This window comes from Pseudorca crassidens, chromosome 4, assembly GCF_039906515.1.
Source record: "Pseudorca crassidens isolate mPseCra1 chromosome 4, mPseCra1.hap1, whole genome shotgun sequence".
NCBI lineage: Eukaryota > Metazoa > Chordata > Mammalia > Artiodactyla > Delphinidae > Pseudorca > Pseudorca crassidens.
This window is the reverse complement of record NC_090299.1, coordinates 85,729,693-85,864,724: the sequence shown is the minus strand read 5'-3', so window position 1 is coordinate 85,864,724 and position 135,032 is coordinate 85,729,693. Positions and strand designations below refer to the sequence as shown.

The 135,032-nt window shown below is 36.6% G+C and overlaps 2 protein-coding genes, 1 long non-coding RNA gene and 2 pseudogenes across 3 annotated transcripts; 3 read left to right on the top strand and 2 right to left on the bottom strand.

Annotated features, from left to right (window-relative positions):
• Nucleotides 1-4,625: 4,625 nt before the first annotated feature.
• On the bottom strand, nt 4,626-5,824 carry LOC137223186 (uncharacterized). The gene is made up of 2 exons (XR_010942748.1): nt 5,643-5,824; nt 4,626-4,708 (listed from the first exon to the last, which is right to left on the bottom strand). It is a non-coding gene; the product is annotated as an uncharacterized lncRNA (long non-coding RNA).
• A 27,534-nt stretch (nt 5,825-33,358) lies between these two features.
• Nucleotides 33,359-38,584, bottom strand: LOC137223019 (vacuolar protein sorting-associated protein 45-like; annotated as a pseudogene).
• Nucleotides 38,585-40,295: 1,711 nt separating this feature from the next.
• TMPRSS11E (transmembrane serine protease 11E) lies at nt 40,296-91,259 on the top strand. Its single transcript, XM_067736189.1, has 10 exons — nt 40,296-40,406; nt 62,008-62,132; nt 63,642-63,760; nt 65,960-66,027; nt 69,502-69,665; nt 77,810-77,848; nt 79,326-79,503; nt 80,357-80,616; nt 81,223-81,365; nt 87,384-91,259. The coding sequence occupies exons 1-10, from the start codon at nt 40,354-40,356 to the stop codon at nt 87,543-87,545; spliced, it is 1,311 nt and encodes a 436-aa protein (XP_067592290.1). The 5' UTR covers nt 40,296-40,353; the 3' UTR covers nt 87,546-91,259.
• A 1,734-nt stretch (nt 91,260-92,993) lies between these two features.
• LOC137223185 (RNA-binding protein with serine-rich domain 1-like) lies at nt 92,994-94,903 on the top strand (annotated as a pseudogene).
• TMPRSS11B (transmembrane serine protease 11B) lies at nt 94,361-117,974 on the top strand. Its single transcript, XM_067734630.1, is given in 15 exon segments — nt 94,361-94,424; nt 99,951-100,092; nt 108,574-108,659; nt 108,662-108,691; nt 110,850-110,965; nt 111,046-111,077; nt 111,079-111,111; nt 112,316-112,378; nt 112,380-112,474; nt 113,858-113,896; nt 114,710-114,887; nt 116,414-116,631; nt 116,634-116,672; nt 117,032-117,172; nt 117,811-117,974. Coding segments are annotated over 15 exon segments (1,440 nt in total).
• The last annotated feature ends 17,058 nt before the right edge of the window (nt 117,975-135,032 follow it).

The window sequence follows — 135,032 nt, the reverse complement described above, 5'->3', positions numbered from 1 at the left end:
AGTCACTATGGAGAACAGTATGGAGGTCCCTTAAAAAACTAAAAATAGAAGTACCATATGACCCAGCAATCCCACTACTGGGCATATACTCAGAGAAAACCATAATTCAAAAAGACACATGCACCCCAATGTTCATTGCAGCACTATTATAATAGCCAGGTCATGGAAGCAACCTAAGTGCCCATTGACAGACGAATGGATAAAGAAGATTTGGTACATGTATAAATGGAATATTACTCAGCCATAAAAAGGAACAAAATGGGGTCATTTGTATAGACTGTCATACAGAGTGAAGTAAGTCAGAAAAACAAATATATACTAACACATATATGTGGAATCTAGAAAAATGGTACAGATGAACTGATTTGCAAAGTAGAAGTAGAGAACAAACATATTGACACCAAGGGGGAAAAGCCAGGGGCAGGGTGTGGTGGTGGTGGTGGGATGAATTGGGAGATTGTCATATATACACTAATATGTATAAAACAGATAACTAATAAGAACCTGCTGTTGGGACTTCCCTGGTGGCGCAGTGGTTAAGAATCCACCTGCCAAAACAGGGTTCTCAGGTTCAATCCCTGATCCGGGAAGATCTCACATGCCATGGAGCAACTAAGCCTGTGTGCCACAACTACTGAAACCCGTGCGTTTAGAGCCTGTGCTCTGCAATGAAGAGTAGCCCCAGCTCACCACAGCTAGAGGAAGCTCAATCACAGCAACAATGACCCAAAACAGTCAAAAATAAATTAAATAAATAAATAAATTTATTAAAAAAAGAACCTGCTGTATAAATAAATAAATTAAATTTTTATAAAAGAACATAGATAGTATTAAATTTTAGTTGAAAGAATTAGAAAGTGTTGAGTTTTGAAATTTATTACTTTTGTTTTTGATATAGTTTACTTAACTACAGTTTCATATAATCTAATTTTTAATAATCCCTGTGTTTAACAACCAGTTTGCAAAATTTCTAAAAATCTCACAATTGACTCTCGTAAGTCATTATAAGCCACTTCCAGCAAACCACTGCCCTCAGGTACACTGCTCCCAGTGGCCAAATCTGTACAACATCATTGTCTTTCCTGGCCACAGCTAATGAGAGTAATGCAGAATTTAGATGTGAATTAAGACCGAGAATCATTTTCTATGTGTGACTGAAGCTATAATTAACACGTGAATATTTGAGCTAATCACTTTTCGACCATAATGTAGACTGAGTAGCAAATAAGACTGATCTTCCAGTAAAGAAGAAGAAATGCAAAGGGAAAGCAAAGGAAAACACCAATCTTGGTTTTCTTACAGTATTCTATTGTCAATAGTTTTCAGCTGCAATTTTTTCTGAGACTTGGCTGCATTTTATCCCTGGATTTGGACATTCTGTGGAATTAATTAATCAAGGAGGCCATTATACTGTGATGGCTCTAATACCATGGCGGCTGATGTAAGCAAACCAAAACCTAAGCCTGTAAATGCCTCAAGGCTATGAAATCAAACCACTAAGGACAACCCATCACAAATAGCCAACTAGGCTTGAAGTTATAGCCAGTCAAATATATTCCTTTCTTTGTTTTTATGCTTTCTTATATAACGTCTTTCCCCGGACTCTTGTCAGCAGAGTGATCCTAACCGCTTCCAGTTTGAATCCATTTTTGCTCATTTTTGCTCAAATAAACTAAAAAATTTTAATATGCCTCAGTTTATCTTTTGACACTGGTGACAATGCAAAATGGTACAGCCATTAGAAGGCAGTTTGGCTATTTCTTACAAATCAGACATACTCTTACTACAGGATCCACCAATCATCCTTCTTGGTTTTTACCCAAAGGAGTTGAGAATTTATGCCCACAGAAAAACCTGCACATGGATGTTTATAGTAGCTTTATTCATAATTGCCAAAGTTTGGAAGCAACCAAGATATTCCTCAGTAAGTAAATGAATAAACTGTGGTGCATCCAGACAATGGACTATTAATCAGCATTACAAAGAGATGAGCTATTAAGCATGAAAAGATGCAGAGGAATCTTAAACGCATCTTAGTAAGTAAAAGAAGCTAATCCGAAAAGGCTACATACTGTGTGACCCCAAATACATTCGGGAAAAGAAAACTGTGGAGACAGTAAAAAGATCAGTGGTTGTCATGGGTTGAAAGTGGGGAAAGGATGAATAGGTGGATCACAGAGGATTTTTAGGGCAGTGAAACTACTCTGTATGAAACTGTAATGATGGATACATGTCATTATGCATTTGACCAAACCCAAAGAATGTACAACACCAAAGGATTACCCAAGATAAACTGTGGACTTTGGGTGATTATGATGCGTCAATTTAGGTTCATCGATTATAACAAATGTACAACTCTAGTGGGGAATGCTGATAATGGGAAAGCCTATGCATATGTGTTGGCAAGGTTTATATGGGAAATCTCTATATCTTCCTCTCAATTTTGCTATGAACCTAATACTATTCTAAAAAAATAAAGTCTTAATATCATTAGGACACTTTTTACTTGGGTAAGTTTGGACTTAAATTGTTCCAGACTTTCTGAAACAGTTTCAGGTCAAATTTCCAGGAACATTTTAGAAATTCTGTGGGCTAAGTGGAACACAGATGTGCAGCCACTACTTTTGTGAATGTGTGACTAGGACGTCAACACAAGCTGTGCTCCTATACATCAGTGCTTCCATCTAAACGGACTCATTTGACCAGAACAACAAGTTCACCTGCCAGTGCAAGGAGAGAAAGGTATAATAAAAAGAGGAAAAGAATGAAAGGCATTTAAAAGTTGAATAGTTAAAATTACACTTAGTTAATCATTGCATTTGTTTTTCAAGGGCTACAATCTTTTGGAGAAAGAAAAACAAGGCAGAAAACAGATTGAATGTTGGAATTAATATGTGCAGGATTTCTGTAAAGAATCTAGTCTATCTTCCTTATCTCCATATTAAGCCTTAATTTTATCCAAAACTTAAGTAGCCGAACCTACTTCCCCACCTTCCTCCCCTTCTTGCCTCCTTGGGTTTTTTCCCACAAGTATTTATTGTACATCCATTACATGGTAGATACTGCCCAAGACACTGTTTTTTGTGCCAAAATAAGGAGTCTGAACTTGACCCTCTTGACCTGTAGTTCTCAAAGTATACTGTGCACAAGATTCATAAGGAAAATTTATTGAAAATGTAGATTCCTGGTCTTGAACCCAGAAATAAGATTCAGGGGTTTGTTATAAGGCTGGGAACCTGCTAATTTTTTTAAAAAAATAATTTATTTATTTTTGGCTGCATTGGGTCTTTTGTTGCTGTGCCCGGGCTTTCTCTAGTTACAGAGAGTGGGGGCTACTCTTCAGTGCGATGCACGGGCTTCTCATTGCTGTGACTTCTCTTGTTGCAGAGCAAGAGAACGAGCTCTAGGCACACGGGCTCAGTAGTTGTGGCACACAGACTCAGTAGTTGTGGCACACGGGCTTAGTTGCTCCGCAGCATGTGGGATCTTCCCGGACCAGGGCTCAAACCTGTGTCCCCCGCATTGGCAGGTGGATTCTTAACCACTGCGCCACCAGGGAAGTCCCAAACCTGCTATTTTAACAGGCATCTTGAGTGACTGGAGGGAATAACATGATTGGATCGTTTTAATACGATAACTCTATCAAGTTCTCTATGCATCTAGTAATTTCATTTGCGACAAGCCTGACTCTGCAAGTTTTTGTCTCTCTTTAAGAACTCTAGAATCAGGCTCTCTGTTCTAATCCAGACTCTGCCACTTAGAAGCTATTGATCAAATTAACCTCTTTCAGCTCTGCATCCTAATCTGAGGGTATGTGGGAATCAGAATAGCTGCCTCAAAGAGTTACCTTGCAGATTTAGCAAGTAAAGCATGTATGCCACCTGGTATACAGCAGTAAGCACTTAAAAAATGGAAGTCATTATCGTTGTTGTTATTGATAGTAGTTTTACCACAGCTTTATTTTTTAAGAGGGAAGAATAGTAGGACATACAGTTTTTGCCCCAATAATTAGTTGGGCTCCTGGGGCATGACTAGACAGATGATTGCTTCAAAAGAGAAAATGGTTCTGACTGATTCTATTATCTAGAAATAAGGCAGAGATGATTGTGTTAGAAAGAATTTTATTTTACAATTTCCATGTATTTACTTATTAAATCCCTGGATAGTATTTTCTACCATTATTGCTGCTCTGAAAATTTCTTCTCATTGTTTAATTTAAAAGAACTGAAATTATACCTAGCCCAGAGAAGGAAATATCATCTGCTCTTGACACACACCTAAAAGATGTCATTAACAGAGATAAGGAATATAAAAGAAGAATCAGGATTGTAAAGAAGATAAGTTCAGTTTGGGTCAATTTCTTCACCACTTACATACACCTAGGGTCTTATATTCTTAAATGCTAAATTTTATTGCATACATTATCTTATTGATTCTTCATAATCACCCTATGAGGACAGTACATATGCAGAACATATGGGTGTGTCCTCAGGTTTACAAAAGTGTTTGCAAGTGAAAATATGGTGATTTAGAAGTCTTGCAGAATGGAAGTAGAAAAATCATTTAAAATTAAAATTGACTCTTCTGCTTTTAAGTTCTGTTAAAAGATAAACTGAGGCATAGTAAACATTTTACGAGTTTATTTCAGCAAAAATCAAATAAGCCAGTACCAATCCAGAAGTAGTTAGGAGAGCTCCATCCACACGAGCTGGGGGAAAGAAAGTGAAGGCTGAGTGCAAAGTAAGGAAATAACTGATTGGCTATAGCATAAGGCCTAATTGGCTATTTGTGACTGACTGTCCTTAGGTTTTGATTTGGTAACCTTGGCATTTACTGGGTTAGGTTTTGGTTTGCTTACATAGACTGACATGGCATTTAGAGCCACCTCAGTCTAATGGCTTCCTTGTTTAATTAATTTAACACAACTAAGGGAACAAGCAGAAAACCACTAGATTAATTGTTCAGAAAAAAGTCAAACCTACCCTCCCACCTTCCCCCTTTACCAAGAATTAGCTGAGGAATAGAAACACGGAGGAATGCAGGATTTCTACCATTTATGTGGGTTTGAGCCAAATTTAAACAATACAGAACAGACTACTTTAGTTGATGACTGGATTACACCTAAAAACAAATGCCTTTGAGGGAAACTGGGTAGTGTAGCAACAGAATTGTGGCCTACCTGAAGACAGAAGGGAAATCTTTTTTTTTTTAATCTCAAAATCTGAAGCTAAATTTTTTTAATTTAATTTATCTTTTTTTATATTTTTATACAGTAGGTTCTTAGTTATCTATTTTATACATATTAGTGTATAAGGGAAATCTTTTTAAGTGCTGTGTTAAAACATCATTTTTAATTTTCCCTACAACCAGGTTGAACTACTCACATGTGTTCAATTGTTAGCTCTGAAAGATATAGAGGCTCTTTAAGAAAACAGTTTTTGGCGTAAATGATTAAATTATAAATAAGTGAAAAAATGAGCCAGTAAAAATAAAGTTACAGAATTTACTCCTATATCATTAAATATTAACTTTGACCATGGATTTTTAAATTGATGTGTCATATTCCATCGTATGAATGAGCTATTGGCTACGGTCCAGTTGCACACCATTGTATCTAGCTCCAGCAGGAAGGAATTTATTACCCGGTATTAGATGGCTTAAACTCCTTGTAATGGCAGGCGCTAAGGAGCTTCCGGGAACGACTTCCACTCGCCAAAATCACAACGCCAACCCTCACTTCCGAAGCAGCACTGCCACTAGGAAGTCATCAAACCAAGAGGTTTCGGCGGACAGAACAATACTGGCTCCGCCTGGGTTCACAGCATCAAAACCCGCCTCTGCTGCGGTCCCGTTCCCGTGTCCACGGATCTCTTGTCCCTGTGTGGTGGAACCCACTCTCAACCCTAACAGCTAGGGCATCTGGGAAATGTAGTTTTTACTTTCCAACCTCAAAGGCACAGAAAGAATACTAGAAGCCGACTGGAATGCAAGTAGAACATTGTTATAATTTACTTAACCATTCGTTAGATTTTTAGGTTGTTACATATTTTTCTCTATGATAAATAAATAAAATAAATTCCTAAAAGTGGAATCTTAGTCAAACAGTATGAATACTTTTCAAGTTTTTAATAATTATTGCAAAACTCCCCTCTTAAAAACTTATACGAGTTTATATTCCTTCTGGCCATCCTGTTCCATATTGTCAATCATGATTAATGCATTTGCTCATACTTTTAAAAAGGAAAATGACACATCATTTAAAAACTTCTAATTTATTTTGCTAGTAAATTTGAACAGTTTAATTCTCACTGTAGGTGAAGTACCATCAAGTCCTTAGACTACCCATTTCCCCAGTATTTCTCAGCAATGCATTCATATGCATTATCTCAAATGATGGTAATCATCCATATATATATATATGGATGATATATATCCATATATATCATCCATATATAATTACTATTAGTTAAATAAGTAACTTTAAGATCTAGTGACCGCTTACTACAGCTCTGTGTTGGTAGGTAAACCATCCTCTTTAGGTCTTTCACGTAAACACCAAGGAAACTTTCTTCTTTTACTGTCTCCAAAATTAAATTAATTAAAAAATGAATTAAACTTAATTAAAGCCTGTAGACCATAACTTAGAAGTAAGATTATGTAACTTGATTATGATGCCATCACTTTAATTTAGGTGCAAATACTAGACTTGAATCATAAGCATCTGAATATCTATAGGTATAACTTTATGAGATTTGTGGGTTACATGTGCATGGGTCCAGGCTCTGAATTTCTTGCCACTCACAGTAAGAGCCATGGAAGGAAAGCTGCTCTGTGAGGAAGAGCTCTATAGCTTGGGGAAGTCTGAAAGGTACAAACATAGAGCTGTCATTACATCTGCTTGAATCCACTGACAGAATCACTAGGCCTCCCTGATTTAATGCGGCTCCATGAATTCCCAGGGAACCCCTGGGCTGTCAGGACAACAGTTCCCACATCATTTTCTTCTAGTAGGCATCATGTGAAGCATCTACTCTGAAATGGTAAGAGATTGATTGATTGATTGATTGATTGATTTTTTTACTATTCTTGAGGTTAAAGATCCTCTATTTTCTTACCAAAATAAGCATAAGGAGATTTAGAGAAGGCCTTAATGAATTGTTTGTTTTATTCATATTTAGTGATTTAGAGGAGAAAGAACTTGTTCTAAATTCACCTTTGAAACTAGAATATTGATTTTTCACCAGATTAAGACCCCATACATATGTATTATACTTAAACAGCTATCTTTAAAAGCTGAGTTTACCACAAGACCATAAACTGTCATTACTCTCCATCTAGTGGCAAGATAGGTTACCTGAAAGCAAGAAAAATTCTGACACTCGAGTACTAGAGCCAAATATTTAAAAATAGAACAGTAAGTATTATAGCATGGAATAAACCTCACCCCTCTTCTGTTAAATTTTGATATAAATAAAAACTCTACGTAGGGGCTTCCCTAGTGGCACAGTGATTAAGAATCTGCCTGCCAATGCAGGGGAAATGGGTTTGAGCCCTGGTCCGGGAAGATCCCACATGCTGCGGAGCAACTAAACCCATGCATCACAACCACTGAGCCTGCGCTCTAGAGCCCTCGAGCCACAACTACTGAGCCCGCATGCCACAACTACTGAAGCCCGCGCACCTAGAGCCCGTGCTCCGCAACAAGAGAAGCCACCGCAATGAGAAGCCTGCACGCCACCATGAAAAGTAGCCCCCGTTTGCTGCAACTAAAGAAAGCCCGTGACAAGCAATGAAGACCCAGCGCAGCCAAAAATAAAAAAGTTTTAAAATACTTTATGTAAAATAATCCATGATTGTAATTTGATATTGTGTCAAGTCATCTAATTTGGAAATGAAAACACTTGCTGGATGATAACAACCACAGGCCTTTTCTTGAAAGCATTTCTTCTTAACACTTTAAACATTTTATGATCTTAAAAATCTTATTGTTCTTAAGAAAATGCCAAATTATATTTTAATTGTTGCAAGGAGAAGATTTAGAAAATATGTTGCCAAGCAATTTAGAGCAAATCAAAATCAGAATTGGGTCACTGGCAGGATATTTTTGGTGCAAGAACTTTGTAATCTGGAGGTGTTAATCAGAATATGATAGTACATATAATTAGCAAAGGGAGCTGATAGTCCCAGATTAAGCTGACATTCAATATTGAGCCCATATGGGGTGGTTGCAGTGGGCATCTACCTGCTCCAATGTGTTCAACATTCTATTAGGATTAGTTCATGCCATCTAGTTATTAAATCATTTGGGTATTACTCCAGATCCTAAGGGACACAAGAAAAAATAACAAACTAGGAGTAATGCCAATAGTATGAAAAGAAAGTAAACATTGAGAAATCTTTAGAGGAAGCCAAGTGAATGGACCAGACCAAACAAGAATTTTTTTCTTTTTTGCGGTATGTGGGCCTCTCATTGTTGTGGCCTCTCCCGTTGTGGAACACAGGCTCTGGACGCGCAGGCTCAGCGGCCATGGCTGACGGGCGCAGCCGCTCCGCGGCATGTGGGATCTTCCCGGACCGGGGCACAAACCTGCGTCCCCTGCATCGGCAGGCGGACTCTCAACCACTGTGCCACCAGGGAAGCCACAAATAAGAAGTTTTAAAAGCATAATAAATAACCTTAGAAAGCTAAAGGAGGAAACTGGAAACAGGAAATAAGAAAATCAGTTATGAAGGACCAATTGGAGATACTGAATATGAAAACTCTACCAGATGAAATAGTATAGTGAGAATTGTATCAGAAACACCTTACCACTGTTTTGTGGATACTGTTTATCAGAATGAATATACTTGAAAAACAAATTAGTAAACTGAAAGATCAGGTCAATTAACATTTCTGAAGGAATTAGGAAGGGACAAAGTGGTACTAAAAAAACTGAGAGAAAAGTTAAGACATAGTGACAGAATTTTGCAAGATTAAAGAATGATATTAGTATCTAGATGGAAAGAGTGCAGAGAAAGTGTTGAAATAGGAGAAATTTCAAGGTAGCATTTTAAAATCTAATTAATTATATGTAAGGCCCAAATAAGTTATTGTAAGGTGCACAAGGCCTGAGAAGGCTGACACAGAAAGATCCTATTTGAAAACATTGTGGGATGAAGTGTCTGAGCAAGGAAAGGAATGAATCCAAGAGGTAACTAGGAGATGTAGAAAGTGTGGGAGAAGGACTTGTGCTTGGATCAGAAGCTGCTGGAGCATCTTTAATTCAAACAGCTTCAGGGAGAGACAAGATTGGACTGCTTCCTTTACCCCAGAGATTTCATAGAGTATACATATGTGTGACATATGTCATTGGTATGTGTGTATATTTGCTGGAGGAACAAAGGCCAAAAAAACCTCCCATGAGTTTATTTACAAGTTGTACATGTGAATATATATGTACTATTTCCTATGATCAGAGGTGATATTTAAAATATATAACATGTAGTACAGCATGGGGCACTGACCCATCAGAGCAGATGTCAGTCAAAGGGCTAGAGTAGATTCCGGGAGGCTCCTGCTTGGTCCTTCACCTGGGGATTAGGGGTAGATTTGGGACAGGCTGGGGCAGTGGGAGGCACAAGGATGGGGCTCAGGGTAGCTTCTATTTACGAACAGATATAGAATTGTTCAAAACTTTAACAGTTGGTATGGTCACATATACTGGCAGAATAGCAATGTGCCTTCATGTTTGATGATGTAATGCAGTTTTCTAAAACATACTTTACTTTTTTTTTTTTTTTTTGCGGTACGCGGGCCTCTCACCACTGCGGCCTCTCCCGTTGCGGAGCACAGGCTCCGGACGCGCAGGCCCAGTGGCCATGGCTCACGGGCCCAGCCGCTCCGCGGCATGTGGGATCCTCCCGGACCGGGGCACGAACCCGCGTCCCCCGCATCGGCAGGCGGACCCCCCAACCACTGCGCCACCCGGGAAGGTCCTACTTGTTTTTTAAAACAAACCTTGGGTAGATGTTATATTCCTGAGAGATGATGACAGTTCCTGAAGTAAAACGATTTGGTATATTGGAGTGCCTTATCTTCTTTACATGGCAAGTAAGAAAAAATAAATAAGGGATATTAAGTTATAATAAAGAAGAGAGAATAATCAAATAATCTTACTCAAGATATTTTCCTGACAAGTCAGCTTGCTTGGGTTTTCACTGTTTCTGGGTTATAAATATCATGTACCATTTTCTTTCCTATAGTTTAAAGAAAGGTGACTTAAGACATGAAACCTATTAAGCTAAGTTTTTAAAAAAAACTTTAGGATAGTTTCCTCTCATTGCATACCTAAACCAAACTGCAGGCTAGTACCAAGCCCAGGAGATCTGAGCAGAGTCACAACTTCCTTCAGACCAGTCTGCACACCCATGAGTGAGAAATAAACGTCGTTTATTCATTGAATTGTTCAGTTGTTTGTTACATAGCAAAAGACATTCCTTTGTCACTTATTAATGTATTCATCATTCATGTGTGCTAGGTATTACTGTAAAAATCTAAAGCTGGTTTTTCTTGTAAAAGATTGATTAGGCCAGTTTCTGGTAAAACTAATGAGGAAAAAGGGAAGAAGATGCAATAAATAACAGCACCCATGAAGTTTGCATTCTGCTATTGAAACAAAAAATACACAACCTAACATGGAAACCCAAATGGCTGATAAGAGTTATTTACCATTACTAGTAATCAGAGAAATGCAAATTAAAGCATCAATTAGAAAGTCTTATATCAAGTAGAGGTGAGAATGTTGGGAAATAAGAAATCTCCCAGGGACTTCCCTGATGGCGCAGTGGTTAAGAATCTGCCTGTCAATGCAGGGGACATGCGTTCGAGCCCTGGTCCGGGAAGATCCCACATGCTGCGGGGCAACTAAGCCCGAGCGCCACAACTACTGAGCCTGCACTCTAGAGCCCGTGAGCCACAACTACTGAGCCCACGTGCCACAACTACTGAAGCCCATGCGCCTAGAGCCTGTGCTCCACAACAAGAGAAGCCACCGCAACGAGAAACCCGCGCACTACAAGGAAGAGTAGCCCCCGATTGCCACAACTAGAGAAAGCCCACGTACAGCAACGAAGATGCAATGCAGCCACAAAATTAATTAATTAATCAAATTTAAAAAAAAAGAAATCTCCCATAAAGCTTAAAAGAAAGTAAGTGCAACCATTCCAGAGAGCAACCTGCAAGTACTTGGTACATTAACTCTACTTATACTCTCTATAGGATGTAGCAATTATATCCTAGGTCTTCTGCACATGTCCCTAAGAATATTTTTTACAGCACTGGGTGTGGTAATAAGAATGGAAGAAGCCTAGATGCCCATCAGGAGAGAAATGAGAAGTAAAGTGAGAGATAGACACATAATAAAGTTATATGCAGTAATCAGAATTAATGTTCTAGATTAATATATAGCTAGGTGGATCTTAAAATATTTTGGCAAGTACAAAAAAAAGGAAACAATATGAGATTTATAAAAGAATATCTTTCAAGGAGATTAAACACACACACTCAGAAAACAACCCTACACTTATTTCTAAGGATACACGTGTATCTAAATAAACATGGAAGAGCATATATTTTAATACATGTATTTTTACACAAGGGTGGAAGAGAGATGATGAATGCATGGAAAAAATAGTGAAATGAAAGGAGGAAAAATAAGAGAAATTGGACAGATGCTGATAATGTACGGTGAAATGGGGGAAAGTGATTAATTCAACTTTGTGCACTTGATCATCTAAAAGTAATAATACATAGTACAACCTGGAGTATGGGTTCTGGGGTAATTTGAGAGCATATGAAAGTCAGTGCTATCTGAGCATGAGCGTGTTGAATTCTCAGGCTTCTAATGATTCCCTTCTCTTATATTCTTTCTGGGCTAAGGGAAAGATAATAAATATCATAGCAGTTGTACTTTAATTCTGTTTTGGCAAATGATAATAACGAGATAAGCTATAAAGCTCTAATTGATGCATCTATGTATACTAGCAAACATAAATGTAGAAAATATATTTAAAAAGAAGATGATGTACCATGATCATCAAAAACTTCACCTTTCCATGTGACAATTATGGTGATTTTTTTCATAGTGGGAATTCTTTTGCAATTATCTCATTAACTGGTATAACATGAAGCTTAAATTGCATTCTCAGATTTTAATATGTTATCATTAGATATTACTTCAATTGTAACTACCATTTTATCTTTCTTTAGTTATCATTCATGACCTTCGATGAGGAATATCTTTGGAACTCAGTGCCTCTAAAAATTATTTGTCTTGCACTTACCCTCTGTTCTATATTCTATTTATTGTCTTGCTTCCTTTGAAAAATCACAAAAGGAAAAGAAGGCAGTGGAGTATACAGCACAGCCTGTTAGAGGAAATAGCTGAAATAATAGTTTCTTAACTGTTGAATGTGAATATTAAGAGGATATTATGCTTCCATGTAGAACATTTAATTATATTCAGTGTGTTTTAACATCACTGACTGCTCCTTAGTTGATGGTGTAGGGAACGTTTGTCATGTGGAAAAATGCCAACTTTACATCTCAGGGAATCTGAAGAATGTCCTTGCTTCCTGATTAAAATGCTTCAAAAAGTTTTAAAAGAAGAGTGTGTGTGTTTGTTTTTTGTGGTGAGGAATGATAGACATTACCATTTGAGAAAGAAAAAGCTTGTTATATCACTCAGTTGATGATTACAATTCAGCTGTCATCTGTTTTTTTCATCTAACTAGTGAAGGTTAGGTTACTTATTTCTTTGACTAGGTGAATTGAGAAGGCATAGGTTCAGAAAGATTACCTAAGGAAACTGATAATTGTGGTGAATTGATTTATATTCACTCTGTAAATGGGTGGTGATGTGGCTTTCCTCTTTATTTTCATCATAATTATGCTTTCTTTTCTGGTTATTTCATGTGAATGTTTATACATATTGCATTTCAAAATGATTTTGTAGTTGCAAAAATGACTATTTTGAAATCTATAGACAGATGAACAAGCTAACCCTTTGGGATCTGACTGTGTTGGAACTATGAGGTCCCGCTTATTTTTCTTAGCATTTGTCTTCTGGTTGCTGATTATTGTTACCATTCCTCATGATTTGCTCCCCAAAGAGGTAGGATCTGTGAGACCTGGTTCCTCCGCTTCTGATTTTGATCCATCCCTACAAACAGGCTAAGTCACGAACTCCCTGGTTCATTGCCACAATAAGCAGGGTAACTGAGAATGACCTATAGTACTTTCTTTCAGAAGATCAATCATTCAACTCACTGAATGTTAATTACTAATTTAACCCTGGAGAAGGACATTTCCTTTGTTATTCTCTGTAGGAAGATATATTCTTCAGAGATCCACAGTTCTTTTATATCATAATGTAGAAAAGGTAATATATTCTTTTATGAAGCATCTGAAATTCCAGTCTCTATTTAATGGAAAATGAATAACATTAGTCTTTATTTCATTGACCCTTTTTTCTAAAATTGTTTGACATGACTGTATATGAAAACAGGTGATGCTTCTGCTAGATCAGGAACCAGAGCTTCAGTAGTTAAAGAGAAATCACAGAAACTCATCCACATGTACTGTATTTTTGTAACTTTGGAGTTGCTATCTGCTGATATTCATGAAAAGCTATTGGTTAAAAATGATACTGTGCATATGAGGTCAGATATCTAGGCTCCTATATCTTTGAATAGAGTCAGGTAAAATACTTTCTTTTATAGCTTTTTGGAGGCAAGAACTATTTCATTGACGTCTTTCCCTGGAACCCAGAAATTACCAGGCATAGCTCACTAAGCGCCTGAAGTAAATGTTTGTCTTTTGTTGTTCTTTTTGCCCAGAGTACAAACTCTCTTTGTATATTTGGGGAATTCTCCACCTTAGGCATCTTTGACAGAAGGCCCAGAGTCCATATGCTCTGTATCCCAACTTCCTTTTCAACTAGGGCGCAGGAACATGACCAGGGCTCAACCAATCTGCTGAACCCACTCAACTTTACATTGGGAGCTAGTGGAGAACCTACTCTGATAGTGGTAGCAGTATTTAAGTAACAACCTGTGGCAGGGCACCAGTGAAAGTAGAACCGGTATGGCATATGGTGTCTGGTTGCCAAAAGTGAGTGGCTGTCCAAGTGAGTAGGGGGGCGGGGTGGGGGGGTAGTGGAGCTGGAGCCAGGGCTGCTTGAAGAGCAAAGGGCTGGGAGACCCGGCACCTGCCTGCCTCTCAGCTCGGTGCCCTGCCCGCCGGTGGTGCTGCATCCACAGAGCTACAGTCCCTGCCAGAGGAGCTGCAGAGGCAGTATGAGCTGCGGGTGCAGGAGGACCTAGAGGAGGCTTAGGTGGTGCCTCTAGGACCTGGAAGAGGCCCTGAATGAGTGAGCCTCTGCCACCATCCACCACGGCCCCAGGGGGACTACAGGCTCCTGGGGCACTCTGGCATTTCTGGGTCTCCGGATTCCCCCATGCATGAAATGGGCTATGATTATCAGCACTCCCACCCTGGGGCCTTCTGACCCTCCTTGGTTTCGACATTAGGGGCCCCACTCCCATCAGGGTCCAGGAGCTCCCCACTGCCCCTGCTTGCTGAGGGCCCAGAGCCCTCTGACCCCTCTCTGCCCCTCTCGCCTGCAGGCCCTGATCTGTCCATTTGCAGTCGAGGAGGATAACAGACAAGGAGGAGCCTTCCAGAGGTTGAGAACATTGGATAATGGAGTTCTCCCCAGAAAACATAATTGGAGCCTAATCAAGAATCGTCCCTGGGCTTCCCTGGTGGCACAGTTGTTGAGAGTCCGCCTGTCGATGCAGGGGACGTGGGTTCGTGCCCTGGTCCGGGAATATCCCACATGCCGCGGAGCGGCTGGGCCCGCGAGCCGTGGCTGCTGAGTTTGCGCGTCCGGAGCCTGTGCTCCGCAACAGGAGAGACCACAACAGTGAGAGGCCCGCGTACCGTAAAAAAAAAAAAAAAATCACTTTAAAAGTTATTAATAGACTAGATCTCTTATTAAAACATTTCTTTTTAACTGTAGGTATTTGGCATGGAGAGTTTAGCTGTATTCAACCCTGTTGATTTGTTCCTGCATTTGTGCAATTTTATTTCTAAGTTTTCTTCAGTTCTTACATATCAAAAGCAAGTGAGAAATAGACTCTGCATGTGCATGTATTCTGAGTTTTTATTAACTGACTGAAAGAGGCTTTTATTTTAGAAAATAAATTGTATTTGTATTGTATCTGTCCTCATAGTTATTATTCTACATCCAAGTAAGTACCTTGTTACAGCTTTTATCTTTTACCTCTCAAAGTAAGGAAAATGAAAACGTTTATCATTTGACAACTGTCTCAAATCCTTAAGTATACCATACCCTAGATAAAATGTCTACTACTGGTAAGAAGAATTAGCTTTTTATGGGTATGATATCAAGAATTGACAAACAATATGGAATAATGGAGAACACACAAAAAGAGTTCCCAGAAAAAGTTCTTAGGGATTTGTATTTCTTGTGCCTTGAATATTTTGATAACTAGCCTAAAGGAAAGGATTTCAAATCTCAGACCGGTTTATAGAAGGGACCACTCACTGTCATTATGGCTCCATGGGTATTCATGGAAAGTCCTTGTTTGGTGGGACTTATGCCTTTTTCTTACATACAAGACCAAGTTCAATCAGGCTTCTCTTTTACTTAGACCTCTTACTCTGATCCTCCATGGTTCTCGGGAATGCTGCCCTACTGCATCCTCAGCCATTCCTTTCACTAATTTCTCATTTGTTCCCTATGCTCATCCCTGATACAGTGGTTCTGATTTTTTGAACCATTGTTTAAAACCTACTTTTGTCCTCAGCATACTCCCAAAACAACCTCTGCCTCACAGATCTTCTGTCTTGAAAGTCACTGCTAATGTCCCCTTAGCCTGATCCAGCAATCTCTTTCTGATTCCCTTTAGGGACTCAGATCTGTAGCCAGACGGCCTGTGTCCTAATCCAGCTACGCTATTTACCAACCGGGAGACTTGTGGTATATTATTTATCTTCTCTAGGCTTCTGTTTCTTTATCTGTAAATTGGGCTAATACTTGTTGTGAGTGTTAAGTGAGCTAAACATATAAAGAACTTAGTATAGTGCTCAGCACACTATAGAAAGTTCTCAGCAATTGGAAACCATTATTGCTGTGGTTGTAAATTTTTCTCATTCATTTGTTCAGTAATATGTATTGAATTCCTACTACATGCTAGGCACTGGAGCTATAGAGAAAGGGGTCTAGTCCCTGTGTTAAAGAAGATCATAGTCTAGTTAGGAAAATATACAGGGAAAGAGAAACTAATAATGATGTGAGATGAGAAATACATACAATGAACCACCAAAATTGACATTGGACCTAGATTTACTGATATGGAAAGATATCCATAAAATATTGTTAAATAAAAAATAGATAAAAACCCATTTTTATTACATATTCTATTATTTTTCCTCTAAGCAATGCTGAGCACCTGAAATACTTCAAGTACATGGTAGGTACTGGGAATACAGAGGTGAGTAAGACAGACATACATATGGAGTTCATAAATTTGGTGGTGGGGAAACTGGTACTGAACACATAATTCCAAGTAGTATGCCTGCTATGAAGTAAATGTAAGAAATGCTATACCAGCTTTTCCAGAGCTAAAGTAGATTAGAAAATCACTTCTCTGAAAATGTAACTTCTAAAGTGAGATTTGAATGATAAATACAAGGTACTTCCATGAAGCGCTGGAGTAAAAGTGTTCACAGCGGAGCGAATAGAATGACAAACTCTAAGGTGGACAGACCATGGTATGTATAAAAAGGTGAGAACTCCAATGTGGCATTAGGAGGAAGAGGTGGGGAGAGTGGCATATAGTAAATATGGAAAGGTAAGTAGTGACCAGATCTTTCCTGGCTTTACAGGTTATAGTAAGGGCATAAAATCTTTCCCTAAAGGCAATGTGAAATTTTAAAAGACTATTAAGGAGAGGAAAGGTTTGAATAATCTATAGTTTAAAAAAGATAATTGCCCGCATTGTGGAAAGTAAGAAGGGGCACAAACACACATAGGGAGGAGGATATATAGCAAAATGTGTTCACTTGTGGGCACAAAGTGAATATCTGGGATAGTAACAGATTTGACTAATTTGATTCTCTTTAAACTGGTTTTCTATATTTTTTTGAAATTTTCACAGTGGATCAGTATCATTTTTTAATAATAAAAACAATAAAACATATATTAAAAATGCTAATACAACATAATAGGTGCTATAGCTAAGGAAAGTACAGATTAGGAAGGACATCTAATCTAGACTGATGGAGAACACCTACCTAGAAAAGGTGAAAGATGAATTAACTGCTGAGGGATGAGTAGTTCAGCCAGACTAAGAAAGGGAAAAGAGATCTTAATCAAAAGCAGAGCATTTATAAAGATATGTTGATTAAAGGGAAGGTAGATCAGAGTGCAAAGTATGCCATGACCAATGATGTGGCTGAAGAGGCAGGCAGGGGAAAGGCATTAGATATTATGCTAATAAATTTTAAATTTATTCTTCAAATGGTAAATAGTAATTGAAGAAATTTTAGCAAGAGAGTGACATGGTGAGATTGGCATTTGAGAATGATCATCCTAGTAAGAAGTGGGATAATGTACTTCATGAGAACAAGATCAGATATAGAAAGACCGATTCGGAGTTTGACTCATGTATTCAATAATAATAGTACCAAATGCCTCTTAGGTAATAACTATTAGATCAGGCATTGGAGAAACAGTGGTAAACAAGGGAGCTCCAAGGTGCAGAATGGCTCATCAAGAATGTTTCCTCTACTTCCAAGAAAGCAAGTTAATGACATTTTATAGTACATGCTCTTAACAAAAGATCATTTCCCCCCCCTTCTTTTAAAATAAGATATTTTATTATAGGTACTCTGTCTTTGGTGTGTTTTTATTTGCCCTTCTGAATCCACTGTCTATCCTTCACCCCTCTCTACCTTATTCTTATTCTTCTCTATGCCTTATTCTTATTCTACCTTTGTCCTGGGAGGCAGACCTGTTTAGACAACATTAATAGATTCTTACACCTTCTGACTTCCATTTAGTTTCAGCCAATAGGGAGGCATAGGAGCAGTAGATCAGGGACTTGGGAAAGGATGAGGTAAGGGTACTTACCTCCTGGCTCCCTCCCTGCAAGTCTGCCTTCTGTGTCCCTCAACTGAAGGTCACTGCTCATCTCAAGCCAAATCACTCTATGTGACTCTTTCTCTCCTTTGACTTCTGGCCTAGGAGCTACAGATTAGCTGCTACAAAACCTCGGGTTCCTACATTATACCTTATAATTCCCCCACATCCACACCTTAGAAAATAGTCTCTTTATAAACAATCCTCCCTGAAAATAATCTATTTAGTTGTGCCATCTATTTCTTCTTGGGACCCTGATTGAAGAAGAGTGAGTTCATTGTCTAATCCATGACCGATATTTTGAAACTTCACAGTAGAGTCAGCTGTACTGAAGGATATTGTACAGAAAGCTTGGACTTGAAGAACACTGAGCTCAAAACATTGTATGAGGGAAGGTCTAAAAGAATGACTTTATGTAGTTTCCCAATGGGCAGGAGGTGGGTGTTTTTGGTGGCACAGGAGTTACGCTTGGTGAAGACATTTTTAGAGGTATAAGCATGTCTCTGGATATGTGCTAAGCAATGGAAGAATAGATTGTAGTGAATATCCACTATGGTTCTATTTTATGCCAATAATTTTTCTTTTAATCTTATATTCATAAAATAATCTGGATTAGGACACTTGCTAATTCAGCAAGACTTTTATTAGAACAAAAGAGTATGATAGGACATAAATTTACCTTTCTGGGACTTCCCTGGTGGCACAGTGGTTGAGAATCCACCTGACAATGCAGGGGACAGGGGTTCGAGCCCTGGTCTGGGAAGATCCCACATGCCACAGAGCAACTAAGCCCGTGCGCCACAACTACTGAACCTGCACTCTAGAGCCCACAAGCCACAACTAGTGAGCTCATGCACTGCAACTACTGAAGCCTGCATGCCTAGAGCCCATGCTCCGCAACAAGAGAAGCCACTGCAATGAGAAGCCCGTGCACTGCAATGAAGAGTAGCCCCAGCTCGCTGCAACTACAGAAAGCCCACGTGCAGCAATGAAGACCCAACACAGCCAAAAATAAATAAATAAATTTATAAAAAATAAGAAAAAAATACCTGCCTGTGCATGAAATCCAAAATGATACGAGTAATTGAGATTTTTTTGTTTTGTTTTGTTTTGGTGGTATGTGGGCCTCCCACTGCTGTGGCTCTCCCGTTGCAGAGCACAGGCTCTGGACATGCAGGCTCAGTGGCCATGGCTCATGGGCCCAGCCGCTCCGCGGCATGTGGGATCCTCCCGGACCGGGGCACAAACCCACGTCCCCTGTATCGGCAGGCGGACTCCCAACCGCTGCGCCACCAGGGAAGCCCAGTAATTGAGATTTTGACAACACTCACCTTAAATTAAGGCAAGTAACCGGGGAATTAGCACAGATGCATTCAAATTTAGTAGAACACCAATATTTGCAATATTTATGGTTTAATCATGTTCTTTTTATCATGATATGGTATTTGATATGACAATTGAAGTGACTATTCATATTTAAACTATTGCCCCTTTTCACATTTTCTTCACCCATACTAGGAGTCCTTAATAATGAATAAGAATGTTAGGGTTAAAAGAGAAATTATTGTCTAGTCTCTTTAGATAATCCTAATCCTAATGTCGTAATACAATATCCTTTTTGAAAAGATTGCAACCAGTCAAAGAATAATTTGTTAACATGACATATCAAGCTTAAAAAACCCTAAATGGGACCTTCTTAATACCTGTCTTTCCCTACAATAAGCAGAGTTTCTTAAGAGGTCACTATTTTCTGACCCTTCTGAATGATGCATGAGTATACCAGGAAGACAGTCATAACAAATCTCTTGACACTGAGCCCTACCTTTTCCTGCAGCTCAGTGAGAAGGAACTTTGCATAGCATCCTATATGAGGTGGCAAAATTGTTCTAGTATTGGGTTATAGTAACCTTTTCCCTGATTAAGAGTGGAAAAGAAGACAGTACCATGTAAAACTTCCCATGGATTCATAAGAAAGAACTGCTAACTTGGTGTCAAATCTTGAACTTAGATACAATGGTTTTGAACATTGTTGCTATCTTATTATAGTGGTCATTCAATGGAGGGGTAGTCCTGCCTTCAGAAAGGGTACTGATATTTAGATCATGTCCTTAATGGATTCATTGATAAAGAACTTCATGCATTTGATAGTACAAGAAGATTGCAATTAAACTTTGGAGATGTTGGAAGGGTATAAGTGCACAATAGAATACTGTATGGGTATTCAAAATGATGCTGTAGAAATGAATTTGTTGACATGGGCAGATGTTCATGATATATATACTTAAGTAGACAAAAAGACTAAACTGAATGTGTGAGTTAGGATAGTTTTGGCAGCAAGTAACAGAACATCCAACTCAAAATGAATTTAAAATGATGTATTTATTATTATAATTATTAGATGTGTTAATCCAATTGATCTAGTCCAGAGACAGGGCAGGCTTTACAGTTGGTTGATTCAGTAACCTAACAATGTTATCAAGGAAACCACGATAGGCAGAGCTTGTTTCTCTTTGCTCTATCACTCAAAATATCTGCTTTATCCTCCAGCTAGTTCCCCAAATAATTGTAAGATGGATTCCAGGTGCCATTTGGTATAACTACTTGATTCCTCATTAACACTCAGATGGAGAAGAAGAGAATGGCTATCACTTGCTGTAAAGACTGAAGAGGAACCTTTTTAGAAGTCTCTAGCAACCACCTCCTCATTTATCATTGGCTAGAATTGCATCATATTCAGATTTCTAAGCTCATAGTTGGCAAAGGGAATGTGACTCTCTTTAGACTAGTCAGGCTTACTCACTGAGCTAATATCAATTTCCCAAACCAGAGTATTGCCATTCAATGGAGTATAGGTGAAATGCATTTGGAGAGTCAAATACAGTTTTAAAAATATCTATCTAATGTCTATCTTTGAATAGAATAGAAAATTAATCCCACAGTATGATAGCATTGGGCAATGGAATTACATTTCTTTTACATGTTTTCCTTTTCCTTACCTGCATGTAATAGTCTTCTATAACTAAGTATGCATTGTTGTTGTCTCTTTAACCTTTTAGTATGGAAAATTTCAAGTCAATCCAAAAATAAATGAAATAGTATAATGAACCCTCAGGTATCCATCACCTAGCTTCAACAATTATCAACTTGTGACAAATCTTGTTTCATGCATTTTTTTGTAATAAGAAAAAAGTTGATTTTAGTTAAAAAGATGTTAGGATCTAGTCACCTACTTATTTTCTCTAATCCATAGAATTCACCTTTATGCAAATCAGTATGATTAAGCTAAGGATAGCCCAATATTGTTCTTACCAGGTGCTTGAGATACTTCTCAAATTGTGTCCAATGTATTTCTTTGAAAGTTTGGTTTTGCTCAGCTTCTTAGCCTGCCTATCCTTCTCAGAAATTTGTGCTGCAGTATCCCCAACATCAAGAGGAAAAGCACATGACTCTAGGAACTTGGTATCAAAATAAAGTGGCTCACTTGAAAGCATAGAGTTCTTTTGAAATTTCATTTTTACTTTTAAAATCCGTGAAAATGTGCATTTTAGTCTATGTTTATTAGAAATAGAATGTTCTAAATTACTCACGGTTTAATAAATTTGGTACTGTAGGGAGATGGTCCATGTTGGTCTTATGGCTTCCTGTCTTCCGAGGCACCCTGACAAATACCCCTGTGAACACAAGGTCCCCAGTTTGAGAGGTACAGCCTTTTGAGAGGCGCAGGCTTTTTTGCATTTCAGACCCTGATTCTTCCCTCTGACTTTGTTTCCTTGACTTTGAAACCCCATTCTTTTGAAGGACTTCGGAATTCAGTGTTCTTACTTTTCTCCACTGCAGACCTCCTCAGTTAGTGTACCCTACCCTAGGGACTAATCCTTGGTTGTCAGCCCTACTGACTCATCTTGACCAGGTCTGGCCCAGTATCCTGCAGGAAGATCTTGGACCCACAAAAACACAAGGTTGAAGATATGTGTTCGTTTAACAGATCTTTATTGAGTGCCAACTATGTGTCTGGCACTTAGCTAGGCCTTGGGAATAGTGTAGTTAAAAGGAAAGACACAGTTCACTGTCATTAGGGACACAGGGATATACAGACAATTATAAAATGGGCTGAGAAGTGCACATAACATGAAGTATAGCATCCTATGAAGCTCAGAGCAGGGCTCCTTAAGGGGCTCAGGAATGTCTTCCAAGAATGTGGTGCAGTATAACGAGAGGGGAGACAAGGAAGGAGTAGCTTGGTGGTAATTTTCTCTATTTGAATGAAAACTTACTCTGGTTCAACCACACAGAATGGTTTCTTAGAAGTAAAGGGATAGTCAAAAGTGGCATTCAGTATGGGAAATTGTTTCCAGAGTTGCTTATTACACTGATCCAGCAAGAAGGGACTAGCACAAAGACTTTGATTACTTACGGGGAGAAATTAGAAAAAAACAATTGTATTCCTTTCAGACTGAATTTTTTTTGTCAACATCTTACAAGTGTATTGTGTATTTTATTCAAGTCTCAGTACTATTTACTCGTGCTGTTTCTTCTTCCCAGAATGAATTTTTTTTATATCTTGGTGAAATCTTAATCACTGGTGAGTCTTTGGCCTTCTATAAAATCTCTGCCAAGCAGAATCAGTTGCTCCATTCTCTCTTTCTCCTTAACCCTTTGTTTCATAACACAGGTGGAGCTTCCATCCCTATCTGCCTCTCCTCCTATGCCTTCCTGCTTGCAAAAAGCAATTAATCATTCTACCTTCTAACCTCAGAACTCTGTATAGTATTTAAATATAATAAATGTTTTAAAGAAATATGTGTATTAAATGGATTAAAATTTAGTTTAATTTTCATAGTCAACTGATTATTTTGATTACTCTATCTTTAAGACTATACTCTCTCGGTATTCAAAAATTTTGTTTATTTTTTCTTTCTTGTTTCCCAACAAAAGAATGAGGTAGTGGTGGTGACGTTGGCATTTGTTCTGAAATCATCTTGATTAGGTGAATAAGATGTGAGACTGATTTCCCACTGAGTAATTCAGAAACAAACACACCCAAGCAATGGTGAACTCCTCTAAGGCGGAGATAGAGGGATAGGCCTTGTCCATGCAGTTAATCAGGGCTGCGGAATGGAGTCGAATGAGAAAACAAATGAAGAAAGGCCTGTGCCTACCCTTTCCATGCTCTTCTACAGATGTATAGTCCTGCACCTCAAGTTACTTAAGCAAAAGACTGTTCTATATTTGGACTTTTTCTTTTCCACTGTTAGCCCTCCTTTCTCTTCCATTTCAGGTATATATCAGACACAAAAATGCTGTAGAGTGACTCTTGATACTGGATGTTCCCCCTTAAATCTTTTTTAGACAATGAAAAAATGGCATAGCAGTTCTGACAGCCTGTTCAGGTGTTCTATTTTTAATAATTTGTATCTCATACTTCCACATATTCCACACAGAGGGCAGATCTCATTATCACTTGTGTATTTTGTTATAACTTTATTAGGCCCAAACAGAGCCACTAATACGTAGGAAAACATATTACTGTAATAAATTAAGATTTGGGATGGTGACAGGAAGTTGTGGCTTTCAGAGACCAAAATAGCCTTGTTTGTGATCTTAGAGAAAAACCAAGAGTTGTTCACTTAGGGCCAGTTTTAAACAAGCAGAACATCGTATTTTACAACAATATTTCTGGTAATTTTGCAAATGCTTTTGAGTGATCCTGCTGTACTAGGCACTGTGCTAGATGCTTTGCAGAATAAAAGATGAATAAAATAAAGTTATTTCCTTAAAAGAGACTGCAGTATCAGTTAACCTTTCCCTTCACTGTAATCAAAATCATTTGTAACTTCCAAACAGAGACATATGTGCCAAACACAACCTGCTAGAACTTGTTTAAATAGCTATTCTAGGTTCCACAGTTCAAGTTCAATTAATTTAGCATCACTTAACCTCATTTAATTTGGACACTTCTAGTATTAGAAAATATCTTCTATACTATCATCCATCAAATTATTAATATTGTTAAATATCTACTCCTATCTCTTTTTTAGAATGAGGCTTACAAAAAACTATAGGTAAATTTTAAAAAGAAACCAACTAAGACTTTGTATCTTTGGATGTTGAATAGTGAACTCCTCCTCTAAGGTAATTTAGATAATTTACATATATATGTATATGTATATGTGTGTGTATATATATATATATATATATATATATATATATATTCTCCTTATGATTAGATTTATAGATTCAAAAATGGCAATACTTTTGGTCTTGAATTTAATGACTTATCAAACATAATTTAAAGGTGGAAAACCACCAATCTAGAAGGTAAAAGTGCACTATTAAATTATGGTAGTTAACTCAGCCTATAAACTAGAACTAGACTCATTTGGCTCAAATCCAAGATTAGACACCAGTGTGTCACCTAGGTTAAGTTACATAAGTTCTGTCAACACAACCAAAAATAAACAAGTGGGACTACATCAAGCTAAAAAACTTTGGCACAGCAGAAGAAACAATCAACAGAGTTAAAAAACATGAGAGAAAATATTTTCAAACCATTTATCTGATACAGGGTTAACCTTCAAAATACATAAGGAACTCCTACAACTCAAAAGCAAAAATACTAGTAACCTGATTATAAAAATGGGCTAAGTATTTGATACACATTTCTCTAAAGACATACAAATGGCCAACAGATATACAAGATAAAAACATCATTAATCATCAGGGAAAAGCAAATCAAAACCACAATGAGATATTACCTCACACCTGCCTGGATGGCTATTACAAGAGAAAAAGACATTGGTTAGAATGTGAGGAAATTGGAGCTCTGTGCACTGTTGTGAGAATGCAAAATGTTACAGCTGCTATGTAAAAAAGTATGAGGTTCCTCAAAACATTAAAAATAAAACTACCATATGACCCAGCAATCCCATTTCTGGGTATTTATTCAAAAGAATTAAAATTAGGGTCCCAAAGAGATATCAGCACTCTCATATTCATTGCAGCACTATTCACAGTAACCAAGACGTGGAAACAACCTAAGTGTCCATAGTCAGATGAATGGGCAAAGAAAAAGTGGTATATAAATACAACCGAATACTATTCACCCTTAAAAAAGAAGGAAATTCTGAAATGTGTGACAGCATGGGTGAACCTTAAGGACATGATGCTAAGTGAAATAATTCAGTCACGGAAAGACAAATACTTTATTATTCCAATTATATGAGGAATCTAAAATAGTCAAATTCATAGAATCAAAGAGAATAGTGCTTTCCAGGGGCTGGGGGAGATAAGAAGTTACTAATCAATGAGCATAAAGTTTCAGTTAAACAGATGAATAGTCTCTAGAGATGTGCTGTACAATATTGTACCTATAGTAAACAATAATGTATTAGACATTTAAAAATTTATTAAGAGGTAAGATCTCACATTAAGTGTTCTTATCATAATAAAATACAATTTCAAAAAATTACATAAATCTTTGTATCTCAGTACCCTTGTCTGAAAAATGGAGATGGTAATAATGCCTATTTTATAGGGTTGTTGTGAAGATTAAATCAATGAATGTGTGAAGTCCTTAGAAGAGGCTATGGCACAGGTAAACACTCCATAAGTGTTACCTGTTACTATTTTTACTTGAGTGTGTGGGCCTGCTCCCTAATTATACCAGTAGTCTCCCACTGTCTCCCACTGTGACACAAAGTGGCTTTGTGTCACTTAGGTGGCTTCCATGTCCTGGCTATTGGAAATAGAGCTGCAATGAACATTGTGGTACATGACTCTTTTTGAATTATGCTTTTCTCAGGGTATATGCCCAGTAGTGGGATTGCTGGATTGTATGGCAGTTCTATTTTTATTTTCTTAAGGAGCCTCCATACTGTTCTCCATAGTGGCCGTATCAATTTACATTCCCACCAACAGTGCAAGAGGATTCCCTTTTCTCCACACTCTCTCCATCATTTATTGTTTGTAGATTTTTTTTGATGATGGTCATTCTGATTAGTGTGAGGTGATACCCCATTGTAGTTTTGATTTGCATTTCTCTAATGATAAGTGATGTTGAGCATCTTTTCATGTGTTTCTTGGAAATCTGTATATCTTGTTTGGAGAAATGTCTATTTAGATTTCTGCCCATTTTTGGATTGGGTTGTTTGTTTTTTTGATATTGAGCTGCATGAGCTGCTTGTATATTTTGGAGATTAATCCTTTGTCAGTTGCTTCATTTGCAAATATTTTCTCCGATTCTGAGGGTTTCTTTTCATCTTTTTTATGGTTTCCTTTCTTGTGCAAAAGCTTTTAAGTTTTATTAGGTCTGATTTGTCACTAGGAGGTGGGTCAAAAAGGATCTTGCTGTGATTTATGTCATAGAGTGCTTTGCCTATGTTTTCCTCTGAGTTTTACAGTGTCTGGACTTACATTTAGGTCTTTAATCCATTTTGAGTTTATTTTTGTATATGATGTTAGGAAGTGTTCTAATTTCATTCTTTTACATGTAGCTGTCCAGTTTTCCCAGCACCACTTATTGAAGGGGCTGTCTTTTCTCCATTGTATACTCTTGCCTCCTTTATCAAAGATAAGGTGACCATATGTGCGTGGGTTTATCTCTGGGCTTTCTATCCTGTTCCATTGATCTATATTTCTGTTTTTGTGCCAGTACCATACTGTCTTGATTACTGTAGCTTTGTAGTATAGTCTGAAGTCTGGGAGCCTGATTCCTCTATCTCCGTTTTTCTTTCTCAGGATTGCTTTGGCTATTCAGGGTCTTTTGTGTTTCCATACAAATTTTGAAATATTTTGTTCTAGTTCTGTGAAAAATGCCATTGGTAGCTTGATAGGGATTGCATTGAATCTGTAGATTGCTTTGGGTAGTATAGTCATTTTTACAATGTTGATTCTTCCAATCCAAAAACATGGTATAGCTCTCCATCTGTTTGCATCATCTTTAATTTCTTTCATCAGTGTGTTAAAGTTTTCTGCATACTGGTCTTTTGTCTCCTTAGGTAGGTTCATTCCTCGGTATTTTATTCTTTTTGTTGCAATGGTAAATGGGAGTGTTTTCTTAATTTCTCTTTCAGATTCTTCATCATTAGTGTATAGGAATGCAAGAGATTTCTGTGGATTAATTTTGTATGCTGCTACTCTACAAATACATTGATTAGCTCTAGTAGTTTTCTGGTAGCATCCTTAGGATTCTCTATGTATAGTATCATGTCATCTGCAAACAGTGACAGTTTTACTTCTTCTTTTCCAATTTGGATTCCTTTTATTTCTTTTTCTTCTCTGATTGCTGTGGCTAAAACTTCCTAAACTATGTTGCATAAGAGTGGTGAGAGTGGGCAACCTTGTCTTGTTCCTGATCTTAGAGGAAATGGTTTCAGTTTTTCACTATTGAGAATGATGTTGGCTGTGGGTTTGTTATATATGGCCTTTATTATGTTGAGTTAGGTTCTCTCTGTGCCCATTTTCTAGAGGGTTTTTTAAATAATAAATGGGTGTTGAATTTTGTCAAAACCTTTCTCTGCATCTATTGAGATTATCAGATGGTTTTTATCCTTCAATTTGTTAACATGGTGTATCACATTGATTGATTTGCATATATTGAAGAATCCTTGCATTCCTGAGATAAACCCCACTTGATCATGGTGTATGATCCTTTTAATGTGCTCCTGGATTCTGTTTGCTAGTATTTTGTTGAGGATTTGTGCATCTATGTTCATCATAGATATTGGCCTGTAGTTTTCTTTTTTTGTGACATCTTTGTCTGGTTTTGGTATCGGGGATGGTGGCCTCGTAGAATGAGTTTTGGAGTGTTCCTCCCTCTGCTATATTTTGGAAGAGTTTGAGAAGAATAGGTGTTAGTTTGTCTCTAAATGTTTGATAGAATTTGCCTGTGAAGCCATCTGATCCTGGGCTTTTGTTTATTTGAAGATTTTTAATCACAGTTTCAATTTCAGTGCTTGTGATTGCTCTGTTTATATTTTCTGGTTCTTCCTAGCTCAGTCTTGGAAGTTGTGGTTTTCTAAGAATTTGTCCATTTCTTCCAGGTTGTCCATTTTATTGGCTTATACTTGCTTGTAGTAATTTCTCATTATCCTTTGTATTTCTGCAGTGTAAGTTGTTACTTCTCCTTTTTCATTTCTAATTCTGTTGATTTGAGTCTTCTCCCGTTTTCTCTTAGGCTAAAATTAGTCTGGCTAATTTTATCTTCTCAAAGAACCAGCTTTTAGTTTTATTGATCTTTGCTATTGTTTCTTTCATTTCTTTTTTCATTTCTTTCTGATCTGATCTTTATGATTTCTTTCCTTCTGCTAACTTTGGGTTTTTTTGTTCTTCTTTCTCTACTTGCTTTAGGTGTAAGGTTAAGTTGTTTATTTGAGATTTTTCTTGTTTCTTGAGGTAGGATTGTATTGCTATAAACTTCCCTCTTAGAACTGCATTTGCTGCATTCCATAGGTTTTGGATCATCGTGTTTTTGTTGTCATTTGTTTTTAGGTATTTTTTGATTTCCTCTTTGATTTCTTCAGGGATCTCTTGGTTATTTAGTAGCCTGTTGTTTACCCTCCATTTTTTTTATTTCTTACAGTTTTTTTTTCCTGTAATTGATATCTAGTCTCATAGCATTGGTGTTGGAAAAGACACTTGATATGATTTCAATTTTCTTAATTTACCAAGGCTTGATCTGTGACCCAAGATATGCTCTATCCTGGAGAATGTTCCATGAACACTTGAGAAGAAAGTGTATTCTGTTGGTTTTGGATGGAATGTCCTATAAATATCAATTAAGTCCATCTTGTTTAATGTATCATTTAAAGCTTGTGTTTCCTTATTTATTTTCATTTTGGATGATCTGTCCACTGGTGAAAGTGGGGTGTTAAAGTCCCCTACTATGATTGTGTTACTGTCGATTTCCCCTTTTATGGCTGTTAGCATTTGCCTTATGTATTGAGGTGCTCTTATGTTGGGTGCATATATATTTATAATTGTTATATCTTCTTCTTGGATTGATCCCTTGATCATTATGTAGTGTCCTTTTTGTCTCTTTTAATAGTCTTTATTTTAAAGTCTATTTTATGTGATATGAGAATTGCTACTCCAGCTTTCTTTTGATTTCCATTTGCATGGAATATCTTTTTCCATCCCCTCACTTTTAGTCTGTATATGTCCCTAGGTCTGAAATGGGTCTCTTGTAGACAGCATATGTACGCTGTTGTTTTTGTATCCATTCAGCCAGTCTATGTCTTTTGGTTGGAGCATTTAATTATTCATATATATGTTCCTATTACCATTTTCTTAATTGTTTTGCGTTTGTTATTGTAGGTCTTTTCCTTCTCTTGTGTTTCCTGTCTAGAGAAATTTCTTTAGCATTTGTTGTAAAGCTGGTTTGGTGGTGCTGAATTCTCTTAGCTTTTGCTTATCTGTAAAGGTTTTAATTTCTCTGTCAAATCTGAATGAAATCCTTGTTGGGTAGAGTAATCTTGGTTGTAGCTTTTTCCTTTTCATCACTTTAAATATGCCCTGCCACTCCCTTCTGGCTTGCAGAGTTTCTGCTGAAAGATCAGCTGTTAACCTTATGGGGATCCCCTTGTGTGTTATTTGTTGCTTTTCCCTTGTTGCTTTCAATATTTTTTCTTTGTATTTAATTTTTGATAGTTTGGTTAATATGTGCCTTGGCATGTTTCTCTTTGGGTTTATTCTGTATGGTACTCTCTGTGCTTCCTGGATTTGATTATTTTCTTTCCCATGTTAGGGAAGTTTTCAACTATAATCTCTTCAAATATCTTCTCAGACCCTTTCTTTTTCTCTTCTTCCTCTGGTACCCCTATAATTCGAATGTTGGTGTGTTTAATGTTGTACCAGAGGTCTCTGAGACTGTCCTCAATTCTTTTCATTCTTTTTTCTTTTTTCTGCTCCCTGGCAGTTATTTCCACCATTTTATCTTCCAGGTCACTTATCTGTTCTTGTGCCTCAGTTATTCTGTTATTGATTCCTTCTAGAATATTTTTAATTTCAGCAATTGTGTTGTTCATCACTGTTTGTTTGCTCTTTAGTTCTTCTAGATCCTTGTTAAATGTTTCTTGTATTTTCTCCATTATTTTTCTGAGATTTTGGATCATCTCTACTATCATTACTCTGAATTCTTTTTCAGGTAGTTTGCCTATTTCATCTTCATTTATTTGGTCTTATATGTTTTTACCTTGCTCCTTCACCTGTAACAAATTTTTTTGTCCTTTCATTTTTTTTTTAATGGGTGGTACTATATTCCTGTCTTACTGGTTGTTTGGCCTGAGACGTCCACCACTGGAGTTTGTAGGCAGTTGGATAGAGCTGGGTCTTGGTGTTGAGATGAGGACCTCCAGGAGGTCCAGTTGATATTTCCTGGGATCTGAGGTTCTCTGTTAGTCCAGCAGTTTGGACTCAGACTCTCACCACAGGAGCTCAAGCCTGACCTCCAGCCTGGGAACCAAGATCCCACAAGCCAGTCACTGGAGGTTCCTCCCGTCCCTTTAAGTGTCCATGGTCCCCTACCGGTGCCTGGTAGGTGCCCTAGTTGTCCAACAAGTATTTGAGTGCTTATGTTTCAGGTGCTCTGTAGGTCCTAGGGATAGAGTCAAAGAGAACAAGATAAAGATTTCAGCTTAAGGACTTTCATTCTAATGAAGGAAATTGACAATAAAAAAGAAACAAACACATGTATAAATAATTTTAACAATTAATAAGTACTTTGAAGAAAAGGCAGGCTAATGGGATGAAGAGTGATGGGGGGATATTAATGGGACAGACTGTTTCAGATGGAATGGTCAGAACTTTTTTGAGGAGATGATATTTGAGCATAGATATGAGTAAAGTGAGAGAGTAAGTGCTAGGAAAATCAATGAGAAGAAAATTCTAGAAAGTGGGAACAGCAAGTATAAAGGCCATGAGGCAGATCTGAATTCAGGTGTTCAAGAGCAAACAGAAGGCCCATGTGGTGGTAAAGTGAAGTGACATCTATATTTGGAAATGAGGTAGGAGTAGGCAAATAATTTTGGATTAATAGATATATTCAATGAATCAACAAAAATGATGGAGCATTTTGATAAAAAATACCTCAAGAAGTATAAAATATTATAGAAATTAGGGGACATACTAGATATATTTGTAAACAAGGTTTTATATTGTTGAGTAGGACTTTTTCTGTTGCTTATAATTGAAAAGAAGAACTAAGTAATACCCTTCGTATGAAAACCTCCGAAGAGATGCCAAAAATTGGGGTCAGTCACTACCCTCCACCAAGGGTAGGCACACTGTGAGGTAAAATAACCTGCTGTCCTAACAAAAACCAGCACTCAACTCCTCATATGTATAAGGAGAAAACTAGGGAGAAGAGTGGTAAGAGCCAGTAACTCCTGAAGATCACAGACCTCAGAGGAAAAGGTTTCTCCTCTTCCCAAGGGAAGAAGAGAGATTATTCTCTTCTCTTCCTGAAGCCAAATTATGGCTGCCCATTGGGAGAATCATGTGTAAAGAATGTTTGTGTGTGTCTGCAAGAAGCAAGAGAGGTCCACCTGGAGCTGCTATGGTAGAGCCCTGTTGTGAAAGTCTTCTTGGGGAAGTTAAGCATTTGCCATCTGATGTTTAAGCACCACATGTGAACCAAAGACAGCTGCTCACTTCTAGTCTTCAGATTTTTGAAGAGGAGGAGCTCACTGCATTAGCTCACATTAACAGGGAAGTAAGGGACTGGAGTTTGTTCCTGAGAGGGAATACATAGCCCCCTCTATCCCATGCTGGTGTTCTGTGGCTCTTGGAGGGTTCAGAAGATGATGTCAGTGGTTACCTTGACTATATTTGAAGCAGCACAGAGGAAAGGAAAGGGGCAAGATAGCTGCTCAGTGAGGCGAGGGAGTCAGGAGCAGAACCAGTGTCAAAGCCCAAAGTGGACATGGTTACTTTTCCCTGAGGGATTCCTCAGTGATTGGTAGGCTCGGATAAAGCTGAACACCATCCAAAGAAAACCAAGCACATCATCAGCAAAGAATTCTCAATAACAGAATCTATTAGCAGTAGACATAACTGGATTGAACCAGAGAAAGACCAGGGACACTTTCCCACACCGACACATAGCTGATTATGTAAAATCTCTACTACCCTATCTCCTCTGTCTGACCCCAAGCTAGAAGAAATAAGTGCTGAGGAGGAGGAGCCAGACCTCCTTCCAACTTCTCTACTTCAAGCAGCCAGTGTCATAGTTTATGCTTGCGTTAAAGGGAAAAGGAGGTGATTGTATTTATATCAGATTCACTATTGAAGTTTTACACTAGACAAAGGTTTAAAATTAGACTATAATTAATAGAAAATGATCGTATGTACCAAGATTTCTTTAAGGAATATGAAAAGGAGATTTGGCACATCACGGATAGAAGCTTTTATTGGAATAAATATTAACCTATGGTGCATTTATGCACCTATTGAGATACATTATAGAATCCAGCAAACTATGAGACATAATAATACAAACTACACAGGAGCTAATAAGGAGTCAAAGTGCACTAATCTAAAATAATAATCTCATGGGGTTTTATGTTATTTAAAAGTAAAGTTTCCTCCAGCTCCTCAGTTTTGATAAAGTATCGATATTGTCAATTGCCTCTTTGGTGTAACAAAGTAAATTAATCTTCCCTCAATCAGCAATGCATAATCCTAACTCTCCAGGCCTTTGTCAAGAATATGAACTCAGAATCTCCTTTTCTGTTCTTATAAAGGTCTTCTGAGAGAAGTGATATTTAGGAATGTTCATCTAAGGAACATAGTATCCCTAGTTAAGGTAATTCAAGTTCTACCTTTGGATCAAGCTAGACCAAAAAGTTTTTTCTTTTCTATAATGAGAATTATCTAAGTTTCTGTTGTTATCCTTACTGCCAGGAAGTTCAAAGCCAAATTGCCAGCTCTATCAAAGCAAGTATAAACAATATAGAGAGATAGTATATTTGCATTTGTAGTTTTTCTTGAATTTGATCCTTATTTTATCAATATATTTATACATCTTGGGGTGTCTATTTGTAAAGAGGTAGAGTGTAGATAAACACATTTAATTCATATCTCAGGAAGAGTCTGTTCAGAAGACTGAAAGGTGATCCCTCAACATGAAATTCATAAATCTTTTTTTTGTGTGGGCTATCAAATACAAGGAATACATTTATTTATTTGATAAAGAAAACATGAGAAAAGTGGGTTGGAATGGGCTCAGACTTATTCTCAACTCACCACTGGAGTCTTGGTGTCTGTGCCAACAGTTCAGGAATCAGCAGGCTACCTGGAGATGGTTTATAACAAGAAGTACAAAACCCAAGGCTCTTCTCCAACACCCCTCTGGTCAGTGGAGAAAGCCTGCAGTGAGGCAAGAGGGAAAGTTGTGCCATTCTTCTCACCTCTCTATCACCATTTCATCTTCTGCTTGCTAACCTTGATGTAACTTGAGAGCTGTCCTTGCTTCGGCTGTGCAGTCCAGAAGCAAGAACTTCATCTGGGAAACTTTTCGTGTTATGCACAGGGGTTCCCCCCAGGACAATCCTCACTCCGGGAGTGGTGCGGTTCAGGTTATAAACTGTTAGAGCCTCTTCATAGGTGGCTCCTCCAATTATAAACACAATGATATCCTGATGTCTGTCTCTGAGTGTGCTGGGGCCTAGATAAGAATACAGGTTTTCCTTAAGCTTTCCTTTGATGAGATGGTCCAGGTTCTCATGTAAGAAAGGCTGATGCTGAGCATATACATTTTCTACTCCCTTCAATCCTTTGAGGAAATGTTTGGTAATAGCCACAGCGTCTTTGGGGCTGAGGTCACTTCCTCTGACCCGTTTACCACCATATTCAACAACTGTAGACACAAGCTTTCAATACTTCTCAGAAACACCTTTATTCCTAAGGTCCATCATAATCCTGGTAGGCTATTGCTGCTGTGTCGCTCATAATGTAGAGGATAAAGCATCACCAGGCTGCACGCATCAAACTCTGTCACTTTGGGGTTCTGCAGGAGCCTCTTTACATTCTGGAGAGCACTAGAATGTTCATTTTGACAGGCCAGTTCTTGCTCAACCTCCAAAACCTCCAGCAGATTCCACTCACTGACCAACTGAGACAGCTCTCCAACCACTGTCATGTGCTTTGATACAGTCCCAGACATCTTCTTGAATTGTGGGTAATTCTCAACAAAGGCCTTTATGTCTGCTATTGATTCTAGTTTTTGCTGTTCTTTTGGTTTCTTCTTCTGAAAGTCTTCCATGAGATTCTTTATGTTGCAACCAATCTCAGCAAAGTTCAGGTACATATTGTTAGTGTAGAATTCATCATTTTCAGCAGATAGGACCACCTCTCTCATGTCTTTACTGATCCCTGGCACTCTGGAAAGATCAATCCGATTGTTGTTTATGCCCAGTAGTTCATGGACCATGGCCTGATATGTCCACTGGTTTAGCAATGGGGTGATGGCATCATCGCAGCGATCTAAAATAAGTAGCAAGGGAGGAACCTCAGTCTGCCGGAATTCAAACAGTTCATATTCTTTAGTTATCATTTGCTTAACATTCTGCAAGTCTCTTTGCTGCCTCTGATGAAAGCTGGTAATGAATCATGGGACATTTCTTCAGAGATAAAAGCAACTCAGTCCTTGAGTTGCTCTGGATAGTTGGACTGGATCCCAATTTCGACCCTGGCAGCAACCCAGAATATTGAGGGAAAACAAATGTGGATTCACAGCAATGTAATCACCATAAAATTCCTGAACCTCAGCCACAACTTCCTGTTCATCAGGTTCAGCTAATGACTTCACATTACTCTTGCTGATCACATTACTGAAATAAATAAAATATATACTGTATTTGGGTCTTCAGAGTTCCTGAATCAGATAATCCACACTCTCCTGCTAGTGTGGGATGGTCTCCTGCAGAGGCAGAGGGTGGCTGTGGCTCACCGTGGGGGCAAGGACACTGGCAGCCTGATAAATCTTAAAAATGTTTTTTAAAGACTAATTAAAAAAATGTTTTAAAATTAAAATGGGTCCAAAAATGTTATCCTCATTCACTCACTAGTTTAACGACATTAACTAGTCTATATTGTATATCCCAATACATTAAACAATAAAGATTGTTTTAGCATTGTTATTGTCTTTTAATTGTAAAAACCATATCTCTGGTTTTTGCTATATGTATCACTATGTATTGTAAAGTTTAGCAGATCCTCATGTCAATGGCCAGGAAAACTATCCCTAGCATAGGAGATAGTTGTAGCAGGTGCGAAACATCTTATAGAGGACTTTGTTTTTCATTTCATAAAACTTTATTTGATTAAAAATTTGCCTTTTCTGTGTACACTGGAATGCTTTATTCCCTATGCATTTTACAGAGTTACAATCTCTCATTTTAAATATTACCCCAAAAGTAATTTCAGAAAAAAAAAAGGTTTTTTGAAACTAAACTTGACTTTTAAATAATCATATGGACAAACAACTCTCAAACAAAATTGGATTAATAATATTTCTTGCCTGCTTAACTACATGACAGATTTCTTGTCCCAGTCCCCTTTCTCAAAAGAAACATCATGTGGAAACTAAGCTAGAGAAAAGATTCTTCCCTAAGGCAGTTAAGGGAAAGGGAAGGGCCAGAAATTTCTTTGGCAAACAATTATATGCATAGCCATTTGTGTGTAACTGTTTTGCTTCAAGTACAGTACACTCTTTGGAGGGAAGGCGAGATGTTGTTCAGAGTGGGAGTGGTACTCTCCAACCAGCTGAAGTGCAGGAAGTTATCTACAGCCTCTTCCTCATGCTTGTGGCTGCATCCTGGAATCAACTCTGCCAACCCTATGAGTGCAATACCAGGTTAAAAGCCAATGCTAGTTTGGCTGAGATGGTCTCTTCCACTGCAAAACAATGGATAAGATGGGACTGAGAAACAACCACTACATGATGACATTCAATAAAAAAAGGTTTAGGGGAGATAAAAAACGGATTTCAAAGACAGGGACAGATAGGCTGGTGAAAAACAAATCACATTTTTGCTAAGAAAATTAGATAAAGGAGAGTGACAGAATGGTGATAGCTTGTTCCTCAGAGGAGCTCTGCATGATCTCTTTTTGCTGAAATAGAGGCCAAAGGTTAATTAATTATATTAATGCTTTTTGTTTTCTCAGCTTAAACAAACTAAGGTGCATGGGTACCTTCAAAACAATACATGATAGGAGGAAATGGATCCACAAATGACAAAATAGCTATGTTTACTCTGATAACTAGCTCATTCACTAGTTTAACATTGGTCTGTTGTTATGTACAACCCAATAAACTGGCCAATGAAAGGATTGCTTTAGCATTACAGAGACATAATCTAGGTATAACTTTGAGGGTTTCCGTAAATTAATCAGATTACTATCCTTAAGCATCCATGCATTGATATTATCAGGCATAAAAGAACTTGGTTCAAGCCAGGGGACTTGAACCACCCATGACTAGCCACACTGGCACTATACCTCTTTAGCATACTCATCCTTGTGGCCATCAGATGCTTCATTGCTATGACATTGCTAAATATGTAAAGAACTATGGAATGGTTTGTTGGTTGGTAAAAATGCCTGTGGTCTAGTTGCTATTTTACTAGTTATGCAATGTGACATATCTACTGTAGGTTTCTAAGAGACTTGAATCCACAAATATATTCCTCCTGACTCTGCTTCCACATTGCACAGAAGGACACAGGTAAGACAGATTGTCGTATCTCAGAAACAAAGAGGTGGATAACTCTGAATACATTTTCTTCACACCATAGTTTAGGGCAAAGGATTGCAGAATAAAATTTATGATTTCAGAAAAACAGTATAAAGAAAATAAATATTTGAATGAAAGACAAATTTTTGCTCTAAGATACTATTTTTCCCTCTTAGAGATCAATTAATTTAAAACTGATTGGCTCTAAGAATGACTTTTTTTTAATTTTGAATTTTGTTTTATATTTTTTTTTATACAGCAGGTTCTTATTAGTCATCAATTTTATACACATCAGTGTATGCTTGTCAATCCCAATCGCCCAATTCAGCACCACCATCCCCACCCCCCCATGGCTTTCCCCCCTTGGTGTCCATACATTTGTTCTCTACACCTGTGTCTCAACCTCTGCCCTGCAAACCGGTTCATTTGTACCATTTTTCTAGATTCCACATACATGTGTTAATATATGATATTTGTTTTTCTCTTTCTGACTTACTTCACTCTGTATGACAGTCTCTAGATCCATTCATTTCTCAAAAAATGACTCAATTTCATTCCTTTTTATGGCTGAGTAATATTCCATTGTATATATGTACCACCTCTTCTTTATCCATTCATCTGTCGATGGGCATTTAGGTTGCTTCCATGACCTGGCTATTATAAACAGTGCTGCAATGAACATTGGGGTGCATGTGTCTTTTAGAATTATGGTTTTCTCTGGATATATGCCCAGTAGTGGGATTGCTGGATTATATGGTAATTCTATTTTTAGTTTTTTAAGGAACCTCCATACTGTTCTCCATAGTGGCTGTATCAATTTACATTCCCAACAGTGCAAGACGGTTCCGTTTTCTCCACACCCTCTCCAGCATTTGTTGTTTGCAGATTTTCTGATGATGCCCATTCCAACTGGTGTGAGGTGATACCTCATTGTAGGTTTGATTTGCATGTCTCTGATAATTAGTGATGTTCAACAGCTTTTCATGTGTTTCTTGGCCATCTGTATGTCTTCTTTGGAGAAATGTCTATTTAGGTCTTCTGCCCATTTTTGGATTGGGTTGTTTGTTTCTTTAATATTGAGCTCCATGAGCTGTTTATATATTTTGGAGATTAATCTTTTGTCTGTTGATTCATTTGCAAATATTTTCTCCCATTCTGAGGGTTGTCTTTTCGTCTTGTTTATGGTTTCCTTTGCTGTGCAAAAGCTTTGAAGTTTCATTAGGTCCCATTTGTTTATTTTTGTTTTTATTTCCATTACTCTAGGAGGTGGATGAAAAAAGATCTTGCTGTGATTTATGTCAAAGAGTGTTCTTCCTATGTTTTCCTCTAAGAGTTTTATAGTGTCCGGTCTTACATTTAGGTCTCGAGTCCATTTTGAGCTTATTTTTGTGTATGGTGTTAGGGAGTGTTCTAATTTCTAAGAATGACTATTAAAGACATACCTTGAGTGCATGAAAGGCTCCATTCAGTGGATAATTTTGTATAATGTTTCATTCCTCCTTCTTTCCCTGTTATTCTTCAAATTGCTATTAAAAGGTAAGTAATATCATGAAATTTGATGATACACACTGTTAATACTCTTTGCGTAGGGTGAATGAAGGCCTTTTATATAGGAAGGAAATAGTTATGGTTGTATTTTGACCGACATCCACTCATCCTCTATTTACGTATCCTTAGACTCTGGTTTTCTATAATTTCTAGCTTATATTCATAGGGTTTTTAAAAAATTCATGAAAGCCCTCTCATTTTTTTTTTTCATTTACATGTTCAGGTATACATAAACTTAAGTAACTAGACCATATGAAGGATTTATTTGAGTTTGGAGTCTGGATTTTGGTAAAGAGAAAGAGTCATGGGGTTCTGTTAAAATGAGTCTGACAAGTCTTGGCCCAAAGTCACTCTGAGGAAGAATATGTCTTCCTTTGAAAGCAAGAGTATAATCAATATTTTCATAAAATATTAATATGAAGTAGAATATAGTATGTCAAGCCAGTATTAACATTTCATTAGTGAGGATTTCATTTTTTAAAGGCTATATAACAAGAACAGATTAATCTCATAACCTGTAGGTTTTTAATTCATTATTGTTTCTTTATTTCTGGCTAAATTGTACTTTCAAGTGAGTAGACAGAAACATGATACTATATATTAAGTAACTTCAAGTAAATATCCATGTTATTCTTCAGTGTTAAGTGATCTCTTGGCTAATAAAAAGGGTAGATGTGATGCTCTCTCTAGTCCTAAGTACAGTGTGCCCCAATGTAGAGGTTTCTTGAGTTACTGTTAGAGAATGATTCCAATTCTTGGCAGCCTAATCCCACACTTCAGTACGGATCCCAACTTCTACATCTGTTCAGATGAGCCATTGGCTAAATGGCTGTGTTAGAGTATTCAACAATATTTATTTGTCTTCTTTATGGTGATTTTTAGGACTGGTCATACATACCCCCTTCCTCCTTCATCCTCTCTCTCTTTTCCATGCATATTTTTGAGAGCCCATATGTCTTAGGAATAAAGTTACTGTCTGTTAAGAATTCACAGTCTGCTGGGGTTGAGATAAAAATAAAAAATTCTAGTACAATATGATAAGCGTTATGATACCATGAGAACACAGAGGAGAAACACCTTATCTAGTTTATGGGGATTAGGGGAGGCAATTTAAAGATTATACCTGACACAAATACACAGATATTTGCATATACATGTGTTGGCACACATTTTAAAAAACTAGGTTATTATCATCTCAGAAATAAGATAGTAATGCCTCAGTGTTGGCTGATATGCCTGTCTCCACCATAGTAAAAGAAACACACTGTCTTAATTGTGGGTTAATATTTGCAAACTACTTGACTTTTCTAGTAAAACTGTGGCACATAATTTTGAGATATTAATGCTTTTCTAATCTCCGCTGTATTTTCAACAGCTGACTTATAGTAAATACCAAAGTAAAACTTTTATAATATGCATGGTAGAGTGGAAAGCATGTCAGACTAGTTTTAAAAAAAGTAGGTGTTAGTCCTATATAGAGGCATTAACTATGTGATTTTGACCAATTTAACTTAATTAAACCTCAGTTTCTTCATTGGAAACATGAAGAAGCTTAGCAAGATGATTTAAAAAAAGTTTTCTTCTAGATTTAAACATCTGACTTTTATTGAAAAAATCTGGTTTATATTAACATTTTGAAATTATTATAATCAGAAGACAATAGATTTTAAGTTCCCACTCCTAGGAAGTGCTTATATTATTGATGTTCTCTCCCTCCCTATAAAATTTGACTTCATCTTACTAGTCACACAGTTCCCATCATACTAGCCAAGACTTGTCAGACTGGTTCTAGTTAGATCATCAGTGACTTCTTTCTTCACCTCAGTCTAGCCTACAAAGTTGCTGATAGAGCCTGGATACACACACTTGATGGCAGACCTCGGTCTCCACAGGACCATTCCTCGCTGGTCAGCAATGTATCGGTGAGTTTTCTTCTCTTTTCCTTTGTCTTAAGTTAATTTGCTTAAAGTGGCATGAACCACACCAAGGAATGTGTAGATCTCCAATTTATTATTTGCTTAATGTGGAAAAATACTTTTGATATTTAACATGAAATTATGTCAAGAAATAGGTTTCTCTTCTTTCTATACTAGTGTTCCCTGTCCTCTTGTGACCCATCCCAAATGTTTATGTACTTTCAGAAGAGCTCAACAAAAGATAAAGGCACATGGTGTTTAACAACTGTCTTTTAGTTTGTTTTGTTTTGAGAAAAATAGAATGTTTTTAGCTTCGGTTTTATTTGTCTCAAGTTTATTATATTATATTATATATTATATTATATTTAATACTCAAAATTATACATGAGAAAAAAATCTAAAACCATGAAGATCAAACTTACACTTCTTTTTGTAAGTAAATAGTATAAACTAAAAAATATATATATATGTTTTAAAAGAACAAGAAACAATTTAAGAAGGCAATGTGATTAAATTATTATAGTTGGATTTTTAAAATAAATCCAGTGATGTACCTGGTCAAAATCAACTTCTCTAATAGAGAAGTCATAATTATTCTGAGGTTGTTTTCTTTAAAAGTTAGAAACTAAACAGTAACAAGATTTCAGTGTACCAGTTTGGGCTCTGAAAATAATTTTATCTTCATGTTAAAAATTCATTTTCTCTGATTGAGATATTGGCATGCTCTTTTTTGTTAATTTCTGTTTTGAGAAGAAAACAGTTTGAAAAGTATAAAGCTTCTAATGGAATCTTAATAGTGAAAAACACTCAGGCTCTGTAGTTGATAGGAAGAAAGTTCTACATAGTCCTCATGAGAAATTTAATACTCTCTATATTTGTTGATGAATCAACTAAGAGCGACAGACATCACAAATTAAATCAGACTTTTCAAGGCTTCCTGCCTTCTGCAAGTACTTCTCTATAATCCATGATGGTTTTGTACCCTAGCCTTTTTACCTAGATTATCTTTAAGAATATTACTATAGAAAACAGTGCTTTTATTTAAACATATAATTTCTATCAAACTCAAGATTCTAAATTGATTTCAGGCTTTGTCTATGCTAAATCTGAGTGAGTCTGGAGTTTGTGTAGGGGAGTTATAATTTGGAGGTATTGGAACGAATTTTCCTGAGTATAGTCTCTAATTTGAAGCAAAGATGTTTTCAGTCTTGCTTCAGAGTAGATGGAAGATACCTCTCAAGGAAAAACAAACAAACAAAAAACTCCTTCCTGATCTAAAACTTGTATACAAAGTGGAGCATATCGATGTTTGAGTCAGCCTAGGAGATGTTCAGTGAATGGGCTAGAGTGAAAAGGGATTAAATTTATTAGCACATTTGCTGGAATAAGTGTACCAACAAGAATGCTTTGAAAAAAGAGGTATATTGAGATATATAGGCAATTTCTTTTTAAAGCCATTTGCTCATAACTGGGAAGGCATACCAGAAACAGGTGGAGAGTTTTATCAAATGGCATGTTCCTTCCTCTTTGACCAAAATTTTGATAGCCCCTTCCTCACTCCACCTGTTCTAAATGAAAACCACTATGTTAGAATTTAAAGGTTAGAAGAAAGTTAGACCAGGTAAACATTATTCTTCAGATGCTATCATTTTCTCCAAACTGATTTTATACTATCCTTTGAATATGAAGAAATCGACACATTAATTTTATAAAAACACATACAACAGAAGGTTAAAGAAGACTTTTTCAGGTATAAGTTTATAGGGAAGAGATTTGAGAAGAGAAGAATATATTTATTAAATATATTTATTATTGATAGGAATGTCTGCCAACTGTATTCACCAGCAACCACTGACAACCAGCAACCACTGACAGCAGACCAAATTTGTAGACATTAATATCTACACACGTTTAGATAGATGAAGGTAAACTGAGTAATATTCAAATGAAACAAAATGGACAACTTTAATTTTTACTTCGTAGGGTAAGCATTATCTCTCAACATGTGACCCATGGACCCCCTCCATTAGATTCACTGGGTACTTATTAAAAACAGAAAAGTCCAGCTCCCATCCAAGAAATTCCCGTGAATCTCTGGTTGAGGCATGGGAATTGTATTAAAAGTTACACAAGGTAATTCTTATTTACTGTACAGTTTGAGAAGAACTGATACAGTACAAAGCCATAAAAAACAGGAACTTGTAAGATAGAAAGAAATTAAAGTGGAAATGAAATAGGTCAGTTTTTGAAGTGGTAGCTTTTTGTTTTATTTAAACTGGTATAATTATACCTCAATGGGAGGTGTTCTCTCGCAGTTTACCTTTTCCTCCAAGGGAGAAGAGTAGTCATTTATGCAACATAGTGATGATTAAGGAAAAGAGGCTAATTTCAGAATGTCTGGAAAACTGAAGGGAGGATACAGACATAATTTGGGTAGTTTGTGTCAGACAGGGAGTGTGGTCTTATTTGGATTAAGAATCTATTTGTTTACAGGGAAAAATCTCAATGTAAAATTAATCTATTGTAGCAACCTCTTCCTTTTTGCCCTGAAATTAGTCAGTAGATAATGATACTGAAGGGTCCCTCTACTGAGGTGCAGGTCCAGAGTTGCTTTATGATAGTGTTCCAAGCGTTTAATGCTGTGCCTCACTTCTTCAGCTAAGATCAGTCCTGGTCCATGTAACAACTTTTAATGAGTTCTCATTGTGTACTAAGTTCTGTATGGAAGAAAACTTTGTTGAGCACCTATTATGTATTGCACATTTTGTAAAATGTTATCTGATTGAATTTTGGCAATACTTTGAGAAACCATTATTGTTATCTCTCCTTAAAAAGATGAAATAACTGCAGCTCAGATTGTCCAGGGTTAGTAAGTGTTGGATCTAGAACCTGACCTTGGCATTTCTGGCTTTAAAGTCTATGTTCTTTCTACTGTAACACACTGTCTTATCATGTGTGGGAAGCTAAAAGAAGAGTCTTTGGAAAGTTTGCCCTCTAACAGAGAAATGGAAAACGTGCACACATGCATATACACACACAGAGAAAATGTGTATGTATGTGTAGGCATACATGTTTATATAATGTATAGGCAAAGAAACAGGTCAATACAGGTTAATATGAAAGAATGCACATATATGCTGACGAAGGAAGGGTGGTGGTATAATTTTACTTTGATTGACAGGTCTTTACAAATGTTTTGAAGAATGCACAGACTACCGTTATATAATTTTCTTAAAACTGTCTCTGTATTTAAACAAGATAAGAACATGACCTAACTTTTCCGCACTATCTCAAAGGTGATCAGTGACTGAGAGTACAGCACGTCAATTATATCATCACTGTTTTCTAAAAAAGATTGCAACATTTGCTATTGTGTGAAAATCAAGTTCATCTTAGTGCAGCATTTTATGGAAGGAATTCATCAGTCTGTAATAATTATAACTGTCTAGTGAACCTTTGTTATTTTTTCATTATTGTCTGCTTTCCTCCAAAAATATAATTGCTTCAATATAATAAGGGAATAAATAGAAACATTCAAGAAAAAAAGCAACATCATGTGCTTCCTTGTCAGCACTGAGATTTATAATTATGCCTGATGTTTTTGTGCCTGAGGATGGGGCTATTGGGCAGTTGTGGAGCAAGTCTTCTAAGATGGTCGGTGGTGAAATGAGTGCTCTGTCTGCGTTTCATGGCTTTATCAGGGTTAGATTTTAGAGGAACTCCACTAAGTACATCTCAAAGCACACTCCTTTGGACATATTCTCATCAAAGATGGTGGATAAGAATTGTGGAGAATGTTCTCACAGTTTCAAGCATAATTTGATAGGTTTGAAATGAGTGGATTAGAGGGTAGGAAAGTTTTAAGAGGTTGAGGAAAAAAAAATGCGCTGCAGACATACCAGGTCATGCCAGAACCTGCAAGCCGAACCTTCTCCCAGGTACATATATGGCCTGAATGGTTGAGCAATTTCTGAGAATTTTACAATAGTAATTCTGAGAAGATAGAACTAAGTTTAGGGGAATCCAAAGTATCAGTCACCATTAAATTCTATCTTGCAGTCTTTCAACCTTTTATCTGAAGATGTCAGATGATGTCTTTTTTTTGAAGCTGCAAAAGCAAATACAGAAGGATTTAGCACTCTGTTTAAAGTTGAGCTATGATTCAGTGCAGAACAAATAATAATTGCTATCATTTGTTTCACATGTACTGTGTACCAACTACTGTTCTAAAATAGCATGCACATTTAATCTTTATAACAAACAATGGTTATATTATTATACCCATTTCACAGATGAGGAAACTGAGGCTCAGACAGTATTTGCCTAGAGGTGATAATGGCAGAACTGGGAATTAACCCTGGTCTATCTGACTCCAACCCATGCTCTTAATCACAATGCTATACCATCCCCACAATTCCTCCTTTATCTACCTAGGTGATGCTACTGCTATGCTGACTTAACTGTCTTATTGTGTTAAAAGATATAAAAGTTATATTTACAAGGAACAATGTTATTGTTCAATGGATAATCTTCTAAGTAGACCTCTGAGGATTGTAGACAGGAAGCATCTCTGTGTTCTATAAATTAAGGGATACCACAATCAAAGATTAGGTAGTTTGCATGTGGTCACAGGAATGGGTGAGTCAGTCAATACTAAAGCTTGAATCTGTCCTCCCAGTTCACCTGTGTACCAAGTCCAATGTTGTCAAGTAGAAGAGTTAAACCAACACAGGTGTCTACCTGACCCAGGAAATATTGTTATTGTTATTACTATTACCATTTGAATTTGTATAGAATTATACGGACTTTTAAAAATTGGTTATTGCACATTAAAAGCTTAGCAGGTCACAGCAAAATTCAGAGAGGGCACATGTAGTAGGATATATATGTATATACACATATATATGTTCTTTACACATAATTCCAACATATATTCTTATTTGATACCTATCAACAACTGTGAGGCAGACAATTTTAATATTATCATGATTTTACAGATAGGAAAACCAAAGATTAGGAAGACTGAGATTTCCAAATCTCTGAGTAAGTGATTGGTAGAACTGGAGTTTGCCATACATTTCTAACTCTGGTCCTGAACTTTCTAATACTCCCTGCTGCCTCCACTACATCATGATCCCTGGAATCACAAGTGTTCCCCTTGGTTAAGCAGAGATAACTTTCCTTTCTCTTTAAACAATTAGCTTAACCCTTGTGTCTCAACTTTCCTAGTCCAGAAAATACCAAAGATAATAAATAATACATCTAAAATATTTCAAACCAATCTTTCAAACCTTACAGTACATTCAAGTTGTAATTAAGCACTTGGATATATATTACTGGATTCAACAGCAAAGCTAGATTTGGGATTCCTTTTTTTTTTTTAACATCTTTATTGGAGTATAATTGCTTTACAATGGTGTGTTAGTTTCTGCTTTATAACAAAGTGAATCAGTTATACATATACATATGTTCCCATATCTCTTCCCTCTTGCATCTCCCTCCCTCCCACCCTCCCTATCCCACCCCTCTAGGTTGTCACAAACCACCGAGCAGATCTCCCTATGCTATGCGGCTGCTTCCCACCAGCTATCTATCTTATGTTTGGTAGTGTATATATGTCCATGCCACTCTCTCGCTTTGTCACAGCTTACCCTTCCCCTCCCCATATCCTCAAGTCCATTCTCTAGTAGGTCTGTGTCTTTATTCCCATCTTACCCCTAGGTTCTTCATGACCTTTTCTTTTTTCTTAGATTACATATATATGTGTTAGCATATGGTATTTGTTTTTCTCTTTCTGACTTACTTCACTCTGTATGACAGACTCTAGATCCATCCACCTCACTACAAATAACTCAATTTCGTTTCTTTTTATGGCTGAGTAATATTCCATTGTATCATCTGACACCGGTCAGAATGGACATCATCAAAAAATCTAGAAACAATAAATGCTGGAGAGGATGTGGAGAAAAGGGAACACTCTTGCACTGTTGGTGGGGATGTAAATAGATACAGCCACTATGGAGAACAGTATGGAGCTTCCTTAAAAAACTAAAAATAGAATTACCATATGACCCAGAAATCCCACTACTGGGCATATACCCTGAGAAAACCATAATTCAAAAAGAGTCATGTACCAAAATGTTCATTGCAGCTCTATTTACATAGCCTGGACATGGAAGCAACCTAAGTGTCCATCAACAGATGAATGGATAAAGAAGATGTGGCACATATATACAATGGGCTTCTTAAGTAGAGTTCTAAATCCTTGCACAAAACTGTATATGTCATGGCTGACCATTGGCTTGATGTATAGATTGTTAGAGCTAAAAAGGTCCAAAGATGAGTAGTTTTACACATTTTCTTTACCAGTTGAATCCCTTTCACACATAAGCCTAATGCAAACCCCTGCTGCGTGGAGCAGTGTTGCTCTGGGTGGAGTGGGAATAAGGCTTGGGAGCCTCACCTGTTCCATCTTCTCCTTATCCCCTTAGTCACATGAGGCAATTTGAGGGATTTTTCAACCTGTTTTGAAAACAAATTAATTCCTCATTATGAAGGAGGAATAATGACAAAGCCAACATTTGCTGTGCATGTACTGTGTACTTGGTATAATGCCAATTGCTCCATAAGCGTTATTCCATTTAATCCTTAGAAGAACCCTATAGTTAGGTTCTATCATTATCCCCATTTATGGGAGGGGAAATGTAGACTTAGAGAAGGTGAGTAACTTGCTTGGAGCCATCTAGCTAGTAAGAGGTAGAGCCGGGGCGAAACCCAAGCTGTTTGACGCAAAAGCCCAGACCTATATCCACTAAGCAAGAAAATAGAAGTCATTTGCTTAAAGTCGTAGAACTTTTTACAATGAGATCGTCGATGAAAACTTGGTCTCCTTATTTATTAGCATCAGATTTATTACTTGTATCTCAAAATTGTGCAGCTAGAAAATATTAAGTAAAAATATTTTATTAAGTAAATATATTTCTTGAATGTCTTCTTCTCCCAAAGATAATTACATAAAAAATCACAATTTACTTTGATTGCAACTAATCTGTTTTGCATATTGCAATAGTATCAGCTTAGATATGAGTGACAGGAAGCTTAGGATAAAGTGGCTTACATAAAATGTCATTTTATTTCAGTTTAATGTAAAACAAGTCTGGAGATAGTCAGGTAGGGGCTGATAGGGAGGTTTACCAAGTAATTAGGAATCTAGGCTTCTACTGCTGTGCTGTCCTATCAACATGAACATATATCCTCCCAATCATGGTTTAGTATGGTTGCCAGAGCTCCAACTAGCACATCAGGATTCTACTCACTGGAATAGAGACTCCATTGGTCAGAACTTATATTCACAGGGAGAGTCATGGATAAAGGACATTATTCTATTTTCCAGGGGGCCATATGCTCAACCAAAAATCAAAGATTCTATTATTAAGGAAAATATTTGGGATAGGCACATATGAGTCTGTAGCACAGACATGCTTAGTTCGAATGATGAGAGGTATATCCTGTTGTGATGAACAGTAGGCAGATGAATATATGGGTCTGAAGTTTAGACAAATAATCTGTATTTATAGATTTGGTAGCCATCAGCATTTAGATATGAATTAAAGACATGGACATTAGTGACTGAAAATATTTAGCCCTTTTGGATAAAATAATACTTTTTAAAATAAATTTATTATTTTTGGCTGTGTTGGGTCTTCGTTGCTGCTCACGGGCTTTCTCTAGTTGGGGCGAGAGGGGGCTATTCTTCATTGCGGTGCGCAGGCTTCTCATTGCGGTGACTTCTCTTGTTGTGGAGCACGGGCTCTAGGCGCACGGGTTTCAGTAGATGTGGCACATGGGCTCAGTAGATGCGGCACATGGGCTCAGTAGTTGTGGCTCATGGGCTCTAGAGTGCAGGATCAGTAGTTGTGGCGCACGGGCTTAGTTGCTCCGCGTCATGTGGGATCTTCCTGGACCAGGGTTTGAACCCATGTCCCCTGCATTGGCAGGCGGATTCTTAACCACTGCGCCACCAGGGAAGCCCTAGATAAAATAATACTTTTATAATTTTATGGTATTTGCACAGTAAATTCTACCTAATTCTAATATGAATCTGAGCATATTTCACTATGTTATTATTAAAATGCCAATATATTAAAGTATAATTAAGTAAATATATTTATATTAAGTAAATATATAATGATCAACTTCACAAATTTGTGTTCCATCCAAAAGTTAAGACTCAATACTTCCATTATATTATAGGTCAACAACTGAGGCAGGAAATTCATTAGTCAAGAAATCCCTCTTTTGGAAGAATAATACAAACACTAACAAGAGTCAATACATTTCCAGTTGTCTCTCATTGCTAAATTAATTCAGATAGGGTTTTATTATATACAGAAATTTCTAGATTATCTGAGGGATTCTTTGTGTATGGCTTACAGTACTTGCCAGGGAAACAGCAGCCAGGAGGACACCACACAGTCTAGCACATGTTGCAGCTGGCACACTCCAATTTTAAGGCCCATCAGTGGCTTGCACAAAATGCAGTTTTACAAGTCTAGGAATTTTAAAACTGGCTTAGGATGCAAGTAGTCAAGAAACTTAATGACTTCCTCATATGAAACTTGGATTATTTCAAATGACTTGCAGACTCTTAATTTGACCATTCCAAATGATCTGGCATGTAACCATCAGAAAAATAACGTGAAAAATTATGTTAAAGTTGATTGTTTAAAAAATGCTAAATTTTAATTATAATAATGTTGAGCATTTTTAGGTTATTTGAGGCATGGAAGGCGAGCTTTGGTGGAAACTAAAGAGCAGCTAGATCAATTAAACTTCTCATTGTTTTCTAACAAATGAAGAAAATGAGAGCATACTTTGCATGATTTAAGTTGGGGGTTACAGGATGCTGGAACTTCCGTGATGTTGAATATGCTCTCAGATTTCTCATCTGAGAAACTTAGGACTTAGATGAAAGGACTTAGTCTTTCAATAAAAGTTCTAAGATGGAGACACAGGTCACTAGTCTTCCAGTTCAGAGTTATTTCCACCATATCATGCCAACTTTCATAAGAGGCATCTAGACAAAGTCATGAGAAAGATTTGGTAGAAAGATATCTAATGTTACAAAACAATTTCTGAAAGGGAGTGCTATACATTAGCAGCTTCAAGAGTGTCTCTAGCTCAGGTTTCTCAACCATTTTTTCTTCTGACACAACAGCCACAACATAGTCACACACTCCCTGTTAATGTTTTTTTTTTCCTTCCACATTTTAAAATGCATACAATTCCCTACGACTAGCTGCAACGGTGTCTCTTGTCAACATTTTTGTGGGAAACTGCTGCTTTTAAAATTGCTGACTCAGATCATTTTGACTTATTATCTTGAACTGCAAAGAGTGTGAAGAAAATAAAGCAAATAGGTTAGTGTAATTAAGTGTTAAAGTAGCTCACTTTATAATTCTATAGATCCATACCTAATTACTTAATAATATCTTTAAACTTTTTGCACCCCATCTATCTGTGACTGTAAATTTCTAGACGTCAGGCAGAGTGCCAACCTAAATCTCAGTTTGTAGTTTCCTGTGACACATCATATCTGGCTGGGAACTTAATAAAGAGCTAGATGATAACACAGTGGAGACCAGAGACATTCATTACAGTTGAATTGTCACTAATAGTTATATAACACACATGTCCAATAAAAGCCTGATGATACCATATTTGTAATCACAAATTCCTTTTAAAGTAGGTGGGAGGAAACATATTATCACTAGAGTTTTATGGTTAGTTAAATATAGGAGTCGTTAAGCTATGGGTTTTACCTAAGTTAACAGTTAGTGGTAGGGTTTTCTTTCATTCCCAATATTTATTAAAAACTTACTATTGCACTTAGTAATACTATGCTTATTAAAAACTTATTATGGTACTAAGTAATAATATATTTTTATGTCTATGATTCAACTTTTAGGTACTTTATAATGTGAAAGTGCCACACAGAGCCATTTCAATAATTCGCAAAGTGTTGTCAGATATTTAAAAACATTATCTTAGAGCGTGGTATAAATAATTTCACACTGCTTCCCCCACATAAAATTGTTTTTATTGAATAGTCATTGGTGCCATTTTCCAGTATTGAGGGGCATACTAAGAGTATTATAAAACTAATTTTTGTTTCTATGCTAAGAATATTGTGGTGAATAGAGTCCATGATATTACACAGTATTCTTTTTATTAGAATCTGAAAGAATTGTATTGTGGCTAAGTAATTGCTCAGTTTTAATCTTATGGGTGACATGAAGAATGTAACTGAATAGGGTTTAGTTGTTTTCTTGTTTAGTTTTGTTTAGTTTTGCTTTTGAGTTCGCTGCTAGAAAGCTACAAAGTTTGTCATCTGACTTAAGGAAATATCTAGATAGGAATTATGACATGTAGTTTTAGTACTCTTCTCATTTTGTGTTTTCACTTATGTTTTGCTTTATTCTTGCATCTCTATGTTTAATTTAATACCATATATGTAAATGTAATTTAATACTATATATCACTTTATAATTATATAAATGTAAATATATATCTTTATAAGCTACCTTAAATCAGTCTAGAACAAGGTAGAATATAAATAAAAACATTTAGAATAAAAACAATGAGTTTCCCACCATTTGTCTTGGTGCTATTAAAAGAAAATGGAAACAGTTGTCTGGTAATTAGACTACCACCTTGTTATGATTGTAACTTCTCTTTGAGAACTATTCACAGTTATTATGGTAGGGAATGCAACCATAATTCAGTCCAAGGGCCTGGCTGATGCTATCAGACACTTTATAGGTATGTTTGTATAACAGTGGACACGGCAGCAGTAGGCTATTTGTAATTTATTTTTTGAATTGTATTTTATTTATTTTTTTATACAGCAGGTTCTTACTAGTCATCAATTTTATACACTTCAGTGTATACATGTCAATCCCAATCTCCCAATTCATCACACCATCCCCACCCCCCCCGCCGCTTTCCCCACTTGGGGTCCATACATTTGTTCTCTACATCTGTGTCTCTATTTCTGTCCTGCAAACTGGTTCATCTGTACCATTTTTCTAGGTTCCACATATATGCATTAATATACGATATTTGTTTTTCTCTTTCTGACTTACTTCACTCTGTATGACAGTCTCTAGATCCATCCACATCTCAACAAATGACCCAATTTCATTCTTTTTTATGGCTGAGTAATATTCCATTGTATATATGTACCACCTCTTCTTTATCCATTCATCTGTCAATGGGCATTTAGGTTGCTTCCATGACCTGGCTATTGTAAACAGTGCTGCAATGAACATTGGGGTGCATGTGTCTTTTAGAATTATGGTTTTCTCTGGATATATGCCCAGTAGTGGGATTGCTGGATTATATGGTAATTCTATTTTTAGTTTTTTAAGGAACCTCCATACTGTTCTCCATAGTGGCTGTATCAATTTACATTCCCACCAACAGTGCAAGAGGGTTCCCTTTTCTCCACACCCTCTCCAGCATTTGTTGTTTGTAGATTTTCTGGTGATGCCTATTCTAACTGGTGTGAGGTGATACTTCATTGTAGTTTTGATTTGCATTTCTCTAATAATTAGTGATGTTGAACAGCTTTTCATGTGCTTCTTGGCCATCTGTATGTCTTCTTTGGAGAAATGTCTATTTAGGTCTTCTGCCCATTTTTGGATTGGGTTGTTTTTTTCACACACACACACACACACACACACACACACACACACACACACACACACACACTGTATTTTATTTTTACAAGAGCTAAATTAACTGACACCAAGCATTATAAATGGATGACTAAAACAAAAGCAACAATGATTGCATTTACCAAACACAAAACACACTCAAACTATGTCATAATATTGACATTCAGTCCAGTAATCCTCCACTGTAACAGCTCCTTTACTTTGCAGTGAAAATTGATTTGTATATTTTTTGCCTCTGACTCCTGGTGGGGTTTTTTTGTTTTATTCAAACAGAAATTCACAAAAATTATAATCATCCTCATCAGTTCACTCAGTCCCATGTAATTTTTTTTTCATCTTCATCTTTTGTTAGCACTTTTATGAATTCTTCAGTTTTCCATTAGAGTTCTGAAAATGCTTATTCATTCAGTTCAGCAGTATAGTCAGTTACCAGAAACCTGTACTTGTCAGAGTCTTTTCCATGAATTCCTTGAAGATGAAACCCATTATAGGAACATATTTGCAAAAGCATCACAGTGGGTTGTTTGTTTTTTTAATATTGAGCTGCATGAGCTGTTTATATATTTTCGAGATTAATCCTTTGTCCATTGATTAGTTTGCAAATATTTTCTCCCATTCTGAGGGTTGTCTTTTCATCTTGTTTATGGTTTCCTTTGCTGTGCAAAAGCTTTTAAGTTTCATTAGGTCCCATTTGTTTATTTTCGTTTTTATTTCCATTACACTAGGAGGTGGATCCAAAAAAATCTTGCTGTGATTTATGTCAAAGAGTGTTCTTCCTATGTTTTCCTCTAAGAGTTTTATAGTGTCCAGTCTTACATTTAGGTCTCTAATCCATTTTGAGTTTATTTTTGTGTATGGTGTTAGGGAGTGTTCTAATTTCATTCTTTTACATGTAGCTATCCAGTTTTCCCAGCACCATTTATTGAAGAGACTGTCTTTTCTTCATTGTATATCCTTGCCTCCTTTGTCATAGATTAGCTGACCATAGGCGTGTGGGTTTATCTCTGGGCTTTCTATCTTGTTCCATTGATCTATATTTCTGGATTTGTGCCAGTACCATATTCTCTTGATTACTGTAGCTTTATAGTGTAGTCTGCAGTCAGGGAGTCTGATTCCTCCATCTCCATTTTTTTCCCTCAAGACTGCTTTGGTTATTTGCTCTGGTTCTGTAAAAAGTGCCATTGGTAATTTGATAGGGATTGCACTGAATCTGTAGATTGCTTTGGGTAGTATAGTCATTTACACAATATTGATCCTTCCAATCCAAGAACACGGTATATCTCTCCATCTGTTGGTATTATATTTAATTTCTTTAATCAGTGTCTTATAGTTTTCTGCATACAGGTCTTTTGTCTCCCTAGGTAGGTTTATTCCTAGGTATTTTATTCTTTTTGTTGCAATGGTAAATGAGATTGTTTCCTTAATTTCACTTTCAGATTTTTCATCATTAGTGTATAGGAATGCAAGAGATTTCTGTGCATTAATTTTGTATCCTGCAACTTTACCAAATTCATTGATTAGCTCTAGTAGTTTTTTGGTGGCATCTTTAGGATTCTCTATGCATAGTATCATGTCATCTACAAACAGTGACAGTTTTACTTCTTCTTTTCCAGTTTGGATTCCTTTTATTTCTTTTTCTTCTCTGATTGCCATGGCTAGCACTTCCAAAACTCTGTTGAATAATAGTGGTGAGAGTGGACATCCTTGTCTTGTTCCTGATCTTAGAGGAAATGCTTTCAGTTTTTCACCATTGAGACTGATGTATGCTGTGGGTTTGTCATATATGGCCTTTATTATATTGAGGTAGTTTCCCTCTATGCCCACTCTCTGGAGAGTTTTTATCATAAATGGGTGTTGAATTTTGTCAAAAGCTTTTTCTGCATTTATTGAGATGATCATATCTTTTTTATTCAATTTGTTAATATGGTGTATCACATTGATTGATTTACATATATTGAAGAATCCTTGCATCTCTGGGATAAATCACACTTGATCATGGTGTATGATCCTTTTAACGTGTTGTTGGATTCTGTTTGCTAGTATTTTGTTGAGGATTTTTGCATCGATATTCATGAGTGATATTGGTCTGTAGTTTTCTTTTTTTGTAGTATCTTTGTCTTGTTTTGGTAACACGGTGATGGTGGTCTCATAGAATGAGTTTGGGAGTGTTCCTTCCTCTGCAATTTTTTGGAAGAGTTTGAGAAGAATGGTGTTAGCTCTTCTCTAAATGTTTGATTGAATTCACCTGTGAAGCCGTCTGGTCCTGGACTTTTGTTTGTTGGAAGATTTTTAATCTCAGTTTCAATTTCATTACTTGTGATTTGTCTATTCACAATTGGAAGATTATACCTTTCTAAGAATTTGTCCATTTCTTCCAAGTTGTCCATTTTATTGGCATAGAGTTGCTTGTAGTAGTCTCTTAGGATGCTTTGTATTTCTGCAGTGACTGTTGTAACTGTTCCATTTTCATTTCTAATTTTATTTATTTGGGTCCTCTCCCTCTTTTTCTTGATGAGTCTGGCTAGTGGTTTATCAATTTTGGTTATCTTCTCAAAGAACCAGCTGTTAGTTTTATTGATCTTTGCAATTGTTTTCTTTGTTTCTATTTCATTTATTGTTGCTCTGATCTTTATGATTTCTTTCCTTCTGCTAACTTTGGGTTTTGTTTGTTCTTCTTTCTCTAGTTCCTTTAGGTGTAAGGTTAGATTGTTTATTTGAGATTTTTCTTGTTTCTTGAGGTAGGCTTTTATAGCTATAAACTTCCCTCTTAGAACTGCTTTTGCTGCATCCCATAGGTTTTGGATCTTCGTGTTTTCATTGTCATTTGTCTCTAGGTATTTTTTGATTTCCTCTTTGATTTCTTCAGTGATCTCTTGGTTGTTTAGTAACGTATTGTTTAGCCTCCATGTGTTTGTGTTTTTTACTTTTTTTTCCCTGTAATTCATTTCTAATCTCATAGCCTTGTGGTCAGAAAAGATGCTTGATATGATTTCAATTTTGTTAAATTTACTGAGGCTTGATTTGTGACCCAAGATGTGATCTATCCTGGAGAATGTTCCATGTGCACTTGAGAAGAAAGTGTAATCTGCTGTTTTTGGATAGAATGTCCTATAAATATCAATTAAGTCCATCTTGTTTAATGTGTCATTTAAAACTTCTGTTTCCTTATTAATTTTCTGTCTGGATGATCTGTCCATTGGTATAAGTGAGGTGTTAAAGTCCCCCACTATTACTGTGTTACTGTTGATTTCCTGTTTTATAGCTGTTAGCATTTGCCTTATGTATTGATGTGTTCCTATGTTGGGTGCATATATATTTATAATATTTGTTATATCTTCTTCTTGGATTGATCCCTTGATCATTATGTAGTGTCCTTCCTTGTCTCTTGTAACATTCTTTATTTTAAAGTCTATTTTATCTGATATGAGTATTGCTACTTCAGCTTTCTTTAGATTTCCATTTGCATGGAATATCTTTTTCCATCCCCTCACTTTCAGTGTGTGTCCCTAGGTTTGAAGTGGGTCTCTTGTAGACAGCATAGATATGGGTCTTGCTTTTGTATCCATTCAGCAAGCCTGTGTCTTTTGGTTGGAGCATTTAATGTATTCCCGTTTATGGTAATTATTGATATGTATGTTCCTATGACCATTTTCTTAATTGTTTTGGGTTTGTTTTTGTAGGTCATTTTCTTCTCTTGTGTTTCCCACTTAGAGAAGTTCCTTTAGCATTTGTTGTAGAGCTGGTTTGGTGGTGCTGAATTCTCTTAGCTTTTGCTTGTCTGTAAAGCTTTTGATTTCTCCATCGAATCTGAATGAGATCCTTGCCGGGTAGAGTAATCTTGGTTGTAGGTTCTTCCCTTTCATCACTTTAAGTATATCATGCCACTCCCTTCTGGCCTGTAGAGTTTCTGCTGAGAAATCAGCTGTTAACCTTATGGGGATTCCCTTGTATGTTATTTGTCATTTTTCCCTTGCTGCTTTCAATAATTTTTCTTTTTCTTTAATTTTTGCCAATTTGATTACTATGTGTGTCAGTGTTTTTCTCCTTGGGTTTATCCTGTATGGGACTCTCTGTCCTTCCTGGACTTTGGTGGCTATTTCCTTTCCCATGTTAGGGAAGTTTTCGACTATAATCTCTTCAAATATTTTTTCTGGTCCTTTTCTCTCTCTTCTCCTTCTGGGACCCCTATAATGCGAATGTTGTTGTGTTTAATGTTGTCCCAGAGGTCTCTTAGGCTGTCTTCATGTCTTTTCATTCTTTCTTCTTTATTCTGTTCCACAGCAGTGAATTCCACCATTTTGTTTTCCAGGTCAGTTATCTGTTCTTCTGCTTTAGTTATTCTGCTATTGATTCCTTCTAGTGTAGTTTTCATTTCAGTTATTGTTTTGTTCATCTCTGTTTGTTTGTTCTAGGTCTTTGTTAAACATTTCTTGCATCTTCTCGATCTTTGCCTCCATTTTTTTTCCGAGGTCCTGGCTCATCTTCATTATCATTATTCTGAATTCTTTTTCTGGAAGGTTTCCTATCTCCAGTTCATTTAGTTGTTTTTCTGGGGTTTTATCTTGTTCCTTCATCTGGTACATCTTCATCTGGTACAAAAGGCCCTCTGCCTTTTCATCTTGTCTATCTTTCTGTGAATGTGGTTTTTGTTCCACAGGCTGCAGAATTGTAGTTCTTCTTGCTTCTTCTGTCTTCCCTCTGTATTATTTGTAATTTTATAAGTAGTAATTTATTTGTATTTCTTTTAAAAACATAGCAATGAAAACATATGATCTATGAGCATGTATTCAATATTTTAGTTCTGCCCTGGATATTTTAATAGTCTTGTTCAAGACTAAAATAAGAATCTAATAAGATTGAAGATCTCACCAATGCCAGCTGATATGATTCTTCCACAAAGCACAAAGCATCTGAAGTGTTTGTGTGAACAAGACAAGCAGGCACAATCTATAAGGTAAAGAAATGAGCTAGTGCCAAATACTCAACAAAAACTGAATAAATATTTATTAACTAATATTTTAAAACTTAAGCACTGACTTAGGGGATTAGTAATGTCATGAGGTATTATGCTGTTACTTCATTGTGGTATCTTTCCTTATGCTTTTGTTTGGATATTGTAATTATATACAGACATTCAATGACCACAAATAAGAAGTGTCTCCTGAAATTAATGTCTCCTTATTTTCATTTATCACTTTCTGAACTATGATAATACTTCACAGTAGATAGATAAAATCATAGTTGGAAAATTATATATTTTAAACAGGTGAAATAGACATATCAACCACAAAGCTTGATTATTATATAAAGTGTTTTATGGAAATCAGGTTTTACTTAAATAGTAATTATTCTTCACAACGTCTGACCTTTCTTTTCTTTTTGTAATATTCCAAGTTCTTTTCTAAGACTAAGGCAGAACAGAAGTGCTTTGAGAGAGGTTGAAACCCATGTTGTGGTACTGACAAATGGTCAGTTCAATTTGGCTTAATCAACTTCAGTTCAATCCCCTCTGTGAATATATATTGAGCATCAGAGTGGTCAGAGAATAAAGAGATAAGTAAGGCACAGACATTATCCCCAAGGGGTTCAAGATGTATATTATGATGTGATACTTAGGGGTGAATATAGTTTACTGAAATAAAGGGGACTTTTCTGAACTGGCTCTTAAATGCACAAAGGCTTTTATGATGCAAGCAAATTACAGACTCTGAGTTACTCCATATAGGAGGCAGCAGGAACAAAGGCAAAGAGCTAGAAAGCTCGTGGGGAAGAGGGGGAATGCCAGGCTAACTGAGGCCAACTTGGGTTTCAAGTGATCCTAGCCATTGGCTCTATCACTTCCAGAAAGAGCACTTACTGTAATGGATAATGATTCAGAGATTGGGGAGGCAGATGAGAAACCTGTCATCGAGCTGGACGATGAGTTTTAGTGACAATTATCAGAACAAAGTTAGCGGTAATGGGATTGGAGACACACTAAATTAGATTTGCCATGCAGTTGAGACTAAAAAATGAAAAGACTATTTTAACTTCCCAACACAATTATCATTGACTTGTAGGCTATTGCTTATGTCAGCCATCAGTAAACTATGGCCCAAGGGTGAAATCCAGCCCACGACCTGTTTTGAGCTTGAGTTAAGAGTGATTTTTATACTTTCTAAATGGTTGAAACAAATCAAAATTAAAAAAATATTTCATGACAAGTGAAAATTATACAAAAGTCAAATTTCAGTGTACAGAAATAAAGTTTTATTGGAACACAGCCATGTTCATTTGTATATGTATTGTCTGTAGCTGCTTTTGCAGTACAATGGCAGAGCTGACTAGTTGCAATAGGGAGTGTGTGGTCCAGAATATCTAAAATAGTTACTATCTGGACCTTCACAGAAAACTTTGCTGACCTCTGGCTTAAGTAGTTAATGATGAATTAGCATCACCAGCTTTATAGATATTGTGCACGTGTTCATTCAAAACAGCTCAGCTGGACTGAGCTGATGAAACATTCCAACTAAGAATATCAGCACTGCTTATCATTACAGAGAATGGGCAATGAGTTGGACATCTACTATTAATTGGTCCATGGTGGTGGTGTTAGGAAAGCGTTTGTTCTGGTAAACTTTCCTCTGAAGCACTGTGAGCCTTGACTTATGGTTCTCCAGTGCTTGCCATGTGGTTTATTTGTGGTAGTATGCTTTTTCCTCTCCTCTTTTTGTTGTTGTTTCTGCTGCTTTTCTTTCTTATACTATTCTAGAAAAAGACACATTAAGAAGTGATAATGATAATGCACCTCTGGACTTGTCTTCTGGTAATTTGGAGATTATAAAAATATAACCATATTTTAACTGCTATATTCACCTGCTACATTCACCGTCTAATTACACATCCTCAATTGAAAAGAAAAATCATAGAAAGAAATCTGATACCACTGAAGCTATTAGAATTTATCCAGTCTGTCTGAAGGTGGTTTTATAAGAGCAGGTTCATGTAAGTTTCAACAGGCCCCAGTAATGATTGGACAAGTGTTTATGTGCAGGAAGAGGTTAGCTACACAAGTGTCTGTTGATATGTAAAATAGATTTATTCCTCCATTTTACTAATTTTTTTTAGCACACTTCTACTACATCTAATTTGGAGCAATTCAGTATGGAATCACTTGCTGAGAGAACAAACAAAAAAAGTAATTAAGAAACAGGGTGAATCAGTTTGAAAAGCAATCTCATACAGACTGGGAAAGGAAGAGATAATGTTTCAAATGAAAAAATCTCAGTAATGTGGTCATTACCATTATTATTAATAATTAAAATAATGATGATAATAATAATAGTCCTTACTATTTGTACAATGATTTTCTACTGGGCAGCTCAAAGTAATGAAATACTTCATCATTTTTATCTCTAAGAGCTCATCAAGTTAGGAAGGGTCTGGAATTCTTATCCTTGTTTTTCATATGGAGAAAATAAGGGAGAGAAGTGAATCTGCTGGTACCACACTATACAGTAGGTTGGTGGTCAGAATCAGAAACATACTCTCTTAACTGTTTATTCAAAGTGTTTTTGATGGATTCTCTTTTTTCTTTATCCCATACTATCCCTATTATTTCCCTCAAAGCCACCAAAGACAGAGCATCCCTAAAATAGTTTTGAAAGGTGGGAGACAGGAAAAGAAGACACAGCAGTACCTCAAACAAGATAGTGATAGGAACTCCATGAAGAGACATGTATAACCGTCCTCGTTACTTTCTCTCTCTCTTTTTCTCTCTCTCTCATTTAATTCGAAAGCCATGATTTTTTTTAAAATCCATCATAACATAAAAAGTACCTAAATTAAAATTAAAGTTGCTCTCTTACTTCTGTTATTCCACTTCTTACTGTTAAAAATTTTGTGTGTCTTTCTATATACTTCACTATGCACCTACACATATAGCTTTATCATGTACAAAAACTGGAACATAGCATGCATATTATTCTGCAATATTTTTTCATTAAAATATATCATTGACGTTTTGCATGTTAATACGGGTAGCTCTACCTCATCAATTTAATGGCTGCATTGTTTTAATTTTCTGTCTTGATTAAGAGTTATTGTAGAATAAATAGAGCTTCTGTCTTATATTTCACAGTTCTACATATTCTTTTGATGATTATATCAATATCAATTGTTTCCTACATTTACAAATTCATATTCTTCATCTGACATGTATTGAAACTAGTTGAGAAGCCCTTCCCTCCCCATATTCCCTCCAAACTTTTGCTTATGTCTGCTATATGCATCTCCTTTCTTCTGCAAGAAATGAATAGCAAGCATTCAGGGATGAAGGAACAGGAGTCAATTTATAAGTTTCTTACGCATGTTTTCACGTAAGAAGTGTGCAGAAGAGAAGTGGAGAAGTCTTTTTATATTACAGTAATTGTCATTGTAGGAACAGGTGCTTGGAATCCCACTCAAGGGAGAACTGGAGATGGAAGAGATTGGGGAGAGAAAGATAGTTTCCTCAGCTACAGCCCCATGGGGATATCACAGAAATAAGGGAGGAGACCAAGTAGAGTCCCTGGAGCCTTCCACTACATTCCAGTGACTTCAGCAGGGCAGAGTCATGTAGTGATGAAACTGTTGACTTCTGCAACAGTGTTCCCACCAAACAGGACATCGAGACAGAGCCAAGATGGGATGATGGTATGCCAGGGACCAGATGATTATGTCACTTCCTGGTCTTGTATTATCAGGAAACAGAGTTCTCTTGATTTCTGTAAGCAACGATTATTTACTGTGAAATGCTTCACAGTTTCCAAGAAGTTTTCACATTCATGATCTCATTCTGGGTCCCACAGTCAACCATGTGCTTTAAACAGAATGGGTAGGCTGTCTCTTATTGACAGATGGACAAACTTAGTTCAGAGTCTAAATAACTTGTCCAAGCTGGTAAGGAAAGGGCTGGACTTGGAATTCTCTTTATTCTGAAGCAACCCCAGGTGCTCCTTCAGGATAACACTTCCCTTTCCCTCAGTTCTTGTACCAGACTGCTCTGGAGATAAGAACACATGCCTTGATTCTACCAACGTGCTAAATACCTCAAGAAATTTAAAATAACAGCATCGTATTTAAACAACTTGGCCAACTCTGACTTATTTCATTTTCCCTAACTTTTGAGTTTGTTTAGCAGCTATTTTAACACAAGGGAATGGCAACTTTACTAATCAAACAAAAATCAGGTTGATCAACATTTTTCAGTAACATGTATTTTTGAAGGCAGAACAAATGGGAGAGGTTGAGGAAGTTTCATGCAGAAGGGATTTCCTGCAGCATTGCTGAAGTTTAGAGGTAAATATTAGCTCAAACACTCAGGTTCTTTAGAAGAGACCTCTGGTTATCTCTTATGTGTATCTTCTAAGTTTATTTCAGAAAATAGTAAGAGAATAGAATTAGAAACTCTGCCCTCAACCTAATATGGTTCAAACTGTAACATATATAATAGGCCATTTAAGATTCTACAGTGGAAGTGCCCGACTTGGTATCTTGCACATAGCTGGCTCAGCAAACTTTCTACATGCGAGGCACTGTTGTAGGCACTTTACATACAGTAATTCATTTAATTCTTACAATAATCCTATAAGATTGGTACTATCATTATCATCTTCATTTTTTGAATGAGGAAACTGAGATACAGAGAAGTCAAATTACCTGCCTAAGGTCAAGCAACCAGAGCCAGGAATGGTTTCAGCAGCCAGGGATTAGGGTGTGTTCTAAAACAAAACAGTACTCTTCCTTCTAACTGAGTGTCCTGAATTAGTTCCCCAGGAATATCTACTTTACCTAAGGAATGGGTATGGGTGTGCACTGTAATATAATCCATCGTTTGCTTTCTTTCTCAGGCCAGCTGTGGTGAGGGCCAGGAGGAGAGCTTGTTTGGAGCCCTGGGTTATTGGCCTCATCACCTTTATATCCCTGATTGTCCTGGCAGTGTGCATCGGACTCATCGTTCATTATGTGAGATACAGTAAGTATGGGTTGCCCTGGCATCAAGTGATTTACCTCAAATATTTCCTGATTATATACCTGTTTTGATTTGCCTCAAGCTTATTCATTCATTTCTATAATTTGTTTGCATAGCTGGTACAAAGAACTCTTCACCAGCCTTGTTACTCATTTAATCCTCACAAGCCAAGGAGGATTCTTTCTTCTATCTTTGATGTAGCAATGCTTCCTGCTGGGAATAGCATGCTAGTTTTCATATTCATTAACAGCAATAATCAAGTCTTAATTAAGGGAAAACCATAGGAAAGCTACAGTCCAATGTTTGGGGTTGTTTGAGGTCATAAGACAATCATCTTGATTTAAAATAACTCCAACTCCAGCTTGAAACCCAGTTCAGTCTTTTCCGGCCAAGTCATGTTAAGGTTGGGCAATTTATTTACACTTCTGAGACGGTAGACCTTATCTGTTAAATGTGGATAATACTACTTTCTTATGGGAGTTATTTTAAATTGAATGAGATATGCAAATATGCTTGGGACACAGGTGTCTAATGTTAGTTTCCTTTCCCTCTGGGGTTTAAGTGAGGGAAAGGATGAGAAGCAAGAGAGCACCTGAGATTGATGAGGCACACTCCATTTTTCTATCATAACCATACGCAACCATCATGTTCCAGATGCTTGGCACAGAGTCTCTCACAGAAAAGATAGTCAGCTGAATATTCATGGAATGAATCTTCTGAGCTCTGTGCTTGCTTCATGTACAGGAGGGTAGAGGAAAAGCTTGAATTGTTGCACTAATTCTTCAGCAGACCAAAAACATGGGCTGCTTGAACTGGATGCAGAAAGTGGAGACAATGGCTAAAGAAACAGACAAACCAATTCCTATGGCTGGTGGGAGAAAATAAATAGAGTGACAATGGAACCAGGTGAAACTAAGTAGTGTCTCTGGAGGGTTATGTCCAGTGGCAACTCTACCTCCTTAAATTTCTATATACTGAGCTCCTAGCATTTTAATCCCTACCCTCATCTCCTTATCCAAAATAAATATTCTTACACTAGAGTCCCTATGGCAAGAATTGATGTGTAGTTTATGGAATTGGAAGAAATCTACTTTTAAAATATAAAAATGCATTTACTCTTGGGAAGCTTCCGAATCTATTCCTGTTGATATGCTCAGATGGTGTGACTTACTGCTTCTTGTGGCTTATTCAGGAATGGATAACACATGACTAATTAGCCTACAGGAACACCAAGCATTTCATATGGCTTTTATACTCTAAATCTTATGATGATGAACGTTGTTGTCTTTTATCTTGAGATAACCATGAAGGTCAGAACAGGATGATGGAGATGTTGACCAGGGTGGCATTGTTTCCTGTCTCAGTCTGTCTAGCAACTACCAAATGGGGAAATGATGATGCTTTACACTGTTTCCTGTCTCAGTCTGTCTAGCAACTACCAAATGGGGAAATGATGATGCTTTACACACATCTGATAAAAAGTATGATGAGTTTTTTCCTCTATCCTTGCAGATAAAAAGACAACCTACAATTACTATAGCACATTGTCATTTACAAGTGACAAACTATATGAGTTTGGAAAAGAGGCTTCTAAAAATTTCACAGAAATGAGCCAGAAAATTGAATCAATGGTAAGCATTTTATTCCCACTTCTAGGGTATTTGCTATCACTTTTTACCATAATTTTTAGTATCCTAGCTTCTCAAACATCCATTCAACTGATCTTGTATATCTTGCAAAATGGGAAGAGGCCCTACCTGAGAGATATATGACAAAACTAACAATACATGAATTGGAGGAATATGCCTTACAGGGCTAAACCTAGTGACTTTTAGCCATTTCTTTTTGTACCTCCTACTCACCCTTCCTTAGCTAGTGCTACAGTATTGATCAGCAGAGTCTAGAAATTCTGAGAATGTTAGGGTGACCCAAGATACAGTTGTTGTATCATTGATTTCCTAAAGAGACCTTTAGCAAAAGGACACAAGATTGAAACTATTCAGACCCATACTTGAGAAGTATCTTAGTATTTTAAAATATCCAACCTTGGACAAGTTTTTGGTACATAAGTCTATAGGAAATCCTTGGATATTCATCTTTATCCTTAGGGCATCAACATTCATCCTGAGGAATGAACTGAATATTTTAAATAGTGGAAAATTTAGCAGTATAGGCCAAAAGAGCAAGAGCCTGGGTGATGACTTCTCTTCATTGTCAGACTACTTAGAGAATAATTTAGACTTTTCCTGGTAGTCTGTGAAGTAATTAGTGAAATGATGTGATGGAAAGCACCCTAAACTAGGAGTTGGGACACCTAGTTCTAGTACCATTTACTAGCCAGTGATGTGTCATTGACATATCTCTTTATCATTCTGGAAAAATTCTCTTATGTGAAAATTAAGGCACTAGACTAGAAAATTTCCAAATTGTCTTCCAGTTCCAATATCCTGAGTGAGAACAGAATGGCAGTGGCCCACCTAGAAACTGCCTGGTAGACTAGGAGCCTGAGGATTTGGATACTTTGCTGAGGAGAGGGTCAAATCCTGGTTGTATTTGTACTTGTAAACACCAAACCAGGGAAATATCAAATAAGCTCTTTTTAAGGAGCTATATTTTAGGATATATATATATATATATATATATATATATATATATATATATATATATCTGCTTAAAATATAACATATATTAAAGGAAAGGAAATAGAACTAAAGAGATCAAGTAAAGATGCAACTATTTTCCTTGTTTTTTGTGCCATTCACTAAAATTTTTATAAGATCCAGACTGACTTAAATATATAGGAATATAAATAAGACTCTAACACTCTTAAAAATTAATAATTTTGAAATTGTTTGATGAAAAATAAACCTTTAAATAAATATTTCCAAGTGAATGCTGTCATTAGAGAACTCATTTGAATTGTGCTGATTTGTCTCATAATTGAAGTAACTTTCCTTGGGCACAAAGACTCAGAAGTCAAACAAAATGTAAGAAAGAATAAAAAGGCTCATTGTTTCTGTCAGTCAATTACCAGCTTGTAGTATCTGTATTTGGTAAATATCCATACAGTGAAAACAAGAAACACTTGCTGTGTTTATCTTGACTTTTAATTTAAAAATTTAAGTTGGCTAGAATTCTTATTTGTAGTAGTAAGAAATACCTCCACAAAATACATTCTTCCACCCTATTAGAATAAACCTTATAGGAGGTATTAGGCTATGTATCCCAGTTCACCTGGGCCTTCCTAAGAGCATCTTGAGTGCTGAATTGAGTGCAGATTAAGACAGGATATTTGGTAACTTTTTCACCAGGTTTGAGAACCATGTGACACCATTATGCGTTCATTTCCCTCTTCCAAGTACTAATCAAGCCCGACCCTGCTTAGCTTCTGAGATTAGATGAGATCCAGCATGTTCAGGATGGTGTGGCCATAGATTGTCCTTATTTTTATAATCTACCACTTGACAGAGCTTTTTCACTTCCTTTGTTTATCTACTGTAAAAATCTGTATCTCACGGTGTGGATGCTTACTCTTACTTTTCAAAACCCAATCTGTTTATTCTCTTTTGTCTCTTTCTGAGTGTAACATAGAAGATGTCACTCCTGGCCCCCCTACTATGGTTCCCCAGTTCCTATAATTCCTAAGGCAGAGTTCAGTTGAAATCACTGAGTAGAATACAAAAAGAGATTCCTCAAGTTTAGCACATTGTGAAATGTCAGTCAATGTGTTTTGTTTTTAAGTTTTTTAAAAATGTTTTTAAGCTTTGAATCAATTTGCAGAATTTCAGAAAATTATCCTTGCTGACGTATTTTGAATATTTTTGGAACAGGTGAATAATGCATTTCATAAATCTTCATTGAGGCAAGCATTTGTCAAGTCTCACATTATCAAGTTCAGGTATGTAGATCTAAAATGCTGACTTCTGAATATAATTTAAAGCTAAAGCTGTTAACCTGGTCAGTAATAAATACTGTCTGAAGTGTTAATAATATGATATAATTCAATTCAACAGACGTTAATTTGGTACCTGCTCTGTATAAGTCATGGGTTACAATGTGCCTTACTCAGTCTTTAAATTCAAAACAAGGCATTTGCAAGATGATTTTGAGGGACAGAAGTGTTATTGGTGGCTATGTCATAGAACTGTTTTTTGTTTGTTTGTTTGTGTGTTTTTTTGGAATGCCTAATTAGCACAAATAGGGACCTAAGCCACATCCCTCGGTTTAATAGCAAGTAAGTGTCCTATGTAAAATAGTGTAGTAGATGAGATTTTTCTTCTCCTCTTGGTTCTCCTTCCTACCAATTTTCTTTCCTTTCTTTCATTCCACTCATTTTTTCTACAAATACTTAAGATCTCAGATCTGATCATCAACCATCAATAAATAGAATCCAGAACATAACATTTTAAGCAAAACACTATATGAGGATCTTAAGTAATGTATCATCTTAATACAAATTATTTTTATTTTCAAAATAAAACAAGAGCTATTTCCAACATTATTTCAATGACAAAAACTCCAAGTTACTTCTCAGTCTATTACTTAGTTGACATCTCTGAGGTGTTAGTTTGCTCACTCCTGAAAATTCCATACTGTTTGGTGTTTGAATTTTTACTTTTTCTTAGATCTGCTTCTCCAGTTCTTAAATTTTCACTCTCTCAAGGGGACTTCATCCACCCACAACATGGTTTCATGTGCTATTGAAACCCAAGTTTCTATTTCCAGTCTAAACTGTTGTCCTGATTTTTAGAACTATATGCCTGCCCACGCACACCTCCACATGGAGGTTTCACAGAAAATTCTTAAACTCAAGAAAAACCCAATCACACTAATGAGAAAACTGGAAGTCATCCCACACTCCTCGCTTTCCTGGGCCCCTTGCACTTTATGAATAACTACCAATTCTGTCTTCCAAATAACTTTCTATTTTGTTTACGCCTTCATCCCAGAAATCTTGCTACTCATTCTTTCTTCTGTTACTACAATATGAAGAAGTGTAATTTGTTGGAAAGATAAAGTCAGTCTTAGAGATGTTGATTTGAGGTACTAAGGGAACTTACGAGCCTGAAATATGCGTCTGACATAAGGGAGGAAATGGAAACTGAGCTGAAGACATAAATTTGCTCAACATCAACTCAAAGTATTAGAAAGTGTGGGTGTCAACAGAATTTCTCAGAAAAGGAGTAATGCAAGAAAAAAAAGGATGATGAAGAAAGCTTGAAGAATGACAGCATTTAAGGAAATAGAAGAAAAATAGGAACCTAGGAAATAGGGAAGGAGCAGGAAAAATGAAGAAACAAGAGAGGCACCACTGAAGCTAACAACAGAACGTTTCAGGGAGTGAGTGGTCAGCATCAACAAGACTCCTGAGACGCCAAGTAATGTGACTAGAAAGAATCCATTGGAAATGTCAATGAGGAAGTCATTAGTGTTCAAGCAGAGAAACAACTCAGTGGAACAGAAGGGGAGGATGCAGACTGCAATGAAGTAAATATGAGGCAGAATGTAATTTACCCATTTAAGAAGGTTTTCTGTGATATGAAGGTGTGAGATAAATTGTATAGCTGGGGTAGAGGGAGAGTTTTGTTTGTTTTTGTCTCTATTAGCCAGCCAGTATAGGAATAGTTTAAGATAAATAAGAAAGAGTAAGTAATAGATGATAGGGTTGCTGAGGCAGTGAAATGGGATAAGATATATAACAATAATCTCTTTAAAGTCCTATTTGTTTTTTTCAGATTACAAAAACAATAGAAAATTTTATAAAATTCAAATAACACAGTATTACAAAAAATAGAAAGCGAAAGCCCCCTCTCCAATAATTTCACACCCAGAAATGATACATTTTGTTAACAACTTATATTTAACATTTTCCCAATGACTGCATATAGATCTATTTCATTCTTTAGCTGGCTGTATAGTATTTCACTACAAGTATATGTCAAGATTGATTTAGCCAATGCCCTTTTGATGAACACTTGGGTTGTTACATATTTTTCTGATTTAAAAATAAGGTTATGACAACATATGTGTACGTATCTCCTTGCACACAAAAGAGTGTATTTGAAAATTAAACTTCTAAAAGCAGAAATGCTGCATCAAAGAAGATGGATAGTCAAATTTATAACAGATAAACTGCCTTCCAAAAATGAGATTCTAATTTATATTCACACTTACAGTTTGGGAGCATAGGAGTTGATGCAGTATACAGTGAGGAGTAAAATTGTTTGGGGTTCTGGTTCAAGATGGTGAAGTAGGAAGAACTAAACTCACCTTCTCCCATGGACACACTGAGTCTGCAGCTACATAAGAAACAATTTTCCCTTAAAAAAAAAAAAAGTTGGCTGAGTAAATACTACACATTGGGCAAATGAAAAGAAAACCACATTGAAGCAGGCTGGAGACAATGGGACACAATTTTGTCATAAACTCCACCCCCGCAGAGCAATCCACACCAGAAGAAAACTCAAAACCCAGAGATTCTCCCTGGTGACTGAAGGGTTCGAACCCCATATCAGGCACCTCAACTTTTAGGATGTGCACCTGAGAGATGAGCCTCCAAAACATCTAACTTTGAAAATAAACAGTGCTTGAGTTCTGAGAACCACAAAACTAGCCATCTGGGAGATGGCTCTTAAAGGGCCCATGCACTTAGGCTCACCCATCCCAGGGCCCAGCACTGAGGCAGCTTATTGCACCCAGACTAAAAGGGAACTGATTGCATTTGAAAAGAAGGGGTAGAGTAACTGACAGAGAATGAAAGTGTAGTCAAGGATGATTCCAAAAAAATAAATAAAGGATGATTCCAAAGTAGTAATTCATTCAAATAATGCTAAAGCTAGTGAACACTCTATCTTGGAAATATAATCACGTGAAGTCAAAACAACTTGCTCAAGCTTTCTAATGTCCTTAGGATTGGGAGTTGTTTAGGATAGCCTGAAGGCTGCTTAGGAGAAATCACTGGATTTACTTAAGCCACTGGAAATTAAGCCTGAAAGCCAAAGCCAGAGTTGATTTCATATTTACCATACATTTTATTTGATAATTTTGAATTGTTGACAAGAGAATTATTTTTTATATTAATAACCCAAGTATTTAACTAGATCCTATGGTGGTAAGGGAGATCATGAGCATACTAGTTGCTTATCAGAGAGGCTGAGATGGGAGTTCTATATATGACAAGCAATAGGAGTACAGAAGAAAACAAATTAAAACTTTTAAAATTGCATTTATGGATTTGTTTTGTGTTTGTGTTTGTGCTTCAAATGAATGATAAAGAAAAAAATAGAGTTTGATATTACCATAAATCTTATTTGGAACTTTATCTTTAAAAACCATCTTTCTCTTTTTTTTTTTTTTCCTTTTTGGTCCATAGTCAAGAGGAACATGGAGTATTGGCTCATATGCTGCTGATTTTTAGATTTCCCTCTTCTGAGGATCCTGAAACCGTAAATAAAATTATTCAACATGTTCTACATAAAAAGCTGCAAGATGCTGTAGGACACCCTAAATTCCATCCTGAACTTGTTGAAATTAAAAGTAAGTTTATTTCCTATTATGTAGTTCAATTCTCTTACATAGAATAGCTCCATGTTAAGTTTGGTCTTGGGCACTGATTTTTTAAAACGTTTTTGGATGTCTTTCATTGTAGGGATCTTGCCACCAACAGAATATTTCTTTCGGACTAAATTGGTTCTAATGAAGTTTAAAATTTTTTAATATTACCTTAAACTTACACCACCCATGCAAGTCTGTCATTAACCCCTGAGCCTGTGTTCTTTTTCTATGTTGGGGCTTACACTTTAGCTATAGAATCCAATGATAAATGGAGAAAGTGGCTTTGTGCATTTATTCCTCTTCTTTTTCTTGTTGCTTACTTTTATGTTCTGAGTATGATGGATGGAAAGGTTCATGCCATCCACATATTTGCTTTCAAATGTCATTAGCTTCTTTACTTAGGCCCTTTACTGATGAAAAGTTTATAATTTAGTTTCTGGTATAAATTATTTTTGGTACATTTTACAACTAATTTGAAAAATCTGAGGTTTTTGTTTTAGCTTTTTTACTTAGGCCCTTTACTGATGAAAAGTTTATAATTTAGTTTCTGGTATAAATTATTTTTGGTATATTTTACAACTAATTTGAAAAATCTGAGGTTTTTGTTTTTGTCAGGGCAGGGGGACAAGATAGACAGTGATAGGTCCTCATTACTAGAAAGTACAAAAATAGGAGATCCTTAGGGAAAATAAAAGACTGGTTAAAGCTAAGTCATGTGCTATAGAACAATGCTAGTCTGTGGAAATAGTGTGCCAGCCACATGTAGGATCTTAAACTTTCTAGTAGGCACATTAAAAAAGTAAGAGTAGGGCTTCCCTGGTGGCGCAGCGGTTGAGAGTCCGCCTGCCGATGCAGCGGACGCGGGTTCGTGCGCCGGTCCGGGAGGATCCCACATGCCGTGGAGCGGTTGGGCCCGTGAGCCATGGCCGCTGAGCCTGTGCGTCCGGAGCCTGTGCTCCGCAACGGGAGAGGCCACAACAGTGAGAGGCCCACATACCAAAAAAAAAAAAAAAAAAAAAGTAAGAGTAAACATGTGAAATGTATTTAAATAATTTATATATTTAACCCAATATATCCAAAGTAGTACTATTTCAACAAGTAGTCCAATAACTGACTACTGGTTGAAATGCTAATGTAATTTACATTGTATTCACAATGTAATTTGTATTGACAAATAGCCCATGTAAATATTACTCGTGAGATTTTTTTTTGTAATAAGTCTTTGAAATCTATTGTATATTTTATATTTACAGCGCATTTCAGTCACATCTCAAGAGCTCACTAGGCGCATGTGGCTAGTGAATAGAATATTGGATATGGCAGCACTAGAAACTACAGAATAGGGGACAAGTAGAAAGAATGAATACAAGTGCTGATATAAAAGCTGACAGATGTAACTAGAGGTCTAACCTGGTGGTCAGCCCCTCTACTTGCTTAGAAAAGGAGGCTCACTTGTCAGGGCCAGCTATGTAATTTGTCGGGCCCAGTGCAAAGTGAAAGTGTAGGACTCTTTGAAAAGCAATTAAACAATGCTGTTAAAGGTACTAAGATATAAGACTTTGCTTTCTTTCATGGTCTCTCTCGACTTATCATGGCATTTTTACTTGTTAATTAATGATTTCTAAGTGAAAAAAATCCAAACTTTAAATTACTAGCATGAGTTTTGCTGTTCACCTTTATATTGTGAAATGTCAATTTCAAATGTAAATATAAAAGCATTTAACTTTTATTTGGAATCATGAAAATTATACAACTGTATTTCATAGCTCATCCATGCATGTATTTTGGTTCCATGCAATGGAAACACTACAGAAGTCTAGCTCAACATTTTTTATTTCCCTTCTTGATACAGGCACATTTTACCAATGCTCTCTACCTTCAGCTTATGTGAGGAAGAACCAAAATATCCTTATATGTCATTATTTTCAGCTGAAGCTGTTGGCTAATACAACAGGAGAAACAACAGGAGCAAGAAAGGATATGAGAGGGTCCCTTAGTCATTCATGTTTGTTAGAATGCCATTGCCTTCTTTTGTGTTCTAAGCAAGTTCTGGTTCAAACAGAAAACAGCCTCCTGAGACTGTCACTGCCCTCTGCTTACACAGTGGTAGACATTACACACTTATACTCACTTTGAGTATGCTAAACATTGTGGGTCCACTGGAATTCTTAGTTCTTAGGATATTGTGCATGATATATACAAATGGGGTAGCAAGAATCCATGGGCACACCTATTGTGTATATCTCCTCTGCCCATGCCATCTCTATTATCCTGTCAAAATTCACTTCCAAACATGTTATGAGATAAAATTATTATGAATTTCAAGACAGTGAACATTAAACCAAGTGAGATGTCATGCTGAGAGCAGGACTCAGTGCAGATACACAAGTCACACACCCATGAAGTCAGCCCTGTTAGTAGTATTGTATATAAAAAAAAAAGAAATTCAACTAAATAAATTTAAAGATCTAATTGTCTTTATTTAATGATTCACAAATTGTGCAGCATTCCGCCTTAGCAGATAGATAGGAGCTCTGAGGAGCTGTACAAAATGGAAGATTTTTATAGCCAGAAGGAGGTGAGACAAGGAAGCTTTCTAACAGAGTGGACTGTGTCATGAAATGGCAACTTCATTTGGGAGTAGTGGGGTCTATCAGACAGATTACTTCACTGGTGCCAACCAGGTAATTCCAGATTGACTGATTAAAGGTCACATTCCTGAGACATGCTGAAACTGCAATTAGGCTAGGTATTAGGTGGTTTGCTGATATAGGACTTACAACAAGTCACTCCATTTTGAGTCTCCTTACTTCTTTTTTTAACAGTATCAACATGCAAAGCCATTTAAAGCTTGTGTTTCCATATTTATTTTCTGTTTGGATGATCTGTCCATAGTGTAAGTGGGGTGTTAAAGTCCCCTACTATTATTGTGTTACTGTCAATTTCCCCTTTTATTGTTGTTAGCATTTGCCTTATGTATTGAGGTGCCCCTATGTTGGATGCATAAATATTTATAACTGTTATATCTTCTTCTTGGATTGATCCCTTGATAATTATGTAGTGTCCTTCCTTATCTCTTGTAACAGTCTTTATTTTAAAGTCTATTTTATCTGATGTGAGTATTGTTACTCCAGCTTTCTTTTGATTTCCATTTGCGTGGAATATCTTTTTTCATCCCCTCACTTTCAGTCTGTATGTGTCCCTAGGTCTGAAATGGGTCTCTTGTAGACAGAATATATATGGGTCTTGTTAAATAATACAATAGACCAGATAGATTTAATTGATATTTATAGGACATTCCACCCGAAAGTGGCAGAATACTCTTTCTTCTGAAGTGCGCATGGAACATTCTCCAGGATAGATCACATCTTGGGTCACAAAACAAGCAGTGGAAAATTTAAGAAAATTGAAATTGTATCAAGCACCTTTTCCAACCAAAATGCTATGAGATTAGAAATCAATTACTGGAAAAGAAACTGTAAAAAAACAAACACATAGAGGCTAAAAAATATGTCACTAAATAATCAAGAGATCACTGAAGAAATCAAAGAGGAAATAAAAAAATACCTACAAACAAATGACAATGAAAACACAATGACCCAAACCTGTGGGATGTAGCAAGAGGAAAGTTTATAGCTATACAGTGCTACGTCAAGAAACAAGAAAAATCTCAAACAAACAATCTAATCTTATACCTAAAGCAACTAGAGAAAGAAGAACAAAGAAAACCCAAACAGTAGAAGGAAAGTAATCATAAAGATCAGAGCAGAAATAAATGAAATAGAAATGAATAAAACAATAGCAAAGATCAATAAAATTAAAAGTTAGTTCTTTGAGAAGATAAATAAAATTGATAAACCTTTAGCCAGACTCATCAAGAAAAAAAAGGAGAGGACTCAAATCAATAAAATTAGAAACGAAAAAGGAGAAATTACAACTGACACCACAGAAATACAAAGGATTATAAGAGAACACTACAAACAACTATATGCCAATAAAATGGACAACCTCAAAGAGGTGGACAAATTCTTAGAAAGGTACAATTTTCCAAGACTGAACCAGGAAGAATTAGAAAATATAAACGACCTATCACAAGTAATGAAATTGAAACTGTGATTAAAAATCTTCCAACAAACAAAAGTCCAGGACCAGATGCCTTTACAGTCGAATTCTATCAAACATTTAGAGAAGAGATAACACCATTCTTCTCAAACTCTTCCAAAAAGTTGTAGAGGGAGGAACACCCTCAAATTCATTCTATGAGGCCACCATCACCCTGATACCAAAACCAGACAAAGATACTACAAAAAAAGAAAATTACAGACCAATATCACTGATGAATATAGATGTAAAAATCCTCAACAAAATACTAGCAAACAGAATCCAACAACACATTAAAAGGATCATACACCATGATCAAGTGGGATTTAGCCCAGGGATGCAAGGATTCTTCATGATACACAAATCAATCAATGTGATACACCATATTAACAAATTGAAGAATAAAAACCATATAATCATCTCAATAGATGCAGAAAAAGCTTTTGACAAAATTCAGTGCACATTTATGATAAAAACTCTCCAGAATGGGCAAAGAAGAAACCTACCTCAACATAATAAAGGCCATATATGACAAAGCCACAGCAAATATTCTCAATGGTGAAAAACTGAAAGCATTTCCTCTAAGATCAGGAAGAAGACAAGGGTGTCCATTCTTGCCATTATTATTCAACATAGTCTTGGAAGTCCTAGCCATGGCAATCAGAGAAGAAAAAGAAATAAAAGGAATCCAAATCAGAAAAGAAGAAGTAAAACTGTCACTGTTTGCACGTCATGATACTATACATAGAAAATCCTAAAGATGCCACCAGAAAACTACTAGAACTAATTGATGAATTTGGCAAGGCTACAGGACACAAAATTAATGCACAGAAATCTCTTGCATTCCTATACACGAACTACAAAAGATAATAAAGAAAAATTAAAGAAACAATCTCATTTACCATTGCAACAAAAAGAATAAAATACCTAGAAATAAACCTACCTAAGGAGGCAAAAGAACTGTCTGTACTCAGAAAACTATAAAACAATGATGAAAGAAATCAAAGATAACATAAACAGATGGAGAAATATACCATGTTCTTGGATTGGAAGAATCAATATTGTGAAAATACCTATACTACCCAAAGCAATCTACAGATTCAGTGCAATCCATATCAAATTACCAATGGCATTCTTCACAGAATTAGAAGAAAAAGTTTTACAATTTGTATGGAAGCACAAAAGACCCCAAAGCAATCTTGAGAAAGAAAAACTGAGCTGGAGGTATCAGGCTCCCTGACTTCAAACTATACTACAAAGCTATAGTAATCAAGACAGGATGGTACTGGCACAAAAACAGAAATATAGATCAATGGTACAGGATAGAAAGCCCAGAGATAGACCCATGCACATATAGTTATCTAATTTATGATGAAGGAAGCAAGAACATACAATGGAGAAAAGACAGCCTCTTCAATAAGTGGTGTTGGGAAAACTGGACAGCTACATGTAAAAGAATGAAATTAGAACACTCCTTAACACCATACACAAAAATAAACCCAAAATGGATTAAAGACCTAAATATAAGACTGGAGACTCTAAAACTCTTGGAGGAAAACATAGGAAAAACACTCTTTGACATAAACCACAGCAAGACCTTTTTTGAACCACCTCCTTGAGTAATGGAAATAAAAACAAAAATAAACAAATGGGACCTAATGAAACTTCAAAGCTTTTGCACAGCAAAGGAAACCATAAACAAGACAAAAAGACAACCCTCAGAATGGGAGAAAATATTTGCAAATGAAGCAACAGACAAAGGATTAATCTCCCAAATATACAAACAGCTCATGGAGCTCAAATCAAAAAAAACAAACAACCCAATCTAAAAATGGCCAGAAGACCTAAATAGACATTTCACCAAAGAAGACATACAGATAGCAGTGAGGCACATGAAAAGATGCTCAACATCACTAATTATTAGAGAAATGCAAATCAAAACTACAATGAGGTATCACCTCACACTAGTCACAATGGCCATCATCACAAAATATACAAACAATAAATGCTGGAGAGGGTGTGGAGAAAAGGGAGCCCTCTTGCACTGTTGATGGGAATGTAAATTGATACAGCCACTATGGAAAACAGTATGGAGGTTCCTTTAAAAACTAAAAATAGAGCTACCATATGACCCAGCAGTTCTAGTACTGGGCATATACCCTGAGAAAACCATAATGCAAAAAGACACATGTACCCCAATGTTCACTGCAGCACTATTTACAATAGGCAGGACATGGAAACAACCTAAATGTCCAATGACAGATGAATGGGTAAAGAAGGTGTGGTACATATGTACAATGGAATATTTCTCAGCCATAAAAAGGGATGAAATTGGGTCATTTGTAGAGATGTGGATGACCTAGAGTCTTTCATACAGAGTGAAGTAAGCTAGAAAGATAAAAACAAGTATTGTATATTAACGTATATATGTGGAATCTAGAAAAATGGTACAGATGAACCTATATGCAGGGCAGGAATAGAAACATAGATGTACAGAACAGATATGTAGACACAGGTAGGGAAGGGGAGGGTGGGACGAACTGAGAGATTAGGATTGACATATGTACACTACCATGTGTAAAATAGCTAGTAGAAACATGCTATAAAGCACAGAAAGCTCAGTGCTCTGTGATGACCTAGATGGGTGGGATGTGGGGTGAGTGGGGTGTGAGGGAGGTCTAAGAGGGAGGGGATATATGTATACATATAGCTGATTCACGTCACTGTACAGCAGAAACTAATACAACATTGTAAAGAAAATATACTCCAATTAAAAAAAATGCAAAGCCAGAATTTTCTCTAGGAAAAGCTTGAAATAAAGAACAGGTTATTGAAATAGGGAGACTAGTGGTGGTGTTTTATTTACTGAGAATAAATGGTCACTTCTTCCTCATTTTTGTCATTTTCCCCAAATATAGCCAGAACAGAGAAAGTCAGAAAGAAGCCTCTCAAGAATACAGATTTTTTTTTTTTTTGGTAAATCAATATTATTAAATACTAAAAGAAAAATTAACTTTAAAATTTTTTGCATTTAGAACTCCCATCTTACCAGGTTCTAAGAAAATAGGTTGGGCCATTGGAAATCTACTGAGTCAGGAAATTTGAGTTCTTAAAGTTTTATGTATCTGTCAGTTGGTTTAGTGTTTGGATAGGATTAGGGCCTGATTGTTGACAAGTCAACAAACTAAGGAGCCACTGGCTAGAGTTGAATGACAATTTGAGGGCAAACTGTCTTGCTAAAACTTCAGCAGAAAGAAGACCTGGAAAAGGATAACATTTGCTTTTAAATGGGAATAAGGACAAATTTATGGCCACTGGAATATGTTATACAGATGGAACTATGCCTATGAGTTTGGTAAAAAAAAAAAAAAATCTGAAATAATGGTCAATAACAATACTATCGCATCTGGGGAATCAATACTCTGGTTTAGAATAGTATGTCCCACGCAAAAGGCTGAACTACCTGCATCTTATTTCCGGCTATAAAATTCAGATTCCTGGGTTTCAGCACAAAGCTACTGAGTCAGAATCACTGGGAAGAGGAACAGGAATTTACAGTATAAAGATGCTCTCTAGGTGACTTTTAGCCACACTAAAGTTTAAGAAACACTGTTCAAATCTCCCTTCTCCCCAAGACAATGAACGTATTCTATCTATGATAAACTAACTGTGTTGCTTTTTTTTTTTTTTTTTTTGCTCTACGCGGGCCTCTCACCGCTGTGGCCTCTCCCGTTGCGGAGCACAGGCTCCAGACGCGCAGGCCCAGCGGCCATGGCTCACGGGCCCAGCCGCTCCACAGCATGTGGGATCCTCCCAGACCAGGGCACGAACCCGTGTCCCCTGCATCGGCAGGCGGACTCTCAACCACTGCGCCACCAGGGAAGCCCTGTGTTGCTTTTTTTTAACAACATAGAGATACTATCCGATAATGGAATTGAGCAACCTTTAGTATTTGAAGTACTCAGAGGCATTATGAAATTCTGATGTGCAGACCCTGTTCTATTCACCATTTCTGTGTGTTTCAGAAATCAACGAGACAGAAACAGACAACTTTCTAAACAATTGTAAGTTTAATATATTTATTAAAATTGCATTACCTGAATGAAAAATTTAACTCTGGATTATTTAGGCTTACTTTGATGGTATTATAGGGTCAGAACAAAGTTTGATCTGTGCACAGCTCATGGTATTTTATCTTATTTCTGAGGCACATTTTATTGCAAAAGGATAAAAACTGGGAGGACTTTGGAATGGGTGTATGGGGCTTGTGGCAGATGTGTAGTGGAAGATAGTACAGTTGTTAAAGAAAAGGCAAAAATACTTCTCAATGTTCTGATTGCAGATATCTACAATATACTCTCATGAACATTTTCTAAAGATTATACAAAAGTAATTTGTATGTTGCTATTTGTCAGCTAGAGGCAGAAATTTAGTGTTACTCTACACTAAATAAAATCTTGATGTTATTAATCCCTATTGTAAAAATTACAGACAATTACGGGGTTGGAGTATAGACTTATGAAATTATTGAAGGCCCAGATAATATCTTCACCCATATTTTAAAAAAATACTGACTCAAGGCTTAGTATTTCCTTTCCCCTATAGCAGAGTACCCTGCCATGATTTAGAGAATACATTTGATATTTAACAGAATTAGTACACAATACATTTATGTTAAAAGATGAAAGAAAGTGTGTTATTCACCAGCTCAGAATGTTGGTTAATTCACAAACTTAACTAAACATAAAAACCAAAGGATAATCCCATTACCTAAATGGCATATATTTTTGTCACCAATATTTAGTGAGAACTTGCTATGTGCTAGTGCTGTGCTAGTCAACAGGGATATAAAATGGATAAGATTTACTCCTTGCTTAAGGCAGCTCATACTCAAATGAGACTAGATATATGAGACTAATGCATAAACAGAGTTCTAAAATAATAGTTCTCAAACAGGGGCAATTTGGCCCCCAAGTGACTCTGTCCTATTGTGGCATTTTGGTTATCATGATTGTAGTGGGGGGATGCTACTGGTACTAGTGTATATAGGCCAGGGATCCTTTAAACATCCTATTATGCATGAGACGGCTGCCCACACAAGGAATTCTCCATCTAACAGTGTCAATAGTGCCAAGATTGAGACATCCTGTTATAAACAATATCCCTCATACTAATATTAGACATATATACATACAATAATATAAACTAATATATATTAATCTATTATATAGAGAGATATATATACACAGAGTATTATTATTGTTATTATTATTTTGATGTAAGCATCAAGAAAGTCATAAGTAATCCAGTCTGGAGGCAAGGGAATTATTAGGGAAGGCATCCTAGAGAAGGTCATGACTGATTTAAATCTTACAAGATGAAAAGGAGTTAAATAAATGGAACACTACAGTTTAAGCAAAGGTAAGAGCAAGAGAAAATATTTGATACTGTTGGAGCACAAAGTATAAGAAATTTGAGACGCAGTAACACAATTTGATACTTAAAAAACAACTGCTAACTAACGCATCATCTCTTTTGCAGGCTGCGGGACACGAAGGAACAAAACTACAAGACAGAGTCTCAGGATTGTTGGTGGGACAGAGGTACAAGAGGGTGAATGGCCATGGCAAGCTAGTCTGCAATGGGATGGGATCCATCGCTGTGGAGCAACTTTGATTAATGACACATGGCTTGTGAGTGCTGCTCACTGCTTTAGAACGTAAGTCCTGAACCTTGAGAATGACTAAGGGTAAGCAAAGTGTACTGCGGCTTGGGAGGAAGGAAATACCTCATGAGAGATGAGTTTAATACAAATTAAAGATCATATACATATGAGAGTGGGAAATTCATAAACCTTAGTAAGAGGTTTTATAGTTTAGAAATGGAAATGGTACCAAAGTACATGTAGATAAATTATCCATTGACAACTACACAATAATTTATCAAAGGAAGCAGGAATTTGAGAGTCATCTATCAGAGATAGAGGCTAGGTGGATTGTAGGTTTGACCCTGATAGGGAAATTCCACGTTGTACGAAAAAATTAAATATGAAGAAATTTGGTAGTAACAAATTATACAACTGAATAGGTCGACTAGTTATATTTCAAGGAATTTCAATTCAATCTTCCAACCCAATGCAAAATGCCTACAGTATACAGGATAAGTAATGCTTTGTTAAATTATTGTATAACATTTTTGATTTTCAGAGAAATGTGTGGATAGGCAACATGGTGCACATAGAATACATTCACTTCTCTCATTCTGTACAGGATATGCTTTCCATATGTCCCCTGGAGTCAACTGATGCCCAGAAATGTCAAAAGGTCCTAGGATCTGGAGTGGGTGACTCAGCATGCTGAGTGGCGTGCATATCCTAAGAAACATGCCAAGGTGGAATTTCCACCTGATCTGACACCTGAGCCTTAGATTGGAAAGAGTTTGTATCTATGCATATAAACCATCATTTTAAAAAGAAAACTTACATTGATACTTTTACATTAAATTATTTAATATAAATAGTTATATTGGTAAAAATGGTAAAGTAGGATTTGTTCCTCATACTTTCTCCTCAGGTATAAGGACCCAGCCAGATGGACTGCTTCCTTTGGAGTAAAAATAGAGCCTCCAAAAATGAAACAAGGCCTCCGGAGGATAATTGTGCATGAAAAATACAAATATCCATCACATGACTATGATATTTCAGTTGCAGAGCTTTCTAGCCCTGTTTCCTACACAAATGCAGTACACAGAATTTGTCTCCCTGATGCATCCCGTGAATTCCACCCTGGTGATGAGATGTTTGTGACAGGATTTGGAGCACTGCAAAATGATGGTGCGCATCTGAGGAGAAAGTCAAATCATAGTAATTTAATTTGGTATTCTAAGGCATTTAAAAAATGGAATGCCATTATGCCAAAATATGTTTGTGGGTTGGTCATATGGACCGGGGCCAAGTCAGGCCCTACTTGTGAACTAAGTCATTTAGAAGACACATAAATTCCTTCAGGCCTTAGGTTACTATCAAATACATCACTACCACTATAGTAATTGTGCTTGGTAAGGTGTCTGAAAGAGTAAATATATCTGAAATTTTTACTAGGGTATTAACCACATAAGAGATTAGGGATCGTTAATACATACACCCAGTTGTGAAGATCAGAGAATCATAAAGCCACCATTCTCCCCTGCTGAAATTATCTTCTAAGCTTAACAATGACAGAGAAATTACTTAAACAACTGGAGCTTCTTTCCTAGGCACCTAACTTCATTTAAAATAGTTAGAAAAGAATTCATTTCCCAAATTTTACTGTACCTGAAAAAATATATATCCTAAGATTCTATGCCACCATCTTATCTAATAATTAATTATAAAAGACTTTCTTCAGGTTTATAGAATACATGTAGATTTATAAATATGAAGTCTATTTTTTTCCTTTAGGAAGTAGTCAAAATCACCTTCGGCAAGTACAGGTGAATCTCATAGACACTAAAATCTGTAATGAACACAAAGCTTACAATAATGCCATAACTCCTAGAATGTTATGTGCTGGATCCTTGAAAGGAAACAGAGATGCGTGCCAGGTAAGTGGTTTGCTACATAATTTTTTGTTCACCTTTTATTTTTAAATAATTACAGCTTTACAGGAAGTTGCAAAGATAGTACAGAGGGGTCTCATCTTCTATCATCACAGAGGTCTGTCTCCCTTTATAATAACATCTATTTCCCTCCCCCAACACTTTATCATCACTAACACCTGGCAATCACCAATCTGTTTGCCCTCTATAATTTTGTAATTTTGAGAGTGTAGCATCATACAGTAACCTTTTTTTAGAATTCCACTTTGATTTATTTATTAGTGTTTTTGACCAGACTCTCTCTTTGTAAGAAAATTGTGTGGTTCCTCTAAGTTAAACACACATAACTTATCACAGTCTACTGGCGTTGAGATTTTACTAGTTTGAGTGGGGTTTAGAATAGAAAATGTACATCCCTTTAAGTCTCTTTAACCCTCCCTCATTTATAATATTAAATATTAATAAATACAAATATTAAATATTTCCTCTCTATATGCTGAGAGCCACATCAAACAGTGTTTCTGCTTCAAGTGCCAAATGTAACTTAGAAAACTCAAGAGGAGAAGGGAAGTCTATTTACTCATAATTTGTTCTTTCTTTCCCTCTGGTTTTCTAAGATTATTTTTATATCATTTCTTTCCTGTTTCAGAAACTTCCTTTAGCCATTCTTTTAGTGTAGATCTGCTAGTGACAAATTCCCTTAGATTTTCTTTGTTTGCAAAATTCTATATTTCCTATTCATTTCTAAATCATAATTTTGCCAGATATAGAATTTAGGATTGACAATTTTTTTTCCCCAGCACGTAAATCATGGCCTCTGTGATCTCTGATGAGGAATCTGCTGTTATTAGAATTGTTTTTCCCTAAAAGAAGAGGTGTCATTTCTCTTTTGCTGTGTTCAAGGTTTTTTCTTTGTCTTTAGTTTTCAGAAGTTTGATTACGTATCTTGTCATGGATTTCTCTGGGTTATACTGCTTAGGGCTTGCTCAGCTTTTTAATCTGCAGGTTTATGTCCTTTGACAAATTTGGGAAATTTTCAGCCATTATTTATTTGAAAACTTTTTCAGCCTTACTTTCTTTTTTGTCTCTTTCTGGAACTCTAGTAACAGGTACGTTAGCTCTTCCATTATGGTCTCAGAGATCTCTAAGCTTCTGTTCTTTTTCTTTCCACTCCTCTTTCTCTCTGTTCAAATTGAGTAATTTCTATCATTCTGTCTTCAAGTTCATTGATTTTTTTCTTCCATCATCCCCATTCTTCTGTTAAGTACTTCTAGTGAGGTTTTTTTTTTTTTTGTAGATTATAGTATTTTTCAGTTCTGAGATTTCCATTTGATCCTTTATGTATGCTATTTCTTTACTGAAACTTCTAAATTTTTTCATTTATTTCAAGCAGGTGGTAGTTGCTCGTTAAGATATTTTTGTGATGGCTGCTTTAAAATCTTTGTCAGATAACTCCAACATCTGTGTCATCTCTGTGTCAGAGTCTATTGATTGCCTTTTCTCACTCAGGTCAAAATATTCCTGGTTCTTGGTATTGAGTGATTTTCAGATATATCCTGGACATTTTGGGTATTATGTTATGAGTCTCTGTATCTTCTGTTTTAACAGGGTTCCTCTGACATGACACCAAAGGGGGTAGGGAAGTGCTATCTTAGTCCCACTCATTGTCCTCTGACACCAGGGTGGTGAATAGTGCTTTGTTACTGCTGGATGGAGGTGGAATTTCAGGCTCTTCACTAGGCGTGGGTTTTTTTGGTTGTTGTTTTTTTTTTTTTTTTTTTTTAAAGGTTAGGGAAACTTATTAAATATAGTTTTCTTTAAATATTTTCTTTTTCCCATCCTCACCAACTTGTTGGATGAATAGAAACCCCCCCACCCCTTCCATTGAGGGGATTCCACATGTAAAGCCTGAGATAGTGAGGATGAAGTATCAATACAAAAATACCACTCTGGATGGGGGCATCTTGTTACTGCTCCCCTTGTGGTCTCCACTGACCTCATGGGGTAGTGGCCTCATCACTGCTTGGCTCTCCACTAGGCCTCTTCTGACATCACCCTACTGGGAGAGAAAGTTATGCCTCCTTACCATTGGGCAGTAGTCCATGCTCCCCAGCTGGTCACCACAGAGGAGGTAGAGGAGGGCTTCATCATCACCTGGCAGGGATGAAAGAGTGGCTCCCCACTCAGACTTCTCTGACATAAGTCTGATGGGGGATTGGGCCTCATTAGATCCTGGTAAGGCTGGAAGTCTAGGCTCCCCAATTGGCCTTTGCTTATGGGGGTTGGAATGGGGCCACAGTTTTTTCTGTTATAGGCTGGAGTGTGTACTCATCACCCAGCTTCAACATTATCAACTCATGGTCGATCTTAGTTCATTCCTATATATTTTAACCCCCCAACCTTCTTCTCCCCATCCTAAACTCTAGATCTGTTTTGAAGTAAATCACAGATGTATATGATTTCACTTGAAAATATGTCACCTATTCTACAATGCCATTTTGATAATAGTATTAGATGTGAATGTCTCATAAATTTGGGGAATTAAAGAGGAGAAACCAAGTTTAGCCTTGTGATTATAATATCCTGCTTTTCTATTTCAGGGGGGACCTGGCACTCATTTTCCCCCCTCTTTTATGTCTACTCTCCACAATTTTTGCCACTTTACTGCCTCCATGTATTTTTTTTTTTTTTTTTTTTTTTGCGGTACGCGGCCTCTCACTGTTGTGGCCTCTCCCATTGCAGAGCACAGGCCCGGACGCGCAGGCTCAGCGGCCATGGCTCACAGGCCTAGCTGTTCTGTGGCATGTGGGATCTTCCCGGACCAGGGCACGAACCTGTGTCCCCTGCATTGGCAGGCGGACTCTCAACCACTGCGCCACCAGGGAAGCCCCTTCCTTGTATTTTAATATCTCAAAAATCATTAATAACTTTATATGCAAAAACCTTTACTTGGGTGTCCTACTCCTTCCCATCTCAGTGGCATGTGGCTACCTCCTCTTAAAATATGATCTTTCTTTGGGTTCTATGATCCTGAAATATGGTGATTTTCCCCTCCCTCCTTCTCTAACAACTCATTCCTGGTTCCTTATTTTGGTTTCTCTTTCTCTTCCTCAACACTCATTTTTTTTCCTCTCTATATACTCACTCAAAGAAATTATCTTTTCTTTAAGTCAGCTGTCACTTTAATGACTTCCAAATCTACATCTTCAAAATTAACCTCTTGCCCAAATTCAGTCTCACATTTTCATGTACTCCAAAACCGTTTCCATTTATATGTTTTAAGTTGTTAGTATAAGACTAAAATTTATGTAATTGCCATCTTAAACTCAACAGGCATCACGAAATGTTACCTGTTTTTTCATTTCAAGTTTCTCATTTATGTGGTTGGCTTTCATTATTCTTGGAATCTTCTTTTACTCTTAAATCTCCTTCACATGTAATCAATTAAGTCATGAAATATTTTTCCTCTTTACTATTCCTTCCAAATTTATCTCTTTGTCTTTATTCTTTCTTTAAAGACCCTACTTTATTCCTTCATTACTTCATATCTTGATCACTAACATTGGTTTCTAGTTTGGCTTCTTCTAGTTTTAAAAGTTTCTGTTGTGATATAGATATATATATTCTTTTTTAAAAATTTTTTTATTGGAGTATAGTTGATTTACAATGTTGTGTTAGTTTCTGCTGTACAGCATAGTGAATCAGTTATATCAGTTATACATACACATATTCTTTTATTTTTTCTTTGGCTGTGTTGGGTCTTCCTTGTGGCAAGCTGGCTTTCTCTAGTTGCAGCGAGCAGGGGCTACTCTTCGTTGTGGTTCACGAGCTTCTCATTGTGGTGGCTTCTCTTGTTGCAGAGCTCGGGCTCTAGGCGTGCAGGCTCAGTAGTTGTGGCTCGCGGGTCCTAGAGCTCAGTAGTTGTGGTGCATGGGCTTAGTTGCTCTGCCGCGTATGGGACTTTCCCAGGCCAAGGATGGAACCTGTGACCCCTGCATTGCCAGGCAGATTCTTAACCTCTGTGCCACCAGGGAAGTCCCATACACATGTTCTTGAATAAACTTCCTGTTATGTTTCTCACTAAACCACTCACTAAAAATAACTGAATTTATGGTAAAAATAGGGTTAGATACAGACCAACAGACCCCTCAAAGGCTATGCAACTTTGTAACCAGATAATTAACATCAACAACAACAAAAATAATTGTACCTTGAAAAATAACTTAGACAATGTAGGTAGACAGAATGCCCAGGGTGGCTGGTGGCTGACTTAAGGGAAGTTAAAAATGCACAGAAACAATAGAGTAGAAATAACTGACTTGCTGAGGCTGAGACAATGCACATGGGAGTATAGCTCTGGGCAGAGGAGGAACTCCGACCTGCCAGGACCCAAGAATTAAGCAAGCCTGGGCTGTGCCACTCTGGGCAGGGAGAGGGCTTCCTCGGCACAGACACTCTTAACATTTTCTTAAAATAGAGCCTCAAAGGCTTCCGCCTGTGCAATAGCTGAGCTGAGGCCTTTTCTTCTGAAGATTGCAATTCTACTCCCATTATTCTGGCTCCACTGCCTAAGACAAAAACACATATAAGCCATGAAAACTTCCACCTTATCCTGATATAACTCCCCTATTCACCAATCGCATGTGAGCTAACTAATGTTAACAGAACCCACTATATCTTTCTCTATTTGATACTTGCTGGCATTAACTTAGTTTTCAGCTTGTAATGCTGTTAGACTCACTGCTTTCTTTTTTTCCTTAATTACCTTATTCTCAGACTCATTCACTCCTGTCTCTTAAACAAATTTAAGCTTTATTGTCTCTGGCATCTTCTATTTCTTTTTCCTAATCTGCTATGTCTTCACATATGCCTGGGTTTCAATTATCAAAATGATTTGTTATCAAATAGCTTCATATAATACATTTAATTTCTATAAGCAGATTGTACACTGCTTGAGAGGAGGGCTCATGTGTTTATACTCTTTTTACATCTCCTACCACATATGAGAGTATAAGTAAATACTTATTGGTTAATTGATTTAAAAATTACAAACACATTATTTCTAATTGAGTTATTATTACTATTAGTTAAAATTTTTATGTGGACAAAAGAAAATTCACAAGGAAGTTAGTATAATGTAAGGGGAAAGAAAGCATAGGCTTCTGAGTTAGATCACTCTGGATATTGAGTAGCGTGTGATATCAGGAAAATTGCTTAACTTCTGTTGGCTTCAGTTTCTTCACTGCTAAAATGGAGAAAATGAAACCTAACTCCATGTTTTGTTGCCAGAATTACATGGGTTAATGAAATAATATATTAATTAATAGTTTCATATAGTGCTGAACACTTAATTGGTGGTCAGTAACTAGAGACCCCAGGATTTTTCGGGAAGATCAGTCAGCACCTTGTTTTTATGACCTGTATAAAAAAACAGCCCACTGGCTGTTTTTCACAAAGCACAAACAATTGGAATTTGTGGTTATATATAATATTTACTAAGTTCTGTTTTGTGCCAGGCTCTATGCTGAGCACATTGCATACACTGTCTTGCATAATCTTCAAAATTATCATTGAAGGTAGGTATTATTAGGAGCATTACAAATAAGCAAATTAAAGGTCTTAGCTAGCGTCGAAGGGCCAGACTTGAGATTTAAACTCAGGTGTCTGACCCTAATGTCTGTATTCTTTATCAGTAATAAATTCTTCACCCTTCTTTTGGGAGCTGTGTCAAACTGATAAAGAGTATGGGCAGTTATTTTGTCAGATGTATCAGACTAGTACTGTCCTGCCAAGAGGTGGAGTCTTTAATCTCTGTGTACTGAACCCTGAGTCTAAGCTGTTCTCCAGGTAGGGGAGTGCCTCCTTTATGTGAATTACTGGCATAGATAAAAAGCATTGCTTCTCATTTGAGCACACTGAAGATTTTTGAAAACCGCCCCTTTCATTAAACTCATGTTAGAAAAACAGCACATTTCTCTGTGAAAAACTGAAATACTAATTACCAATCTCTCCCTTCTCCTTTAGGGTGACTCCGGAGGACCACTGGTTAGTCCAGATGCTAGAGATATCTGGTACCTCGCTGGAATAGTGAGCTGGGGAGACGACTGTGGGCATCCCAATAAACCCGGTGTTTATGCTAGAGTGACTGCCTTCCGGGACTGGATCGCTTCCAAAACTGGTGTCTGAGAGAGAACAACCTAGAAGAATGGAACACATTTTTGTGTAGAGGCCGTTCTTAGAGATATAGAATTGCAGAAGTCATGCAGATCACCTGGATGTGACTGATCGAACTAAACTATCTGCTATTTCCTTCCTAGCTCTGCTTCACTTAGCATCCTGCTTCTGCCAGATGGATTCTGTCCCAACTTGCAGTCACTTGTTTTCTATCATCAAATTTTGGCTTGTTGACATAAATTTCTCATGCATACATACAATCTGAAGCGATTCCCTCCTTCATTTCCCCAGTTTCTCTCATCTCGGTAAATTTCCACTTTCAAGGTGCAGGACAAAGAGTAAAAGGAAGTATGAAAAGGAAAGAGCTACATTTTTATGTACAGGAAAGTATTAGGTGTTTTTTTTCTTAATGAAATGAGGAAAGTGATCTTAATCATTATGAAAGCTCAAGCACACAGACAGCGGAATACCAAACACTTCATGACAGCAAAAGAATGGGAACTAAAGTTAAGGAAACAAAGAGAAACCGAAATACAACTTTATTTTCATTTCCAGCAAACAAGAGATAAGTGTGGGGAAGATTCTGTTTTCTTGTGGCCTATAATAATTATACAAACTATATAATGTACTTATTCTAAGTTAAAGCAAATAATATTTATTTAACATTGCACTACTGAGAATGTCAATATATAATAATAAAAAATAAATATCATCAATTTGCTTGATATTATAATATAATAATTCAAGAGGAAGGGGAAGATGGGGAAAATGTCACCAATCAATTTATTGCAAATTCTTTTAAAGTCTGAGGCTAGAATGAAAATTCACTTAAGAACAACCAGCATACCTTATGTGGTAAGATTTTTGTATGGTTGGATAGGAGGAAATAAAAACAGAATCAGTACAAACTACTGAATGAAATGGAATTATCACCAAGTGCTTGTGTATTTGTATTTAAAGCTTTTCCAAACTGCAAGGCCTTGAAGGGGAATAAGGTCCAGGTGTTAGTGTGTAGCTGTAGTTGTGCAAATGAAGCTAGAGGTCAGACCTCTATTTTGAAATGACTGCAGATTCCCCTTCTTACCACTCCCTCCCCCTCCTCCACATTTCCAGTCAGTGCTTGGACCATGGGCCTCTTAGACTCTTCTGGGCTCAGGGGGAAGACATCATCGCGAAAGCTGCCTCCTGCTACCTCTAGCATGACACTGAATTTCTCACTGCCTAGATATAAAGTTGATGAGAAAAAGCCTAATATCAACCACCTTCATAATTTCAGCTCTGGTAAATTATTACTGAGTTGTTAGATACACAACATTCAAGTGATCTAGGCACTGTGAAGTTAGGATCGGTGCCATGGCGTACAGGCCTGTTGGTGGTGAGATTTCACGGAATCTTTCCATTACCCTTTCCTCATTGTGTATAGCTACTCGTGTGAGTTCTGTATTGTACCGTAACCACTTAGTAGAAAAAGATTGATTTTTATCAACCTAAATAATGCTGGTATATGAACTGATAAAATTTAGGGACTTGGCTAAAGTAAGGTAGGAAATCTGATATGAACTGACAGCATTAAATATTTTGCAAAAACATATTTCATTTAATGAACTCTTTTGAAAAAAATTGAGGAAAATGTTGAATTTTAAACAAAGACTTAAGTACATTTCAAACTTAATTTCTCTCAGTGTTCTGTTAAAAATTGGTTCCCCTTGTTTGAGTATGTTTTGCAGTTGGGCCTCTAGGTAGCACACAGGTAGATCCAGGGAAGCAAGCCCTTGGGATGTTCAAGTAATAATGAAAACTGTAGTAAAACCGAAAGAATACAATTCATCTTTGCGAAGGCATTTAAAGATGAATCCATATAAATTGACACCATGAGTAGTATATTCCAGATTTCTGGACGTGACTTTCCAAATTAAAATAAATTTTATAATGTGATAATGAGGAATTTCTTTGGCAAACAAACTTGAAGAGATTTAAATTAAGGAGAAATTTTAGAAGTTTAATTTCACAATGGCATCATATTTCTCAGAGAAATATTTCTGATATTTTTTTTACAAAAGATTTGAGAAATAGAGGTTAGGCCACAGTGAAAATATGAGCAATAGTTCAAATTTTATGTGCACAGAGAAATAGATAATACTGTATCATATTTTTAAAATAACTTTCTTTGAAAGATAACTTATAAAGGGTTTCAGCATTCCTGGACATGTCTGTTTTAACCATCTCGTTGGAAAAAGTTAAGAAGTCATGACTGAAATAATACTTATTAACTGTGCAAGAGGGCAGGCCATTTCTCAGCGACGTCTTTTATCTCTCTTCCCACAGTACCTAATAAAGTGCTCTGTATATAATAGTCTTTCAATAAGTGTTGTTGAACTGACCTTTTATTTTTGTATTATGCAGAAAATATAGCTTTGTTATTATTTACACATTGATTTAACACATTTTTGACCGGAGACATATTACGGCCACAGGCGTTAGTTTCTGCAAAAATCCCCCGGTTAATAATGTGTTAAGAAGTAATCCCAGATTTTACATTGTGTGACTTAATCCAGTTATTTATACACACTAAGCCTCAGTATACTCACTTATAAAACAGGGATAATAATATTTACCTCAAACACCATTGTAGAGATCAAAATGAGATATTTCGAAGTGCTTAGCAAAGTTCTTGGAACATAGTAGGTGCTCAAGAAACAGTGTTATTATAACTGTTGCTGTAACTACAGTCTTATTTTATACAATTGCTACTTGATCACAATAGCTTGAATAAGTATTTTCAAAATGAAGAGATGAGCAGGTCAACAGAATGCACTGACTTCTTGTTTAATTTTAATTCTACAAAAGAAGTTTTATTAGGATCATTCCAAAAGAGATTGTCAAGTTGTTCTCTGTTATTCTAATTTTTCATTTCAACTTTTAAAAATGATAAACCTTATTAACCATAGAGTTACTGGATTACATGAAGATCTACAGTCTAATTCAAACGATGCCTCCTCCATGAAGCCTTCCTTGACTCCCTCAAGTGGAGACAACATTCTTTTTTCTGAAATTTCTTACCACTTAAAAATAACATTTTTATTTTCAGATAATCATAGACTCACACAGAGTTGTAAAATGTAATACAGAGAGATCCCGTGTATCCTTTATCCAGTTTCTGGCAAAGGTAACATCTTGCTTAGCTATAGTACAATATCACAACCAGGAAGTTGACATTGAGACAATCTATTAACCTTTTGACATTTTATGTTTTTAAAACATGCAGTTATTTGCATGTGTGTGTGTATTTAGTTCCATGTTGTTTTTTATCTCATGTATGGATTTGTGGGCCACCACCACAGTCAAAATGCAGAATAGTTTGATCACAAGGACCCCTCACGCTACCCATGGCCATCTGGCTCCATCCCTACCCTTGTTCCCAGTCTTTAACCCCTGGCAAACATTAATCTGTTCTCCATCTGTATAATTTTGTCATTTCAAGAATGGTATATAAATGGAATCATACGATATGTAAACTTTGGAGGTTGGCTTCTTCACTCAGCATAACTCCCTTGAGATCAATCCAAGTTGTGCGTGCCACACACACACAATAATTCATTCTTATTTTATTGCTGTGTAGTATTCCACAGTATGGAAGCACTGCAGTTTGTTTAACCATTCATACATTGAAGGGCATTCAAGTTGTTTATAGTTTTTGGCTACTATGAATAAAGTTACTATAACATTTGTATGTGGGTGTGTAGGTTTTTGTGTGAACCTAATTTTCATTGTATCTTCCCATTTTTTTCTCAATCTTATATAAAGTACTATGCAAACACACATCAATTGTCAACCCTAACCTCCTTTGGTGTACAAATTTTACATTTACCACTGTTCCTGGTGCATCATCCTATGTACTTACACACTTAGTAACTTTGCAGGACCAATTATATGTTCAAATACAATAAGACTATATCTTAATAATAGTGTTATTATCTTAATATCTTTTCATGTAAAAATAGGGAATTTAATAATTAAATTCTGTGACGTTCAATAAATTCACAAAACATTTTCAAAGAAACAACTTTCAGCAGAAAGCCAGTGCAGCAATAATGTTTTTTAACTCTAGAATATTTCTCTTGTTAGTTCTAGCACTCTGGTGGTGTAAATTAACAAACATTACTGATGTTCAGGTTTCTTCCTGCAAAATGAAGCCGCCATACCATGGATTGGGTGACTAATAAACAACAGAAATGTGTTTCTTGCAGTTCTGGAGGTTGAGAAGCCCAAGATCAAAGTGCCAGTTATAAGACAAATAAGTACCAGAGATTTAATGTACAATATTATTAATATAATTAACACTAAAAAGTAATTTTATATTTAAAAATAAATATGAGGACAGTATTAAATAAATTGCACTCAGGGTGCCATTAAAAATGGATTTTTTAAAAATCTAAACAGACATTACTCCAAAGAAGACATAGAGATAGCCAAGAGGCACATGAAAAGATGCTCAACATCGCTAATTATTAGAGAAATGCAAATCAAAACTACAATGAGATACCACTTCACACCAGTCAGAATGGCCATCATCAAAAAGTCTACAAACAATAAATGCTGGAGAGGGTGTGGAGAAAAGGGAACCCTCTTACACTGTTGTGGGAATGTAAATTAGTAGAGCTACTATGGAGAACAGTAGGGAGGTTACTTAAAAAACTAAAAATAGAGCTACCATATGATCTAACAATCCCACTCCTGGGCATATATCCAGAGAAAACTATGGTTCAAAAGGATACATGCACCCCAATATTCATTGCAGTGCTGTTTACAATAGCCAAAACATGGAAGCAACCTAAATGTCCATTGACAGATGAATGGATAAAGAAGATGTGGGACATATACACAATGGAATATTACTAACCCATTAAAAATAATGAAATAATGTCATTTGCAGCAGTATGGATGGACCTGGAGATTATCATACTAAGTGAAGTAAGTCAGACAGAGAAAGACAAATATTATATGATATTGCTTGTATGTGGAATAAAAAAATGATACAAATGAACTTATTTACAAAACAGAAGCAAACTCACAGACTTAGAAAAAACAAACATGGTTACTAAAAGGGAAAGGTGGGGAGGAGGGATAAATTGGGAGTTTGGGATTGTGTGAATACACACTACTATATTTAAGATAGTTAACAATCAAGAGCCTGCTCTATGGCACAGGGAACTCAGTATTCTGTAATAACCTAAATGGGAAAAGAATTTGAAAAAGAATAGATATATGTATAACTGAATCACTTTGCTGTATGCCTGAAACTAACACAACATTGTAAATCAACTGTAGTCCAATATAAAATAAAATTTTTTTAAATGTACTTTTTTAGGTCCGCTCTGCAGCAGGCCCAGTGAGGCCCCCTGGAATTCGGGGCAGCCGGGGACTCGGCCTCCGCCCTCGCGGCCCTCTCGCCGGGGAGACCCAGGACGGCAACGCCGAGCCCTACCCTGGAAGTGCTCACAGCCCGGCGCCTGGACTGGTGACTTGCTGCATTTTGGCGTAAATTGCAATTGATTAAGGATCGTTTCTCAGACTCAAGTTAGAAGTGAGAGTTCAGATAAGTGAGGCCACCACTGCTGCTTTGAACACCTCAGAAGAGGAGAATGCATTTATCAGGAGTGAAAAAGAAGAGCTTGCTAGGAGTCAAAGAAAAGAATAAAAAGTCCAGCACTAGGGCTCCTTCTCCTACCAAATGCAAAGACCGCTCTGATAAGCAGTCCAAGGATCGCTCTAAAGATAAGGGGGCCACCAAGGAGTCGAGCGAGAAGGATCGTGGCAGGGATAAAACTCGAAAGAGGCGCAGCACTTCCAGTGGTAGCAGCAGCACCAGGTTTCGGTCCAGCTCGACTTCCAGCTCGGGCTCCAGCACCAGCACAGCCCCCAGCAGCGGCTCCAGCTCATCTTCAGCATCGAGCCGCTCAGGAAGTTCCAGCTCATCCCGCAGCTCCAGCTCCGGCAGCTCCCCTGGCTCTCCGAGTCCTTCTCGGCGCAGGCAGGACAAGAGGCGGCGTTCCCGCTCCAAATCCAAACCACCCAAAAGAGATGAAAAGGAAAGGAAAAGGCAGAGCCCTTTGCCTAAACCTACCAAAGTGCACATTGGAAGGCTCACAAGGAATGTGACCAAGGATCACATCATGGAGATATTCTCCACCTATGGGAAAATTAAAATGATTGACGTGCCTGTAGAAAGGATGCACCCGCATCTGTCTAAAGGCTACGCATATGTGTAGTTTGAGAATCCAGATGAGGCAGAGAAGGCGCTGAAGCACACGGACATGGACGGAGGACACATCGATGGCCAGGAGATCACTGCCACGGCTGTGCTGGCCCCCTCGACTCGGCCAACCCCCTCCCCCAGCCCCCCGGCGATTCAACCCTCCCAGGAGAATGCTGCCACCGCCTCCCATGTGGCGCAGGTCACCCCCACGGATGAGGAGAAGGTCGCGTTCCCCTCGGCGCAGGTCCCCTGGCCGCCGCAGTCACAGGAGCCGCTCCAGCTTCAACTCCTCCCGATACGCAGGGCCACCGAAGCTCTGCCCTGTGACTTGTATCGCATCCAACTCACTTCTGTCATTTTTTTAGCCGAAGGAGGATCGGTAGGAAAGAAATTCCTCACTCAGGGGCAGGCTTCGAAGGTGAAGGCAGTAATTGCCCTGGCGGCAGAGTTCCGGCTGCAGGAATGTTGTTCGTTTGGGGTCGTGCTTATAAAGATGCCCTCCAGTTTTCTGGCTAGAAATCTTCAACATTTCTAGTTCCTGAGAGTCAGTTTAGTGGCAAAGCCAGCAGGGATGAGCCGGGGGCTCCAGGAGGTGGTACAGCCCCAGACTGGGAGCATGTTTTCCCGTTCCACAGGTGACCTGGGGCCGATCTGGTGGCCTGCTCGTGCCCTAACCTGTTGACCTGCAGGGTCCCACAGGAAAGGGTGTGCTTTTATGCAACTGCCGTTCCTGTGAGCCTGGCCCTGCTCTCCTGCTTGAGTCCTCTTCTGACCTCTAGGGCCAAATACCCAAAATGGTTCTTTCCATGTGTACTCATGTGCGTGCACACACACACACACACACACACACACACACACACACACACACACACGTCTCCCTTTCTCTCTGAAACTGGTAAGCTGAGAGCCATCTCTGTCGGGTCATCACAGAAGCCCCCCGTTGTGTTGGTATTCATGGTGGTCGTGCAGGTTACCTTGGCAACGTGTACATTGTTTTTTGGCTTTTATTGTACAGTCAGTACTATATATGTAGGTAGAACTCTAGATGGTGCTACTAATCTGCAAATCAGAATTTCAGCCAGGAAAGAAGACTTACTGGTCCAGGTGGAATAATTCTGAGGGGAAAATTAGAATATCTATACTTAAAAACTATGATAAAAGAATTCAATTGCTCTTTGTGATTGCATTCTTAAAAATACTCAGGTGAAGTAGTATAAAATATTAGTATTTTCAGGACACTAAAAATATTTTGTAAACCATAAGAAAATATGTAGTATCTACAACTTCAGTAGTTCTTTCCCCAGTAATTTGGAAAGTATTTGCTAAGGATAAATTTGTAATGTTTAATTATACGAACAAAATCACATTTATCACATAAATATATTTATAGTTATAAAGATTTTACAATAGCCAGGACATGGAAACAACCTAAATGTCCAATGACAGATGAATGGATAAAGAAGATGTGGTACATATATACAATGAAATATTACTCAGCCATAAAATGGAATGAAATTGGGTCATTTGTAGGGATGTGGATGGATCTAGAGTCTGTCATACAGAGTGAAGTAAGCCAGAAAGAGAAAAACAAGTATAGTATATTAACGCATATATGTGGAATCTAGAAAAATGGTACAGATGAACCTATTTGCAGGGCAGGAATAGAGATGTAGACATAGAGAATGGACATGTGGACACAGTGGGGTAAGGGGAGGGTGGCGCGAATTGGGAGATTAGGATTGACATATATACACTACCATGTGTAAAATAGTTACCTAGTGGGAACATGCTATAAAGCACAGGAAGCTCAGCTCGGTGCTCTGTGACAACCTAGGTGGGTGGGATGGGGGGACCAAGGAGGTCCAAGAGGGAGGGGATATAGGTATACATACAGCTGATTCACTTCACTGTACAGCAGAAACTAACACAACATTGTAAAGCAATTATACTCCAACTAAAAAAAAAAAATTTGAGAGTAGGGGTTTTAAATACCAGCAGTATATTTAAAATTTTACACATTTAGCCATGTAAATAATGGGTACTCATTTTCTTCTTATGAAAACTCCATCTGAAAATGGAGTGCACTGAAATGTGTAACTCTTGACAAGTTTTCTTGGAAAAAGTCATTTAGTTGTTATAATAACAATATTCACATATGTTTCAGGTATATTAAATTTCTTATCACATCTAACCTCTTTAGATCGCAGATGCATTCTTTTCTGCATCTTTCATATCTACCTTCACAGCACCTTGCAAGGTGCTCGGCAGTGTAGTAAGTTTTCAGTACATATTGTTGACAGGCTCTTTATTTTGCTTTCATACAGAAATAATTTCCTTTTGAATAGCTTACATATTAATTTTTCAGAAATTTTGCTGTGAAATATAACACAGAAAAGAACACAGGAAACAAAGGTACAGATCAATACATTGTCACAGAGTGAATAGCCATGTAATTACCACCTAGTCAAGAAATAGTACACTGCCAGCATCCCAGAAAACAGTAACCTAGACTTCTAACTCTATACTCTACATTTAATTGTGTTTGAATATTACAGAAATGAAATCATAAGGTATATATTATTTTGTAACTTTTCATTTGTGAGAATTATCTATGTTTCTGCACGCATCTGAAGTTCTTTTACTTAAAATGCTGTGGAATGTTTTATTATGTAAAAATACCACAAGGTATGGTATTTTGTGGTAATACTTTTTTTTCATTGTGTGAAAACTTTGCTGTCTTCACAATCATTAAGACTATTTCCTAAATTATCTTCTAAAACTTTATTATTTTTCCTTTTACATTAAGATCTATGATCCTCCTATAGTAGAATGCCATGAAGGGACCAAGTATCATTATTGTTTTTCATAGAGATATCCAATTCAGTCATTGGGCATATACTTTCATTTAGCAAATTGCCTTTCAGGAACCCAACTCAAAGCACGTTGGGTTTATCAACCACCCTTACCCAGTGTGGGCCCTGGATTCCAATTTTTTATGCTGTTGCCCTGATATTGTCAGATGCCTTACTCAGCTTTAGCATACTTTTCAGAAATAGCAGCTCCAAATGGCAGGCTAACCCAACTTCTTTGAGTTTATCTTCGCCGAGATCTTGGCCCTGAAATTTTTATCTTGTTATCTCTATGACCTCGTCAACAGAATTTCTAACTATTTATTTTACCCATCTTTCCTACTATAATTATCAGAAGTGTTGGACTGAATTCCTTAGTCCATCATTACAGGAAATGCCAGACCCATGTATTTTTTTTTAAAGTGTTTATTGAATTTGTTTGCTTCTGTTTTATGTTTTGTTTTTTTGGCCCCGAGGCATGTGGGATCTTAGCTCCCCGACCAGGTCTCGAACCCGCACTCCCTGCATTGGAAGGCGAAGTCTTAACTACTGGACCGTCAGGGAAGTCCCAGACCCATGTATTTTAAAAAAAATTTTATTGGAGTATAGTTGATTTACAATGTTGTGTTAGTTTCAGGTGTACAGCAAAGTGAATCAGTTATACATATATCCACTCTTTCTTAGATTATTTTCCCATATAGGTCATTACAGAGTATTGAGTAGAGTTCCCTGTGCTGTACACTAGGTCCTTATTAGTTATTTATTTTATATATAGTAGTATGTACATGTTAGTCTCAATCTCCCAATTTATTCCTCATCCCCCTTCACCCATAGTAACCATAAATTTGGTTTCTACTTCTGTGACTCCATTTCTGTTTTGTAAATAAGTTCATTTGTTCCATTTTTTTTAAGATTCCACATATAAGTGATATCATATGATATTTCTTTCTCTGTCTGATTTACTTCACTCAGTATTACAATCTCTAGGTTCATCCATGTTGCAGCAAACGGCATTATTTTGTTTTTTTATGGCTGAGTAATATTCCATTATATCTATGTACCACATCTTCTTTATCTATTCCTCTGTCAATGGACATTTAGGTTGCTTCCATGTCAGTCCCATATATTTTTAAAAAATTAATCTTGATTTCACTACTCACTATCTGGGTGATCTTTGACAAGTAACAAACTCCTTGAAGTTCAATTTCCTCATTTGTAAAATGGGAGTGGCAAAATTTATCTAATAGAATTGTTGAAAAAATTAATATGAAAGGTATATAGAAGCTTGGAAGATGCAATATAAGACTGATAGTATACCTTCAATGAATGGCAGCTATTATCTTTGTTATATTAGTGATGATAATAATTATTAAGATGATGATGAAAACAGTAAGAGTTCTAAGTACCTCTGTCTACCACATTGCCCTATTCTCCTAATCTAAAAGTGGTATAAAGTTAATCTCACAACATTTATTTTAAGTGAATCAATATAGTCTTCAAGTAATGATTGCTTCCAGTTTTTAGATTTGCTCAAGACATACTTTTAATAATTTATCCTTGATTTTTTTTTTTACCCAGAATTTTGTCAAACTCAGTGGCAAATGATTTTCAATAACAACTTTTCTCTTTGCGAAGACCTAGAGGGGTGGGATAGGGAGGGTGGGAGGGAGGCTCAAGAGGGAGGGGATATGGGGATATATGTATGCATATGGCTGATTCACTTTGTTGTACAACAGAAACTAACACAGTATTGTGAAGCAATTATACTCCAATAAAAAAATAAACTGTGTTATCTCCACTCTTGTATTCCTCTCACCTTATGATTCATCAAAATTTCATAAACATTAGCTATAATGCTGCACACAGTTTCATTTGTAAGTACTCTTAGTACCTAGGAATGTAATTCATCTTACAAAAGACTGAAACCTATTGAACAGCAGCTTGGTCTCTTACAGTCTTTTTATTAATGTTAGACTTCAGTTCACTATGTTACAAGGGTTGGCAAGGAAAGTCAATCTTCTTTCAACTTTCCTTAGTCTGAACAGAGTATATAATGAAGTTACAGTTTTAGCAAAAAAAATTACCAATGCACAAGAAACGGTGTTTTAATCTAGAGGATTTATAGGAAGTGGGCGGGCACTCAAGTATCAGAATATTTGAATTTGATACATATACATCACTTTTTAATTTTTTTAAAATTTTTGGCCATGCTTCAGGGCATGTGGGATCTTAGCTCCCTGACCAGGGATTGAACCCACGCCTCTTGCATTGGAGGCACGGAGTCTTAACCACTGGACCACCAGGGAAGTCCTACATCACTTATTGACTAACAGACCTATTGACTAGGTTAATAGGTTACCCAGGTTACTTGAGAATATGAAGGTAGCTTCCTAGTGATGGACTCATGCATTCTATAGATAGGGAATACTGTAGCTCCCATTCTAAGTTAACTACATGACATCTTGGTCAAAAAAATACGCCACGAGTTTGATAAATATGAAGTAATTCCCTAGATCTGGATCATGATCGACTATTGATAAAACTGAGCTTCTGGTTTTGCTATTTTGAGAAACAGGTTCTGTTAGAAGTATGCTTATTAAGAAACAGTGTCCTGAAAAAGGCCACTGTTACCTCACTAGACGAGCTAAACCAAATATTATTGTAAATGCAAAAGAAAATAGTATAAGAGCCAAATACTATGTAGGAATAAACAAGCAATAAAGAGAAAGGAGAAGAGGTACTTGCTTCCTGTTCCAGACAATGAAACTGTAAGTGCTTATTGAGAACCTGGAATGTATGAAAAATTAGTAAAATACATAAACCCTGCACTTTAGGATCTTATCATCTTCTTGGGGAAACAAGTATGGCACAAATAGAACAATAAATAGTAATTAGTTGTTGTGAGGTATGTGCAATTTTATGACAGAAAATATTAAAATTAATGTGGACCAGAGTTATTGCAGAAGATTTGGTAGAAAGGTTTAAGGTGGCTTTGAAGGATTTTGAAAATTTTTGAAAAGAAATGTATTTGGATGCAAATGTCATGATAATGTTTGGGGGGAAATATAAACCCAGGAAGAGGAAGTGCTGTCATGAGATGGATAATTCCAGCTGCTACAGAGCATTTCATTAATTCTTATCCAAGTTTGTTAAGACACTGAGACTTCATAAATGAATTGAAACTGGGACATGCAGCCTATGGGAAATGTATTGGAACACATGTGCATTCTATAATATACTCATTTATGATGTGTTCAACCAGATCATTAATATATAGCATGACATATTGTGATTTTCCATTACAATTGACAGGACTTTTGTGGTTATGGGACCAAGGGGAGAAAAAGTGCATAAGTACTGAAATTTTAGGCTTTGTTCAAGATGGAAGAAAGGCTTATACTGTTTCAGCAGCAACACTGTTTATCCGTGGAAAGTTGAAGAACCACGTCATTCGGTAGTTGCTATTTTTGACATTAGAAGCAAATCAAAAGAAAAAAGAGATGAATATGAAATGATTGATATCTAATATAAATATTTTATATACATCAGCTTCAAATCTTTAAGTCTTGTTTTAAAAAGATAAATTGACAGTAAATGTAATATAACATCTCTATGAGTCACGGATCATATTTCTATTAGCTGTTTCAACAAATATTGGGTTGGCCAAAAGGTTCATTTGGTTTTTTCCATAAGATGGCTCTAGTAGCACTTAGTTGTCTTTAACTTCATTCAAAACAGTTTTGTTAGATTGTATGTGACAGCTGTCATATCAGCGTGCATTTAAAAAAAAGACTTCAAAATTGGTGAATTTTTGTGTAGCCATTTTAATATTGAAGATGGAAGAAAAAAAGCAACATTTTCGGCATATTATGCTTTATTATTTCAAGAAAGGTAAAAACACAACCAAAACACAAAAAAAAGATTTGTGCAGTGTATGGAGAAGGTGCTGTGACTGATCGAATGTGTCAAAAGTGGTTTGTGAAGTTTTGTGCTGGAGATTTCTCGCTGGACAATGCTCCACGGTCAGGTAGACCAGCTGAAGTTGATAGCAATCAAATCGAGACATTAATTGAGAGCAATCAACATTATACCATGTGGGAGATAGCCAACATACTCAAAACATCCAAATCAAGCCTTGAAAACCATTTGTACCAGCTCAGTTATGTTAATCGCTTTGATGTTTGGGTTCCACATAAGTTAAGTGAAAAAAACCTTCTTGACCGTATTTCCTCATGCGATTCTTTACTTAAACGTAATGAAAACGTTTCGTTTTTAAAGCAAATTGTGACGGGTGATGAAAAGTGGATACTGTACAATAATGTGGAATGGAAGAGATCATGGGGCAAGCGAAATTAACCACCACCAACCACACCAAAGACCAGTCTTTATCCAAAGAAGGTGATGTTGTGTATATGGTAGGATTGGAAGGGAGTCCTCTATTATGAGCTCCTTCCGGGAAACCAAATGATTAATTCCAGCAAGTACTGCTTCCAATTAGACCAACTGAAAGCAGCACTCTACGAAAAGCATCCAGAATTAGTCAACAGAGAACGCATAATCTTCCATCAGGATATTGCAAGACCACATGTTTCTTGGATGACCAGGCAAAAACAGTTAGAGCTTGGGTGGGAAGTTCTGATTCATCCGCCGTATTCACCAGACATTGTACCTTCAGATTTCCATTTATTTTGGTGCACGTTCAGATTTCCTTTTATTTTGGTCTTTACAAAATTCTCTTAATGGAAAAAATTTCAATTCCCTGGAAGACTGTAAAAGGCACCTGGAACAGTTCTTTGCTCAAAAAGATAAGAAGTTTTAGGAAGATGGAATTATGAAGTTGCCTGAAAAATGGCAGAAGGTAGTGGAACAAAGGGTGAATATGTTGTTCAATAAAGTTCTTGGTGAAAATTTAAAATGTGCCTTTTATTTTTACTTAAAAACTATAGGTAATTTTTGGCCAACCCAATAAATTTCTGAATCTCAGGGAGTTAATTTATTTTGACTTTGTGCAAAGTCCAAAGGTGGTATGCTTGAAGGGCAGGTAGCACTTCTTAGAGTGGTGATTACATCAGTTTTGGAGACTTGAATTTTTTCCTAGGAATTTTTTCACTTGATATAAATTTAAAATTTTATTTGCAATAAAATAGTTACTTTCCAACTTGTTTTATAAGGCCAACATAACCTTGATTACAAAACTTAACAATGACATTAAAAGACAATAAAATTATGTCATTCTTTTTCAGAAGCATGGATGCAAAAATTCTAAACAAAATAAGATATGAAACCCAGTGACACACAAAATATATCATATTTTATTTACAATCAAGTTGGGGTTATTCTAGAATTACAAGGTTGGTTTAACATTTAAATATCAATCAATGTAATTCACAATATTGGTCAGATAAAAGTAGAAAAATGATATGATTATCTCAATAAATGCAAAAAAAGCATTTGGTCAAATTCAAAATTCATTTATTATAAAAATTAGCAAACTAAAAGTAAAAGAAAACTTCTTTAATCTGATAAAATGATAGCAAACATCCTATTTAATGGTGAAATACTGAAAGCTTTTCCCTGAAATTAGGAACAAGAGAAGGATGCCAGCTATCAACCCTTTCTATTCAACAGTGTACTAGAGTTCTATGATGTAAGGCAATCAATCAACCAAGCAACCAAAAAAAAAAAGAAAATATAATCGATGAAAAGGAAGTAATAATACTGTTTTTATTTGAAGATGTAGGTGTATGCTAAAAATCTAAAATAATATACAAATAGAGGGCTTCCCTGGTGGTGCAGTGGTTAAGAATCTGCCTGCCAATGCAGGGGACACGGGTTTGAGCCCTGGTCCGGGAAGATCCCACATGCCGCGGAGCAACTGGGCACGTGCGCCACAACTACTGAACCTGCTCTCTAGAGCCTGTGAGCCACAACTACTGAAGCCCACGGGCCTGGAGCCCATGCTCTGCAACAAGAGAAGCCAGAGCAATGAGAAGCCCGCACACTGCAACGAAGAGCAGCCCCCGCTCGACGCAACTAGAGAAAGCCCACGTGAAGCAAGGAAGACCCAACACATACAAAAATAAATAAATAAAATAAATAAATTAAAAAATATATATATATACAAATAGAAAAATAAAATTAATAAATGAATTGTTTTCTCAATACAAGGTCAATAGACAAAAGTCAATTGTATTCTATATGTCAGCAATAAATATAACATGAAATTTAAGGAATAATACCATTTACACCAGGATAGAATAAATCAAATACATGAGACTGAACCTAGGAGAACATGTATAAGACTTCTATTCAGACACTTGTGAAACACTATTGAGAGAAATTAAAGAAAATCTAAATAAATGAAAGAATGTACCAAGTTCACAGATTGGAAGCTTCAATATATTAAGAAGTCAATTCTTCCCCAATTGATCTATAGGTTCAATGCTATATCAACAAAAGTCTAGAGATTTCTTTTTGGAAATTGATCAGTCAATGTTAAAATTTATAAGTAAAGGCAATGGACTAAAAATAGCCAAAATAATTTTGAAAAAGGAAAACAAATATGGGCTTACATACCAGATATCAAGTGTGAACAGAGAAAAACAAGTGTTTTCTACAAGGATTAAGTCATAACCCACTACATTCGCTGACCTACTGCAATCTGAGAAGAAATTAAGAGAATGACAGGATGAGACTGTCTAGATAAACATCTCCAGAAGAATTTTAATAACCCCGGATTCCTGCATCTTCCCATACATAGAAAAGCACTAAAATCACTGACGAGATATCTGTTCTTTGTGATAGCAGTACACTTTTACCAAGATGTATGCTTGATTGCATGTATTTCCCAGCCAAAAATCATATATAAACTGGTTTCTCCCCTACCTCTTTGCAGCAGTTTCCTCAGAGCTAACTGAGTGGCTAGTCCTCAGTAAGACCTTGAATACAACTTAAACTCACAACTCTTATGTTGTGTGTTTTTCTTTAAGTTGACACAAGACATTCTATAACTTCAATAATTAAGGTGGTGTGATATGGCACAGTAATAAAAAAAAATCAAAGAAACAATAAAAAATTCAGAAAGAGACCTGCATTTGATTTATACTTGATTTATAACAGAGGTGACTTTGCAGGGCAGTAGATAAAGAATTGCACATGCATGATTTCAATAAGATGTACAGGGTCAATTAATAGTCATATGGAAAAAAATGCACCTTTACTCCTACTTCATAATATACACACAAATGAATGCAATGTGAATTGGTGACTTAAATGCAGATGGTAACACATTAAAGTTTTTAAAATAAAACATACAAGTATATCTTTATAAAAGGCAAGGAATTCTTCAACAAACTACATATATATACACATAAAATACTAACCTTGAAAGGAAATATTGACAAATTTTAAACTAAAATTAAGAAATTCTGTTTTTTAAAGGTCACCAATAACTAGTTCCACTTCCAGCAATGGTGAAATTTCTTATATCAAGCCCTTCTAGAGTTAATAGTTATAAACTTTGGAAAAAATATAAAAACCATATGAAGGCAGTACAGAGTGACAAAAAACTGATAAAAACTGTCTCAGAGTCAATTCATGAAGGGAAGGGACTGTACTGGGTAAGATTTACATACATATGGTTTCTTGCCAGAGGGCACTGGCCAGTCCAGGTGATGTAGAGGAGCTAAAAAGTTAAGCAGAAAGCCACAGTCTCACTGGCTTTAAGAGTCAGAACACAAAAATTGGGGTTGCAGCATGGCTGAAAAGTGAAATATGTAAAATAATGATCACAATGATCATTCTCACTGGTAATTAGGGAAATGAAAATATAAACTGCAATTAAATAGAATTTCATTATATCAAAATGATGGCAATATTAGTTATGTTAAAATCGGTACTTTGTGGAAAGTCTTTTGTCAGAAACTTCTACATAGTTACAGATGGTTTCAGTTGAGGAGGAAGAAGCCAGAATGACGGAATTGGTCAAACACAAGAGTTAGGATTATCCTGATTTACCACAAAGCTGTTTCTTGGGTGTGCATTTTAATGACTAGTCCAAGACTAGGCTATTACTTTTTTCTAAATAGCCAAGTCAAGGAAGTTTGTCACCCCCTGGATGACTCCTATCTTGAAACCATAGAAATACGACAGTCATTAACACTAACTGGACAAGTTTCATCTTATTTGTTCTCTATATTTCAGCCAGCCCATAAAAACAAACCAACCAACACTGGATGTAGCACATAAACCTGTGAAACACTGATCATCTTAAAATCTACACCAGATGGCCCTTATTTTTATTACCACTATCATCATTGCCATCATCAATCACTACCCTTGTCCCTGACATCACCACCACAATCAGAACATTATGTTCAGGTAAATGGGATTTTATTTGGGAGATTAAGTCTATAAAAGCTAACAGGTTGCTACAGAGTATTTTCTAGTTTTTTGTTAATTGGTTGCTTTTTATAATTTAGATTTTTATTTCTGGACCCATGCTATTATTTCTGAGGTCTAGAGGCCCTGTAAAGTCTCTGGGAAAGTTTCAGAAATTTGGAAAAAGAATAATCAAAGTTCAGCAAAATTTTGTTTACTTTTTAAAAATAATCACTCATAAGAATACTACCATTTTTGTTCTCTAATAGTGTAATTAAAACCATATTTTCTAGCTTGAATGTTTTTTAGAAATAATTTAAAAACCTGAATGCCATTATAGATTTTTAGAATAATGTACTTTACAACACAGATCCTAAATTAGCACTTGACAAACTGCAGTGGGCCCACAAAACTTAATAGATTTTCAAGTGAGTTCCTTTCCACCGACTCTTGGCTTTCCTCGAGTTCCAGAAGAAAGTTGGTGGTGGAGGCCATTTGCTTCATTTGATCATTAGTTTCTTTGTTCCTTATTCACAAGCCTCTCCCTAATAATTTAAAGTCCTCTATGAAAAAAAAAAAAAGGTTTATCTTTACAGAATTTGAGGAATTTTGTTTTGGAATTTTTTTTAACACTTTTCACTGTATAACAGAAATCAGGTTAATCCAATTCAAATGGTTGGAAATGAAGTTTTAATAAATTAAAACTACTGTTTGTAATACTTTGCAGTTTAACTGCTAATGCAGTATCAGAATGTGGCTATAGGGAAGTCTAATCTAGGAAATGATACCTGGTATGGGCTGTAGGAGATAAATTACAGTGAGATTGATGTTTTAAAATTGTGGGGCTTCCCTGGTGGCACAGTGGTTGAAAGTCCGCCTGCCGATGCAGGGGACACGGGTTCGTGCCCCGGTCTGGGAGGATCCCACATGCCGCGGAGCGGCTGGGCCCGTGAGCCATGGCCACTGAGCCTGCGCGTCCGGAGCCTGTGCTCCGCAACGGGAGAGGCCACAACAGTGAGAGGCCCGCGTACTGAAAAAAAAAAAATTGTGAATAATGTAGTTACCATCATTTTTTAACATTATTGTAATTTGATTAAGGTGAATGGTTGATTATACCAGAATAACAATAAGCCCTTCTTTGAAGTAAATTAAATCCAAAAGTGAGTCAGGTATAGTTTAGTTAAGCATATGGAGTTGGTTAAATTCATTGAAGATTAATTTTTAACCTATTCTCTTTGTTAAAAGAGGGGTTCATCCAAGAACTCAAATTCCTACCTTTAAAAAATATTATGGGGTTTCCCTGGTGGCGCAGTGGTTGAGAGTCCGCCTGCCAATGCAGGGGATACGGGTTCGTGCCCGGTCTGGGAAGATCCCACATGCCGCGGAGCGGCTGGGCCCCTGAGCCATGGCCGCTGAGCCTGCGCATCAGGAGCCTGTGCTCCGCAACGGGAGAGGCCACAACAGTGAGAGGCCCGCGTACCATTAAAAAAAAAAAATTATGGCGCAAAATTTTTTTGATAGATGAGAGAGTAAATTGTTTCGTGAATGGACTTTTTTGGATATTTAGAACATGATTTTAACAATTTCAGCTATTACTAAAAAATAATAATCAATTTTTAGAGTCCATACATCCTATTTACTAGAGGAGAAATTGAATAAATCATAAACTCGTGATCTTTTAGATATAAAAAATCTCCTTAATTGTTTTTGACAGGAAGAAATTCACAATGAAGGGGAAAAAACAATATCAGTGCTATAGTCAACAGTATGTATTCTTTAGAACTTTCAAGAACATCTAAAAGGGGTCTTCCAAGAAAGGCATTTTATAAACTGTAATATAGTGATTATTTGTATAGAAACCATCTCAGCTACTTTCTGTACTATGTACATAATTTAGGCTACATAGTGTTTGAGTTCCTCAAACTAATATTCATGTCTCAGAAAGACTAAGCTACCAGGCTAAGTTACAACCAGCTAATCCAAAACAAATTTGAGAATTCACTATCACAGTAAATTTTTCTACTCATTAGAAGACACATATGATCAGATATTAATAAGGTTATAAATATTGTTATTATTTATTTTAATTGTATACTCCTTTTAAAGTGTGATTTATCTAGTATAAGAGGATGAGATTAAACAAATGAATTCCAGTATAAAAGCATACATGGAATGTGGGGAGTTTCTTTGAAGACCTTTGACAATGTTGGCTCAGGGAAACATTAATTAACAAGTCATCAAAAGAGATAGAAGGAAGAGTAGGATTAAGAACTGAGAACAGAACAGAGAGGAATAAGACTGGGTGGAGTTGCACAGGTGTGGCATAGGTACTTATTACTCATTGCTTTTTTTTTTTTTTTTTTTTTTTTTGCTATACGCGGGCCTCTCACTGTTGTGGCCTCTCCCGTTGCGGAGCACAGGCTCCGGACGCACAGGCTCGGCGGCCATGACTCATGGGCCCAGCCGCTCCGCGGCATGTGGGATCTTCCCGGACCGGGGCACGAACCCGCGTCCCCGGCATTGGCAGGCGGACTCTCAACCACTGCGCCACCAGGGAAGCCCCTTATTACTCATTTTTAAAGGATCTTCTCTACCTAAAAGTTAATTAGTCCTGGAAGGATAAGAACAAAAATGTTCTCCTGCTCATAGGAAACATCTAATTTGCCAAATATATCCACTGCTTACAAACTCTTCTGTTTTGTAAGTTTTATTTAGGATAATGCAGAGATTGAAGAGATTGAAGAGCTAGTTGAGGCTATTTTGAAACTTGAAATCAGATTTGTGTGTGTGTGTTACGGCTCTTTGTCCAAATGGACTATTTCATGACATCATGTCTTTCAAGATATGAAGAATAACTAATGTCCAAACCTTATAAAAATTAGACTAAGGGTGGCCATATGACCTAACTCTAACCCTAGACCACTCTATCTGTATGATGCCAAGTCACAATATTTTCTGATTATTTTTAATCTAATTGATTGGTTTTGGTGATGAAACTTATCTGTTAAATTATGTCATACAAATAATCCTTGTTTATTGTCAAAACATTAGGAAATATAGTTAAAGAAAAAGTAAACAAAAAGAAAAAAGTCTACCCATAATCTTATAACATGGGAAAGTTGCAATTGACATCATGTTTTCTTACACATTTAATTAAACATATAAATGATGTTATATATGTGTTTATAAATCTATATATGTCCATGTAGATGATGTGGCTATAGTTTGCAAAGATAAAATCAGATCACATGTAATGTTTTGTAACTTTCTTTGGATAAATAAAAAAAGCAAATTAATTTCTCCTCATAAACATGAGTACACAAACCATGCTATTTTGCTTACGGTTGTATCCCTAGCAGCTAACATAGTACTCCCAGGATGATTTGTTAAATGAATGAGCATTAGGGTCTATCCTCTTTGACACATTTGAGGCGTCTATGTTTTAAGCTAATATAAAGACCTGATGCATAAGTTATAGATTGTGTTGTATGAGTTGGCAGAGAGACAGATTTAGAATATTTATCATCTGATTTGAGCCACTTTCCTCCTATCGTAGGTACAACATATCTTCCCAGAGAAGATCTTGGCCACTGTGGATGTCAATCCTTATTTTTCTTGGAGTGATGACAATCTTGGCAGTAACTTTGGTCTCATTGTCCATTTTCTGGCAGTTGGTCAGTATTGACACTTCAATTTTCACCCTTACTACTAAATCTCTTTTAACTCTTAGAAATTGACAAGAAACAGCAGGAATATTAAATTTCTTTATGGAAACTTTCTCATCTACTTACTACTTTATTTCAACATAATAACTTTATATTATTTGACACCAAAGTTTATAATATTTTGGAATCAGATGCCTCTTTGATCCAGTCTATAAGTCATATCAACAGTTATGGGAGTATGGGCAAGAATGAAATGCTCAATACTTTGATGCCAATATTCATTGTCAATAAAAGTGCTTATATAGTAGGTTTGTAGTTAAGTTGTACATCTTTTTTTTTTTTTTTTTTTTTTTGCGGTATGCGGGCCTCTCACTGTTGTGGCCTCTCCCGTTGCGGAGCACAGGCTCTGGACGCGCAGGCTCAGCGGCCATGGCTCACGGGCCCAGCCGCTCCGCGGCACGTGGGATCTTCCCAGACCGGGGCACGAACCCGCGTCCCCTGCATCGGCAGGAGGACTCTCAACCACTGCGCCACCAGGGAAGCCCAAAGTTGTACATCTTTTAGTAAATATACCTCAAACTTTGGAGATCCCTACTCTTCTTGGCTCATTTCCGATATTGGTTGTTAAGATATAATTGATAAGCAGCAATGGATAATCCACTAATGACTCTTCTAATAGTGGATGGTCAAGAGTGGTTAAATGGCTGAATGCTCATACTAACTTGATCTTATTTTTAATAACCCTATATCCAGAAAAGCATGATTTTCCAGCTTATTTTTACCTTTCAGAAAAGTAAACCCTTAAATCTGTGTAAACATTTAATGTTTTTAAAGAAATTTGATATCCATTATTCTGATTGATCCTCATACTAATCCTTTGAGCCTGGGAGGGCAGGTTTTACTATCATCCTTATTCTCGTATGCAAGAAACTGAGGCTCAGTAAAGTCAAGTGACTTCCTAGATATCACAGGCTTTTCAGTGGCATAGCTGAGCACAAATCCACATCTTAATACTTTAAGTATATTATTCTATTGACTTTATCATGATTTTTCTGTTTTACTCCTCTGAAATATATCATCCTATACAATAATGCAGTGTGGATACATTTTGCTTGATTCAATGAAAATTCCAGTTCTCTTCCAAACTAACCTCTTCTCCTTTGCTTCTCCCCAACCATCTTAGTTTCAAATTTAAAAACTTATCCTTCAGAAGCATAGTGGTTGTTCAGTCTCTTGCTTGCCATGTCTACCCACGAACTCTCTGTAGTCTGAATCTTTCTATCCTCTTCTTGGCTCTACTCACTAAAAAATAACTTTATTGGGGCTTCCCTGGTGGTGCAGTGGTTGAGAGTCCACCTGCCGATGCAGGGGACACCGGTTCGTGCCCCAGTCTGGGAAGATCCCACATGCCGCGGAGCGGCCAGGCCCGTGAGCCATGGCCACTGAGCCTGCACGTCCGGAGCCTGTGCTCCACAACGCGAGAGGCCACAACAGTGAGAGCCCCACGTACCACAAAAAAAAATAAATAAATAAAATAAAATAACTTTATTCACAAAATTTCCTTATATATAGTGCTCTTGAGTTTTCCAAATCAAACCCTCGTAAAGAAGCCCTGTCAGCATGTTAGTGAGGACCAGTAGCTTAATTAGCTATCCTTCCAAAATATAGTTTGCATTTAACATTGTTTCTTCTTCTGGGGAAACAGTGATTTAGTGGAAAGGAGTGATGCAAAAGGGAGAACTGCAGGCATCCTGGCTTGAGCAGGAAGTGTGTGGATGAGAATTTACTCTTGAATTTCTCTATATGATCAACTATCTACAATTTCAGATATAAGGCTGGACGAGCTTATATTTCCTGAAGTTAAATTAGTTGAACTGGGCTTCTTGAAGTAAAAATAGACACTCAAACTCTGTTGTAAATGTTGTTTGAAGTCATTTTGGAAGATGGGTTTACTCTAGGATTCTGGCTTAGGAGCTAACACAATCTTTGTTAATACTGACAGTAACTAGAGTTGGATGAAAGCTAGGGGAATCTCTCATTCAAGTGGTAGTAAATTAATTTCCCTGTCTGAGTATATCCATTGAATATTAATTTTGAGATAAAGATATGGAGGGACTTGAGGTCACTTCCTATTTTAAAATTTTCTAAGTATTTCTTTATTTCACAGGAAAGACTTACTATTACCAAGGTGATTTTCATATTTCTGGAGTCATATACAATGATAATTGTGAAAAAGCAGTTTCACAAGTCAGCACAGATCTGAGAAAATATATTGAGACTAAGGTAAGTCAGAGATTTATCTTACTAATTTTACTATAAATTTGATTGAAACATGTGGTGGCTTTGTTTTTTTCTCTTGACAGATGTCTGATGCATTTCAAAATTCTGGTGTATACAGAGTATATCAACTCTCAAGTCATCAAACTTCTGTAAGTACAAATTCATTCAAGATCTTATGGAACAAAAAAATAATTAAAAAGAAAGATCTTATGGAATGAGAAGTAGGTAATATGTCATATCAGCTCCAGTTTTAAATAACAACAACAGCAAGAAACAGAAAGAGAGATAGAGGGAGCAAAAGAGAAGGAAGGAAGGGAGGAAAGAAGGGAAGAAGGAAGGAAGGAAGGGAGGAAGGAAAGAAGGGAGGAAGGGAGGGAGGGAGGGAAGGGATAAAGAGCTCCCCATAAATTAAAGTATCACTGTATTTAACAAATTTTTATTCAGTGTAGGAAGTGTTCTGTACATATCTTTAATCTTTGTACTTGAAGGAGAATTGTAAGGTTTTTGGTGGCAGTCAGTCCTAACTGATTTCTATGATAAAAGATAACTGTAACTATGCAAAACACGGAGTCTGATCTGATTGTTTTGCTACCTATATACTAGCCACCTCTTCTTCCATCCATACCCATCTGGCCATATCTTTCCTAAAATAATCCTCTTTTGGTCTCTTTAATAATTACCATCACTGTAATGCCTGTGAACAAAAGTGAATCTTTTGAGATAACATTTGTCTAAATATGTATTGTAAGTGTGCTTGATAGTGGTAGTGGTGAGGGCTGCAGGGAGACAGGTATCACAGGGCATAGGGGATGAGTGATAAAAGAAGAGACAGCTGTAATTTGGTAACTGCCAATATCTATTCTGGGGAAGTCTGAACTCTCCAAACAAAACAAAACAAAAAATCCAGCTAGCCAACCAACCAACCAACCAATCTACTTACCTACAGACAATATCTTTTGAATGCTTCCTGGCCCTGCATTTAAGTTCTCATTTATCTCTTTCTCTAAAATTAAGTTATTAGAAAATATCTGTACAAGAACACTTTTGTTTTTACTGTATTATTATAAAATCTCAAGTCAATTATTTGTTGGTCAGTACTCAGTTTCTCAAATGTGTTTGAAATATTCTGATTTCTAGTTTGTGGTTCATATCCTCTTTCATGAACAATACCTCTTAACCAGTTAAATTTTTAGGGACCATTGCACTTTATTTATACTGGGACAATATCTGTGTATTTTTTTTAATATGTATGTGAAGGCAATATAATAAATTAAAATGTGGCAAATCCAATGTGTCCATGAAACATCTAAAAAATCAAGAAACAACACACTAGAACATTTCTGTTGCTTCTAGTTCTTATCCCAATGGTTCAAGTGTACAGTTACAGTTGACATTCAAGTTTCCTCCAGCAAAAGAATAGCATGAGGACTAAAATTAAGGCTATCTTACATCTGATGTTGAAGGACAACATGGCATCTTGGAATGCAGTTCCCACTTCCATCAAACTTATAGGTATTTCACTTATTTTCAACTACTTAACTATCTAGACTATTGAAAAAAGTACTGGAAAAAAAAATGAACCAAGAGTTTCAGGAATTTGCTTAGGAAAAACTAGTCTTCCCAACTGTGGCACTCCTACCATTGAGGTGGTAGTGGAGAAGGCAGTGCTATAGAATCTGTCTGCACAGTGACAGAAATAAGTGTTAAGCTACAGGTATGCTTGTGAGTTTGGAAGGGTTGGCTGTAATGGATGGAAAGGGGGTGAAAAATAATAATTGAAGCATTATTCCTCCCTACTTCTACTTTTGTCAGGAACTCATTATAGGAAACAGACAGGGTTTTCTTGATCATTAAGCGTGAAGACTGCAGAAGTCAGTGTGAAGTTCAGGACGGGGGTTCTCATTGTTTCTTGTGGAAGAATGGAAGTAATACTATTAAAGATAAAATCTGTCTGATATAATTCCCTAGAAAACAAGGGAAGAAAATGATAGGATTTTGCCCCAGTACAGAAAGTAAAGTTTGTAAACATTCAAAGGTCCTACGAAGTTCTTCAAACGTTAACTTGGATTGTTAAAAGGTCTATTAGGTGATAAGCTTGTGTTTCCAGAGCCCAGTTTTGTGCTTCTTCCAGACACAGTTGATCCAGAAGCTCTGATGGCTGCCAGCTGCCACTTACAGCTCTTTTGCCTCAGAACATAGTCCGTCACCAATGGGCCACTCATGAGAAGTGAGTTTGAGGTAGAGGTTCTGAAAGGAGTGATATGATTCCTTTGTGGGTAGTCATTGGGAAAGAAGTCTGTACAAGTTACTGCCCCTCTGTATCTCAGGGATTCAGAGTCAGCACTTTCTGATGTGTCTTTTTTTAGTTCTCTCTTCTCTTTCTCTCTAAAGCCTATTCCCAATAGAAAAGAGACTTGAATTTAAGTTAAATTCTCAAAATTTCGTAATTCAGTCTTAGTAATGAGATGACTTCTAAAGAGCAGGATAGGTCTAATGAAATGTAATTTGAATTGGGTTTTTTTCTTTAAAATATAGATAACTACATTTCAGAGTAATGAGAATTATCATAGGGGAAAAAAAATCCAAAGATTATGCCCAGTGCCATTTTTAGTAAGAGTGTCAGCTTCTTACTTCACTAAATATTTTACTTCAACCATCATAAAACTGAGAGCTTTGCTTTTTTATTTCCTTTTCCCTTTTCCTATACTACCTGGTAGAGATGCGGAGAGATGGCCAAAATATAACAAGTAGAAGTGAGAGGGGTAGATAGACAATACATGAACTAGTCTGAATAGTTAAATGTTGGGAGTAATTGGGTTAGGAAATTTAGTCCTCGGGCTGAAGAGAATTGCTTGGTGATATTTTATCAACCTTATGTTTTTATTTTAATTTCAGAAATCAGCAAGGCTAATGCTGAAATGCTTACCAATAACTGTAAGTTTAGAAACTTTATTATAAATTTAACACATTCACAAATAGTTCCCCATCATTTTGCTAAAAAGGATCTAGAAGTACTTAATGTTGGAAATCTATAGTAGTTTTTCAAAATTATTGGATATACCACATATCTATCTGGCATTTCTTTTTGAAAAACACTGACCATTTATAATGGGTTGTCCAAAAGGGTGAAATGAGAACTGTTTCCAAACAGTTCCATATTCCATGAAGAATATCATGTCTGAATTAGTTTTTAAAAAAAAGTGAAGGAAGAAAGAACAACTTAGGATAATAAGAAAATGCAAAACTAGGCTATATCAAATATATTTATTATAAGGTAAATAATAGTTCTGTACCTTTTAAGCAAATTCTCTTTAGAGTATCATGAGGCCTGCAGTGTGATGCATACATGTATTCATTCGTTCAGTGGATATTTATGGAGTATCTGTTGTCTACATGGGGCTTTACAGACAGCATTGCATATGCTATGCAAGATACAGACCTTAATGAAGCAAAGTCTCCACCTTCAAGAATTATGCAATCTACTTGGGGAGACTAGAGTTATAACAGATAGATACAACAAAAATCAGTAGTTGAAAAATGCTTGAAACTGGAAAAGAGGAAAAGTAAAAGTCACCCAAACAAGGATGGAATGGGCTATCATGATAAGGGTACATTTCAGGAAAGAAACAACATTGATTAGGAGATGCTGGACAATCATTGAAGGGTTTCAAATAATGTTTTAAAATATATTTCTTAAAAAATATAATGAAAAATACATGCTCTTATATAAATAAATCCTTTCTTCAGGTTGTGGGGGACGACTGACCAATAGTATCACAGCAGGCAACCGAATTGTGAATGGGGAAAATGCCCTGATGGGGGCCTGGCCATGGCAGGCAAGCATGCAGTGGAAAGGCCAACACCACTGTGGTGTTCCTCTGATCAGCAGTAGGTGGCTCCTATCTGCAGCTCACTGCTTTGCTAAGTAAGTTTGAAAGTCTGACTAAATGCAGGATTCTGGTTGCAGGCCTATTTGGGAGGTCTGTGGGGTTAACCTAAATGTGTGAGGTTCTGCCAAGACCATATGAAATTTACAACCACTTACATAATTGAAGGGCAGCAAAGACATTTAAATTGGGCAACTAAGGGAAAAGTGAATGGAAGCAATTAACATTTTCCAAATAGGGGCTTTGGCCTGATGTTAAGTACTTTACTTACATCATTTTATTTAATCATAACAATAATTCCATATGAAAGGTATACTTTAACCTATTTAAAGATGAGGAAACTAGGGTTTAGAAATGGTGATGTAACTTGACCAAGATCACACAGCTCTTAAATAAAAGAAACTGAGTGTGAACTTGGGTATGTCTGACTCCAGTTACAGAGTGCTTATTTGTCTTGCCCTCTGGGGGTTTACAATCTAGTTGAAGAAATTTAAACATGATATATTAAAGGTATAAGGCAGCACAGTGTAGTAAGTGTCACATGTACAACACAGATAGCACGTGCTATGGAAACTTGGTGAAGAAAGAGAACACAATCTAGCTGAGGTATTCAGTTGTAAGATTTTATCTAGACTCTAAAGATATAAGCTTTGATTGATTGGGGTAGGTAGATCAGAAAAAAATAATATGCATTTTGAGTTGGAAAAATAGCCTTCTTCAAATGTGTTGAGATGGAGCAACACAAGTTGTATTCTATGGACAGCAAACAGAAAGAACTATTTGAAGTAGAGAAGATTTGTAAAAGGAAACATTAGAAAATATGCTTAGAAAATGTAGTTTTATTCATTGGGGACACCTCTAAATGACAAGATGCTTACTTACTGGAGAAACACAGCTAATGAATGTGTGGAGTCACTGAAGATTTCAGAAGGAGAGAAGGACTGAAGAGGGTCACAGTTACATGAAGGTCTTGAAACCTTAAAAAAAAAAAAGGCACCTGACATTTTGAGGAAGTGACAATAGTTAAATAGGATCTTAGGGCCTAAACTGAGAAAAAATCTCAGGGGAACTGGAGAAACTGGTCAGAAAAATCTAAATTAGAAGCCAAGATGCATTGACTTGGTAAACATAATGGGGTGATTGGGTGAGAACAAATTGCAATTGTTTATGTATGCAGACGGATGCCCAGAGCCTGCCACAGGCTCCTGGAGCCCAGGGTATATGGCAGTATGAGTGATTCTGGACTCCATCCACTGAGACTGCTTATATGATTCCTACCCAACTCAAATGCATAGAAACCAGATGGGGCTGAATTAGCAGGAGACATCAGTGACTCTAGTTAGGAGGATTTGAAGAAGGCTGACAGCTGTAATAGTCCTTAGCACTATTTTTATGTGTCTGTAGCATTTATGACATCCCCACATCAAAGACATTTTAAAAATAAGAATTTAAGTGCTTTATAGTGTTGTTTGGGAAACTCACACCTTAAAGTGATAAGATAATCACTGTGAATACCGTTTTGGCCCCCAAACTGAGTGTATTTTAATTAAATTGTGTCCTCCAGGAAAAATAATTCAGAAGATTGGACTGTCAACTTTGTAACTATAGTAAATAAACCATATATGACACAGAAAGTCCAAAACATTCTTCTTCATGAAAATTATAGCAGAGCTGGGGTTCATGATGATATTGCCCTTGTGCAGCTTGCTGAAGAAGTCTCTTTTACAAAGTACATTCATAGGATTTGTTTTTCTGAAGCCAAAATGAAGCTCTCAGAAAATGACAGGTTGTAGTTACAGAATGGGGAACACTTTATATAAATGGTAAGTTTTTCTGTAAATATGTAATAGCTTCATAAGAATAATTATTTAATCAATCAATCAATCAATCATTCTTTCACACAATTAACCAGTCCATAAATATACTGAAAAGAAAACCAAATGATGGGACCAAAGGCATGGTGTTGTCTTCAATTTCTGAAATATCTCTGGGAATAAGAATTGGAAAATTTGGAATTTATGTGTGAGGCAGCCAGCTCTAATAAACATTAGAAAGAAAGCAATCTAGCCTGGGACTGGTCTGGCTCTTGGTGACCAAGAGAATCTGCTTTATTCCATAGATGTTCTTTGTCTCAAAAAACAAGGTTAAGATCTCCATGATATGCAGAATTTATTGCCCTTAGGTTCTCTTCCAGTGATACTTCAGCAGGCTTTTTTGAAGATTACTGATAACATAGTTTGCAATGCTCCACATGCATTGTCTGGCTTGGCAACTGATACAATGCTGTGTGCTGGATTTATGTCAGGAGAAGCTGATGCCTGTCAAATACTTCTAGATACATTATCAAATCATTTTTTCCCAAGTACTAATTCAATGGAAGTTTTTATCACCATAATTTTTTTTGTCTTAATGATTTTCACAGAGTACCTTCTTATTTCAATCCACATAACAAACATTTATTAATCTCATTAATGTACCAGAACCCAGCTCATAAGCTGGAGATGCAGTGGTGAACACAATCCCTGTTCTCATGGAGTTTTCAGTCTAGGAATCCATAGTTACAAGGTAATAAAATAAATTTGGCCCTATTTTCTGGGCAACCTGCAGAACTAGAATGCTTGCCTCTCTCTTATCAGGAGATGCAGCAGGAGGCTTTACAGGTGCACATGTCATGCATTCCTCAGAGGCTTCATCATGGAGCCTCTGAGTCACTTTCTCCAGAGTTAAGTTTGGACTCATTAAAAAGTCAGCTTCTAGTCTTCCCAACCCACTCCAGTCCAGCTGTAGGTAATATACTCTGGTTTGTAGTTGCCCTGGGTTTTGAAGAAATTCAAGAGTCCCACAGTTCTAAGCCCAAAGAGGGTGGATTGTCTCACTGCCTAGGGGCTGTTGACAACTCCAGAGGAGAGATAGAAAGAAATGTTTCAGGACAAGAAACATTTTTTTTTCTCTTTTTATTCTAGAATGATTCTGGTAGACCACTAGCTTATCCCAACTCTAGGAATATCTGGCACCTTGTTGGAATAGTAAGCTGGGGTGAAGGATGTGGGAAAAAGAATAAACCAGGTGTCTATACTTGAGTGACTGCTTATCATGGATGGATTACCTCCAAGACTGCACTCTGAAAGAGAAGTAACTTCGAAATGGAACAAAAAGACAACTATAGGGTATTCTTATCCATTGCTTCAAAATCTTTTTCTTTTGATTGCTGGTATACCAATCATTTTCTTATATACAAATGCATAAAGGTCTTGATTAATGTTTTATTTTATCTAAAACACTATCCATTTATTTATCTATTTAACTAATATAGTAAACAGAAAGAAAAGAAAAAGGCCAAAATATTTTTATTCATAGCTTAGTTCTGATTTATCTTACCTTTATATTTGGAATAGACCTTAATTTATTTTTCAGAATTTAAAAAAATACAGATTTTGTTAGTATGAGAACATGAATGCTGGATCTACCAAATATATTATTTTTAATTCTATAAATCATAAATTTATAGATTTATAATTCTATAAATTATAAATTCATTTTGTTAAACTGGAATATGTAAGGCAAATAATGTACATTCACACTTTGTTTATATTTGAGATAGTTTGTGTATCTTGTAAAATCATATAATCTTGGAATGGAGAAGGGGTAACATAGGTTCAGTTAGACCAAGTCTCTTAATTTACAGAGTGAGGAACACTAAGAAAAACAATTATTTGCTTGAAGTCATTCTTCAGCCTCTCTGATAAGTTGTAACCCTCACATGAATTTTCCCTCATAGAATTTAAATCCAAAATTAGTCAGGAATTTAAAAATGATTTTTAAGTTGCAATTATTTATATAATATTTTCTTCATGTCCTTCTTTTGTCATCTGTTTGCATTTTCTTGCAGCAAAAATAATGTGAGGCCCTCAAGGGGAGAGGACGGTGTGGCATCTATTGCAGTAGCTCTCCTGATAGTGCATGTGAAATTGTATGGAGGGCTGATTTTGTAATCTCTGTAAATAATTCACCTTTTAACTCTCCTAAAAATAAAACAAGTACCTTAAAATTTTAAAAACTGCTAAAACAAACTAAAAATTATCTTCCTTCAATTGTTTGTGACATTACTTTTATCTTCTCTTTATTATAAATTGTTGACTCAGAGCAGAAGCAAGAAGAACTGCAAACCTGCAGCCTGTGGATCAAAAACCACATTCACAGAAAGATAGACAAGACAAAAAGCCAGAGTGCTATGTACTAGATGAATGAACAAAATAAAACCCCAGAAAAACAACTAAATGAAGTGGAGATAGGCAAACTTCCAGAAAAGAATTCAGAATAATGATAGTGAAGATGATCCAGGACCTTGGAAAAAGAATGGAGGCAAAGATCGAGAAGATGCAAGAAATGTTTAACAAAGACCTAGAAGAATTAAAGAACAAACAAACAGAGATGAACAATACAATAACTGAAATGAAAACTACACTAGAAGGAATCAATAGCAAAATAACTGAGGCAGAAGAACGGATAAGTGACCTGGAAGACAGAATGGTGGAATTCACTGTTGTGGAACAGAATAAAGAAAAAAGAATGAAAAGAAATGAAGACAGCCTAAGAGACCTCTGGGACAACATTAAACACAACAACATTCGCATTATAAGGTCCCAGAATGAGAAGAGAGAGAGAAAGCACCCAAGAAAATATTTGAAGAGATAGTCAAAAACTTCCCTAATATGTGAAAGGAAATAGTTAATCAAGTCCAGGAAGCACAGAGAGTCACATACAGGACAAATCCAAGGAGAACCATGCCAAGACACATATTAATCAAACTATCAAAAATTAAATACAAAGAAAAAACATTAAAAGCAGCAAAGGAAAAACAACAAATAACATACAAGGGAATCGCCATAAGGTTAACAGCTGACCTTTCAGCAGAAACTCTGCAAGCCAGAAGGGAGTGGCAGGACATATTTAAAGTGATGAAGGGGAAAAACCTACAACCAAGATTACTCTCCCCAGCAAGGATCTCATTCAGATTTGATGGAGAAATTAAAACATTTACAGACAAGCAAAAGCTAAGAGAATGCAGCACCAACAAACCAGCTTTACAACAAATGTTAAAGGAACTTCTCTAGGCAGGACACACAAGAGAAGGAAAAGACCTACAATAACAAACCCAAAACAATTAAGAAAATGGTAATAGGAACATACATATCGATAATTACCTTAAATGTAAATGGATTAAATGCTCCAACCAAAAGACATAGACTGGCTGAATGGATACAAAAACAAGACCTGTATATATGCTGTCTACAAGAGACCCACTTCAGACCTAGAGACACATACAGACTGAAAGTGAGGGGATGGAAAAAATATTCCATGCAAATGGAAATCAAAAGAAAGCTGGAGTAGCAATTCTCATATCAGACAAAATAGACTTTAAAACAAAGACTATGACAAGAGACAAAGAAGGACACTACATAATGTTCAAGGGGTCAATCTAAGAAGAAGATAAAACAACTGTAAATATTTATGCACCCAACATAGAAGCATCTCAGTACATAAGGCAAACACTAACAGCCACAAAAAGGGAAAACAAGAGTAACACAATCATAGTAGGGCACTGTAACACCCCACTTTCACCAGTGGACAGATCATCCAAAATGAAAATAAATAAGGAAACACAAGCTTTAAATGATACATTAAACAAGATGGACTTAATTGATATTTATAGGACATTCCATCCGAAAACAACAGAAAACAATTTCTTCTCAAGTGCTCATGGAACATTCTCCAGGATAGATCATATCTTGGGTCACAAATCAAGCCTTGGTAAATTAAGAAAATTGAAATAATATCAAGTATCTTTTCTGACCACAATGCTATGACACTAGATACTAATTACAGGAAAAAATCTGTAAAAAATACAAACACATGGAGGCTAAACAATACACTACTTAATAACCAAAAGATCATTGAAGAAATCAAAGAGGAAATCAAAAAGTACCTAGAAACAAATGACAATGAAAACACAATGACCTAAAACCTATGGGATGCAGCAAAAGTGGTTCTAAGAGGGAAGTTTATAGCAAAACAATCCTACCTTAAGTAAAAAGAAATACCTAAAATAAACAACCTAACCTTACACCTAAAGCAATTAGAGAAAGAAGAACAAAAAAACCCCAAAGTTAGCAGAAGGAAATAAATCATAAAGATCAGAGCAGAAATAAATGAAAAACAAAAGAAGGAAACTATAGCAAAGATCAATAAAACTAAAAGCTGGTTCTCTGAGAAGATAAACAAAATTGATAAACCATTAGCCAGACTCACCAAGAAAAAAAGGAAGAAGACTCAAATCAATAGAATTAGAAACGAACAAGAAGTAACAACTGACACTGCAGAAATACAAAAGATCATGAGAGATTACTACAAGCAACTATATGCCAAGAAAATGGACAACCTGGAAGAAATGGACAAATTCTTAGAAATGCACAACCTTCCGAGACTGAACCAGGAATAAATAGAAAATATGAAAAGACCAATCACAAGCACTGAAATTGAAACTGTGATTAAAAATTATCCAACAAACAAAAGCCTAGGACCAGATGGCTTCACAGGAGAATTCTATCAAACATTTAGAGAAGAGGTAACACCTTTCCTTCTTAAACTCTTCCAAAATATAGCAGAGGGAGGAACACTCCCAAACTCATTCTACAAGGCCACCATCACCCTGATACCAAAACCAGATAAAGATGTCACAAAGAAAGAAAACTACTGGCCAATATCACTGATGAACATAGATACAAAATTCCTCAACAAAATACTAGCAAACAGAATCCAACAGCACATTAAAAAGATCATACACAATGATCAAGTGGGGTTTATCCCAGGAATGCAAGGATTCTTCAATATATGCAAATCAATCAATGTGATACACCATATTAACAAATTGAAGGAGAAAAACCATATGATCATCTCAATAGATGCACAGAAAGCTTTTAACAAAATTCAACATCCATTTATGATAAAAATCCTCCAGAAAGCAGGCATAGAGGCACCTTACCTCAACATAATAAAGGCCATATATGACAAACCCACAGCCAATGTCGTCCTCAATGGTGAAAAACTGAAACCATTTCCACTAAGATCAGGAACAAGACAAGGTTGCCCACTCTCACCACTATTATTCAACATAGTTTTGGAAGTTTTAGCCACAGCAATCAGAGAAGAAAAAGAAATAAGAGGAATCCAATTAGGAAAAGAAGAAGTAAAGCTGTCACTCTTTGCAGATGACATGATACTATATGTAGAGAATCCTAAAGATGCTACCAGAAAAGTACTAGAACTAATCAATGAATTTGGTAAAGTAGCAGAATACAAAATTAATGCACAGAAATATCTTGCATTCCTATACACTAATGATGAAAAATTTGAAAGTGAAATTAAGAAAACACTCCCATTTACCATTGCAATAAAAGAATAAAATACCTAGGAATAAACCTACCTAGGCAGACAAAAGATCTGTATGCAGAAAATTATAAGACATTGATGAAAGAAACTAAAGATGATACAAATAGATGGAGAGATATACCATGTTTTTGGATTGGAAGAATCAACATTGTGAAAATGACTCTACTACCCAAAGCAATCTACAGATTCAATGCAATCCTTATCAAACTACCACTGGCATTTTTCACAGAACTAGAACAAAAAATTTCACAATTTTTATGGAAACACAAAAGACCCCAAAAAGCCAAAGCAATCTTGAGAAAGAAAGAAGGAACTGAAGGAATCAGGCTCCCGGACTTCAGACTATACTACAAAGCTACTGTAATCAAGACAGTATGGTACTGGAACAAAAACAGAAATATAGATCAATGGAACAGGATAGAAAGCCCAGAGATTAACCCACGCACATAGGGTCACCTTATCTTTGATAAAGGTGGCAAGAATATACAGGGGAGAAAAGACAGCCTCTTCAATAAGTGGTGCTGGGAAAACTGGACAGCTACATGTAAAAGAATGAAATTAGAACACTCCCTAACACCATACACAAAAATAAACTCAAAATGGATTAAAGACCTAAATGTAAGGCCAGACACTATCAAACTCTTAGAGGAAAACATAGGAAGAACACTCTATGACATAGATCAGAGCAAGATCCTTTTTGATCCACCTCCTAGAGAAATGGAAATAAAAACAAAAATAAACAAATGGGACCTAATGAAACTTCAAAGCTTTTGCACAGCAAAGGAAACCATAAACAAGACGAAAAGACAACCCTCAGAATGGGAGAAAATATTTGCAAATGAAGTAACTGACAAAGGATTAATGTCCAAAATTTACAAGCAGCCCATGCAGCTCAATATCAAAAAAACAAAAAACCCAATCCAAAAATGGGCAGAAGACCTAAATAGACATTTCTCCAAAGAAGATATACAGATTGCCAACAAACACATGAAAGAATGCTCAACAACATTAATCATTAGAGAAATGCAAATCAAAACTACAATGAGATATCTTCTCACACTGGTCAGAATGGCCATCATCAAAAAATCTACTAACAGTAAATGCTGGAGAGGGTGTGGAGAAAAGGGAACACTCTTGCACTGTTGGTGGGAATGTAAATTGATATAGCCACTATGAGAACAGTATGGAGGTTCCTTAAAAAGCTAAAAATAGAACTACCATACGATCCAGCAATCCCACTACTGGGCATATACCCTGAGAGAACCATAGTTCAAAAAGAGTCATGTACCACAATGTTCATTGCAACTCTATTTACAATAGCCAGGACATGGAAGCAACCTAAGTGTCCATTAACAGATGAATGGATAAAGAAAATGTGGCACATATATACAACGGAATATTACTCAGCCATAATAAAAAACGAAATTGAGTTATTTGTAGTGAGGTGGACGGACCTAGAGTCTGTAATACAGAGTGAAGTAAGTCAGAAAGAGAAAAACAAATACCGTATGCTATATATATGGAATCTAAAAAGCAAAACAAAAAATGGTCATGAAGAACCTAGGGGCAAGACGGGAAGAAAGACACAGACCTACTAGAGAATGGACTCGAGGATACGGGGAGGGGGAAGGGTAAGCTGGGACAAAGTGAGAGAGTGTCATGGACACATATACACTACCAAATGTAAAAGAGATAGTTAGTGGGAAGCAGCCGCCTAGCACAGGGAGATCAGCTCGGTGCTTTGTGTCCACTTAGAGGGGTGGGATAGGGAGGGTGGGAGGGAGGGAGATGCAAGAGGGAGGAGATATGGGGATATATGTTTATGTATAGCTGATTCACTTTGTTATAAAGCAGAAAGTAACATACCACTGTAAAGCAATTATACTCCAATAAAGATGTTAAAAAAAAAAGGCACTTATAAATGAGCTGCATGAGGCCTGTGGGCTTGAGGGTGTTTATCTCTACTATAAACTCTTTTGTCTGCACTCTTGTAGTCAGCCTACTATGTTAGCTTTGCCAGATGCATATCCTTGATCTTAAATTATCTATAGCAGTGGTTCTCAAACTGTGAGCTCTTAGGATCGATTTATATTCTTCAAAATTATTAAGAACCCCAAAGAGCTTTTGCTTATATAGGCTATAACTACTGATAGTTATCATATTAAAAGTTAAAAGAGAAAAGTATTTAAAATATTTAATCCACTTAAAATAACAATAATAAACTCATTACATGTTAATATAACAGAAGTTTTATTTAAAAATTAGCTCGATTTTCCAAGACAAAAATATGAGAAAAATGGCATTGCTTTATAGTTTTGCAAATGTCTTTAATATATAGCTTAATAGAAGACAGCTGGATTCTCATATCTGCTTTTCTATTAAACTTTTTGTTTTGGTTAAAGTACATGAAGAAAATCTGACATTTACACAGGTATGCAGTTGAAAAAGGAAAGAGTATGGCAATAATATTTCTAGATATTCTCCATTGAAAATACTACTCAACAAGTGGTAGTTTCTTCCAATGTGGAATTTAACCTTATCAATGAACGTTTGGTGCTGTTCCAAGTATTGACAGCTTTCATTATATAATACCAAAAAAATCATATTCATCAATATCAGAACCAACCTCATCATAAAGTCTTTCATTATCTGGGGGATGTCAAGTTCACAGGGGCACATATACGTTTACCACAATTCTAATTTTTCACAATAAATCTCAAATTTTATCATTAACAACAAATACTGTTAGTTGTTTTCCTTGTTTACTTTATACATTTTCAAGATAATGTTTACCAAATACTGATTCTAAATAACCATAGTTTTCAGTCATTCTTTTCAAATAAAATGTTGTTGCATTACAAAAGTGGTGACTTCAGCTTATAAACTGTACAATTGCTCAAGTGTTGTCCCTCAAGATAGCTGTTTTAATTTAGTATGCAGCAAAAGTGCTTATGTGTACTTCTCATTTTGTCATTTAGAATATTACAAAGACAGATACTCAGTGTCAAGATTTTATACAATTTATAATTTTTAATGTTTCATTCAGGGCATTCTTGATGAAACTTGATATTTTCCCCTGTGAATATGTGGCAGTGAAAAATACTATGATACAATGACTCCTATTATAGTTTGATTCCACTAACTTGATTTGCTAAAGTACTAGCAGTTTTAGCGGTTACTGCTTTCACACCATTGGTTTAATTTCACAGACCTCTTGAAAGGATCTTAGAGACCCTCAGGGGTTAACAGACCACACGTTTAAAACCACTGATCTATGCTAATTGTTCTCAAGGGAAGTGTACATAACCAATATCCAAAATAATCTTATCAATCCATACAAAACCAAAAATCACTAATCTATATACTCATGTATGACAGAAGCATGTGGAAGAGGCAATTAACCCAGAAAGGGGGATGAGGGCAACCAAAGGTTTATCAGAGGACATGCCCCTGAGATGAACAAGAAGATGAACAAGAAAAATCCAGGAAAAGACTTCCTGGTAAAGGGGTGGAGGTGCTTGGGAATGGCACCCAAAACAGAGAAAACATATTGTCAAACACCGTGACTGGACATACCATCGTGTATTAGTCAAGATAGGCTAGATCATATTGTGCTAATACACAACTAAATCTCCATAGTTTAGCACATCAAATTTATTTCTCCCTCATTGACTATTACCAGTAGGACAACTCTCTAAGGCAACTGGATCAGCAGCCCAGGCTTGTGTTGTGGCTATGCCATGTGAACATGTGGCTCCAGAATCCATGGCAGAGGAGGAGAAAGCTGCTAATAATAGCTCCACTAATAGAACTGAACAAATATCCGCTAATGCTCCTAGACCATTAGCCATAACCCCTCAAATGGCCGCTTCTAACTTTAAGAGGCTGAGAAATGTGAGAGAGGGCTTGGATATTTGGAGAGCCTTACATTTCTATGGCTTAACCTATTTCCTTAAAAGAGATCCCTAGCACACATAATTTCTAAGAGTAAAGAGTTAAGGCCTCTGTTAATCAACCATAATGATGACTAGTAGAAAGATCCACACTGCAGTTTCAGACCAAAAAGGAGTATAAGTAGAGGACGGGAGATCAGATAAAAAGCGAGAGATTCTTTATGGTATAAAGATCAAAATCTCCCTCTGATATTGGAGAGCTAACTTTTTTCTTTAAATGGGTTAAAGAGGGAAAGAGAAACAGGTACTATGTAGAGAGAAGTCTAGAATTACACAAATTTATATCATAATGCTAATAGAAAAAATGTTATACTAAACTACTATGTAGTTTGTCCCTACTGTGTAAAATATGCATAAAAAGACTAAAAGGAAATACAGGATGATTTCAACAATTAATTCTGGTGATATTTCTATTTTCCATAATGAGCATGTTTACATTGTAACCAAGGGAAAAACTTAAGTTTCATTTTAAAAATGCCAATCTAAATGATAACATTTTCTACAAATAAGTCTGATATTGAGATGAGATCTTCATTAATACAGTGATCATACTTTCCCCCACCTTGAATTGGGATGTGTGGCTTGATATAAATTTGACAAGATTGAAAATTTTGCATTAAACAGTCTTGGAAAATCATATGGCTGCATAGCCACAAAGAAATAAAAAGCTGTAATTATTCTTCTTTAAGCGCAAATGGGACATATTTACATATATGTATATATACATAACATACATATAATGTGTATATACATATACATATGTATATATATATATTTTAACATACATCCTTGCTCTCCACAGAGGTGTTACTGAAATTTGTGTTAATCCAATTTCTGTAAACTGAATTATGTTTTAAATCACCAAAATAGCTTGGTATTTAAATAATGCATTATTTTGAATTATTTTTCTATAGAAGATACACACACACACACACACACACACACACACATATTTGCTTAAAGGATAATAAGCATCTAATTTTTACCTCTGAAATCTGGGCTTTTTTTTTTTTTTTTCTTTTGCAAACAGGAGAGAACACCTATGTTCTATCATTTCTCCCAGCAGAGGGCACTACAACCCAAGCATCATGCTTCACAAATTAAATCTTTATTTTGGGTAAAGGAGGAATATAAGCTGAGGTGATTTGTGCATATTCTTATCAATTTGTGCCAGACGTCAAGTGTGTGGAGACAGACAGCTAACAGCCCAGAGGGCAAACAGTTTTTAATGAGGGTGTCATCACATCTAGGGAAGGTTAAAAATGGTTCTGGGAAGAAGCACAGGTTAATTTCATTTTTTAAAATCCACTCTTGCAAAGGACAATATCAAGTTCCATGATAAATAAAGATATATCTATTAAGTAATGGATTCTGTTCTAAAAAACACATGATCTAGTGAAGATAAAGTATAAATACCCAGCAAACTCAGATGCAAGATAGCTGTAATAACTGACAGTTTTAGACCTCTAAATACCATTTAATATCTCTGGACACCCCTGAGGCAGACGCCCCTGCAGGAGAAGACATGGCACAGCGGTGTGTGTTTCTTCTTGCACTTCATGCCCAGGGGACAGCAATCTTTGAGGATGTCCGTGCAGACCTCTGCCTGAGGGACACGTAGACGTGCCTATAGGGACAGTAGCTGTTACGGCAAATTCCCTGAGGCAGGGGCAGTGCTCTCTCCTCAGTTGCACCTGCCCAAGTGGATGTAGTAAGTGCAATACTCCTCCTTCTGCTGCTTCTGCCTGGCCTACCAGATGATGGTCAGGCTGCATTGGCTGGCCTGGCTAGCCAGGGAGCAGCTGCAGGTGCTGGTAGACTCTAACCCACCCGTGTGCAGTAAGGGCCTGCTGCCCCCATTGCAGGTTTACCACCAAGTATTTTCTGAATTTATATTTGTTCAGAACCATAAACATTGTTATTGAATCTGTTGAAGAAGTACAAAATATGTTTGTTGCCTACAAACTTGGAGAGTACAAACTAAATACTATATGAAATATTAGTGGACAAAGCAAGGCAGAGCAAAGTTGGGAAGTGTACTTTCTGTCAGCATTCTAAGATGGTAAAATCATATCAAGATGGAATAGTTGTCCCAGAATGATTTAAAGCATGAATGTCAGAATCATCAGACCTGAACTGGAATTCTGTCCCTGCTGCCCAGCTGTATGAATTTGGCAAGTTTCTTAAGCTCCACAAGTCCCCATGTCCTTGTCTACAAAGTAGGAATGATAATAGTACCAAGGCTCATAAATAACATAACGAATGTAGAGTATTTAACACAGTGCCTAGTGCCCCACCATACGTGTACACACACACACACACACACACACACACACACACACACACACCCGCCCCAAATGGTGATCTACTGTTAGAGAAGCTTTAGGGAAGTTTAGGCCTTGATGGAAAGGGAGAATCTGGACAGGTAGAAACCGTGGGAAAAGGCTGGCATTTTGGGTGAGGTGAATAATGAACTTGAACAAAGCAACGATGGTGGTACATTTGAGCACACTAGGAAAGAAATGCACATTAGGGAGCATAGGGATGGGATCTGGCATATGGGGTTAATCTAGAGAAGGGCTTCTCAGCTTTGGAGCCCTAAAGGAGGGAGTGGGATGTGTAGCTATTATAAGGAATCCTCAAATCTATTAGTGCTCCAAACAATGCCTTAAAGTGAATAATATGTATTACTTCCCACTTCCAAATATGTATAGATGCTATTGAAATTCATAAAATATAAATTTACTTAAAAGAACTGTTGAATTAAAGCTATTTTAACATTTATCAAAGAACACCATTCTTCAGGTTTCAACTTAAATCTCACATCCTCAGAGATTTTTCTCCTCATTCCACTACTTGAAATAGTGCCCAGGTCCTCATCACTTTCTGCCCTCATTTGCTTTAATTTGTTTTTTAGCATCAAAACCAACCTGGAATTATGTGTTTATTTGTTTACTCCCTGTCTCCTCTCTTTGTAAGCTACCATGAAGGCAAGGACTTTGTCGTATTCACTACCAAAACACCAGCACCCAGAACAATGCCTCTACATGGTGGGCTTCCAGTAAATATTTGCTGAATAAATGAACAAGTCTACAAAATACTAGATTCAAATGCACGCTACAAGGCAGATAAATTATGTTATATGCATCATCTTTGTCTTCTCAATGAATAATTTAAAGTAAAATTGAAGCAGAAGACTCTTCACTTCCTCTTTATAGTCATCATCAGCCCTTTTCATGAAATGACGATTTCTTATTAATATAAGAGATGCCACAGAAGAATTGGCCCAATTATGACACACATAAGAGGGAAATGAATCTTTGTTCTAAGAGGCTGCAGCTTAATCATGTGAAAGAATATTGCTTTTGAGATATAAGTATATGACCTAACTATTCATTTCAGTGTTGAAACGATAAAGACATTAATCAGAGTTTCCCCTAACCTCACACAGGTTAAACCTCTACCATATTATTTAAAATTAGGTAATATGTATTGTCACTTGGATGCCTAGTCATCTATTACCAATACATTTTGAAGTCCTGCAACCCCAGACACCTTAAGAAAATGATCGTATGTCATGATATTGTTTAAAGGCGTGATAGAAACAAGATCTGTTATTATATATTAAACAAGCGGGTCATCAAAGGATATACTGAACATTTGATGAGAAATTTGGTGTGATCCAAAGTACTCAATATATAGTATTATGTCAGGAGGCATCTGAATTTTTAATAAAAATGTCATATTATTGTTCCCTGGTCATGTTTATTCATTTCCCTGACCTTTATTCTGACATAATTAGATTACCGCTAATTGTAGGGCAAAAGTTGATAGTTCCATTAAAGTATTTTATGTTACTGAGCTTCCTCTCCCAAGAATTTGACAGGGTTGTTTTCACTTCATTGTCTTCCTATGAGAAGAATGTGAAAATAGTGGTCATGCTGCGCTCTTTTCTTCTCTCTAGTCTGGCTGTTATTATTTAAACACATTACATTAGCAAATTTGCTCTGGTTATTTGGCCACAAATGAATGGTGTGCATTAATATTAATCAAATAGTAATCAAATAAACAATTACACATGGGATAACCTGTTTATCTATATACTCACCTATTACTACATCAGAGTTTCTGATATGTCTGTCCCTAAAACATCCTAAACTCTACCTCTTGCAAATCAAGTAAGATTTTTTACAGTGCTAATGACTTGAATAGTTGCACGTATAACTCCCTTCCACCCACCAAACCATCTGTTAACCTATGAAATTTGTCATGGTTCTCCTAGTAGGACAATCTCATCTACTTTCTTGGAGCCCGGTAAATATGATTCTTCTGTTCCTCTTTTATCTCTCAATAAATTAACTTTAGGTAAGTCCACAAAGATTCTGTTTCTGCAATTTAAAACTATTGCTGATCTTTTTTAATAAGGTGAATAGGACTTGACTCTAGGCAGAAACCCTAATCACAGGGGATCTTAGGATCACCAATTATCTTAGTCTGGACTTCTTAGAAAACAGAGCCTGAAGCAGAAAGCCTTACTTTGGGGGGCTTGCAATTCTAGGGAAGAAAGAGTGAGGGAAAGGGGCCAATGAGCAGGGAGGTATGGAAAGCAAATGCAATGAGGAAGATTACCAGTCTGGCTAGACCTTTATATCAAGCTAATACAATATCTTCAGAATATCTATATGAGTTACTGTGTTTCTGCATAGACTGACCAGGGAGAGAGAGGAAGATGAGTTTATCCACCTTCTCCTATCTACCTTTGAACAAAGTTCACCATATAGTGAATCAACAGTGACACACTTTTAGGTTGTACCACCTGGTCCTTCCAGTAGCCATGGGAAATCTAAATCCCAAGACAGCAGTGACAGTATTCATAACACCAGCCACACTGCATGAGGTGAGCTAGTGAGCAGAAGCACGTCAGTGATACTGCCTACCTGTCCATGTATAGGCTTCAATCTCACAGGCCCAGCTGGGCAAGCCAGTGCACCTCCTGTGTGTCTCAGGCAAAGGAAGAGCCCAAATGGGAAGCATGAGGTGTAGTGTAAAGAATGAGACAACATGTTGTCAGTCTTGCTTGAGAATCCCATGAACGAGGGACTGGGAGCAGTCACCCCAATGTGACTGCCTGGCCAAGCAAGCAGAATACCATGAAAACATGGCTCCCACCACAAAGTCATCAGCAAGCTTTCCTCCAACAAAGTCTGAAATTCCTCTTCTATGGTCTATGTTAATGTGTAGGTGCCAGGAAATCTGGAGGATTATTAGGACCAACCAGAGAAAACTATGGTCTAGAATCCAAAGGTTGAACAAAAACTGGGTCTAGTCATAACCCAACAGAACTGGAAGGGAGTAAGTTCATGAAAGAGTATTGCGGCCATTATAAGAAAAACCCCCACTATTTATGGAAATTAAGCTTATAAAAGAAGTAGGGGAATAAGCCACTCTTAATTCTTACCTGTTCAAACTAAGTTCATTAAAGATATCCAACGATTTTGCAGTATTCACTAAAATGAGGCAATGTAAACCAAAGCAAGTAGTACCCCAAAGAATACATACAGATGGCCAACAGGCACATGAAAAAATGCTCAGCATCACTAATCAGAAGAGAAATGCAAATCAGAACCACAATGAGATATTACCTCACACCTGTCAGAATGGCTATCATCAAAAAGACCACAAATAATAAATGTTGGTGGGGATGTGAAGAAAGGGGAACCCTTGTATACTGCTGGTGGGAATGCAAATTGATACAGCCACTGTGGAAAACAGTATGGAGGCTCCTCATAAAACTAAAAAATAGAACCACCATATGATCCAGCAATTCCACTCCTCGGTATATATATCTGAAAAAAAATAAAAACATTAATTTGGAAGGATATATGTACCCCAATGTTTATAACAATATTATTTATGATAGCCAAGATATGGAAGAAGCCTATGTGTCCATCAACAGATGGATGGGTAAAGAAGATGTGGTATATATATATATATATATATATATATATATATATATATATATATATATATATATATATATATATATATAAAATATACTCACACACGTGCATACATGCACACACACACCCACAATGGAATACTACTCAGTCATAAAAAAGAATGAAATTTTGCCATTTGCAACATCATGGGTGGACTTGAAGGGTATTATGCTTAATAAAGTAAGTCAGAGGAAGACAAGTACTGTAGGATATCACTTATATGTGAAATCTAAAAAATAAAACAAACTAGGGCATATAGCAAAAAAAAAAAAAAACAGACTCACAGATATAGAGAAAAAACTAGTGGTTACGAGTGAGGAGAGGGAAGAGGGGAGGGGCAAGATAGGAGTTTGAGAGGATTGAGAGGTACATACTACTATGTATAAAATAAGTGAGCTACAAAGATATATTGTAAAGCACAGGGAATATAGCTAATATTTTATAATAACTATAAATGGAGTATAACCTTTAAAAATTGTGACTCACTATGTTGTACTCCTGAAACTTATAGAATATTGTAAGTCAACTATACCTCAATAAAAAAGAAAACAGTACCTGCACCATGGGAAATGTGAGGCACTGTGAGGTAATGAAAAGAAAACTACTTGGAAGTAAGAAAAACTGGATTCCAGTCCCAATTCTGTTACTCATATTGTGGCTTGAGAAGTTTACTCAACTTCCCTGATCTCAGTTTGCTTTCCAGCTTTGTGCTGTACACTTCACAGTGATGTGAGGATTAAAGGAAACGAAGTACTGAAAATGTTCATTACAGCAACAGGAAATCAGCAAATCTTGTTTAAATCAGAAACTGCTCCTGAACTATATTTTGTCACAAATTTTTTTCTTCTCCAATATTTAAGTTTACATGCAAATATGTATACTAGTATCTCTCACCATCTATGTGACATTAATTGGTTGGATCTTGCTATGAATTAGTTATTTTGCTTTGAATGAGTGAATTAGTGAAAAATTCAACTGAGGTGTTACAAACATTCTCTGAAGAATGATTGTTCTCAGGCATCAATATCTGGGCACTGACAATAACTCCTCAATAACAATACTTAACTATTTATTGGGCACTTCTTGTGTAACAGGTGGTAACCTAAGTGCTTAATATAGGTAATCTCATTTAACTTCCTAGTAGCCCTATGATGTAGAAACAGGTCAGCTACATAATTTGTAAGGCCTAATGAAATGTGAAAATTTGAGGTCCCTTAAGCTTTTTCCTCTAAAAACATTTTTTACTGATGAAACATAATAGGGATATTGGTGTTGCGTGAGTAACATTACAAAATAATAAATGGAAAAATATATAATTATTGCTATCACAATAAATAGCAACACTTTGTAATATATTTGTTATAAAAATTTGGGGTTTACTTTTATAAAAACTCATTTGTTAGCTTATTAAAATTTATACTTTTATCAACCTTGTTTTCAACTGGTATAATTAAAATTTATGTCAGTAGCTCTTGGCAAGATCACAATTTTTTTCTTTTTTAAAAGGTAAACAATTTAGTTAAAAGTTTATTTTATATAAACATAATTTTTGACAGCTGTACGTTTACAGAAAAGTGCAGTGTCCATGTCCCCACACAGTTCTATTGTTACCATCTTACATTAATATGGTTTATTTGTTATAATTATTGAACCAATATTAATACATTATTATTAAATAAAGTCCATACTTTACTCATATTACTTCAGTTTTTTTTCCCTAATGTCCCTTTTCTGTTCTTAGACCCCATCCCAGCTACCATAGTATATTTAATTATCATGTCTCCTTAGGATCATTTTGTCTATGACAGTTTCTCAAACTTACTTTATTTTGATGACCTTGATAATTTTAAAGAGTACTGGTCAGGTATTTTGTAGAATGTCCCTCAACTAGGGTTTGTCTAATGTTCTTCTCATGATCAGATTGGGGTCACAGGTTTGGGGGAAGGATACCACAGAGGTACAATGTCATTATCAATATGTGCCACTAACGTGATTTATTACCGTTGATGTTGACCTTGTTCAACTGGCTGAGGTAGTGATCGTGTGGTTTCTCCACTGTAAAGTTACTCTTCCTCTTCACCTTCCCAAAGGGTACTCTTTGGAAGGAAGTCACTCTTTGCAGCCTCCCTTAATGAGTGGAGAGTTACATTCCACTTCCTTGAGAATGGAGTATCTACATAAATTATTAGGAATTCTTCTACATGAGAGATTTGTCTCTTCTCCCTCACTTCTTTTTTTCTTCCAAGCATTTACTTATATCGGTATACACTCATGGATATTTATTTTGTACGTTGAGTTATAATCCAATACTTTGTTGCTCAAATTGTTCCAAACTTAACCTTCGAAGCTCTTTTTTTTTTTTAGTAAATTTATTTATTTTTGGCTGTGTTGGGTCTTCTTTGCTGCACAACGGCTTTCTTTAGTTGTGGCGAGCGGGGGCTACTCTTTGTTGCCGTGCACGGGCGCTTCATTGTGGTGGCTCCTCTTGTTGCGGAGCACGGGCTGTAGGCGCACGGGCTTCAGTAGTTGTGGCATGTGGGCTCAGTAGTTACGGCTCATGGGCTCTAGAGCACAAGCTCGGTAGTTGTGACACACGGGCTTCAGTAGTTGTGGCATGTGGGCTCAATAGTTGTGGCTCCCGGGTTCTAGAGTGCAGGCTCAGTAGTTGTGGCACACAGGCTTAGTTGCTCTGCGGCATGTGGGATCTTCCTGGACCAGGGCTTGAACCCGTATCCCCTGCATTGGCAGGTGGATTCCTTTTTTTTTTAAACATCTTTATTGG

Excerpts from the sequence above, each read along its gene's own strand:
- TMPRSS11E (XM_067736189.1), top strand. The coding sequence starts at position 40,354 with ATGGCAGACCTCGGTCTCCACAGGACCATTCCTCGCTGGTCAGCAATG. Across the intron at positions 62,133-63,641 it reads CGTTCATTATGTGAGATACA|ATAAAAAGACAACCTACAAT; the intron begins GTAAGTATGGGT and ends CTATCCTTGCAG. Across the intron at positions 79,504-80,356 it reads GCTGCTCACTGCTTTAGAAC|GTATAAGGACCCAGCCAGAT; the intron begins GTAAGTCCTGAA and ends CTTTCTCCTCAG.